Source organism: Pteropus medius, unplaced genomic scaffold (assembly GCF_902729225.1).
Source record: "Pteropus medius unplaced genomic scaffold, Ma_sr-lr_union100, whole genome shotgun sequence".
NCBI lineage: Eukaryota > Metazoa > Chordata > Mammalia > Chiroptera > Pteropodidae > Pteropus > Pteropus medius.
Genome location: NW_024354499.1, coordinates 5,927,957 through 6,070,709, shown reverse-complemented (window position 1 = coordinate 6,070,709; position 142,753 = coordinate 5,927,957). Strand labels below are relative to the sequence as shown.

At 45.1% G+C, this 142,753-nt stretch overlaps 3 protein-coding genes and 1 pseudogene across 7 annotated transcripts in view; 3 read left to right on the top strand and 1 right to left on the bottom strand.

Moving 5' to 3' along the window:
* DCTN1 (dynactin subunit 1) overlaps positions 1-14,155 on the top strand; it is a 28,845-nt gene extending 14,690 nt beyond the window's left edge. Inside the window, exons 5-29 of one of the 4 annotated variants that reach the window (XM_039852804.1) lie at positions 4,048-4,242; positions 4,577-4,774; positions 4,935-5,139; positions 5,216-5,294; positions 5,414-5,573; positions 5,700-5,804; positions 5,987-6,178; positions 6,268-6,384; positions 6,612-6,764; positions 7,355-7,515; positions 7,619-7,787; positions 8,043-8,111; positions 8,349-8,411; positions 8,515-8,664; positions 8,821-8,982; positions 9,066-9,197; positions 9,392-9,517; positions 9,740-9,882; positions 10,155-10,288; positions 11,715-11,729; positions 11,921-12,054; positions 12,170-12,362; positions 12,601-12,680; positions 13,220-13,309; positions 13,680-14,155. In XM_039852804.1, coding sequence (XP_039708738.1) covers positions 4,048-4,242; positions 4,577-4,774; positions 4,935-5,139; positions 5,216-5,294; positions 5,414-5,573; positions 5,700-5,804; positions 5,987-6,178; positions 6,268-6,384; positions 6,612-6,764; positions 7,355-7,515; positions 7,619-7,787; positions 8,043-8,111; positions 8,349-8,411; positions 8,515-8,664; positions 8,821-8,982; positions 9,066-9,197; positions 9,392-9,517; positions 9,740-9,882; positions 10,155-10,288; positions 11,715-11,729; positions 11,921-12,054; positions 12,170-12,362; positions 12,601-12,680; positions 13,220-13,309; positions 13,680-13,817 — 3,363 coding nt within the window. In that variant the 3' untranslated portion in view covers positions 13,818-14,155. Of the gene's footprint in view, positions 1-4,047; positions 4,243-4,576; positions 4,775-4,934; positions 5,140-5,215; positions 5,295-5,413; positions 5,574-5,699; positions 5,805-5,986; positions 6,179-6,267; positions 6,385-6,611; positions 6,765-7,354; positions 7,516-7,618; positions 7,788-8,042; positions 8,112-8,348; positions 8,412-8,514; positions 8,665-8,820; positions 8,983-9,065; positions 9,198-9,391; positions 9,518-9,739; positions 9,883-10,154; positions 10,322-11,714; positions 11,730-11,920; positions 12,055-12,169; positions 12,363-12,600; positions 12,681-13,219; positions 13,310-13,679 lie in introns of all 4 variants that reach the window. The other 3 variants (XM_039852802.1, XM_039852805.1, XM_039852803.1) reach the window with 3 other exon arrangements.
* Positions 14,156-28,225: 14,070 nt separating this feature from the next.
* On the top strand, positions 28,226-28,344 carry LOC120594655 (uncharacterized; annotated as a pseudogene).
* Positions 28,345-36,053: 7,709 nt separating this feature from the next.
* SLC4A5 (solute carrier family 4 member 5) lies at positions 36,054-124,769 on the top strand. Of its 2 annotated transcripts, XM_039852345.1 has the most exons (26): positions 36,054-36,109; positions 43,849-43,929; positions 47,933-48,124; positions 62,229-62,358; positions 80,621-80,781; positions 81,608-81,763; positions 83,077-83,172; positions 85,619-85,674; positions 89,030-89,187; positions 89,624-89,711; positions 90,650-90,804; positions 91,168-91,386; positions 92,520-92,694; positions 94,553-94,686; positions 95,406-95,677; positions 100,016-100,074; positions 102,382-102,582; positions 107,003-107,116; positions 108,345-108,506; positions 109,292-109,470; positions 110,749-110,821; positions 115,956-116,024; positions 116,681-116,854; positions 118,044-118,199; positions 120,772-120,839; positions 122,751-124,769. In XM_039852345.1, exons 2-26 carry the CDS (start codon positions 43,851-43,853, stop codon positions 122,914-122,916), a joined length of 3,492 nt encoding a protein of 1,163 aa, XP_039708279.1. In that variant the 5' UTR covers positions 36,054-36,109; positions 43,849-43,850; the 3' UTR covers positions 122,917-124,769. The 2 variants fall into 2 exon arrangements, with proteins under 2 accessions (XP_039708279.1, XP_039708280.1); XM_039852346.1 differs by lacking the exons at positions 36,054-36,109; positions 43,849-43,929; positions 47,933-48,124 and adding an exon at positions 57,850-58,059 and having other exon boundaries at positions 122,751-124,767.
* Positions 124,770-125,560: 791 nt separating this feature from the next.
* On the bottom strand, positions 125,561-136,889 carry MTHFD2 (methylenetetrahydrofolate dehydrogenase (NADP+ dependent) 2, methenyltetrahydrofolate cyclohydrolase). Its single transcript, XM_039852347.1, has 8 exons — positions 136,732-136,889; positions 132,147-132,331; positions 130,853-130,975; positions 129,756-129,908; positions 129,206-129,313; positions 128,246-128,338; positions 127,746-127,871; positions 125,561-126,749 (listed from the first exon to the last, which is right to left on the bottom strand). Exons 1-8 carry the CDS (start codon positions 136,830-136,832, stop codon positions 126,586-126,588), a joined length of 1,053 nt encoding a protein of 350 aa, XP_039708281.1. The 5' UTR covers positions 136,833-136,889; the 3' UTR covers positions 125,561-126,585.
* Between the last annotated feature and the right edge of the window lie 5,864 nt (positions 136,890-142,753).

Sequence of the window (142,753 nt, the reverse complement as noted above, 5' to 3'; positions counted from 1 at the left end):
TTGGGTGGGAATGGGGATATAAGAAGGAAAATGATGCTCTGAAGGATGCTGGACCCATTCCAAGGTCACAGAAACTGGGCTTCTTTCTTTGAATATTGTTTCCTGGTTTGGGCTTCCCTCTCACATCAGGCTCCTGCATAGAGAAGAGCATGGACCTGCAGTCTGATGTCTGTGGAGGAGTTCTGGCTGCAGCCTGACCCGATGCTGGTGGCACTTGAGCCATGTGCAAATCCTGGGGTTTTGGCAGCTGCCTGAGGAAATGTGGCAAAGCCCAGCCTGGGCTGCTGGTGCTGGGATGTAGCACCTTTTTGCTCATGGTGCAAAGTGTCAAGTTAAGTCCCCCCAGGCCTCCCTCTCCAGTGGTTCCAGTGCAGCAGATTGCTTAGCCCAGGGCCCCTGCTCTCACCCCATGGGGAACAGGGAGCTAACTTCAGAACAAAAGACTGTATTTAGAGGGGGAGGGCAAAAGAGAACTCAGATGTCTCTGCAAGGTCAGTCCTTTCTGGAAGCCCTTTAGAGACAGGCTTAACCTGCCCACAGCCAGGGGAGGGTTGGGAGAGGAGCCAAACACTGTCAGTAGAGCTGCTGTTAAATGGTCCCCATGGTTTCTGATTCTCGCTATTGCCCCTCAGCGCTGATGCTGTGGCAGGAGGGCTGTTCTGGGTTTGTATGCTCATAAGAGACAGAAGTGGAGTTGATGGGGTTGCCAGCTAAGGAGAGTGAGTATGAGTGGGCCTGATGGAGCATTGAGACCCTGTGTCCCTGCCCAATGATGCCCTGGCCCCTTGCCCAGTTTCTTGGAGCTAAGTGGCGAGCGGAGAAGGAGGAGCCAGAACCTGCTCTTTGGCGGAAGAAGCAGGGCGGGCTCTGCGTAGGACTTTGTCCAGTCATGAGGAGGAGGAGGAGCCAGTGGAGCCAGCTGGTTGCTAGGTGACTGAGGAGCAGTGGCTCCACCCCCATGGAGCAGAGGAGGGTGGGTGCATGACGTCAGGTGGAGCTGGTGCTGCGGCCACTGAGGCTGCCATCAGCCTAAGCTGGGGAACTGGGCCGGCGCCTCCCCGGTGCCCGCCAGAGCCCGGCTGTCCCTCTGCGCACCTGCAGGGCTTCTGCATCGGAGCCTCGGCCGTTTGCGGGCCGGGAAGCCGCTGACCGGGAAGCTGAGGCTGCATTGTTGGGATTTGATGCACTAATCTCCTGTCTCCGCCGCCTTTCCCTCTGTTCGGTCTCTTTCCCTCCCTCCCTCTGTCTGTCCTTCCTCTGTGTGTCCATCCTCCGCTCTCCCCGTCTTTCCTCTCCTGGCTTTCTTTGGTTTTCTGCAATGATGAGACAGGCACCGACAGCCCGAAAGGTACTCTTGCTTGCTCTGGTCCTGCTGCTGGGTTGCCAGGGCGATGGTGGCAGCAGGCTGCTGGGGTGGGGTGGGGCTGATTGATTTCATCTGTCTACCTGGATGGGGGAGGAGGAGGGGGGTAAAGGTGGGAGCAGGGAGAGGTGTGTGTCACTGCCATGCCCCACACCCTGAGCATTTGTTCCTTGTCTTGCCTGCATTTGGCTCTGAGTCTGTGTTCAGGGCCTTGTACCCAGTGGCCTTACATGCTTGGGGTTGAGGCAGCTTCTGCTGCAAAGCAGCTCTGGGAGAGTTTCCTGTGAGAAAATCTAGGGAAGCAGGTCCAGATGTCTCCGTGCCTCTAGCAGGCCTGCCTCCCCCAACCTTTGCTAGGATGACTCTTGATTGTACTCCTAGCATCCCTCCCCCACCAGGATTTGTATCAGGGGGCTTTCCCAGGGTGGGATGAGGACCCTAGAATAGTTTTTGACCTACAGCTATGGAGGCTTAGCTCAGGGTAGGAGATGTGGGGATTGGTCTCCTTGGGCTCAGTGTCAACTGGAAAAAGGGCCCAAGCCAAACCTTGTCTTTGCTGGGGCTATGAGATACTGGGTAGCAAGAAGACTATTTGGGAGTTAGAGTTAATCGTCTCTTTACCACTTTGCAGTAACCTGAGGGGTTTCTGGATTTGATTTAAGGCAGTAGTTTGTGTGTGCTGCTGCTTGCCCTTTCTTGTAGGGAGGTGGGGTTACTTTGCTGAGCTCTGGGCTTCTGGCTAATGCAATATTCATGGTCCTGACACCTGAGCCCTCTGCCCTAGGGAAGGGGACTGCTGCAGGATCTGGTCCTGGGCAAGGGGTGGGGTGAGGGTAGGGAAGCAGTGTTCTGCTTTGGGGACCTGATCTCCCTCTGTTGGATTCATTTTACTCACTTCTGACCTCATGTCATTAGCCTTGTCGCATGGCGTGTGTAGGGAGCCTTCTGTGGAGTCTAGCACTTGAAGGAAGGGGCTGACCTGGAAAAGTCCTTGGGAGTGATGGGTGGGCGGGGCCTCTGGCTCTGGGCTGGAGTGCCAGAAGTTGTTTTCGAAAGGCCTGGTCTCTAGAGACCTTCTCCACCGGCTACTTACTGCTTTTGGTCTCCTGTGGCTCAGCCTAGGAGATGGGTTCTGGGATTTCCAGGGTGTCTGAAGGGGTGAGGTCTGCGAAGCTTGGGCAAACGTGGGAGAAGGAACCAATGGGGAACTGGAGTTCTGAGTTCTGGAGTAGGAACAGGGTGATTCCCTGGAGAGAGGAAGGGGTGGGGTGGGAGTGGGAGGGTGGCTAACCATAGCCCCATTCCCCTTACTTCTTATGCTCTCATTGCTGTCCCTTTTGCTGTCTATCTTTGTGCCATTTTCCTTTCTTTCCTGACTACCTCTCCTCTGGCTCCTGTTGCCTGTCCAGACCACAACTCGGCGGCCCAAGGTGAGAAAAAACAGGCCTCTGCACAAGCTACTGCTGAATGTACACACTCATTTCAGGCATGTGCATGTGTGTGGGCATGTGTGTGGTCAAGTAAAACTTGGTCACAGTGCATCCTGGCTTCTCTTTTCATGAGAGTGAGGGGTCTGAGGGTAGTGACAGACCACTCCTGAGAAAGTGACTTCTGGCTCTTGGGAGGATGTCTGAGCCAGTAGCTTGAATTCAAAAGGGAAATGAGAGTGGTCGTGGTTAATCAAGGCAGGCTTTCTTGAAGAAAGGCATTTTGACTAGTTTTGACGGGGTGGGGATTAAAAGAGAGGCGAAGAAGCACTTGGCCTTGTAAATGTCTGTGGGAGTGTCTGTGGATACACGTGGTCTCTGAGTATCAGCCCACCAGTAAAATGTCAAAGCTCAGCATTGCGTGGGAGAGCATTGGGAAGGCCGGTCCCCTCCAAGGCTGGAGGCTGCACAGCTCCTCCACCCCAGCCTGACTCGGGCCTGGGTAGTGGTACCTGATTAGAGCCTCTTTCTCTTGGGGGAGGGAGAGGACAGAAAAGTTGGCTGTGCTGACCTTGTTTCAAGGGGGAGTCTAGGAATACAACTTTCACCTGGGGCCCTTTTACCTGCTGGGTGCCCTGAAATAGACTAAGGGAGGGAGAATCAACTTGACTCCCAAAGAGCAGGGAGGGCCTAGCAGAGGTGTAGAGCTTGGTCTCCCCACTTTTAGTCAGTCCAGCCTTCTCTGGGAACATAAAAGTTAGAGAACAAACTCCAATCTGTTCTTTTTCTCTGGAAATGACATTGAATCACTTTTTATCTCTGGGGAGAGGAGGGTGCAGGTCCAGAGCAACGATAGGATTGGGAGTATTAAGAAACTGCTAAGATGATTACAAGTGGGTCACCAAGGGGAGTTCTGGGGAGTAAGGATTCTGCTCTAAGGGGGTAGTGCCAGAGCTGTGAGGAATGTGGGGTCATTGCCAAGGGAGGAACCTTATAATCTTATGTCTTCCTCCATCCTTTCTTCTCCCTCCCCTCTGCCTCCCTACCTCCTCCCATCTTTTGTCACTATCTTTGACTGTGTCATTTTCCCTCTCCCCTTCAATCTATTTCTGTGTTCTCATTGTGCTTTGATACTCTCTTCCTGCCTTTTTCTTTCTCTGTCTCTTTCCCTCACCATATTCTCATATTTTGTCTCTTGTTCTTTCACCACCCTTATCTCCTACTTTTTTCTGGTCTGCCCCTACCTTCTCTGAATAGCCCACCCGCCCAGCCAGTAGTACTGGGGTGGCCGGAGCCAGTAGCTCCCTAGGCCCCTCTGGCTCAGCATCAGCAGGTGAGCTGAGTAGCAGTGAGCCCAGCACCCCAGCTCAGACTCCACTGGCAGCACCCATCATCCCCACGCCAGCCCTCACCTCTCCTGGAGCAGCGCCCCCACTTCCTTCCCCCTCCAAGGTAAGGACTGGGGTTGGAGTGAAGATGAACCAAGACACAAAGGGGCCCGTGACATTTCCAAGGTCTTGGACATTTCCCAGGGTTGGGGGAGATCTAGAACTTGGGTCAGAAGGGTGGAGACATAGCATTATCCTGCCCCTCACTAAGCTGCCCTTTCCTCTCTGCCCTTTTACACTTTCCCCATACGTATTAGTTTCTTCTTAGATGTTAATGTGCCTTTTGACCCTGGAGCTGGAATGATGTGTGCACACATTTCTGTCCTTTATGCTCCAGCATAGCCTTGGTGGGGAGGAGGAGGAGGCTATGCACGGAATGAGGGGTCTCTCCTTTGCAGGAGGAGGAGGGGCTGAGGGCCCAGGTGCGAGACCTAGAGGAGAAACTGGAGACACTGCGGCTGAAACGGGCAGAAGACAAGGCAAAGCTAAAAGAGCTGGAAAAACACAAGATCCAGCTGGAGCAAGTGCAGGAATGGAAGAGCAAAATGCAGGAGCAGCAGGCTGACCTGCAGCGGCGCCTCAAGGAGGCGCGGAAGGTGGGACTCGGGCATGAAGGGGGTGGCTGGGGAGGCATCAGGCCTGAGGAAGTGTATTGGAAACTCAACTGGAGCTGGAGCCTGGAACATTCTGTGAGATAGGGCATGGGGGGCGAGGCATCTCTGTACTTATGCTCCATCAACCTCCACCCCTCCTCAGGAAGCCAAGGAGGCGCTAGAGGCGAAGGAACGCTACATGGAGGAGATGGCCGATACTGCTGATGCCATCGAGATGGCCACTCTGGACAAGGAGATGGCTGAAGAGCGGGCTGAGTCCCTGCAGCAGGAGGTCGAGGCGCTGAAGGAGCGTGTGGACGAGCTTACCACTGACCTGGAGATCCTTAAGGCTGAGATTGAAGAGAAAGGTAAGGGCCTGGGAGCTGCTAGGGAACGAATGGTGGGTTTGGAACCATGTCTGAAAATGCTAATGGCTTTCCTCAGGCTCAGATGGAGCTGCATCCAGTTATCAGCTCAAGCAGCTTGAGGAGCAGAATGCCCGCCTAAAGGATGCCCTGGTGAGGTAGGCTCCCCTCACTGCTTGGCTCCGGGGCCCACTCTCCTGGCTCCAGATGTGCCACAGTGCCCATTGCCAGTGACTCTTACACACGCCACACCTTCTCTCTCTCCACTTCCCCACAGGATGCGGGATCTTTCTTCCTCAGAGAAGCAGGAACATGTGAAACTCCAGAAGCTCATGGAAAAGAAGAACCAGGAGCTGGAAGTTGTGAGGCAGCAGCGGGAGCGTCTACAAGAGGAGCTGAGCCAGGCGGAGAGCACCATCGATGAGCTGAAGGAGCAGGTCTGGAGAGCCCAGCCCCTTACCCAGAGTCTCCCTCCAGCCCCACTCTCTGAGTCTTCCGTAGGTGCCTCCCCTCTCTAGGCACCTTTCAGCAGTCCTTCTCCCTGGTCCCTCCTTGCAACACAGGTGGATGCTGCTCTGGGTGCTGAGGAGATGGTGGAGATGCTGACAGATAGGAACCTGAATCTAGAAGAGAAAGTGCGGGAATTGAGAGAGACCGTGGGGGACTTGGTAAGACGAGAGCCGACCCCTGACTTCTGACCCTGATGGAGGGTATTTAAAAGGGACTTGCTGAGAGAGGCACTGACACATGACCCTTGACTTTTGAGCAGGGTGTGCGGTAAGTGGACTCACCCTGGCCTGCTACCCTAACCTTGCCTCTCTTTTGCCCCAATTCCCTTGTGGCTTCCCAGGAAGCGATGAATGAAATGAACGATGAACTGCAAGAGAATGCACGTGAGACAGAACTGGAGTTGCGGGAGCAGCTGGACATGGCTGGCGCCCGGGTACGGGAGGCCCAGAAGCGTGTGGAGGCCGCTCAGGAGACGGTCGCAGACTACCAGCAAACTATCAAGAAATACCGCCAATTGACTGCCCACCTACAGGTACTTGTGCATCCCCTGCTCTCTGCCTGTGATCACCCCACGGCTCCCTCATGACCCAGCTATGCCTCACTCTCCATCTCTGCTCTCAGGACGTGAATCGAGAACTGACAAACCAGCAGGAAGCATCTGTGGAGCGTCAGCAGCAGCCACCCCCAGAGACTTTTGACTTCAAAATCAAGTTTGCTGAGACTAAGGCCCACGCCAAGGTCAGGAAAGCAAGTTGGCCAGTGAGGGGAGAATGTGGGAGAGCCCAGCCTGAGTGTGGCTGTGGACTGACCTGGTGTGAGGTTCCTTGGGGACCAGGTGCTTTGTGTCATGGTTTGGAAGACACCTGGCCTGGGCTTGTCCTAGAAGCAGAGGACCTTGTGAGCAAGGCACAGTAGGTCTGGAACTCTATCCTGTCTGAGAGCCTGCCTCCCTGTCTACCTCACAGGCTATTGAGATGGAATTGAGGCAGATGGAGGTGGCCCAGGCCAATCGGCACATGTCCCTGATGACAGCCTTCATGCCTGACAGCTTCCTTCGGCCAGGTGGAGACCATGACTGTGTCCTGGTGCTGCTGCTCATGCCTCGTCTCATTTGCAAGGTACGGCCAGTCAGTCACATGTTCAGTGGGAACCCGTTGAACTTGTTGTGAACCAGGCATTGAGGAAGTACAGTGAAGCCAGCAGTCAGTGTCCCTTCTCCCAAGTTTATGATGTATTGGGTGAACGTAGTCAGCAAAGTTGCAGGTGGTCACATGTCACAGATGGCCTGTTACAGTGGGGATAGCTTCTTTGAGAGAGCACAGTTGGGGAGCTGATTTAGGTGGAGGGGTGTCACTGAAGGAATAACATTTGAGCTGAGACCCAGAAGATGACTAGGAGTTAATTGGGGGATAATTATCAGGATAGCATTTTAGTGGAAGGGTAGCAGGAGCAGCAGCTTCAAGCTTGCGGGAAAGAGCTTGGTCCCACTGTTTCCACTGCCCTTTCATCCCCACATCCCAAATCCTCATAGCTGCCAGTAACCACATCATTACCCTTTCCCTATGCAAGACTCCCTGCCCATCTAAGAGCTGTTTCTGCTTTCTCCACCCACCCCCTAATAGTTGCTCAGCAGTGTGTCCTGTATTCCTGAGTCTGTGTCTTCCATCCTCTGCTCTGAGCCCCAGGTCCCTGGCACTTCTTCCTACAGGCGGAGCTGATCCGGAAGCAGGCCCAGGAGAAGTTTGACCTAAGTGAGAACTGTTCAGAGCGGCCTGGGCTTCGAGGAGCTGCAGGGGAGCAGCTCAGCTTTGCCGCTGGGCTGGTGTACTCACTGAGTCTGCTGCAGGCCACACTCCACCGCTATGAGCAGTAAGTGACTCTGACCTCTATTCCAGGCCTCAGGTCTCAGATTGGCTTGAACTGAGATTGCCTGGCAGACCCTGGCTTCACAGGGCCCTTCTCTGGTCTCTAGCGCTCTCTCTCAGTGCAATGTGGACGTGTACAAGAAGGTGGGCAGCCTCTACCCTGAGATGAGTGCCCATGAGCGCTCCTTGGACTTCCTCATTGAACTGCTGCACAAGGACCAGCTGGACGAGACTGTCAATGTTGAGCCTCTCACCAAGGCCATCAAGTACTACCAGGTCTGGGATGAGGATCCTGGCTTGGTGCAGGAGGGAGGGAGGGTTTCTCCTTCTAGGGCTGTGGTCAGCATAGCCTAGGTTGTGTGCCTGAGGCTCAGCATGCTCTAGATGAACTCACTTCAGGATGCAGCCCTTGGAGCTTTCAGATTTTCCTACCTCTGGAGTCCTGTGGTGACTGGGGCTCAAACTGCAATTGGGGAAGAATCCTCCATCCCTCCGAGGCCTAAAGGCTTCTGTTTCTTTGTCATCCCTCAGCATCTGTACAGTATCCACCTTGCTGAACAGCCCGAGGACAGTACCATGCAGCTGGCTGACCACATCAAGGTGAAGTGTCTGGGCTGGTGGTTGAGCCCCCTGTAGAGATCAGAAACGGAGGGCATCAAGTCGAGGGATCTGACCCTCAGGGGTAGCACATAGGACTGGAACAGAGTCACTGAGGCCAAATTAGGGAAGCCTGGGAACCCATTATGTATGGGGTTCACTAGAGGGCTGGGACTTCTTAGAGATGATGATGGGGCAGAAGGGCTCCTCTTGGAGGCTGACATGCTTCTGTCCTCACAGTTCACCCAGAGTGCCCTGGACTGCATGAGTGTGGAGGTGGGACGGCTGCGTGCCTTCTTGCAGGTGAGAGCACAACTGGCTCCTCTTTCTTCTTAGCTTCCCCTCCTCACCTCCAGCCCTAATGCTGTCTCGGCTCCCCATCCATTTCCTCCTGTTCCCTGAAAAGGGTGGGCAGGAGGCTTCAGATATTGCCCTCCTGCTCCGGGACCTGGAAACGTCATGCAGTGACATCCGCCAGTTCTGCAAGAAGATCCGAAGGCGAATGCCAGGGACAGATGCTCCTGGGATCCCCGCTGCACTGGCCTTTGGACCACAGGTTTAGGGCTGGGGAAGGGAAGGAAGTTGAGTAGAGCAAAGAAGGGCCTAGTATGTTAAGTCCTGAATCTGGTCATGGGGCAAGAATGATTTTGAGGTAGCTGGGAGCCGTGGTGCTGGACCCAGGTTGGACTCCTGACCCTGGCCTATTGCACAGGTATCCGACACACTCCTAGACTGCAGAAAACACTTGACATGGGTGGTGGCTGTGCTGCAGGAGGTGGCAGCTGCTGCTGCCCAGCTCATTGCTCCACTGGCGGAGAATGAGGGACTGCCTGTGGCTGCCCTGGAGGAGCTGGCTTTCAAAGCAAGCGAGCAGGTGGGCCTGGATGGCAGGGCAGAAGGTGTGGGGGGATCAAATGGCCAGTACGAGGTTTTCACTACTGCCCGTGGCTCCTGCAGATCTATGGGACCCCGTCCAGCAGCCCCTATGAGTGTCTACGCCAGTCATGCAGCATTCTCATCAGCACCATGAACAAGTTGGCCACAGCCATGCAGGAGGGAGAGTATGATGCAGAGCGACCCCCCAGCAAGGTGGGAATGTGCTCCTTGGACCCAGGGGGCTGGGACCTAGAGACACTGCTCGTTGTGGGAGGGCTGGGAGGTGGAGGAAGGAACTTGGAGAGCATCATCCTCCTTAGAAGGCAAGAAACTGGATCTCTCTGAAAGGAGCACATTGGTGACCTCCTCTCCCGACCCCTGCCCTCTGCTCTCACCCCGGCCCTTAGCCTCCTCCTGTTGAACTGCGGGCTGCAGCCCTTCGTGCAGAGATCACAGATGCTGAAGGCCTGGGCTTGAAGCTTGAAGATCGAGAGACAGTTATCAAGGAGTTGAAGAAGTCACTCAAGATCAAGGTGAGGGTAGGGTAGTCTCGGGGTCTGGGGGCCAGGAAGTGTTGCAGGGCACAGGGTGAGTCTTGGTTGAGACTAGGACGGATTAGGGTTGAGACAAGAAGTGCCTGTGATCAGTGGGAGCTTAGTGGGCCTTTAGAGAGGCTTCCATCTTACGGTCTATCCTGGGTCCCTGGGGGCCATGGGAGGGTGTAAGGGAACTAGAAGCTCTCTGCCCTTGTCCAGGGGGAGGAGCTGAGTGAGGCCAACGTGCGGCTGAGCCTCCTGGAGAAGAAGCTGGACAGTGCTGCCAAGGATGCAGATGAGCGCATCGAGAAAGTCCAGACTCGGCTGGAGGAAACCCAGGCATTGCTGCGGAAGAAAGAAAAGTTAGGCTCTTCCCTGGCCCCCGCTTGCTCCAGCCTTCTCTCCTGCTGGCAGCTCTGCCTCCTGACATGCCCTACTCTCTCATCCTGAGGCTCCCCAGGGGAACAGGCGCCATTTTCCTCGCCCACTGCCGACTCCATTACATCACCCCAGTCTGAGCCTGTGCCACCTCTGGACCTCGCCAGCAGGGCTACTACAAGGACCTGCCAGGACTGAGGAGTAGGATGGGGCCATGGGGTAGGGACACTGCCCAAGCTCAGATTCTCTTTCACAGAGAGTTTGAGGAGACAATGGATGCACTCCAGGCTGACATTGACCAGTTGGAGGCAGAGAAGGCAGAGCTCAAGCAGCGGCTGAACAGCCAGTCCAAGCGCACGATCGAGGGCCTCCGGGGGCCCCCTCCCTCCGGTATTGCTACTCTGGTCTCTGGCATTGCAGGTGGTGAGTGCAGTGGGACAGGCAGCACTGGCCCGCAGGAGATTGAATGGCCTCCCTCTTGTCCTTGGCCTCAGTTTGACTTCTGCCCCATTCTTACCCCTAGATGTTCAGCCAGGAATGAGCTTGCCCAGTTTCATTCTGTGGCAGCTTTCACTAAGATTTGACTTCTCCCAAAGATATGTGCAGAGTCCCTCTAACCAAGGTGGGGTGTTACCAAGTTGTCAGTGCCGCTCAGAATTACAGTGACGGTTGGACTCTAGTAGATGTCCCTTCTGGGTCTGCAGTGTGGCCTTTTTGACCCAGCCCTGATTCCTTGCCTTGGCCGGGCTGACTGCTGTAGAATCCAGCTGTGCCTGATGCCTGCTTTTGATTGCTCCTCTGCGTGGGCACCAGGTTTTCCCTGCTGAGTTCACGTGGCTTCTCCCTGTGGTGTGGCTGTCTCTTCCATTGCTGAATTCTCTTAGTTTCACTTGGGGCTTGTGTTCTGACCTTTGCCTATCTCTTAGCGTGGTCAGGGCTCCTTCCTTTATGAGTTTTTCTGGCTTCCAGGCTCAGTCTCCCCAGTTTCCTGACCAGAGAGGTGCCCACTGCCATCTTAGTTTTCATCTGACCTGGAGTTTATTTGTTGTTCTTTCTTTAGTTTCTCACTTACTCTCTCATTTCCAGAAGATAGTCTCCTTGCCCTGGAGTGAGGCCTCAGGGTCTCCTGACTGCCCCTCCTGTGCCTGTTTTGTCAGCTGGCCTCACCTAGGGTCTTATCCTCATCAATGCCCCTGTCTCTGGTGCCTCTTGAGGTTGGGAGGTGACCAAGTACCTTCTTGACCGTAGACTCCTATGGCTCCTTTTCCTTGTGGGCGGGGTCTCCAGAATTACCACTTTGTATTGTTTTAGCACAGGCTCTTTAAATACTGGTTCTGAATATATGAACCTTCCCACCAAAAAAGGATGTCTTTTGCCTCAGAGCAGTGGAGAACCTCAGGAACACGAATGTGTCTCCATCCTTAACTTAGGCTTTGCTGCTTAGAAGCAGTAAGGGCACCGACACATCAGGGTCTCGGGAGCATCCCCTCCGCCTGTCTTGGAGCCGGAGTATGAGTCAGGGAGGCAGGAGTGGCCTCATGCCCCAAGTGCTTTCTCCAGCGCACACTCCCATGTCTTCCTCACACGTCACACTGTGTCTCATGGCCTCACTTCCCTTTCCCATCTTTATTTCACACGTTTGCTCTTCCAAAAGGTGGGGGGGCAGAGGCAGGGCCTTGTTAGAGAAAATATGGCGATGAGGAAAGGGTTTTCCTGTAGGTCGTGTCCAGGATTTCTCTGCGGTGTCCCCCTGACCCCCCAATCACCTAATTCCTCTCTCCTCTTTCCTTGCTCCCCATGGCTCTCCTGAGCACAGAAGAACAGCAGCGAGGTAGAGACCCACCCTGGCTGGTGGTTGCCCGTGCTGGTGGGAATTGGGGCTGGGGGAGCAGGGTGAGACTTCCCTCTTGGGAGCCACCAGGACTTGGGGTGGGAGGATATAAGGAAAGGAGATGAGCAGGGATGGAACCCATCTTCAGCCCTCTACCCCTGGGACTGATGACATTTACTGTGGTGACACAGGAGGCGCCCCCGGGCAGGCTCTGGGGTCTGTGCCAGGCCCCGGGCTGGTGAGGGACTCGCCACTGCTGCTTCAGCAGATCTCTGCCATGAGGCTGCACATCTCCCAGCTCCAGCATGAGAACAGCATTCTCAAGGTGAGGAGGTCACAGGGAGGACTGGGGTGGAGGTAAAGCCTATCTGCCTCCTTGATGATAGATGGCAGGGCCTTCTATCACCTCTTACCATTACCCCTCTTTTTTCCCCCCACAGGGAGCCCAAATGAAGGCCTCCTTAGCAGCCCTGCCCCCTCTGCATGTGGCAAAGCTCTCCCTCCCGCCCCATGAGGGCCCTGGCAGTGAGCTAGCAGCTGGAGCGCTGTATCGTAAGACCAACCAGCTGCTGGAGACTTTGAATCAGCTGAGCGCGCACACCCACGTAGTAGATATTACTCGCACCAGCCCTGGTATGGACTTGCCAACCCCTGAGATGAATAACACACCCCTTCCCCTTGCCTCAGGGATATAGACCCTGCCCAGGCAGTTCCCATACTGCTCTTTTTCTCAGTGTTCAGTTTGCTTGATTCATCCACGCTTTCATGTGCCTGTTCCATGAGAGGGTCCAGTGTCTGCATTGCTGACCCTTAATCCAGGACAGCCACCTTCTGGGGTCTTGGTGGCCCTCACCAGCCTTCCCTCCCACAGCTGCCAAGAGCCCGTCGGCCCAGCTCCTGGAGCAAGTGGCTCAGCTCAAGTCCCTAAGCGACACCATCGAGAAGCTCAAGGTCAGCCCTGACCCTGTCCTTCCTCACCCTAAGAGCTTGCTCTGTAGCAGTCCCTGGTGAAGTCTTAGCACATTGACTTCCACAGGCCCTCCCAGCGTTCCTCTGGCCAGCCCTGTGCTAGATGGCACATTGCAGGGGAGGTGGAAGGGAAGGCAGGGTTCCTGCCTTGGGAGCTCACTGTTTTGGTGCAAACAGAAGGCAGATTCTTATCAACAAAATGGGTTGATCTTAAGAGTGTGTGGTTCAGGTGCAGCTTTTATCAGAGCTGAGGTCGCCATGGGGCAGGGCAGTTGGGGAGGGCTTCCCAAAGCCTGTAGATTCTGAATGGGGCCTTAAAGAACAAGTATAAGGAAGGATGTTGGGGTGGGGATGGGGTTGGAGGCGAGAGCAGAAGTTTGGTGATAGAGAGGACTGGGTCCCTGTTCCTGGTATTAGTGTTCCCGTGAAACCAGGAGGTTTTGGACTAGCCTATGTGTGTGTGGGTGGGGAGGGGGGTCTGTCTCCTAAATGAACCCTTGTTCTTCTCCCTCCTCTGCCAGGATGAGGTCCTCAAGGAGACTGTATCGCAGCGCCCTGGAGCCACGGTCCCCACTGACTTCGCCACCTTCCCTTCCTCAGCCTTCCTCAGGGTCAGAGGGAGTGTGGGGAGGGAGGTGGGCAGCATGGAGGCTCAAATGGGTCCTTCTCCTCTCCCCAAGAATTTGAAGTGGCCTCTGGGGTCTCAGGTCCAACAACTGCACATCCTGAGTATCTGACCAAGTGTCAACTCAGAAGTTCTTGCGATGCTTCCAGAAATTCCACTGTTGTAGCAGTTAAATAACTTCTATGACTTGTGACACCAGGAGGGGCTCAAAACTCCCTTGGGAGACTGCGTACCCCAATTCTGATTTGGAAAATGTCACCATAGCCCCCAAACCTGTCTCCCAGGGGCTACCTTGGTCTCTGGGCTCAGGGACAAGTGAGCCCCTGACCTGGGGTTCTCTTCTCGCCAACTCCCAGGCCAAGGAGGAGCAGCAGGACGACACTGTCTACATGGGCAAAGTGACCTTCTCGTGTGCAGCTGGCCTTGGACAGCGACACCGGCTGGTGCTGACCCAGGAGCAGCTACACCAGCTTCACTGTCGCCTCATCTCCTAAGTGCTCCTTCCCCCGTTACCCTTTTCTGCTCTCAGCCCTCCTGGTGGCGCTCTGCCTGATGCACAGCCACCTCAGCTGGCCCCCAGGTAGAAGTGTGTGTGTAATGCTGTTCCAGCCCCCGTTCAGCCTCACTACACTCAGTGCCCTGCCCCTGCCGCTTGCCCTGAGTTCCCCCATTTTCCTGACCTCTGCCATATTTGCTGTTCAGCTGCTCCCTCCTTCCTGAGGGGCCTCAGGGCATGTGGCGGGGATAGGCTGAGACCCCACCACCAAAGGTTGAGTGAGGTCCACCTGATTGAGGACTTCACGCCTTGATTAAAGCAACTTCTGCTTCAGTGCTTTCTGTGTGGTGTGTGGAATGAGTCCTGGGCCATTCGGCTCAGCGAGAGTGGAGGAGAAAGGATGCCGAGGAGGTTTTGGCTGTGCCAAAGTTGAGGACCCCTCTGTAGTGACGAGAAGAATGCTGCATCCCTCAGATTGACATGCAGTATGTTATTGTGAGCAGCAGGGGAAAGGATTAGACCGAGGGCTTGGCACCTGCATTCATTTGTGGGGTTAGGAGGGCAGGGGCTGTACAGCCTCTGTCACGCCTGCCTCTGCTTGCTGGATCTTCCACTGCTGTTTAGACCAGTGTTTGGAGCTGGGCGAAAGATGTGATCACTAGCCCAGCCAACTTTCTGATGCACTGGCCACAGTCTCCTGGGGCCCCTCCGAGGGAACAGTTATTAAGTGCAGGAAGAGCAAAGCAACAGGTCAGTAAGGAAGAAGTTACCAAGTTGCTCCCAAGTCCCTCCACAAATTAGTATCTGGGGAGCTTCTTTAACACAGGCGTAGGTTTCCGAGCCCTGACCTAGACCTACTGAAATCACTTCTAGATTTGGGGCCCATTAGGCCAGTGAGCAGCACCCTGTCATTTTAGAGCTTAGCACCCATTTAGTGTAGTTGGCTGGTTCCTTGCTCTACTCTTTTATTACCTCCTTGAGGAATTCCTGGCCCGGCTCCCAGAGGTGTCTGATCCAGCTGGTGGAAGAGACCCTTAGCACTTAAGGGCAGTTCTGGCTAGGGCAGGCCCTCCACTTGGGTGCTTCCTCTCTTGAGAGAGAAAAGCAGACAGGTCTAGGAGGCTCCATGTTGGGAGCTCAGCGTACACAGTTGGTGCTGGGCACAGTCCCAGTCGAGCACCCTCTGGGAAGGGCCAGATTCTGGTGCCTGATGCCTGCTCTGTACTTCAGCCTTTCTCAACTGGGGTTCAAATAGAAAATGATTTGGTGACTTTCCTCAGTACTCGAGGCATGGTTAATACCATTCTAGATGCTTGAGTTATAATTTATTACACACAAGTGATACCTCAGGGTGTTGGGGCTTAATTCTCACAGAACTGGTTGAGAAGGGTTGCTGTGTCTTGATACCAGTCTTCACCTCACCTCTTCAAATTGGGTTTCTCTATGGCTAAAGAAATTGCAGACCACACTCTCCTTTCCCTGGGATTGGATTGTGTGTCCCCCCCCCGCCCCCACTTGCTGAGATTATATTACTTTGGCCACTGGAAGCCGGCTCCCATGCCCTGCAGCATGGCATGTTATTCAACTTCGAAGTGGTGAGGCCAGCAGAAGGGCACTGGCTTACAGGACTTGGTCAAGGCAGAGCAAGCTGCCACAGGCTTGGGAGTCAGGGGAGGCTACAGGTCACCTGAGGAAAGTGTACAAGACGGGGAGGGCAGAGCCCTGTGCAGCCCTGAGACTTAAGGAGCTCACATCCACTAGAGCAGAGGCCCCCAGAGGAAGTGTCACAGGGCCAGGATCAGGAGAGGTAGTCACAGCCTCTGACAGTTCAGAGGTCAGGTGGGCTGAGTTCTAGAAAGTGGCATTTGGGAATCTGGCAAGCTGGCCGGAGCAGTCTCTTCGACTAGAGGGAGCAGAAACTGGGTTAGAAGGGAGAGAGCAGCACTAGTGCATTACTGTGGCCTGATACTCAGTGGGGCAGTTGGGTGGCCAGGGGATGGCAGACAGCTGATGTGAGCATCACTGCCCATTGATGATGATAATGGAGCTGCTGCTCATGGGGCCTGAGAGATTTCTGGAAACTGGGATGCGATGGCGGAGAGAGAGGCCTAGGGAGGTAAGAATGGAACACAGCATGGGAACAGCCTCCTTTGATCCATCCAAACCTAGAATTGCCAGTTATGGCATGTGAACCAAGCAGACTGGCTGGCAGGGGCAGGATATGAGCAGTCTCAATTTTATTCCCTAGGACCTCCTTTCTTTTTGAGGTTCTTAGGCACATTCTCAAGGTCATCATCTTCTCCAGTATTGAGGCAGCTTTGTGAAGTAAGAATTGTGCTCTTCCATTTACAAGTTGTGGACTTAGGAAAGTTCCTTAACTTGTGTGCCTCAGTTTCTGCATCTGTAATGTGAGGCTAATGGCACCTTCCTCAGGTGGTATCCCTTCCTCAGGTAATCATCAGGGGAAGATTAAATGAAATAGTATGCTTCACACAGGTACTCAATAAAAAAAGGATACCTGAGAGAGGATGATATTGAACAAATGAAAAGGAAATAGATAAAAGCGGCCATGTTCCCAAGACATACACTTATGGTACAACCATATTTTGGGACCCAAAAGATAGGTGGGCCAGCTTTTGACTGGTTTCCATGGGTAGCTACTATCTAATTTTCTACCATTCAGGCACTGTTTCCTTCTACTCTTAGCAGGCCAAGGCTGAGAGAGAGTCAAAGTTTTGTGGCACTTTCCACCTCTCCCAGCCAACTTATCTGCTTGGTTCCCATTTTCTGTGCTACTCCACAGTGGTAGCAGGAGTGTGGGCAATACAGAGACCTGAGTCTGCCACTAATCCTAGGAAATGTGCAAGGCCCAGGCTGATTCCACCCTACTCAGCCTTGGGGATGAAGGTGAACCAGTAGCACTTGTATTCTAACCGAGGAAGCTTCATGGCACAGAATCTCTTGACCCCTGCTAAGGAGGCCCAGGACACCCAGAGAACATGGGTCCTGAGGGTGAGCAGCCCCTCCTGCCTCCCTGTTATGCTCCATTTAGCCCTCTCTTTCTCTGTGTATATTGAGAAGCATGTTCATTCACCAGCTTAAACAGGCAGCACTGCTCCCAGGGTGATCACAACTGCCGAGGTGATCGGAGAGGTGACCTGGGATGTTCGCTTCTATCTCTCCCCAGAAGGCTGAGGAGTTTAGGGGTGAGACTTGGAGTTGTCTTGCTCAGATAACTAGCGTCAGGAAGTATATGTCTGTCCTCTGTGTTTTGTTTTGTTACTTTTTATTACAGGAAACTTTAACATTCAAATGAAGAGAGTAAGAGTGTAATGAATTTCTTTGTGCCCATATTTATCATTTCAAGACCGATCTTCTTTCATCCATACCCCCTCTTCACTCTCCTCTCCCTGAAGATTATTTTGAAGTGAATCTCAGACATCATCATTTCATCCAAAAGTGTTTTAGTACTGAAAGATAGCACTCTTTAAAAAAGAAAACTACAATACCCTTATCACAACTAAACAAAAAGTTCATCAAATGTCCAGTGTTAAAATTTCCCTAATTATCTCCTACATGTTTTGTTGTGCTTTACAGTAAGTGTACAGGTTCAAGAGAAAGGCGATGTACTACAAACATTTCAAATTTCAAATTAGCGTTATTGTACCAATACAGCATATGCTTTAGATGCATGTATCTTAAACTTTATTTTCAATGTATCAGCAATTTAAATATAAAATATATTATCATCCTGAGGATACAAAGATTGAGAACGTAGCTTCCCAGTACTTTAGTCACTAGTGGTTGTAGAGATTTTTCTTTTAGTGTTTTCTGTTTGAAACATTAACTTAGATGTCCTACCATGACTGCAAGAATAGAGATGCTGGAGGGGGGAGTACAATGAAAAACAAAATGGACCCGAGGTTAGGAAGAGAGAAAAGATGGAAATCAAGGAGAGAGAATGTATTTTGAAACTATAAGGATTTCTTTCATTCAGAGTGTATGCATCTGTCTTAGCTTGGGCTGCTGTAACAAAATACCATAAACTGGCTGGCTTACAACAACGATAATTTATTTCTCACAGTTCTGGAGGCTGGATGTCTGAGATTGGGTGCTAGCGTGGTCTGGTGCTGAAGAGGGTGCTTTTTTTGCTAGTAGGCAGCTGACTTCTCACATCCTCACAGAAAGAGAGTAAGCCAGATCTCTTATGGGGTCACTAATCCCATTCATGAGGGCCCCATGCTCATGACCTAATCACCTCCCACAGGTCCCACTTTGTACCATCAAATTGGGGATTAGATTTCAACATATGAATTTTGAGGGACACAAGCATTCAGTTCATAACAGCATCCAAATAGGTGCTAAGAAAAGACATTATATCTTCTTATTTCTGCCTTAAGTTACCCATTGATGAACCAACTAGATAGCACCTATCCAACTGAGAAGGTCTGTATATGGCATAGGTCAGGCAGCGGGAAAGGAAAGTGATAGAGAGCAACTTGTTTTTGAGGTGATGGGTATCAAACCCTTCACTTTGGGAAAACCCGTAAAATAGCTAAAGCTATAGCTCTCCAACTCATCCAAAGATGTACTTTTCAACCAACAGAAAATAGTGGAGGTGCCACTGAACAACCTTTTTATCATGAGAAGTGACATATGAACGCACAAGAGGATGATGGGACCGCCCTGAGCACGGTGCAGAAGAGTATAGGACAGTGACCAGGAAAGATGTCCTTCTCCATCTCTATCCCTGTCAAAATTCTGGACTTATAAATGCTGAGAGAAGGGGTTTCCAACCTCAAAGATGGTGCTCCCAGCATCATTTTTCTTCTATTTAACTTTTTATACTTTATTCCTAGTATTAATAGGTTAAGAGAGTAAAATTTCCCCAAGTGCTGATTTATGGGTAACGTTGATAAGTGGCACACAAAACGTACAGTTTTACAAATAGTAACACTCATTGATCCCTATAAATGCAATGTCAATTCTTATTTTAAGCTAAGTGCAATAATAATTGAATACAATATAACCAACTACATGCAATTTGTATATTCTGAACTACAGGAAGTTGAAGGGGTGGTTTCCATAGCCATGTTTGATTTCAGATTCTTTGGACATCTCAGATACCTGCTTTACTCACTTGAAATGATTTTGCAAAAAAATATTAAAGTCAAAGGCATCACTCTGATCTATGAAGTGAATGCCCATGAACCTGCTATGCCTAGTGTCATCTTGGAACCAGATTACAAAGTAGAAGCTAAAATCTGTCACTGTCTCCCCGGCAAAGCCAGGATATTGTTCTACTGGTGCCTGAGCAAAGAGCTCCTCTGATATTTTATACTTGAGTAGATATAGGCATCTTCCCTTTTAAAGTGATTTGGATGTGACCAGTCTAAGCTGCCGTTGGAGGCCCATGGCAGACTCTGGTAGATGTGGACATCCAGCTTCATGCACAGGACAAGGCTTGTACTCTGACTGGGCTGCTCTCTCACCTGCTCTCTGTACCTATTTAGTCTTCTTTAATCACCTTCCTGATTAAAGGAAAGTGATCGCTTTTTCCTTATAATTTATTTGTTGAAGGAACTATTTCTCAGAGTCTAGATTTTTGTTTTAATGCATCCTCGTGGTGTTAATCGGTTCCTCTACCTTATGCATTTTCTATAAATCGTTAAATTTAGAGCAGTGATTCTCAAAGTGTGGTCCCCTGAGCAACAGCATCAGCATCACCTGGGAACTCGCAAGAGCTGCTAGTTCCTACTCACCCCAGTGGGGCTGGCCATTGACGCTGCCATCTTGGTGGGGCCTAGCATCCCATTTTTGTAGTCACTCATTGAAGTAAAAAGGTCAAAACAACAGGAGTGTGGAGGGGTAAAATATCGGATGAGGTAGTAGTTGGTCTCTTGATGGGATGGTAGGCAGGTATTTCTAGATTTTTATTTCCCATTAGTGAAAAATTTAAAAAAATTTTTGCATAATGTCATAACAATTGGAATTGTGCACTATGTTTGAATAGTTAACTTAGCTAATTTAATGTACTTTGAAAACTGTACGATTACTAACAGTCCAATATTCCCTGCCTTTCTTGGAAAAGTGAAGGGACAAGTTTTCACTCTCTCTCAATGGTTAGGCCATCGAATTCTGACATTTTCTAGGGGACAAGTCAGTTCATATACAGCAGACCCTCTGGAGTTTTAGGTCACCTACATACTTAGCAGCCAAGAGCACCTTGTTTAGAAAGATCCTTGGCTATGCCTTTCAGCAGCACTAATGGCTTGTCAAGTTTCCATAGAGAGTGAAAGCCAGGACTGTTTTGCCAGAAGAGACCCCTCTGTCTTTAGTGGAAAGGGTCAGCCCAGTACTGATCATCCTGACAGGCAATCAGGACCTCAAACAATTGAGCAAGAACCAATAGGTGGAACTGAACTTTTGTGAACTCATGGAGTAAACATAGCTTCCCTACCAAGTTGTGAAATTAAACTTTGTTTTCCAAAGCCCCGGTGAATGAAATCAAAGAGAAATCACTTTAAACCCATCTTGATACTCCTTTGTAAAAAACATAAAAAAGCAAAGGATAGGCTGTATGCATTTGTTAACACTTGTAGAAACAAACATCAAAAGAGAATGGATTTTGCTGTATATAAATTTTAAAAAGTGAATTAAAAAAGAAAAGGAACACTTAAATTAATAAAATGATGAAACATGACCACAACCTGTTAGAGTTTTCCTACATATTAACACAATGACTTTGGAAATTCATTTTTCAGTGAAAAAATCCCAACTTGTTTTAAATGAAGATATGTTGTCTCAAAAACTAACATGCCCACTGACCTAGAGTCACTGGGAGAACAGAGCGAATATAGGTGCAGAGACTGGAATTTACTTATTCATTCCACTCTTGATGGATGCTTGTATTGCTTCCAAATTTAATTGCCTACAGAATGCTGTAGAAACATTTTTGTTTATGTGCCCCGGTATGTATGAAAGTGGAATTGCTTGGTCATTTAGGACGTGTATTTTCATCTTTATTAAATATTGCCACATTATTTTTACAGAGTGGCTCTACAAATTTGTGCCCGCCCCCCACCAGCAAGATGGGTCCCCTTGGCTGGATTCAAGGGTGCCCCCTTGGGGAGTAGGGAGAAATAAGTTTTGGAAAGAATGAGGGAGCCAGGCAGGGAGAGGCTTTGGGTGCCAGTCCAAGGAGTGCAGACTTTATTCGACTTCCCTGGGAAGCCACTGGCAATTTTGGAACACAGAACAAAATGCAAAAGCAAGGTTTCAGGAAGGTGAGTCTTTAAAGCTCTTAACTGGTCTGTGTTGTGGGGAGAAAGCTGACGGTGGCGGGATTGGCTTAGGCCAGCAACAGGACTCAAGCTCACAGGAGAGAGGGGATTTGTGGGGAGAAGTTGCAAAGGGGAAACTGAGCAAATGCCAGGAGGCAGAGACCTAGAACATTCCAGATCTAACAACTCTTGTCCTTAAATAATCCAGTTAGATGATCTGACACTGCTGCCTGGGGTGTGAAATACTACAACCCTTCTGGAAAACTGTGTGTTGTTTTCTAGCAAAGATGAAGGTACACATACCCAGTGTGATCCAGAAGTCCCAAAATATTCCCAACCAAAACAAACAGGCAAACATCCCCAGTCATCTCTAACTGAAGGGGTTTCAAGAAGGAAAGAGTTGTCAATAACGTCACATGTAACAGGTCTATCGAGGAGAGGCCTGAAAAGCATCCACAGACTTTGTCAATTAGGAGTCGGATGAGGAGCGTTGCTGATGTTTACGCCTCTCCTTAGAAAGACCGAGCCTATTTTTCAGGACCCAACCTTTTTCTCTCCAAACCAGCCTTAGTTGCCGGGAAATACTGTGTTCTTTCTCTTCTCAAGTCCACATCCTTCTGCCTCCCTTTGGTAGTTCTGCCGTTCCAAATCCTACCCCTACCTGACCTCTTCACTGTCCAGCACAAGGCTATTTTCTTCATGAAGCGATTTTTAGAATTTTTTTAACACACTGGGCCTAGCCCTTAGAAGGCAGGCAATGTTCGTTTGTCGGACAATTAATCCTCCAAACACTTGCAGTTTCTCTTTTACTAAACTAAACCCCTCTCTACCTTTGCACTTCTTTTAGGGGCCTCTCCTTCTTTTGCTTGTGAATTCGTCTAATCCTGTCTTGCTTGAAACTCCTCGAGGCACCTAGATTTTCCCAGGCCATCCTGATCTGCCCGCAGCTCGGGAGTTACCTGGATCGTGGGGCTTTTGGTGCTAAAATCACTAAAGTTCCAGGCAAACCAGGACCTCCAAAACACATCTTTCTATATGTCTGCTGTCAGTGGCCCGAGGTCCAAGGATATGGCTTTCCACTGAGGGAAAACGCCATGTGAGCTAGGAATTAAGTGAGGACTTTAAACCAGAATATAAATTTCTTGTCTGAAAGCGAAAGTAAACCCTGAAATATGTGTCTGAAGAAACTGAGAGACTCCATAGACTGGCCTGCAGAAGAAAGGAGTAGAGTTCGTTTTTTAACGGAGTTTCCAACCCCTGCTCTTTCTCCTGTGTTCATGGGGCCTTGGGCGAGTATTATGTTCTCTGAGCCTCAGCTTCCATTATCTGCAAGGCTGGGGATGAAAATCTCTTTTCACAAGACAGTTGAGAGAGTTAAATGAGGGAAAATGTGTGTAGTACCACACCACACACCTGATGCCTGGATCTGCCAGCACGCTCCTCTTCACCTTTCCACCCTGCCAACTTGCCTCCCTTCCACATCTACTTCCTACTCACTGTCTCTCCTTCCAAACTTCCTGTTTCCCACTTCTTCCTCCCTCATCAGGCCTTTCCTACTTAAAGAAAAGGAATTAATGAAAACGAAGCCAAAAATCTGTATAAAACTTAGAAAAACCACAAGTATGCAACATTTTTCTTGCAGAGTTTGTATGTTCAAATGCCTTATTTTCCTAGTCTGTATCCTCTGAAGAGTCAGGATTTGGGGTTGGCAGTGCTGGAGTGGTGGTGGGCTGTGGAAGATTCAGGCCCGTGGAGAACAGAGGCGAAAGGTCTGACATCTTTCTCAAGAATTGTCTATTTTAGAGTCGCTGATTCTCCCCCGGGGAATTGCTTCCACTGGCTCTGTTGTGCCTGGACAAGCTAAAGGGGCCAGTAATAAACCTCCCTAGGACATGCTGATTAGATAAGCAAAGAGAACCATGGAAGACATAGACATTAGATTAAAAAACATAAAACGAAAGTTACTTTCTGTGTCTATGAATAGACAAAGACTTTTTGGTTCTAAAATAGTTGGTTGGTGAGGCAATAGAGGAGGGGCTATGTTAATTACAGAGGTAGGAAAAGGGGAGGTAGGTGGGTTCCAACTGCAAGGCCCACCCTAAAGGGATCGGATTCAAAGGCCCAGGAGCAACGGGCCACTGCACTAGGGGTGAGTAGAGTGAATTTTAAATTATGGAGATACAGCTTGGTTGTAGGTTCTGGCTTGGGATGTGAGTGAACGAACTGAATAGTACAGGCGCGAATCCCCAGCCCACCGAGAGTCAGGTGAGGATTTGATCGCTTTTCCCCAAAGGTCTGTGCAAGACTTAGATAGCAAAGATAAGGGATAATCTGATTGCTTAAATGAATCTATAACTACCCCAACACAGTAACAGGGAAATTAGATAATGACCAGGTTGTCCTGTAGCAGTGTTGCTTCCTATGTTCCCCTATCCCCACATTCGGAGAGGGGAGTGTGAATATGACTGCACATCTGTGCAACGTCAGACCTGCAGTGAGGGGCTGAGATCTATAACTAGTTATATTCTCTGCATGGAGGTCTGACTACCCCTCTTCAATCCATGCTTTTTGCAATGGTTGGTCCTGTGCCTACTTCACCCTTCTTTGAATTCAATAAGGGTTATTTACAGCATTTTTCCAGGAGCTCCTAAGAGCCCAAGGAACTTGGGACTTGTGTAAAAATGCTCACTTCAGCTAAGGATATGTCCTTTTACTGCTTCTTGGCTTTTTGGGAATGAGAGGGAGGGGATGCACGAGAAGCCATGGAGCTAGTCCACATTCTCTCCGTAGATGTAACAGGCTGTATAGTGCTTGTGTGTCAAGACCCCTAGAGATTAGTGAGCTTTCCAACGACAGGGTCATCCAGCCCTTGATGAAATTCTGGCTCAGAAATCCAGAGCCCTTAGCTCTGTGGGCTTCTGTCCCTGAAGGAGGGTGTTTTACCCTCTCGTCAAGCAGGCATCCTGGGATTTGGAACTGAGCTGTGAGCTCATGACCTGAGGGATGTTCTCAGGAGTACCCTGAACACCTACCACCTGTGCTCTTTCTCTCCCCTCACCCCCAATCTAATTTGGGAGGACAAGTCTACGGAGAGCCCTCTTTCCCCATCCATTGCAGGCACTCCATAAGTGGCTTGTTGCTTGACCTAATGCCTGCCCACTCTCCTTCCAGCCACGTTCATCTTCCAGAGAGACAGTAAGGAAGCACTTAGCCTTAATAATGGAGACTCTCAAACATCTTCTCTTTTATTTCCTTGCTCTGTGAACAGGGATGATGGCCATACCAACAAAGGAGATACTTCAGTATGAACAATGTCACAAGAAACAGGTGGGAGAGAGCGTTCTCCAATGTCACCATTCCCCCAACTAGAACCAACTGGTTCTGGGTTTCCTTTTCTCAGCCTTCATCTGTACAAAAGTTTGCTTCTTGGGCTACTTGAGGTGTACTTCCTTGTCTGAAGACTTGGGCTCTGTGCTTCTTCCGCTAATTTATTACCTCAGAAGTACAATAATTGGGATGATTGTACATAATCTTGAGGACAGAAGCCCTTTAAGATTCTCTTACTCGAAAATGGGTTCAGCTTGGTTTGAGGCCTGAAGAGGCATTGCAATGCTCACTTCCGGTATCATAGGTCATAAGCTGGGTCTGACCACACCCTCCTTTTGTGTCTTAGCCTTAACAGAGAAACAGAAAATGACCATCTACACCTATTTCATCTCTGCCCCTTTCACCCTAAGTCTGGGCAACCTGCAACATCACTTTATATCAGATTTCCTAGAACACAGGCTATATCTTTGAGAAGAATCAGTTCAGCTCAACCAGGTCTTGTCACTTGCCTGCTCTGTGCCAGACATGGTGTAAGCACAGTAATGGCTCAGTGGTGCCTCATATGGGGTAATGCCTCTTGGTCAGCAGCCATGTCAGTGCCTACTGTGTACATGCAAGGCACTTCGCTGGGCTTGGGGGTGATAGGAGGATAAATAGCATGTGGGCCTTGTCCTCAGAGAGCTTACAATCCAGTGGGAGTTGCAAGATATATGCATGTTAATTAACAACCAAAGATAAAATCGTGTTAACTATTCTGTTGAACCAGCATGACTCCTGGGGTAAAATCAGAAAGCAACTTGACTTTTGCCAGTTTCTGCTCTTTTAGATTTATTTTGTAGGGTTAGATCTTGCTCTGCCCCTGGATGAAATTTAGACAAATCACATGGTTGTTCTGATCACCCTTGGTCTCAGTCTTATTTCAGTAATTATAATGTCCATCCAATAATAATCCAAATTTCAATCTCAATGTAAAATTGAGGCCTCTTCCCATTCCAACTTGGTGCTTCTGAAGAAGAGAAGCCTGCGGTGGTTGGTAGTCTGAATGCGGAGTCTGGTTTCTACTTGTTTTCATTTAGCTACCAGGGGTCTGCAACCCCTTCGGGATTGTTGCCTAGGGAGGGAGAAGAGGTGGGAGGAATAGGAAAATTCTCTCTACACATGGAACATGGAGATTCTTTTACACATTCCTGGTCTGACCCCTCTGTTATTCTAAGGCCAATCTTTCTACCTCCTCAAAATACCATCACCCCACACTCCAACCTCTGACTTCCTCCCTCATGGAGAAAGCCGATGTGGTCAGGTGGGAGGTTCCTCCGCTTCTGCCCTTACCCTTCACCTCTTCCCTTCCCTTTTGTTCCTGTCTTGGATGAAGCTGCCCTCCCCTGGTCCTGGTTCAGCCTTTCACTTCTGCTCTGTGCCACCAATCCCCCAAAAGCCAGTCAGCACACCAGGTTCACCTGGCATGAAAAATGCCAGAATTTGAAGACCTAGATTCCTTTTTTGGATAGGATTATTCTTTGTTGTGGCTCATGCAGTACAGCTCCTGTAATTCATCCCTATGTCTAACATAACTCCAATCAAAGTATTTTTAAAAACCCTATTTTTATTATTAAAATTATTTTATTTTGTGATAAAATATGCATAACATAAAATTTACCATTTTAACCATTTTTGAGTGTACAATGGCATTAAGTATGCTCACAATGTCGTTACAACCATCACTGCTCTTTCTCCAGAACTTTTTCATCTTTCCCAGCGAAAACTGTACTCATTAAACACTAACTCCCCATTTGTCCTTTCATCCTGCCCCTGGTAACTACTATTCTATTTTCTGTCTCTATGAATTTGGCTACTCTAGATACTTCATGTAAGTGGAATCATACAGCATTTGTCTTTTTGGGACTGACTTATTTCACTTATCATAATGTCCTCAAGGTTCATCTACATTGTAGCAGGTGTCAGAATTTCCTTCCTATTTAATGCTGAGTAACATTCCATTGTATGATGCTATGAACATTGCCATACAAGTATCTGAGTAACGCTTGCAAGTCTTTTGGATATATACTTAGAAGTGGTATTCATTTGTTTTTGACAGAGAATATATCCTATGGTGGACAATATAAAAGATACAAAAGGCTATACAGTGACCCTGAGCCCCTGCCTCCCAGTTCTCACCCCAAGAATCATCACTGTTACCAGTTTCTTGTGACTTCTTTCCTGGAGAGACTGTGTACCCAGAGGCACACCCCATACACAAATGCTGGCAAACCATAAGCATTCTTCTAAACTTCATTTTTTACCCATTTAACAATATTTCTAAGAGGTCGTTCCAGAGCACTGATTAAAGAGTATCCTCATTTTATTTAAAAGCCTCATGGTTTTCTAATGTACAGAAGAAACTATTTTTATCGGTCGGTTCCCTGTTGATGAGACATTTAGGTTGTTTCCAATGTTTTGCTGCTACGAACGATGTTGTAATAATAACAGTCAACATTTCCTGAGCACTTACTGTATACCAGGCTCTCTTTCACGTCCTTTTCATGTATTATGTCGTTTAATGCCCATGATAACCCTCTGACATAGTACAGAGAGGTGAGTTAACTGTCACAGACTACACGTGTGTCTTTGCCGACAGATGGGAGTATGTCTCTAAGATAACTTTCTAGACAAAGAGCTGATGCTACCCAAACGTATATGCATTTTTAAGTTTTACAAATATTGCCAACATGCCCCCACAGAGTCTGTGCCCATCACAGGCTCACCAGCCAGTGTGTGGAAGAGGGCCTTTTTCCTTCCACTGTTGGGGTTGTGAAACTTTTGCATATTTGCCAGTCTGAAAGGCAAAAAATGGTATTTCGCTATAGCTTTAATTTGCTTCTTTTTTTTTTTTTTCCTAAATGAATGAAGTACATCTTTTCAAATGTTTGAAGGCTGCCCGTTTTACTAATGGGGTTTTAAAAACCTGATAAATGTTTCCACAGCTGATCTCTGAGAATCTATGGGCAAGGTAGCCTGGATACTTTTAAATTTTAATTTTATTTACCGATCTTTAAAAATAAATAATATGGTCACAAGATTCAAAATTCAAGAGTAAAAGGATATAGAATAGCCAGCCCCATCCCGGTCTTTTGCTAGCTGCCCAGTTCCCGTCCCCAAATGCTATCTGTGTGCCCTTTCTCCCGCCTGCGCCCTTTTCATAACAAGGGCCAGGCTGTTACCCTGAGCTGCTCCACGTCTGAAACGTTTAGTTTAAACATCCCACCACTGTCCACACAGCCCCTGACCATCGGCCTCACCACGATTCCTCCTGGGGCGCACCACCCGCTCCGCCGCCTTTCTCGCGCAGAAGAAATTTCAGCAACTGCAGGGCGTCGCTTCGTTGCCCTGCTGGCCTCCAGCGACACCTGCCTGGCAATGCTTAACTTCTGTTTCACAGCGCCGAACTCAGAGTTGGCCGACCCATGGGATTACTTACTCTCCTTTAAATCTTAAGCAGGGTAACCACCTAGTTATTTTTCAAACCGGAACCCTTTTGAGAGTAAAAGGGACACTGCTAATAATGAAGCCAAGACAACATGGCAGATGGTGACTGACTGGGGCGAACTGGCATGCAAGTTCAATCCCAGTCTTAACGGAACAATCACATTTAATTTCAAGGCAGAGATAAAAGCACTGAGGCCAACGAATGATTAAATCGCTGCCATTGTCCACTGCCCAAGCTTCTCCTCTAAGTGAGATTTTAAAAAATAGCACATTTCCGCAATACTTTTTTCTTTCCAAAAAAAAAAATCTAGTTGTCTATGGCCATGCCACCCTGAACAAACCCAATCCCCTCTGATCTCAGAAGCTAAGCAGGGTCAGGCCTGGTTAGTACTTGGATGGGAGACCACCTAGGAAGACCAGGTGCCGCAGGTGTAAAAAACAAAAAATAAGGGATCGTAAGCTGATCGGGTCCTTGCAATCTGTGAGGTCAAGCAAGGGTTGCCTCCCAGATAAAATCTATCCTCTGGAATACCAGTTTCAGCTCCCAAACTTGAGGGTGTGAGAAACATTAGTTTATTTTTTAAAACTCTCCATCTATATTTTGAGCCCCCATTTAAAAAAGATACTGACACTTAAACCCCATTGGTTCTGAGTTTACATTTTAGGATTGAAATGGGTGGGGAGAGTTCTAGACTCTTAGGGAACTAAAAAGACTCCCTACACTCGATGTCATCTGTCCTTGTCCCATCTAGTCCTTGTTCGTTGGTTTCTGCAGGTCACTGTGGCACTCAGAGTCTCTTTTCCATGGCTTCATGCTGCCTTGGATGAGGGGTAGGGGAGACCTTTGATCATCTTCTCCCTCACTTCAGTTGGGGTCTAGGTCAGGAGGCTTTTCTATTCTCCTAAGGGTAGAGGCTCCTTTTATCTCTTCTTCCTGCTCATACACCCTCCCTGAGGCAGAGCACAGAATGGTCTGGTTATTTGAGTGGGAAAAGGAAAAGAGGTAAAGAATATATAAGGCTGCTGGAGGCAGTGGCTAATCTTTCAGAACATTATTTTGCAAGGCATAGATAAATGTATTTTGTAAAGTGTGCTTCCTGTTTTAAGTACTATGATTTCATAGTTTTCTATATCTTTTAGGAACACCTCCCTACTCCCACCCCCAGGCCAGTGCAGGCATTTACCAGCTACGTGAACTTGAGCGAGTTACTTTATCCTCTCAGTGCTTCAGTTTCCTCATCCGTAAATGAGAGTAACAGTAGTTAATATCAATTAAGTGCTTACACTTGCCAAGCACTATTCAAAATGTTTCCTGTATATTACCTCATTTAATCCTGACCATAAATATGTGAGATACATAGTAAAAGCCCAGTAAATTCTAAACTTATAGATATATATTTTAAATTTTGGTTTAGTTTCAAGTATACAGTACATTGGTTAGACATCTATATATAGCTCATAAAATGATCCCCCCAATTGCTCTCTCCCTCCCCTGACCCTCCACCTAGCCAACATATTAATGCTAACTGCATTTCCTATGCTGTGTTCCCCATCCCTGTGACCATCCATCAGCTACTAATTTGTACTTCTTTAGCCCTTCACCCCATTCTCCCAGCCCCCAAACCTCCCTCCCCTCTGTCCAACACCACAATGTTCACTATATTTGTGTGTTTTTGATTAGTTTGTTCTTTTTATTCCTTAGATTCCACATATAAGTGAAATCATATAGTGTTTATCTTTCTCTGTCTGACTTAAATACCTTCTAGGTCCATCAAAGCAATATCTTTTTCCATCCCCTTCCTTTTCATATGTAAGGGTCTTGTTTTCTTATCCTTTCAGCCACTTTATCTTTTGGTTGGAGCACTTAATTCTTTTCCATTTAAGGTATTTATTGATAGGAAAGTAGTTGTTATCATTCTTTATTCCTGTTTTTGATATATGTTTTTTCTTTTTAAAGAAGTCCCTTGAACATTTCCTGTAATACTGGCTTGGTGGTGATAAATTCCTTTAGCTTATTTTTGTCTGGGAAGCTTTTGACCTGTCCTTCAACTCTAAATGATAGCTTTGCTAGATAAATTATTCTTGGTTGTAGATCCTGGGTCTTCATCCTGTCGAATATTTTTTTGCCAAGCCCTTCTGCCCTGCATAGTTTCTTTTGAGAAATCAGCTGCCAGTCTTATGGGTTTTCTCTTATATGTAATTATTTGTTTTTCTCTTGCTGCTTTTAATATTCTTTCTTTGTACTTAACCTTTGGCATTTTAATTATTATGTATCTTGGTGTGATCCTCTTTGGATCCCTGATTTTTGGAATTCTCTGAGCTTCCTGGGGTTTTGTGTCCATTTCTTTTACCAGGTTAGGGAAGTTTTCTATCATTATTTCTTCAAACAGCTGTTCAACAGCTTGATTTTCATCAGTCACGCTGATCAGACGAATATTTGGAGCCTTAATAGTGTCCTATATCTTCCTTAAAGTATTTTTATAGTTATGGCACCTTTTTTCTTGCCATTCTGATTGAGTGTCCTGATTGGCTTTCCTGTCCTTTAGCTAGGGCATTTGATCCTCTTCTTTATTCACTTTGTTTATTCCATTTAATATACTTCTCATATCAGATAATGTGTTCTTCATTTTGGACTAGTTCCCTTTTATAATTTCCATTTCCATTTTTATGTTTTTTATCTTTTTGTTAAAGTTCTCACTGAATTTATCTACACTTCTCAAAAGTTCATTGAGCATCTTTACAACCAGTGTTTTGAACTCTGCATCTGTTAGATTATTTGACTCCATTATATCTGGATTTCTGTTTTGTTCTCTCATATGGTTTCTGCTTCTTTGTCTTCCCATTTTAGAGCTGCCTTGCCATGTCTGTTTCTGTGTACTAAGCAAAGCTCCTAAGTCTTCCGGTCTAATTAGTGTGGATTTGTGAAGTAGGTTTCCAATGACACAGTCCCGAGAGGGGTTCAGCTGCAGGCCAAACTTAGCCCAAGCCTCTGCCCCTCTGGGGCTACTTGTTAAGATTCAATAAGCGATCCACAGATGCTGTGCTTATAGTTGCCTCAAAAGGCCATGTGGAAACCGAGGCCAACTGCCTCCAGTGTGAGTCTAGGCACTGCTTAGCAAGGAGCACCTGACTTGCTGAGGATACACCTGGATGTGGTGTGGGGTGGGGGTGAGCTTTTTTGAGTTGTGGGAGGCGGGGTTTCAGGGAATCTTCTGGGCGGAGCAACCTCTGTTATCCTGTTTGATGACTTTGGCTGTGGTGACACTGTGTCAGGTGCACTGGTAGGGAGGAGGGCTCATCAGGGTACAGTGGATACCCCCAGCACTTCTGTACCAAGTGTGTTTCGCCTCGGCCCTCACTCTGACAATGTCTCCCTATAAGTCCCTGGTGCCCCCTGCACGCAGCCAAATTGGCACTGGTGCTCAGAGGGAGCACCACAAAAATCCACTCGCGGACATGGCCCCTTTAAGAAGCATCTGCCGCTGCTGCAGCCTGTCTCACTCAGCTGCTGGAGACCGGGCAACTCTGCATCCTCGCCCCGTCCTACCTTCTGCCATTGCAGGGTGTTTTCTTGGACTTCTCCCTGGTCGTATGGCTTGTTCATCTAGATCCCAGTTGATTTTCCTTGCTGCTTGCTCCTTGTTTTTGTCACAACTTCGATTTGGTCGCCAGAGGGATGAATAGAGCCTCTATCATCTATGCCATTTTTTTTCTCCTCTAAGCTTATATTTTAACATGATTTTTGGTCAGCCACATCCAAAATGCCATTGAAATTGTATTTAAAATGTACATAAATTTCTGAATGTTTAACATATTTGCCCTATTCAGTTTTCCCTTCCAGGAATAGGAATATGGTACCTTATTTTATAGCAATTTTATCATGTGTCTTCATATGAAACGTATTTTAGGAGTTTTGTCACTATTGAAAATGAAATCTCTCTCCTCATTATATATTTTAATCAGACAGTGTGGGTATCCCCAGGTTCTCATTGGTGACACCCCCCTCCTCAGATGTCCCCATAGTCCTCTTATTTTAGGCTGATGATATGAAGGTCACATATACTTTGACAGAAGATGAGGCACAGGGTGGTTTTCCAGGGTGGCTCAGGTTTGCCGAGGTGTCCAGAGAACTGTCCCCTGGCCCAGGAAGTATAGCCGGGGAGAGAGGAGGGGTGGCTTGCTCTGCGACCCACCCCCTGCCTGTCTGAGGGTTGAGTTCTCAGGTACCCACAGCTCCTCCGCAGCCTCAGAGGTTCCCAATCACATCTGCTAAACGATGGCTCCAGTGGCAGCTTTGTCAAGGGCCAAGCTTGCCGCCTTGGGAGTCTGGCTTGCTTAAGTAAGGGGATTGCTGTCACCCAGGAAAGTCTTTCTTTTCTGGGAAATAAATATTACATCTGCAGAGTTCCTAAATGAGCTTTTGCCGGCCTCCACCCCAGGCCTCCAGAGGGCAGCAGAGAGCAGGTGCAGGGGAGGGGAAGGAGCCTGGTTCAGGGCCTGCAGGGGGGCCCAGGTTCCCAGAGAAGTAGCAATGGCTGCTCCACTCCTGCAAATTGCCAGGAATACCCCACCTCCTCACAACAGACATATCTTGAGCTTCCTAGGAGTGTAATCATTATAATAATATTGCTAGTTAACACCAATTATTTCTTGTGGGCCTGATATTAACCTAAGATTTTATACACATTGATTCAATCAGTTCTCATAACAACTCTTGAGATGGGTATGATTATTATTCCCATTTTTCAGTGAAGAAAATAAAAAAAAGATAGGTAACTTGCTTAAGATTCCACAGTTAGTGGAGCCAGGATTGAACCCAACCATTTACAAGCCTCCATTCTAGGTATCAGGGATACATCAGTAAACAAGACAAGGTTCCTGCCATATTGGAAGAATAGACAATAAATGAATAAACAAACAAACACATAATATGGTTTCGAATAGAAATATCATCTGGACAAATAAGGCAGATTTAAGGACTACAGAGGGGGCATTTTAGAAGAGCTGGTCAGGGAGGACTTCCTTGGGTAGGTGGCATTTGATCAGAGAGCTGAATACATGCTGAAGGTTGGGGAAACAGTAAGTGCAAAGGTCCTGAGGTGGGAATGAGCTTGAGGTGTTGGAGGAACAGCAGGACATGCAGTGTGGCTGGTGTAGAGTGAGCCGAGCTCTGTGCTGTTGCCAGAAGCCACAGCAGTGTTTGGGGGCAGGCGGAGATGGGGAAAGGAGAAGACCCATTTACTGTGTAATTCGAGCCTGGCCTCCTTGGGTTTCTCTGCTTCCCTTTAAGCTATTTCTCATCTTTTTCTGTTCTCCTGTACAGTCTTGATACCATCACAGTATGTTCCCTCCTTAACCCTGGATACAGTTCAAAATCAGCTAAAGTCGACAAGAATCTGGGGCAGCCAGTCTTGTACCACCCGCCAAAGCTTGGCACAAACAATCTGAGAGCCAAAAATTACACATGCTGGAGTGAGTCTTGCCCAGCTCATGGGGACTTAGTTGTGGGTAAAAGTTCTAGGCAAGCCTGCTGGGGCCCCCAAATTAATCCTTATTCCCACCAACACAGGAGCCTGGACCTTGCAGGCCTCTGCAGCGTAGGAAGCCTGTTTTCTCTTCACGGAACTTTGCCCCCACCCCACGCCAGGGCCCTATGTCAGTCTTGCCTAAACATTGCCAAATGTTAAATCCAGATGGAGTTCAGATGGCGTTTGGCCTGGAGATGGAAGGGAATCTGTCCCTGTGAATAGCCACCCCTGTCTGCCAGGTCTCTAAAGGAAATGGAGGCACAAAGGTCAAAAGCTGCAAACCGCTAAGACTCTGCTCCTTCTCTCTCCTTTTAGAGGCCGTGATTGAGGGGGTTCCATGTGGAGTGCTCTTTTGACCTGAGTTAGAGCCTAGAGCATAGAACTAGAGGAGCTGAAAGGGCTAATCCAGGATATCTCGACCTCGGCACTATTGCCAGTTGGGGTCCAGCTAGTTCTTTGTTGTAGAGGGTATCTTATGCATTGTGGGATGTTAGCAGCATCCCTAGCCTCTACCCTCTAGAGCCAGTAGTACTTTCCTCCCAGTGTGACAACCAAAAATGTCTCCAGATATTGACGAATGTCCCCTGGAGGGAAAGCACCTCTGATTGAGAACCACTGGGTCCAGGCTTTTTCCTTTGCCCTAAGCCAATGTATGAGTCTCAGCCGTACCACTCTGGTGATGAGGAAGGGCTGACAGCCCTAGGGTACTAGTGTTTAAACCCAGCTGAGCGAACCAGTCTCCTTGGCATTAATGTAGAAAGAGGCCAGAGGGGAGGGGAGGAGAGGAAAGGGATGGCTGGATCTTCTCCCAGTAGTTTTTCACTCACAAAACTAAACCACTGCAGGGGGAGGGCAGGGTTGGAGTTGGTCATAGGCACCATGGACCTAGGTCTTACTCTTGCTTCCCAATCCATCTTTCAGTTTTATAACAGGTAAAGCCAGTTGGAGAATTTGCTTTAGGATGTATAACAATCAGGCTTCCTCATTTCCCCCTCCAGAATCAAACTTATTTACCCAGCACTGAAAGACCCCTTACATACTGGGCAAGAGCCTGTCCTGAGAAGTTTACTGTGAAGAGAGGAGGAGGGGAGGGCAGCTCGGGCCTCCTCTGGGGCAGGCACTACTCAGAAGGATGAGTCATGGCACCATTTTATTCTCCCAAATTCGATAAGCGTGTGAGCCACTCATGCTCTGCTAGGTAGGAGTGTGAGGAGGTAGAGGTGAGTAGAGTACTTTTCTCAAGACTTCAGAAAGGACAGAAGCTCCTACCTTGTAGGGAAGGATAAAGTGCTTAGAGAGAGATGAGTTCCCCCTAACAAACCACCATGTATTTCATGCAAATTCTGTTCCAAAGTCACACAGCTCCGGGGACAGAATAAGGTTCTATAGGCTCCTAGGCTTTACCCTTTCACACTGTAATCACAGCAAGTCAAGTTCATTCAGGGTCATCAGCATGTAATAATCAGTGGTAAATGAATCTCTCCCCACTCCGTCATTGGGCCTTTCACCTCTCCTCTCTTTTCACTGCTCCACCACCTCCAGTTGTTACCACCTCCACCTACCTCTGCACTTGTCCCACATCTAGGCCCCTATCACCTCTATCTACACCTCCCTACCTCCGTCTACACCTCCACCACCTCTATTTATACCCAACCACCACATTGCCACATCTCCCACTCCACCTACTACTTCCTCCTCTACCATTTCTGCCCTTTTTGTTAGCAGGCAGCCAGCATGGACCATTTGGATGGAAAGGCAGAAGTGAACTAGAAGGTTATTCACATGGCTCTAGTCTCAAAAAGGCTTCCAGATCTATAAGATCCAAGACCTCCCCAACTCTTGATGTCCCTTGATCCCTCCAAAAAGATCATCTTGGAGTATTTTGTGAAGATTGTGATGAAGATACATAAACATAAGTACACAAACAAATTAACCACAAGTACAAACTGCCATTACCTTTAGGCCATGCCCTAATCCGATCGCTGAAGATTTAGGTTCCTGCAATGTGATAAAATCTGTTATTGGTATCTTAGCAGTCCTCAAATCTAATGACCTATAGGTTAAAGACATTCAAAGGAGCTGTCATTTTGAGTATCAGCCAGCTAGAGTCACTCCAATATGTAATACCAGATGCAGGCCTCTGCAGGCTTCCGTATGGGCTGTCACTAGTCTATCTGCCTATAAAATGGGTGACTCTGGTGGAGGCTGGATCATCTCTAAGGGCTCTTGAACTTTTAGCTCTAACAACCCCCTCCCCCCACGACAGAATCCAAAAGAGATCTAGGATAGAAACTGTTCAGGGAGACAAACCAACAGTTCGCAATCTAGGCTGAAATGTAACACTGCCGTAAAAAGATCACCAAGTTAAAATCCAAGAAGAAATTGAGAGCAAAGGCGTCTCCCTATGATCTTGGCCAGCTCTGTGCAGACCCTGCACTACCCTGGTCTGTCAGCCAACAAGGCATTGTTGCTCACCCTGCAGGAGTGTCCCTTCCCCCATCCTGGTCACATGGCTGGCCGCCACTGAGCCCCACAAGTCAATCTCCAATGCCCCAAATACTGTTCAGCCTAGAAATCACAGAGTGTCCTTCTTGCCACCCAACAGCAACAGAGCTGACTCTGGCCTTCCTGCAATTTGGATCGTGGTTTCTGGTGTTAAGACTGTGAAGGTAAGTTTGCGGCTTGGCACTCAGGGAGAGTGGACAATGCAATGCAGATAAGGGAAAATGTGCTTTACAGTAAAAGCACAGAGTATTTAAGAGTGAGTTTCACACACTGAGAAGGAGAATACCATGAAAGCTGGATAAATCTGCCAAATGACCATTGGATATCTGCCTTTCCTTTAAAAAGTTATACTGTATTAGTCACCCTGATGCCTTGAGTTCACTGGTTTGGGACATAAAACATTACGCCACATGAACAGAAATGACAGGAGACTCATTTTCTCTGACAAACTGGTGAGTTGGTTCTTTTTTGTCTCGTCTGATGGAACTGAGAATCTTTATCTTCTAGGCATGTAAATTTCTATTGTCTTTGCCAAACTTATGAGACTGGCTGAAATATTTATGAAGTATACAAAAATCCTGAGATATGCCTCTTCCTCAGGAATCTGTGGAAAAATAAGTACATCTTGGGATAGAAACTGAGTAATGGCTAGCTGGCCTTCTTTCATTACATATGTCTGTTGTTAGGTTTTGGATATAGTACCTGATTTTGTTACTGGCAGTTACTTAGGGATATTTTGTTTGCTTGTTTTGTCTTTCCTCTCCTGGGGCATGCATGGTGGGTGGGGGGAGGGTCTGAGGGCCCAGAGGCAATGGAAGAGCCATCAGCTGGGAGAGTGGACTTTCTCTACCTTCTAATTTAGCTTTTTAAAACTCAGCATGACCCTGTGTCATTCTTGTCAATTTAGTTCACAAAGTAACTCCAGATGTGCCCTTTTCTAAACTATTTTGGGCTCTCAGAGGGTTCCCTGGATATCTTGCTGGGTTGGTCCCATATTCTTAAATATAATAAGGTCAAATGGCTTAAAAGATGGGATGAAAGGAAAAGCTCCCCAAAGGCTGACTGATGAGTGTCGCACAACCTTTTTTTTAGTTAGTTTTCTTCCAGAGACATGGATATCTAATCTTGAGAACTGAACATCTCAGTAAGGACACATTTTGCCCTTTTCCCCTAATAATTAAACTATTTTGTTCTGTTTCCAGTGTCTACTGCAAATATCTGGAACAAATTGGATTTGTTGGATTGACTTGATGTGCCCTTGTGGATGGGGTGGGGGTTTGAAATGGCAGATGATTCAGTCATGAGGGTTTTGATTGTCAAAACGTGTTGTTCACCCATAAGGACGGCTATATCACCACCTTCTTGCTGCAGTGGACATGAAGGCTGCTTGGGCAGGGGCTTTGAGTATCTATTCGCTCGTGTAGCACTCTGGCCCTTAGCCTTACAGGCTTAGGACACTGATTTTTTCAATAGGGTTTGGATTCTCCGGAATCTCAGATGTGAGTCTAGGTTGATGGCAGGGACAGTAAAGGGGAATTGGGCCCTTAAATGACTCAGGACAGAATAGAATTTGATCTGATCCCTCACCATAAAGCCATGATCCCTACCAAGACAATCTATGACCTAAAGATGGATGGAAAATAACTGTGGGTGAGCTAGTTGGGCAGTGGAGGCACTGGTGTCGGAAAAACTGCTGCTACAAGTTCTTTCATTTGCCACATGGCAGGGGCTGGTGTGCGGGTAACACAGTTCCTTTGGTGACATATTGTAGTGGATGGATTTACTGGTTAATACTCTTTGCATGAAAGTAACTCAAGTCGATTGAAGTTAGCTGAAGAGAAAAAGAGGAGGTAACAAAAGGCCATTGAGAGGTTTTGTGATAGCAATTCAGCGAGACCTCAGGAAAGGCCTGGGACCCAGAAGTACAAGGCTTCTTTGAGATTCTCCCCTCCCCCCGTCTCTCATGTCTTCACTTCATTCTTTCCTTTTCTTCCTCCCTCCCTCGCTTGAGTCTGGGAATCGGAGAGATTCCAGTTTGAATCTTGGCTCCACCATACCTGGCTCTGCGACACAAGAAAAATTACTTAATTCTCTGAAAAATGTGGGTGAAAATTATGTACGTCACTGAATTTTAGTCAGGATTAAATGAGATAATGAAAGCAAAATATCTAACAATCAATTAGTATACATTGTATGAAATGCTGGAGATAGAAATTTTGTTTCAGGGGTTAGGTCATGATTAGGAATTTTTATGATGGGCCCTGCAGCTGCTGATCAGAGAACAGCAGTTAATCTAAACTTTCCATATGGCCAACATCTGGCTTCAAAGGGATGGCTTCCTTTGAAGAAGATGTGGGGCAGTGGACTTCTGAGTACTACTGGAAGGGAGTTTCCCTCAAGTGGTGAGGAGGTGGGAAGGGAATATTCTCAACTAGTGCAGAACTGGGAGAGATGCATCAACCCGAATATGGACTACGTTGTATCTCCGTGCTTCCATCGTTCCGTAGAGCTTTTTCATCTCTATTTGCATCTGCATTGTCATTTTGTAGTCACTTTTGTTTGGTTTCCAATCTGAAAATCTATACTATTTCAAATATGCAAGAACGTATTTTAAAAACATGCTGGAAAATGATTTCATTTGTATCAGTCAGGAACTGTTGACTGCAAGTGTCAGAAACCCAACTCAAATGTGAGAAAAAAGAAAGTGATGTATCAGCTCAACACAACTGAGAAGGCCAGTTCAGAATTAACTGACTCAGGCAGTTAGTATTATCAGGACTCTGTTTCTCTGTGTTCCTTGGATGCTTCCCTGTATGTGGCAGGCGAGATAATAGCCCCTATGCTTATCAGCTTCACAAGGCCAGGGTAGAGTCCAAGCAGCACTTTTGTATGGATCAAGTGGAAATGTCCTGGGAAGAATTCCCACTGGCTGAGCTTTGGGCAAAGATTCATCCCAGTCTCTGTGGCTGGGGAATCAGTCTCTGTGGCTGGGGAATCAGGAGCGCTTGATGGGCCAAGCAGGGGCACATGGCCTTTCTTGTTTGAGGCTGGGGAGAGATGGAGTCAGCCCTACCGAAACCATGAGGAGGTGATTCTCTGTAAGAAAGAAGATCTGCTTCTTTTCACTCTTCATGCCATGCCAGGTAGGAGGAAGGTATCAACTTTCAAAATAGTGACCAACCTACATGAGGCTACCAGTGCCTTCTCACTAAGCTTACCAGTTCACAATGCCCAGTTCAAATGGAAAAATGTGATATCATTATGTATATGAAGCAAACTCAGTGTATGGAGACTCAATTTAATAGAAAATATAAATCGGGAGCTAATTCCTTGAAACAGTGGTTCTCAGAGCATGGTCCCTGGATCAGCAGTAGTAGCATCAACTGAAAACTTGCTGGCATGCAAACTTTGAGGCTGTACCCCAGATCCAGTAAATCAGAGGCTCTGTGGTAGATTCCAGCAATCTAGATTTTTACCAGCTCTCCAGGTGACCCGGATGCATGCTCAAATCTGAGAACCACTGTCTTAAAGATTCTTTGTTTTGAGTTCTCCTGAGCATTTTAAACTTCATTGACTTTGAACATATAGATTTAAGCATGGATTTTCAGAGGATACAATTATCACATATAGTGGGATCACAGGTGTCATACTGAATTATTTGCCTTAAAAATGTTTAAAATAAAAAATAATACAGAAACCATAATGTAGAAATCAATTAATATATATAAGAACTTATAATAAAAAGCAGTAGAACGCCATCCTAGCTTTCCACACACCCCACAGTTCACTTCCCAAAGACAACCAGTTGGAATTCTTTTAGCTTTTTCTGTTGGTTATCCTTCTAATTATATATATCTTGCTGTTTATCCAAGTTAGAAATTAGACATCTAACAGGTGAATATTTAACTATCTTCCTCTACACCCATCTCCTCTTCTTTGCCCTCTCAATGTAGATATATCATCAGTTTTTAGTTAATTAAAAAATTAGTATTTATACTCATGATTAGGTACCATGATCACATTTTATTTCTTGCAGTTTTAATTTTCCCCTGGTGTTTCTGGTTGCCTTTCTTTTTCTTTGCATTTTTTTTTTATCTTTGTCACTCCCTTAAGGTGTTCCAAATTCTCAAGAAGTATGTCACATCTCTTACATTTCATCTTCTTTGGTGGGGCAGGGGAGGGGGGCTCCTTCTGAAACCTCACTTTTAGCTCTTTTGAGGACCGACTGCTCTCTAGGGCTATCGCACAGCTGTCATCTAAGGACCACCCTTTGTTATTCTTCTGGCTGAACCACTGTCTCCTGGGTTCCATTGTCTTCCCTTTCTTGGTTCATGGTTGTAACATACCTGAGTAACTTCTTAGGAGGTTAGCAGAGAAAGTAAAATAATTTCTTGCATGTCCAAAAATATCTTCTATCCTCACTTTTTTTTGTTTGAAAGAAAGGCAGACTGGAAGCTTGACCAAAGACTGATTTTTATTCATGTGTAGGTGACTTGTTTCTGTTTCTTTCACTCTAGAAGATTTTTGTATTTTTATTTTCTTCACATTTAATGTTCTAAAATTTCACAACAACGTGTTAAAGTGTGAGGATTGTCTCCCCTACTCCAATCATTCTTTGTGCAGAGTACTCAGTTGGCCCATTTTATCTGAGAGTCTTTTATCTGTTGGTCCTCATAATATTTAATTATGTCATAGTGGAGAGTTCTCTTATTTCTTAAGAAAACATTAAAATTTTTAATAATAAAATATTTCAAACTTGTTGAATTATACACATTCATATATCACTGTCCAGAATTAACAGATGTTAACATTTTATCATATTTGTTTCACATCTATATCTATCCAAAACATCAAAGATACAGCTTTACCTCTTCCCAGTGGTAACCTGAAGTCAGTGTGTCTCAATCCCCTGCAGGATTTCATGCTTTTGTTACTTATAAATGTAACAATAGATAATATTGTGTTTTAAAGTTTTGTGTATTTTAAAGTTTTATATAAATAATGTCATTTTGTTTGTACCTTTTTACAACTTGCTTTTTTACTTATTATGTTTCTGAGATTTATACATGTTGATACATGTATAGAGATCTAGTTCATTGATTTGAACTCCCTGTAGCATTCCATTATGTATCAGTTCAGAAGGCCTTCAGCTAAAAATAATGAAACTTGGCTAGCAGTTTAAATATATAAAGTAGATTTTTTTTTTTCACATATCAAGAAGCCCAGATATAAGCCATCTGGAGCTCAGTGATATTATCAGGAACCCAGGTTTGTTCTAGCCTGCTTTGTCCTTGGCCTGCGTCTTTGGTCTTCATACCTGTCACATCGCTGTTGCCAGATGGCTGCTTCATCTAGAAGTCTCATGTCCAATGTCAATGCAGGAAAAGAGGGAGGGTAAAGGGCAAAAAGTGCACTCCAGCTGTGTCCGTCATTTTTCTATTAGGAAAATAAAAGCTTTCCTAGAAGCCCTACCCATTTAAATCTTATTGGCTCGATAGGGTCACATGACTATTCCTAAGATCAGTTATTGGCCAAGGGCCATAAGATTACTATGAATGGTGTAGACAGATCATAATTCATGCTCTGAATTGGGGAAGATGTCTACCATCATCAAGAGCCCTGTGTCTCTACCTGAACAAAATGTTTTTCTTTTTTCTAGAAATAGGAGGAAAGAGGAAGTAATAGATATTGGAAAGTTTTCTTATTTGCTGTTCGATCCCCTGGATTGATCTTGATTTCCTTGTCTTTTTTCTACTATTTAAAAATTTTCTTTGTATTTGTGCTCTATTATCTAACATGTTATTTCAACTATTGTTCCAACTCTTTTATTGAAATTTTACTTCTAACATATCTTTAATTTCCAAGAGTTTTTTCTTATTCTTTAAAGTTCCAGGTTTATAGCATTCCGTTTTTCTTTTTGTCATAGATACAATGTCTTTACCAGTCTACGCGAAGATGTTGATTCTATGTTTTTAAAAATGGTTCTTTGGCTGCCTATATTGCTCCTGTTTCCTCAGACTTCCTCTTTTCCTGTTTGGTCTCTGTCATTCTGGTGATTCTTGGCTGGCCATTATATATTGGGGTGGAGCTGCCAAATAGCTGTTTGACAGGCTGTGCTTGTTGAATGATAGACTATGGTGAACAATTGGGTGCAGCCCTTGCCATTTTTTTAGAGGTCTCCAAAATGTCGGAATCTGTAAGTCCTCCAGTCTCCTGCCTGGAGCATGAACGCTTTGTTAGTGTTCTAAGAGTAAAGCAGACAGAGGGCTGGAGTCTAACTGCCTTTACTTAGACCTTTTTTTTTTTTTTTCCCAATGAAATGACTCCTTGCCCTTAGCTCTCTGGGATCCGTCTGGCTTAACCCCTCCATCTACCTGAGGGGCAGGGGGTGGAATTCTAGGAGACTGGAGCCTAGGAGAAATCTGAGTGTTTAACTGACTCCTTATGGAGATTTTTAACCAACTCTCTTGTTTTTAGTCCCACTTTAAATCCTGGTCTTCAGGTGTATCTACTGCCTCCAATTTTCTCTTTTTCTACTTTTGAGAACCATTTTGTATAAGTTAGAGGCTATCTAATCCTTGAAGGCTCAGACAAAACTATCTGCTCCTGGTGTTTATTTTTCTTTTATTATAGAAAAAACTTCAAACATAACACAAATAGACAAAATAATAGGATTATCTTTCTGTACCTATAATCCAGCTCCAATAATTATCAATATATGTGGCTGATTATGACGCCTTTCCCATAATCATTTCAATTAGTGGGTACTGGTTAATTCAGATTTTCTAATTTTTCTAAAGTAAATTTCAATCATTTCTATTCTTTTTCTAATAAAGTACCCATTTACTAGTCTTGTGGCTAAGAGCTATAGTTCCAGAAACAGAGTATATGGGTTTAAATCCCTGTTCCTCCATTTAGGCAGTCAATTAAGCTTTCTGTGCCTCGGTTTCCTCACTGTAAGATGGAAATAATAATGTTACTTATCTCATAGGGTTGTGGGGAAGATTCAATTAATTCATAAATGCAGAAAATTTAAAATAGTGTCTGGCATATTGCAATGGTAGCTATTATTATTATTATCTAAGTTAAATGTATTGACATAAAGTTTTTAATGGCATTCACTTATAATTTATTTTTTCTATTATATCTTTAATTATGTCTCTTTTTTATTCTATTCTTAATGTTGTTTACTTATGAATATTCTCTTTTCTTCTTGATTAGTCTTGCATGGTTTCTTACTTTAATAATCTTTCCAAATACTTGCCTTTTGGATTTATTAACCATCTCTAAGCTTGATTATTTCCCATTTCATTATTTTTTCTTTTATCATTTATATTTATGTTCTACTTTCTTTGGGGTTTCTCTCTTGTTCTTTTTCTAGGTTCTTTAGCTGAATGCTTATCATATTTATTTTCCTCCTTTCTTCCTTCTTCCCTTTATGTATGTTGCATCCCACAAGTTTCAATATATAATAGTTGTAATCGTTGAGTTCTAAATATTTAATAATTCCCATTGTGATTTCCTACTAAAGCCATGATTGAAAAATATTTTTAATTTCCAAACATATATGTGTCTATACATATACATTTACTATAGAAGTATGATACAAATTCTTCAAAATTTACTAAGGTTTTTCTGTGATCTAGTATATGTGCTTTCTTTGTAAATGCTCCATTTGTACTTGAAAAAGAGGTTCATTCTCTATCTGTTGGATAGAGAATGATTGAGAATGATAGAGAATGATAGAGTTGAGCTTCTTCAATTTGTTTATATATTCTTTTGCCTTTTTTAAAATCTGCATTAAAGTCTCCTACTATGAATGTGGATTTGACCATTTCCCCTTGAAATCCTACCCTACTGTGTTGCATACGTTTTGAGGTTGTGTTCATCTTTTACTTTATAGCTATGAAGGTGGAGGAGAAGAAGGCTGGGGTAGGGACGCTGGACCCTGCTAACTACAGGAGGCGATGTCAGAATCAGGAAGGTAAGGTCACTTTGAGAACTTGATGCAAATCCTAGGAGGGTCTGAGACTTCCTTGAATATCCTTACAACAGCCCTTCTAACTGGAAATCTAAAGAGCTAGTTCCTTTCCCTGACCTACCCACAGTGTCTTCTCTAGATCTAAGGGAACCAGCTTTCACTCCGCCTTAAAGGAACCACATAATCAGGCTAAAGACATGAAACTGGCACTTTGTTTCTATGGATTAGGGCACAAAATTAAATTTGCCTAATTTTACAAGATCTACAAACCATACAAAATGCCAAAATTACCATTTTATGGATTCTAAAAATGACAGCTCAGTTAAAACCAGTGCAAGAGATTGTTGAGCAAGGGTATTTCTCTTGCTCCAGAACTGCTGACTCAGAGGCCCTAAGGACCTTACACTCAACAGAGAAGCAGCCAAAGGGCTTATGAAGAGGCAACAGACAGGCTGTTGCCCCACCACTACCTCAGCTCCATTGGGAGGGAAACATTAATCTCGCTGCCCAGCTGGATGATCACTGAGCTGCAGAATGTGTAGAGCCACTCTGGGGCTGTCAGTGGAGAAGGATGCAGTGAGGAGTTCCTAGGAGACCTTGGCATTGTCCTGAGCACACTGCCCAGCTGTTCACAGTGAGAGGAGAGGTCCCGCAGAGCAAAAGGAAGCTTGGGAGAGGGTTAGCCACTCCCCACTGTTCACCAGCTAAATGGCTACCCACTGATGATTATAATGGGAGCCAGGAAAAAACAGGACAAGGTATATCCAAGGCAGAAAGTAAAATATTTCCCTGACAGTCGACCTCCTCTGATTTCTTTAATAAGCATACTCTTTATGTATATGGCCCCTTATAATTTTCATAATCATGTTCCCATACACCATCCCATTCTATCTTCTCAAAAACCTTGCCCGGCAAGTACAGAAAGAAATTTTTATTCCCACATCACAGATGAGGACACTGAGTCCCAGAAAGGGAGATATCCATGGACATAGACCAAGTGAAGGACAAGCCAGGGAGCACGCAGGGCAGCTGACTCTCCAAGGTTCAGCTTGATGTGGTTTCTGTGTGACATCTACAGTTAATGAATGCCCAGGCATCTAACATCTGCATTTCAGGAGTTTAGGCTAACAGGAAACCCCTCCAGGGGAAAAAATATATCAAGTTAATGTAGATCTTAAAAAGCCGAAAGCTCTTTCTCTAAGATCAGTAACATGATAAGGATGCCCACTCATGCCGCTTGTATTAACATAGTACTGTAAGCCTCATCAGAGCAATTAGACAGAAAAAAACAAATCAAAGTTATCCAAATTGGAAAGAAAGAAGTAAAACTGACTCTATTTGCAGATAGCATGATCTTATAGGCCGAAAACCCTAAAGAAGCCACTAAAAACTGTTAGAATTAATAAATTCAGTAAAGTTGCAAGATATGAAATCAATATACAAAAGTCAGTTGCATTTCTATACACTGATAATGAACTATCACAAAGAAAACAATTCTATTTACAATTGCAACAAAAAGAATAAAATGCTTAGTAATAAATAAATTTAACCAAGGAGGTAAAAGACTTGTACACTGAAAACTATAAGATATTGATCAAAGAGACTGAAGAGATAAATAAACGAAAAGAGATCTCATGCTCATGGTTTGGAAAAATTAATATTGTTAAAGTGTCCACACTACTCAAAGCAATCTGCAGATTCAATGCTACCTTATCAAAATTCCAATGGTATCTTTCACAGCAATACAAAAAATAATCTTAAAATTTGTATGGAGCCAGAAAAAACTCTGTATAGTCAAAGTAATCTTGAGAAAGAAGAACAAAGCTGGAGACATCATGCATCCTAATTTCAAACTGTATTATCAAGTTATAGAAATCAAAACAGTATGGTATTTGCATAAAAATAAACATATAGATCAATGGAATAGACTGGAGAGTTCAGAAATAAGGTCATGCACATATGTTCAATTAATTTACAACAAAGAAGCCAAGAATATACAATGGGGACAAGATAGTCTCTTCAATAAATACTGATAGGAAAACTGAAAAGCCACATGCAAAAGAATAAAACTGGACCACTGTCTTACACCAAACACAAAAAGCAACTCAAAATGGATAAAAGACTTGAATGTAAGACCTAAACTCCTAGAAGAAAACACAGGGAATAAGCTCCCTGACATCTGGCTTGGCAATGATTTCTTTTTGGATTTGACACCCAAAACAAAGGCAACAAAAGCAAAAGTAAGCAAGTAGGACTACACCAAACTAAAAAGCTTCTGTACAGCAAAGGAAAACCATCAACAAAATGAAAAGGCAACCTACAGAGTGAGAGAAAACATGTGCAAGTCACATATCTGTTAAGGGGTTAATATTGAAAATATATAAAGAGCTCATACAATTTAATAGCAAAAAAAAAAAAAAAAACCCCACAGAAAAACAAAAACAAAAAGACAAAACCAATCCAATTAAAAAAGTCAGAGAAACTGAATAGATATTTTCCCAAAGAAGACATCCAATGACTAATGTGTATGTGAAAAAGTGCTCAACATCGCTCATCATCAGGGAAATGCAAATTAAAACCACAATGAGCTATCACCTCATACCTGTTAGAATAGCTGTTATCAAAAGACAAGTGTTAATAAATGTTGGTGAGGACACGGAGAAAAGGCAACCCTTGTACACTGTGGGTTGAAATGTAAATTGGTGCAGCCACTATGGAAAACAGTATAGGGATTCCTCAAAAAATTAAAAATAAAACTACCATATGATCCAGCAATCCCATTTTTGGTTATATATCTGAAGGAAACAAAATCACTGTCCTAAAGAGATATCCGCACAGCCATGTTCATTGCAGCATTATTTACAATAGCCAAGATATGAAAACAACCTGTGTCCAACAATGGATGAATGGATAAAGAAAATGTGGTGTGTGTATATATATACATACACATATATGTATGTATGTATATATATATATACATACACATATATATATATATGTTTGTATATAATGGAATATTTCTGAGACATGAGAAAGAAGGAAACCCTGCTATTTGCAACACCATAGATAGCTTTTGAGGGCATTATGCTAAGTGAAATAAGTCAGACAGAGAAAGACAAATACTATGTGATCTCACTTACATGTAGAATCTTAAAAAACCAAACTCATAGAAACGGAGAACAGATTTGTGTTTGCCAGAGGTGAGTGGTGGAGAAGTGGGCCAAGTGGGCAAAGGTTGTCAAAGGTACGAACTTCCACTTGTAGGATAAATAAGTCCTGAGGATGTAATGTACAGCAAGGGGAAGATAGTTAACTATCTGTATATTTGAAAGTTGCTAAGACAGTGGATCTTAAAAGTTTTCATCATAAGAAAAAAAATTGTAACTATGTGTGGTGATGGATGTTAACTAAACTTATTGTGGTGATCATTTTGCAATATATACATATATCAAATCATTAAGTTGTATACCTTAAATGAATACAGTGTTATATGTCAATTATACCTCGATGAAAAAATGGAGGAAACTGTGGAGGTGGGGGTATGGTGGGCTAGGTTTACAGAAGTCTGCTCAATTATTCTGTAAGTCTAAACCTGTACTAAAAAATCTATTAATTATTTTTAAAAATTGTTGACTAACTCAAGACAACTCTGATAAGAACCTGGTAGCAGAACGTCCTCCCTTCGAGCTGAGAGCATTCCGCTGCCTCTGTGCGCGCAGACCTTGTGGGGGCTTTAATAGCACTTGGGCTTCCCAGTGGATGTGGGAGTTCTGCTCATTCTCATAGTTCTCACTATAGCACCAAGGCTATCTTTTCCAGCAACTGTTGAATTGTTCGGAAATGAAATTTTGTCAAACCCAAGCCTTGGGGCAGTGGCCCTGTCCAGAATTCCCATGTCTTCCATTTTGCTTTGGTGGCCTTAGCTCTTTGTAACTGGAGGATATGAAGGAGAAATGCCAGTTCTTAGTAACTCTCTCTTTCTTCCTCCTTTGTGCTGTGCCCATAGACCATCGTTCCATCCACATTGGGCTTTCAGTCCCCAGTTACCCTCCAAGGAAAAGAGACCAGAAGGAACATCTTTCAGGCCGGCAAAAGGTCCGCTGGGGCCTGTGGCCCGACAAGCCGCGGCAGGAACTGACTGGTGCGGGGAGCAGGGGGAGCAGGCGAGACAGCAGTGTGGATCATGTCGGCAGTACCCGTGAGTTCTTAAGAGGCACGGTCTGGGGAGCCATCTGTTTGTGGGTCCTGACAGGCACAGCAGGGCAGGAGGACTCTCTGGGTACGGGGCTCAGGCCTTCAGGTCCACTCTGCTCTGCTGCTGCCATTGCAGACAGCCTCACTGCTCAGGGATCCCTTTAGTCAGGCCGAGCCCCTTTGCCCTCTGGTGACTCTGAGTCCTCTGCTTCAGATTCATTCAGTGTTGATGTCGTGATTTAATTCTCAGAGTCATTTCCCTCATTTCTACATTCCTAGGGACCACAAGCCCTTGCCCTTCTTAAGAACCAATAACAAACATGACTGTTAGGTATGAGTCATTGTGCTCAGTAAATGGAATTCCTTTTCACGTTACCTCTACCCTCTGTCTCCACCAGAGCTTGAAGGAATGATACAGAATTGTCCAGGACCCTGCATGGGGGCTTGCAGACTCCTGGGAAGCATTCTCTCAGGTCAACCAAGCCTGGAGGCCTTCCTCTGCTGCTGTAAAAAGCAGTTCTGGGCTGTCTAAAAATCAGTCTTCTGTTCTTTCCTGTGGAAAGAAAGGTATCACTCTTAAGGGGAGTAGAAAGACTGGACTCTTTAAAGCATTTTATTCTTTTGAGACTTTACTGTTTCTAGGGATATGATTTCACCCCCCAGCATATCCCAAATCTGCTTAACAAATGGTACAGAACTGGTTTCTATTACATATTTCCACTGTCTTGAGCAAGGCAAAATTAGTTATTTTACCATTTAAACCTTCAAAGGAATGTCAGAGGCAGTAACAGCCTCTTCATGTCCCTATAAGAGGAGACCTGACACACATGCTCCCAAGGGCTACCAGAGCCACCCCCAACCCTGCAGCTGCCCTGTTGGCACCAAGTCTACTAGGGGCTGTGGCTTCTTTGGAGTAAATGTGTCTTGGTGGGAGATGGGTTAATGAGGAGTCCTTTGGAGGTGTCTAGGGTAAGAGATAAGTACTGGTTAGAATATGCCCATGCACACGTACACACAAACACACACACAAGTGAATGTGCACACACACATGCTCAGGGATAAGAACGTCAGAGACCCAGCAGAGAGCAAGCCTGCTGGGAAGAACTCTTGCTCACCATGCGGGATCCGGATGCCTCACGCTCACTTTCTAGGGCATCCCCCTGTCACCATACCGCTGCACAACATTCAGGGACAAAGTCACCCCTTGAAAGTCAAGACTGCTGTGTCCCTCCTGAGCCAAGGGAGAGGAAAATGGTTTAGATTTGGTGCTCTCTGTTCGAAGGGTTTGAAGGAGGCCTAATAAATGGTATGTATGGATGTGATATCATCACAAGAGTGGTCATGAATGGTGGAATTTACTTTGTTTTGGTGGTTTCTGCTTCAGTTAAGAGAACCCTGGGTTTCACTGGAAACCAAAATGGGGAGAATGTAGAATCCTTTGTTACCTTTGTACATTTGGTTCATTCCTTTCACGGCCTGCCTTTCGCATACCACGCACACACATTACTGGCTTGTCCCTTGTGTGGCTATGGAACAAGGGAGGGAGAATGGAAGAGCCTAGGAGGACAGGAAATTTCAAGCTATGTCTTTCAAACTGGAGTAAAGTAGGGACCCCTTTTAAAGGGAAAATAGCTTCTTGTGGAGCCATGAAAATTCATCTGTATGTTTGTAGAGCCCCAGGGGAGCCATAAAAATTCCAGTTTGAGAAACATTTAATTAACTAAGGTTTTATTCCATAAAAATGTATTTCAATTTTGAATTATAACAATAGAAAAGTTTCACCCTTATATCTGTTAAAAGAAATCTTTTTAAGATTATCATCAAAAGAAAAACACAAAATTTAAAAATTCAAATAGAACCCACCTACCCCTAAGAATACATTTCAGACCCAGTTCTAGGTGCACTGATTTAAGGGAGCCACAAAGCCTGCTAGTAAGGTCCACAGCTACAGTGACGTTTCTGTATCTTCTGTAGCTTTGGGGCCTGAGCTTGTCCCTGCCATTCTTTATGGGGTGATAGAGGCGGTAGACGCCCCTTCAGTCATTCACTTCTCACCCAAGTGGGGCATTGATTGCATGATGCAGATATAAATGCTGCTCTACCACATCACAAGGGCAATGACAATGACCTGCAGAAAGGAAAACAAAGCAGTGCCAGAATCCTTTTACCCATATCATCTAGAAAATTGTTTGAATCTCCCAATTTTCTTTGCTGTAGGGCAGCTGATCGCATATGTGTTTCCTCTCTGAGCGTCCTGTCTATTATGTGAATCCATCCAGATAGCCCAGGCAGCTGGCCTGGCCACATAGCACAAGTGAGACCTCCTGCTACCCAGAAGGGGGACTGTGCATAATGTGGGGGGCCTTGCAGATATAAAATACTTCACACAGTGCACAGTAGAAATGTAACATAAGTTAGTTCTATTGATATACATTAACCCAGTTTTAGAGCAAGGAGTCCAAATCTTTTCTCTCTACAAGTGGATATTGATTTGATTTGGTTGATTGATACCAAGGGCTTATGAGATGCTTCTGGTGGAAGGGGTGTGAAAAATTATGAAGGCCTTGAAAATGTACTGAAAAACTCTGGGGTCATTAAAAGATCAAAACCACACTGAGATGAGCAATAAAGGAGAGAAAAGCAGTTTTCTAGACAGACGTTTGAGCCTCATGAGGTTCCAAGGCCTGAGAACCACGGATGTATTTCATGTGCTCTTTCTTTTCCTTTTTCTGATGAGAAAGGAGTAAAGGTTGGGACAGAAGACATTTATCTTGTTGAATGAACTCAAAAATAGTCTGGAGGCTTTGGCTAGAAATAAATGATAAAGATTTATTCAAGGGACTTAGAGTTTGCAAACTGGAAACACAGCTAGGCAATAACCCAGAAGTGTTCCAAAGAAGAAAGAAAAGTTAAGAGTTCTTCTAAACAGCACATTTTTGAGAACAATCAGTCCTGCATTCTTAGTCCTAGGATTGGCCCAGGATGTTGTCAGATGACAGACAGTCTGGATGATAGTTGCCTGGTGATCTAGAGGATGGACCCAGGAGATCTGGTCATGCCTGATAGTCTGGATAACAGATGTCAGGTGGCCTGGATATGTGAGCCCTTCAGGAGGCGACCAGAGGGTTATCTGGAGGTCTGGTGTATGTCCAGGCATTGACACAAGACCGAAAAGTTCAGAAAGTTTAAGTTCTCAGGCTAATTAGAACATGAATAAGGTCTTTCCTCATGCTTCAAACTTCATAATGTTAATACTTTTAGCAGCTTGGTTAAAGTGACTGCATTTTATATATTCCCTATCTTCACTCTTTCCTCAGTCTCTAAAGCATCTCCTCCATGGAGGAGTTCCTGAGACAGGAGTTCCATGTGTCCAATGCAGGAGCAAAGACAATTGGGTTTCTTTTAGAGTCTAAAACTTTAAAATGGGGTGGCTTCCTCAACTTTGTCCACATTATCAATTTTTATCTTGGAAAGATACAAGTAGAGAAAGGGAAAAGAGGGAGGAAAAGCAGAAACAATTCTAGACCTTTTATGCCCTCTTGTGGGGGATGGGCAGGCAGGAAGGCAAACTGAAATTTCCCAAAGGAAGTCTGCATTTACTCTTCTCTCTCAGAAGTACCATCCTGAATTCTTTGTCATTTAAGTCACATATTTCTATGTCTGTAAGCTTATTTTCTGGAGATTTTTCTCTTTCTTTCTGATGTCTTGTCACCTTGGTTGTTCATGGTGTTTAATGGACTATTTCTCCACCTGGGCATTAATGGAAATATTTTCTCTTGTTTTTCCAGAAAGAAGTTTTATTATATAAAGGTCTCTCTTTAGCCTGCTGCAAAGAAGGCGCTTTTCTTTTGGTTTCCAGGAGGTGGTGTCTAAGCCTCTTGGATCTCTGCTTTATATAAAGCCTAAATAATGCCTTTTTTATTTTCTTGTAGATATTTAATCATGCTTGCTACCCTCAGTTTCAGTCCCTGTCAGTGTCAGCTATAGTCTCGGCAGTGTTTGCTCCAATTCCCCTGAGGCTCCGCGGTGATAGGTCTCAGAGGGTATGGGGGGAGGGGCCCTCTGCATTAGGAGTTGGGGGCTGAGGCTCAGCCTCAGTTTTGCAACTGGGTTGGTAAAAATTAACTGTTGTTTCTCTGCGGTCCCGTCCCGTTTCTCTGCTTTCTGCCCTGATGACTAGGCCCTGCCGCCAGCTGCATGGAACTTACAGTACTTTCAGACAGGGATGTTCAGGGAAGTCACCATACCTTTTCTCCTCCCCCCTGCTCCTGCAGGGAGCTCCAGCAGCTGTGAGAGGCAGCTTCTTTATTTCTCCCAGTCCACTGCCCAACACTCTAGGTTCTGACCTGTGGTAGCTCTTATGAGCAGATCCCATGCTCAGATGTGCTGGTGTGCAGTTTGGGTGTTTTTTGTTGAGTTTTAGATGTTCAGCTTATTGTTGTTTCAAGAGGAGAGATCTGAGGACATCTCTCACTCTGCCATGTTTCCCAGACTCTACTCTTCTCTCTCTTCTTGCCCTTTGACACCGTAAAACCTGGATCTCCTGGAATTGTCAACATATACAGCATTCCTTCCGCAACCTCAACAATTATTCTAAAAACAAACAAAAACACAAATAAACAAAGAATTCCTATTAGAAGAGGATACTGAATTAGTAGCTTTAGGGCCTTAAGGGGAGATTAGGATTGAGAGCCAGAGTCTGCAAGTGAGCCACTCCAAGTCCTAATATGTTAAAGTTAAAGTCCTAATACATTAAAAATACGTAAAGTTTTTATAAATCATACATTAGCTAGATTTACCTCATTTCTTGAAGGGTAGCTAATAGGACTCTAGCCTCCTCACCTGCATCCTGGGGGAGGTCCATATCTTTGCCTCAATTTCTGTGAATTCCCAGAGGCTTTCAGTCTCGGCGTCACTCTGGCTCCAAGTCCCTCCTTGATGGGCTCTTAGTCTCCCTGTGTCACCTCCTGTATTTGTTCTTTGCTTTCACCTCCAAGCTAGCTCAGGCATAGAGTTCAGACCTTCTTTGATTTCCCCCAAATTGGTTACATACAGCATATATGTGAGTAGCAGGCTTTGTTGATGGTTCAGAATCATGGAGCAGTTTAACATTGCAGAGAAACACGATTTTTAAAATGACATACTAGATACCCTTGTTCTTAAAACCCTCTTGGACAGACTGGAAGTTTCTATTGGCCACTTTTCTCTGCAGTTCCAGCCTTTTCCCCTATTTTTGCCAACTCCCACCTGGCCCTGCTCCTGCTCCTGAGTCCCTCACATCTCCTTGCTTCTTGGTTTCTGAACCCTGTCTCCTCACACACATGGAAACTAACTCTCCTCACTTATCAGTCACATCAATTTCCCTCTGCCCCTCACCTTGGCTCCAGGTCCATCTTTGCACAACTAAAGGCATGTAATGTGTTAAACTAGACAAAAAGACCATCTCCTCTAAGACTAGCCCTTCTGCAGCCTAGAAGACCTGAAAGAGGCCTTGACATTTCCTTTTCCTCCTTCTCCTTCCCCATCGGCCTCTATAAAAGGAAGGAGGCAGCATTGAGATTCAGTCATAGGAATCAGGCCCCCCATTCTCCTCTGGTCTCAGAAGGGAGAAGCAGCAGCTCTTTATTTTGATTTTAAACAACAATTTCTTCACTTTACTGCATTTATATTCACAAAAAAAAGAAAAAAGAAAAAAAAAAAAGAAAAAGAAAAAAAACCAGTAAGGACTACATGCTAATTGAAGAATATCTGTGACATCTTATACATCTTAAATTAGGAATAATGGATGCGCTACAAACAATTGCTTTTTACTATTTCGGCTCTCCAGGAATGACAGAATCTCCTTCTCTGGGGCTCCAGTAAGAAGAATGTCGTTGCTGTCTTTTCTCTGTGAGGTTCTCTACAACCACTCAGGTCTCTCTGATTTCACAGTGAAGCTGATGCCCTTTCCCCACCCAGTGGGGGAAGGCTGAGGGGGTCTTATATTTGAATTTCTCAACCAGCCTTGGCTGAGGCTTCCCCTTGCCTCATACATGGAGATCTTCCAGCCTTGGTTCCATCCAAGAGTGTTTTGGGGGAGCTAGCCATGAACTTACCAGGCTCCGTGGACCCTCTCACACAGCTTCCTCCCTTAGCCAGGGCCAAGGGTTCCTTTCTTGACCTTCCTTCCTTCCTTTCTTTTTTTCTTTCGGCCTGCTCTGCCTTTGCTCTGCCCTCTTTTTCTTCTTCTTCTTTTTTTTTTTTACTGATTCCCCATTCCTTCTTATTCTAACTATTTTTACTGCCGTGACTCAACATTCTTTATAAGTCTTACACTTCCAGTTTTGAAGAAGGTACACAGAAGAAAATCTTCATACCGTAGAATTTCATATAAGGGACTTATGATTAAGAAGGGAATCTTTGGAGCTGGCCAAGGATGGGTATAGCAGCCAGGATATGGAATGTCAAGAATCCGTGCGTGTGTGTGTGTGTTTGAGAGAAAGAGAGAGAGAGCGCGAGCACGCAAACTCCTTTACAACAGCAAAGGAGTTTGTCACAGTCCCAAAGCAGAACCCCCAGCCAGGCTCAGTGGATGGACACAGGACCTTCTCATTCACCTCTCTGGGACGGCATGGCCTCTTTCCCAGGCTTTTCCTGTAGACCTGCTTCATAGCCCTCTTTCTCTGCAGCTGTTTCTGCCTCTCTGTGCCCTCAGCTTTCTGTTTACAGGCTCTCCCTTCCAGAAACCATCAGGAAAGGCCCAGCTATCTCAGAAAATTAAATCAAGATTTCCAGGCTTGGGTCAGGTGTCCAAAGAATAGTTCCTAGTCCAATTAACTGTAGCCAAGGGACACAACTCGCACATTCCACAAACACACCTGCCAGAGGGTTATCCATTTGGGAAGAGGGGTATGTGCTGGGCTGACATCCCCAAAGCTACCTATAACTGGAGGGGTCCCCATAAGCACTGAAAGTGGGCAGATTCTCTTCTCCTCCTCTCTCAGCAAACACATTTGGAGTTTATGGACAGTTTTCTAGAAAAAAAATTTTGCTGCTCATGAAACTAGGACTTGGGGCCTTCAAGTCCCCTCTCAAGACCAACTTCACACGATTGCAAGCATGACTTTAGAATCCTCGGGTCCATCTCCCACTCCCCAACACCCAGTGGCCTTGAGCTACCCAAAGTCCACACCCGGCTATGCCCCCAGCTCCATTTACTTGTTCTTGGCTCTTTTTTTTTTTTTTTTGTTTTTTTTGCTGAGCTTAATCCCAGCTCGTGAGTGTTAATCAGTAAAATTCATTCGCCCAGCCAATATTTATTGAGTGCCCATTCTGTGAGAGCCCTGTGATGGGGGCCAGCAGCCTAATGTGAGCAAGACAAGCACTGACCTCACCAAGATGGCTGGCTAGCAATTTACGTGGAGCCTAAGAGAGGGAGAGCCTCTGAACAGACGGCTCAGAGCTGAAGACCCCAGGACCAAGTCATCATACTGACTTCCTGATGGTCCTAAATGCCTCTTAGGTCTTTATTAAAAGTTGAAAGCTTGCCAATTCACAGTCCAATAGGCCATTTGGTGCTTCGCTCATCCAATGACTGGGCAATCTCCATCCAGTAAGAGACCGATTACAGTTGCTTATTTTAGTGCACTTCCTGAAGCTTGTTCCCACCAAGGTTGTGATTTTCCCAGCAACTGACTGCTGGTTGAGTCCATTCCTACAGTTGGGTGTCACTTTACAACTTGTGAGCTATTGACTAGAAGGGCTGTTGTTATCTGTGGCATTTCCCATCACGTGGATTAACTTCTGACATGCTGCATGCATGGAGGCTCGCGGTGCGTTAGAGCTTCCTGATCCAGTAGCCCAGCATGTGGGTTGTTAAACCTCCCCTGGGCAGGAGGGGGGAGCAGAGAGAAGGGAGAGGCCTCAGGGTGGAGGGGAAGGGGAGCATCATGGGAGCAGCGTGGGCACTTGGAAGCTGAAAAGTATTGAGCCCTTGGAATGTTTAGAAGGGCCAAGCTGGTGATGAGTAAAAAGGGAAGATGGTGTCACCTGTTGGCAACAACAAAAATAGCGATATTTATTGGGTGACAGGTATATGCTAAGCACTGTGCCAGCCACGTCACATATATTATCTTAATGGCCACCACAATCCAGTAAGGCAGGTGTGAAAATTTCCTTTTATAAATGGGAAAACTCAGGCTCAGAGAGCTTAATGCCTTGCCAGGATCCTACTGCTAATAATAAGCAGAGTCAGGCGTTGAACCCAGGTTTGGGCTCTGAAAGCACCACAAGAATAGAGAGAGACCTCTGAATCTTTGGCGATCTCTCTTCCGGTGCTTCTCTGGGTGTTAAGGTCACCCACAGCCCCTGACTCGGTGTGGTATGTCATTGAGCTGCCCAGCGGCGCTCAGAAGGAGCTGGGCCAACTTCAGCCACAGTGCAGTGTGAGCTGTACAGCCTGGGACCCTCAGAGAGGCCCATCCCCCTCATGGTCCTGCCTGCTGAGGAGCTCACCAAGCCAGGAACTCTTCAATGGTGGCATTTACTTGGATTCTGCACAAAAACCACACTGCTGATCCTCTGCTGCTGTTAAAGTGACCATACTCGATCCTCGAGCCTCAAGTATGAAAATGGTTTAAGTGGAGCCAGCCAGTGGGGCGGTGTGGGTAGAGGATGTCAGCAGACTTCCCCCTCCACCAGGTTTCCTGAACCTGGGGCTTTCTGTGGTGTAGACTGGTCTCAGGTTTCTCATCCGTGAAATGAAGGGCTTGGACTGGATGATCGCTAAGCTCCCTTCTAGCTCTAAGCCTGAGTGAATTCAGGGTTCAGAGCTCTTTGGAGCAGCAGCCGCTCAGTGACCTCTAGTCAACCTTGGCACATTCTAAGTACTCAATAAGCACTTGTTGAACTGAACCCAGGAGATTAGGAATTTCTCGGCAGAGCAAATAATTCCTGGGTGGGGTTCACCACACACTCTGAAGTGGCCAGTTCCCACTGTCCATGGACTCTCAGAAAACACCTACTGAGTGATGACGTTTGGGACTTTGTCTTAGAAGTACAAAGAGGGAGAGAATCAGGAGTTTGGGTTTAAAGTTGGGGAAGAAGAGAAACCAGCTCCATGGAACATTACTGACTGAGCCTGGTTGCTGTGAAATGCGAGACCCCACAGCAACTCTCCCGCAACAACCCCACCTCCATGGGAAGGAAGGGGGATGAGGGACCTGTCCTGCCAGGCCACTCTAGCCAGGTCACCTGCTGGGCCAAAGCTCTTAAGGAGGCCCTGGGGAGTTTCAAGGCAAATCCTACCTCTGTCTTTTTAAAGGGGTCTGCGGAGAGGTGCCTGGGCCCCTAGGCATCAAGGGAAGGACTCATCGGGGAGGGGGAAAAGGGCGGCTCTGCCAGCCCCCTCACAGCCCTTAGCTGCCACTGTCCCTGCTGCTGTGGGGACTGACTGCTGGAGGTTTCGCTGCTCTCCGGTGCACCTGAGAATCAATCTCAGTCGCGCGCGCGCACGCGCTCTCTCTTCGCCGCCTTCTTCACGCTTCTTCTTCACACACACACACACACTATACATACCCTTCATACTAACAGTTTGATACACGTTCAATATAGTTTTTCTCTCTTATATACACAATCTCTCTCACACTATATCTCTCTTCTCTCTCACACATAGCCCTCTTCCTCAACCTCCCCGGTCATTCATATATTTCCTTCTCTCTCTCTCACGCGCTCTCTCTCTCTCTCTCCCTCTCCCCTTCTTTTCCCCCCGCCCCTTCTCCCTCTTCTCCTTACCCCACGCCTCCCCTGGTGCTTAACTGGAAACAAAAGTGAGTTTGTTGTGTCCGGCCAGGAAGAGGACGTGTGGGGGCAGTGGCCAGGGTGGAAGCCGCAGAAACAGGCTGGGGCCAGAGGCAGTGCCAACAGCCGGAGACCCCAGCACTCAGCTATTCCAGGGAGCAGGTAATGAATGCCCCAGACAGGGCTGGTTCAGGGATCCTGCTCTCTTCCCTGTCTCATCTCTCCGTGACTATTTCATTTATTTGCCTTCTTATGTGGCCTTAAAGGGGAATGAGATTCCAGACTTGGGGAATGGTGTACCCTCTTCTTTAGAGAACTGTGTATGGTCTAATGTGGCAGGGGTCCAGGGCATATGGGGTCAAGGTTGGCTAGGGTCTAGAGAATCTGGGGTCAAGAGTGTCTGGGGTCCAGGTGTCTGGGGTCAAGGATAGCCAGGGTCGAGGGTGGGTAGGGTTGAGGGTAGCTGGGGTTCAGGCGGCTGGGGTCCAGGGCATCTGGTTGAGGGACATGACAGATATTGGTAAGGCAAGTTAGGGATAAATCACAAGGGATATTCCGAACCGTGTCACAGACCCTAGGCTTTAGGTAATCGAGAGCCGCTTAAAGTTTTTCACCTAGAGAGTAACATGATCAAATCTACATTTTAGAAAAGTAGTTCCTGAACTCTGACCAGGTGGAAATTTAGTGTGCCCTCTCAGAGTCCAGCAGTCAGTCTTCTTTCTCCCCATTTAAAGAAAAAAATAAGGTTATATGTTCGATTATTAGTTTTTCTTCTATAAAATTTCCTTAAACCTCTGACATCTGCTAGCAAGTATCAGCAATTAATAAGCCAAGAAAAAAGATGTTAAGTTTAAAGCAATAATAAAATTCTAAAACAAAATCCGTTTAAATAAATGAGGTCCATTGAGCTATATACAGTAAATTAATAGTATTTTCTGCTAGCGAAACTATTTCTGACTCATATTTCTAACTCATGGTACTGCCAAAAGAGCACCACGACTCCCAGGAATCTGCCACATGAACATGTTTGAAATGTTAAAAAGCAAACTCTGCTGCTACATAGGGAATGGGGTTGGATGGGGCAACCAGAGACAATGGGAGCAGTAGGTGGTTATTGCGGCGATAGAAACAGGAGATAATGAGAACCTGAACCAAGACGGTGGCAGTGAATGGGGAAGAAAGGAGAGAGTTAAAAATATCTAGGAAGCAAATGAAATAAGTCAGTATTTGATTGGACATGGATGGTAAAAAAGAAGGAGGCTTCTGGAGTGAGTCCAACCTTTCTCATCTGGATGGCTTGGTAGGGGTGCTATTAACCAAAACAGAGGAGGGCAGTGTTGGGGCGTTGGAAGAATATAAGCTGTTTTAAATATGTTGACATTGACTCAAGAAGACTGCAGAATTCCCAGATGGAGCAGTCCAGTTGGCGGTCGGAAATGCTCAATACAAGCAGACAAGGGTGACCTGGGACAAACAAGATTTAAGTGAGACGGCAAGAGGGGCCAGCGAAGGATATTGAGAAGGAGTCCTCAAAGAGATAGGAAAAAATATCAAGAAAGCGCTGTGTTATGAAAGCCGAGAGTAGCATTTCAGTTCTGAGGGACAAGCCAGATGATGGCTTCACAATGCGGTTGGTTTGATTGATTTTATTAACATATTGGTGTGAGAATAAAGATAACAAGAGAGATCTGATGGTGGAGTTGTAAACTCAGGTGCATCACATAAATGAGATTAGCAGAGCACGTTGGGAGTGGCGGGGACTGTGGCAAACTGGAATGCGTGTGCCCAAGTACAGAAGGCAGCCATCACTCAGCTCTAATTGATTGCTGCCAAGCAGAAATGTCGGCACAGTCATTAGAGCATCTAAGTTTCCAAGAAAAGTCAATTTTTTTAATTTTTATATGAGATCTCACAATTCTTTATGCTAGCAACAATTTCAAAAACTTTTATGCTCTATGAAGACTGAATTAAACACATCTTCGAGCTGTCACTTTGAAATCTCTGCCTTAATCAATTTTCTGTGGTGGGGCTGAACCACTGCAGCAGGTGGGAAAGTGATTGGGTAAGGAGGCAGTGGAGACAAGTGCAGATCGCTCCTTCGAGAAGTTGGGGGGAAAGGAGAGCAGGAGAGTTTGGAAGCAGGCAGGATCAGGGAAGGGTGTTTTAGGATAAGAAGAGCCATTTATAGGCTGGCAAAAGAGAGTGGAGAGAGAGAAGTTGATGACCTCAGTAAGGAAAAGCTAGTTGATGAAATAAGGGTCCAACAGAAGGGAATGGATGGTGCCAGAGATTAAGCTGGAGGCAGGACTCCTTTGTTCAAAGATGGAATGCAACAGTGGTAAGGAATGGAAGGACTGGAAAGGAGGAACTGGATGGATTTCATACCTGTAGGCCTGTATTTTCTTAACAAAGTTGGGTAGGAGATGGTTCAAGAGGCCCGAAGAGAGGAGCAAAGGTTAGGAATGGCACTGAGGGACATAGGAAAGGGTGCTGACAAGGATGAGTGGAAGGTGGCTGCACTTCTGAGACCTAGTAGAGTGAAAACCCTCTATTTGCATAGTTGGGCTTCATCAGCGGGGCTCAGTGAGCCTGGGGATGGAGTTGTTGGTGAAAGAGATCAGCACCTGTTACATTCCAGGCCCTGCATCCTGTGCCTTATTCTCCTCATCTGATTTATTCCTCCCAACAATTCTGTTCACTCAGACTTCACTGGTAAATAAGTGGCAACTCTGAGATTCATACCCATATCTAGCTAGATCGAAAGTACCCTGACTCCGCTATACCACCGTACCCCACTGCCTTTCCTTGTACTCCCAGGACGCACTGGCAGAGAGGAAGACTGGGCCAGTGAATTCTTGTTTGGGCATTGATTGGCTGGTTTTATTGAGAAGTCAAGAAGTAAGAGAGTGGAAGTCGCGATGAAAGAGAGATTGAAATTATTGACCATTGGGAGTCCATGCAGATACATGAGGGCCAAAGGGGATGATACACTGAGGGGATGGAGGAGGTCTGGAGGAACGGAAGACTTGGTGAAGCCCAGGAGGCAGTCAGTGAGAGATTGAACTGGGGCAGGGACAATGGGATTGGCAAGGAGGGAATGTATTCTTGAAAATTTTCAATCTGGGTGGAGGTGAGAGAAAGATGAGGTGAGGATGACTTCTGGGTATCTAACCTGTGTAGTTGTATGGCACTTATGCCTTTAACCAAGGCATTCAACATCATGTCATACCTCTTTCTCTTGCTCACCATGCTCTAGACACACTGACCAGCACATTCCCCCACCCCAGGGTCTTTGGAATACTGGAACTTCTTTTTCCAGGTATGCACAGGTGACTCCTTCCCATCTTCACATCACGATTCAAATGCACCCACCTCAGAGTGGCCTCTCTTGACCATGTTATCTAATGTAGCTCTCTGGTCATTCTTTATTATTTTATTTTATTCAGAATACTTATCACTGCCTGAAATAATTGTTCATGATTTGTTTACTTGTTTATTGTCTGTCTCTTCCACTAGAACAGACGTTTAAGAGAGCAAAGACATATGGGCTTCACAGCTTTGTTTTCTACTATCTAGAACAATGCCTGGCACATTAAATATAGACAGGAAGGAAGGAAGGAAGGAAGGAAGGAAGGAAGGAAGGAAGGAAGGAAGGATGAAGGAAGGAAGGAAGGAAGGAAGGAAGGAAGGAAGGAAGGAAAACAGAAGAAGCATGTTTGGAGAGGGGTCTGTGTTCAATGTCTGCATGCTAACTTTTGAGGTTGCCTGAGACACACCCAGGAGGTGGTGACATCCAGTGGGCAGTTGAGAAAGCAGACTAGGAGCCCAAGAACAGGCTGTCATTGTGCCCACGGAGAAGGTGGGCCCACATGACGCACTGGTACGAGCGTGTCCGTCCTTCCACATGGCTATCTGCCCCTTGAAGGCCAACGTTGAGAGTTGACTGGTTTGGGGCCCAGTGGGAAAAGAATCCTTCTGGGTTTGTTATACAGAAGTTGGGTCAGAGTTTTTCTCACTTCACTTTTCTATTCTGTTCCCATCCTTGCTGCTGCCCTGGGGTTGGCCATTTTCCATCTTTCTTCATTGTCAGCTGCAAGTCCCTGCAGTTTGAATGCAGACTAAATCCTTTCATCTCTGCTATCTCAAAGAATATCTCACCCACATCCAACCCACAGAGGCTTGAATCCAGCTTTGCCCAGAAACTGGACTTAGTTTTACTGAATTAGGAAATACTTTTTCCTTGCATTTGGCTGCTGCTCCATTTCAATCAGCCTTGCAGCCTTATACCTCCCACAAGGCACTCAGCGGACCATACTATCCTCCTTTTGCAGGGTCCCCAGCTGCTGAGCAGCTCCAGGACATCCTGGGGGAGGAAGATGAGGCTCCCAATCCCACTCTCTTCACAGAGATGGACACTCTACAGCACGATGGAGACCAGATGGAGTGGAAGGAGTCGGCCAGGTGAGACAGAGCCCCAGGTGGGAGGTAGAAGGGGGCTTCCCACTGCCATCTGCTCAGGGCCAGGCTGAGCTGGTGGGAGGATTATCAACCAGTGGCATCTCATACTCTGAGTTCTGCTAGGGTACTTCCTGGCCCTTAAAGACCTTTCTCATCAGCATTCCTTGGTATCCAAACTGGGTTGGACACTAAGGAGAAAATAGAAACTTATGACTTTGTCCTTATCCTCGAAGAAATTGAAATCCACGGGGGAAGATAGAACAGACACCCATGAGACCATGAGAGAATAGTACAAGGCCATATATTCTTTGAATGGTTCAAACTAAATGCTGTAGGAGAAGGGGAAGCACCAAGCTGGCTGGGGCAGACAGAGAAGAAGAGGCTGTGTGGCAGGAAGAATCCAGATGGAGTGGTCCAGTGGGCTGCTGAAGAAAAGGGCCTCGGTGGAGTTTGGGGCAGGGCAAGCACAGAGGAGCTTTGAAGGCAGGCGTGGGAACCGGAGAACGGTGTCTGTGGGGCAGTAGAAGGAATTGGAGAGCCAGACACCTGGAGGGGAACCACAGAGTGAAGTCTCGGGAGCCCAGAGGGGACCAGGGTAGTAGTGCCGGCCTTACCGTAGTGCTTGGGACAGAGCGACCTCCGAACTGAACTGGACCGGTCAGCAGTGCTGAATGCTGCCAAGAGTCCAAGGAGGAGGAGAAAAGGGCCTCGGTGGAGTTTGGGGCAGGTAGGAGGCGGCAGGAGGGCTGATGAGAGAAGGATCCCGGGAGGGAAGATCAGAGACTGGGAGACAAGCCATACCAACGTTTCTCAACCTTGTTTTCCTATTAACATCTCCCACTCTGAGAAAAATGTAATTTATGTTAGCTTTACTAAATTAGAATCTATTTCTAATGAGAGAAATTAAATACTACTAAGAAATAAGATTTTGTCAGGTAGGGTTGAGCTTGGAGTGCCACAAACTGTTGTAATATCTAAAACTTATTTAATCCCCCAAGAACCAACTGTTGCCCAGTCGGGACTGATATTACCCCAGCTGAGAATGCATGGACTAGCTGTGCCCAGGACTGACTCTGCCTGGGGGCCACACAACACCCAGAGGCTGATGGCTGCCCCCAACCATAACCTGGGTCCTTCCCTTCCCCACCAGCCTCAGAGCCAGACTTTACATGAGGGCCTGTCACACATACCCACAAGGCCCCTGCTAAGAAGGCCTCAGGGCCTTCAAAGACCTGAGGGTCCATAGATAAAATACCCACTTTCTAGCTTTTCTGACAGTGGGTCCATTAAGTCTTCCGCACTACAGACCCCACAGTGAAACTGATAAACTGTAGATGATAAGGTTTCTAGAAGGAGACGTCTCCTGAAATATAAAGGGGCCTGACAGTTACTATCTGTGAGCTGGTGGGTTTTCCCTTTCTGAGGATAGCATCTGAGGAGACCCTGGAAGGGCTTCAGCATAACCTGAGTGGACCTCGAACCAATAGTGAGAGAAAAGTGGTGGCTAGAAGAGGTTAAAATGGTTGAGCCCAATTCCAGGCAGATCTGAGAGAGGAGACGCTTGATGGACAGCCCAGGGACAGGAAGCACTGGGAGGAGAGGAGCTCAGGGCCTCCCTACCTGGGTCTCCTTTCTCTACCCCAGCCTCCTTTAGTCTCTCCAGCTAACCCCATCTGGTTTCCAGCCAACCGTTGGAGGTATGACCAGCAAGCCTCTAGAGAAGCCAGAGGAAGTGTCTGACCATTGGCCAGTAAGCCCACCTCGGCCCGGGCAGCTGTACTGGGAGCCCCTTCAGGCAGACTGGGGCGGTAGAGCTGCTTAGGGCCTGTCAGTCCCACAAAAGAATTAGAAGCAGTTTTCTCAGCTGACAGGCTATGGGATCTCCTCAGGGAAGTCAGAGGTCTCAGAAGTTTCCAGAATCCAAGAATGAGCAAATCCTAGTGGGTTCTGGGCCTCCCTGGAGTAACAGGAGAAAATGGTGGGGAGGAGGCTCAACTTCTCGCATGGACACTCAGGCCCTGGGAGGGTTGCATCAAAGAAAATGGGGGAGGATACCCTTTAATAAAAGTATTTAATTTGCTGCAGGAGTGTTTACTTTATTGAGTCAGGAGATTAACAGAGTGAAAATCTCAAATCCGCAAGGAATTTTCCCTGGCAGTGCTTTGTCGCCGGTTATTAGTTTGGGGGATATTTCGGGCCCTCAGAGAAGGAGTCACCACTGGACTGGGACAGATTTAAATGGCTGTTTGAGCTCCTCTGAACCTTGCCCCTCTGTGCATAATGGGGACTGTGTGTGCAGGCGTCATTTCTAATGTGATCAATGCTGGTAGGTCAGGCTGTTAATGAGATAGATTTTTATTAACTCTGTCTCTTTAGCTTTCCCGGGAGGGAAATGCAGCTGGCTGCTGATACTGACCTTGCCGAAAGGGAGGGTTGGGTCAGGTGGGGTGGGGGAGGCAAACAATTCGCCCAGAATTCCTTCCCTTCTCAAGCCCAAGTCTGCCTGGGTGCAAGGACAGGAAGGGAAGGAGAATGACCTTAGCTGGAACCTGCCCAAATGTGGAGGGCCCTTTGGGGTTACTCAAAAATATCCAGAGTTAAGAGCCTTCCAAGTTAAGAGCTCTGCAAGCGAGTTTCAAATCCAAGCTGCCTCTGATCTCAACTCAGAAGACCAAAAGCATGAACTTGCCAGAAGGTTTTTATGAGAGACATGCCCTGAGAACATTCCTGCAATGACTGGGAAAGGACAGAAAGAGGGGCAGAAGAAATGGGTCAGCTTAATTGGGTCAAACCAGATCAGGACATTTTCAAAAGCGCTAAAGGGCTCTCGGCACACATGCTTTTTCACTCTACATATGATGGAGGGGAAGCCCGAACTTTGTCTCAGTCTGAAACTGCTCCCGCATAAGCTCTTGTAGGTTGCCCTCCTGGCATCAATTCTGCTTCTACTCTGGGGCAGAGCGCATCCCCAGCCCTCCGTCTCACCACTCAACCGGGGCCAGAGCTGACCACTCTCTGTGTAAAGCGGAGTAGGAAGCTGAGAGCTCTTACCAAAGAAGTTAACAAACCTCATTCATTCATTCAACTAATATTTACTAAGAGTTTACTATCTGTAAGCTCTGAGCCAGGTGTTGGAGGTACAAAAATAAACACAGCAGATGCTACCCCTGCTCTTAGTCTAATGAGGAACAGAAGTGAATAATTGGGTATTTGGTGATGGGGGCGCTCTGAAATCATAGCCCAGTAGCACAAGACCAGACAAGAGGAGTCAAGGAAGATGTCTAGGAGGAAGAGGTGTTCACCCTGAGACCCGAAAGATGGAGAGGGTGCAGCAGGGGAAAGAAACCCCGGAATAGCTAAAACAGACACACGGTGGAAGGGGCAGAAGTTCCCTGTGGCTGGACTGTAGAGTGAGGGGCTGGGAGTGGCAGGTCCTGTGCAGGCCATGTAGTGGAGTTCAAACCCGATGCTGAGAGTTTCAGAGGACCAGTGACGGGTTTGGGGGAGGGGAGGGACAGGATCGTCTGCTAGAGAAAGATCACTCTGGCTTCAATGTGGAGAATGTATGAAAGGAGGCAAGACTGGGCCAGGTAGGAGAATGGTCCCGGTGAAAGATGATGAGCCCCTGGCTCCAGATGTTGGTGGCGGGAACAGACAGAAGAGGTTGATTGAGATATATTCTTTTGAGCATGTAATTTAATATATTATTTTCTTTTAAAATATATTTTTTGAGCAGTTTTAGATGCACAGAAAATTGAGCAGAGGGTACAGAGTTTGCATATGCCCCTGGAGCCCTAAACACGCACAGCCACCCCCATTATCAACATTCTCCATGAGAGTGGCACATTTGTTACTATTGTTGAATGTGTATTGACACATCATTATCATCCAAAGTCTACAGTTTACATTAGGGTAACTCTTGGTGTTATACCTTGGGTTTGGACAAATATAATGACATGTATCCACCATTCTAGTATCATACAGAGTAGTTTTACTGCCCTAAAAATCCTCTGTGTTCAGTCTATTCATTCCTCTCTACCCCCTAATTCCTGACAACCACTGATCTTTTTACTGAATCTGAGTCATGTCTTAATGGGTAAAACCAACATGACTTCATGACAGATGGCATGTGAGGAAGACATACAGTCAAGGAGATGCCCAGGTTTCTGACTTGAGCAAGTGGTTAACTCATGGTAGCAACTTAGGAAGCACAAGAGGAGTAGTAAGGTTTTGTTGTGATGGGAATCGTGCTTTGTTTTGTTTTGGGGGAGGCTGGTGATGAGTTCCATTTCCGACATGTTATGCTCGAGGGCGCTACAAGTAGAGCTGTCCAACAGGTCACCATGGAGACACAGAGGCTGGGAGCTCAGCATCTAGATGGAAATTAAACCCATAGAAAAGGATACGGTTGCCCCCTCGAGATCTGCAAAGGGGGGAGAGCACCCAGGACAGAGCCAGAGACTCTAGAAACGTTGACATTTAATGAGTGGGCAGAGGAAGCGGAACCTACAGTGGAGATGGAGCAAGAGCAGTGGGACAGAGAAGGGAACGAGAAGAATGCTGTGTCCTGGAAACCAGGGCAGGGAGACATTAAGATAATGGGAGGGCCCACGAGTGGGGAAAGAACCTAAAAGTATCCACAGCATGGAGAGACCCAAGCAGTCTCAAGGGAGGGGTGGGGCCAGAGGGTGGAGAACAGAATTAGAAGGATGAAGGTAGGTTCAGTTCTTCCAAGATGCTTGCCTGTGGAGGGCAGGAGTTAGAGAAGGCTCTCAAGGGGAATACAGAGTCAAGGTAGACTTTTGGTTTCCATTTTTAAGGATGAGAAAGATCTGAGTATATTGAAGGCTGATGGAAAGGGGCCAGATGAAAGAGAATGGTTTAAAGGTGCAAGAAACAGAGAGGGGTTCTGGATAGAGGTCATAGGATCCTGGGCACAGGTTAGGGGCTTCCCCAGCCAAGAAGGCCCACACCTCTCCCCAGCGACAAGATGGAAGGAGAGGAGGGCAGGGCCCCCGCAGCGAGGTCTGGGGGCTCTTAACAGAGTTGAGAGAGTTCTGGGCTGGTAATTTCCAGACTGGCCTCTCGTTTAAGGAGTAGGGAGAGTGGGAGAGTTGACTAGAGGAGGAGTTACAGATTGCGAAATGGTCCTGAGGCAGGTAAGCAGCTCCAGGCCCGCCGTGGCCATCCTGTTTTATTGCAGTGGAGACACACATGGAGGTTCATGGTCAGAAGAAAGCTTTTATAGTTGTTTGACTTTGACTTGATGCTTATCTCCTGGTCTGAATAATCACACTATTTGTCATCAAGCTTCACATCCAATATCTAACATGGTCCTTCCTTCCCTCTCCACTAGTCAAACAGGAAACCTGATGCTTACGCTGGGTAAACAGGAAAAAGTGATTTTATACATATCAGAACCTGGATCCAGTTCCAGGTAGAAGTGGGCAAGGTTCCGCCCGGCCTCAAGAGCCCTGGTTCCAGCCAGTGCTCTTGCCTTTGAGCTGTGTGAACACAGAATGGGGGCTGTGCTAAGGGAATTCCTTCCCCCAGGGTCTTGGTGATCACTTACAGCTAGCACAGCTAAAGGGCCTAGCACACTAGGTGGGGCCACCTTCAAAGGGCCTGCAGTCAGGTTAGAGAAGTACCAGTCCACAGCAATGGGGATAGCCAGGCAGTGACACAAGGCCATCGCACAGTGGACTCAGGAAGGTAGGTTGGATTAGCTGGTCAAGGCTAGTTAAGTGAGGAGAGAGGTCAGGGACTCTACCAGGCCTGACTGGCAGCTCTTCAGAGCCCCTGGAGGCTGGTCAGCCAGCGAGACCACCTCCCCTAAACAGAGGACATCCTTGGATAGGTCCCACAGTTGCAGTTGTCAGGAGAGGAGAAACCTTACCATCAGAGTACCTTTCATGCCAAGACCCCCACTGATTTATCCATATGTATGTGTGTGTGTGTGTGTGTATACATACATGTATATATAAATTGTGTACATATATATATACATTTAATTTTTTATTATGCAAAATTTCAAACATAAAAAATAGAGAGAAGAGTGTAATGAAGTCTTCCATATCCATCACCCACCTTCATCAATGAATAATATTTATATCCACCACTATTTTTTGTTTCCTTTCAGGGATTTTGTTTTGTTGTTTATTTTTGCTGGAATTTTTTTTTTTTAATCCCAACCATTGTAAACATTTTAGTACATGTTAGTGTAAACACTACCGCAATGCCAACATATCTCCCAACAAAATTGAGAATAATTCCTTAACATGATGAGATATCAAATTTCCCCTAGTGACTCAAAAACATCTTTTTATTGTCGATGTGTACAACTTAGAATCAAAGCAAGATCTACACGTTGATTTTGGCGGTTATGCCTCCCATCTTGTTAGGATCAGAACCATCAGATTCTAGAGATGCTGAAGGAATGTTCCCCTCTGAAAACCCTCTGGCAGAAGTTCTTTGTGCTAAGAACCCCCATCTTTTATGACCACAATGAGCTGGCCAGGCCTGTGCATGATGCCCAAGGGACACTAAAATGCCACTGTCATTGTCAGGACATTTTAGCCTGCAAGTAACAGAAGGCACTCAAGCTAACTTATGCAAAAGGAGGGAGCATCAGCAGAATATGGAGGATCTCATGGCACCCAGGGACGGTCAGACCTTTCAAGGGCTGGACCTGGGAAACCAAGCTGTCCTCTTTCTCCATTTCTGATCTCTGCCTCTATCTGGGCATCTTCTTTAGACTTCTGACCTTAGTCATTCCTTAGCCTCCATGTTTACATCTACTCTACTCAAGGGACTGTGCCAGAGTACCTGGCTGCTCCTCATCGCCAATTCCTAATTCTTCAAAGAGAGTCTGATTTGCCCAATTTTGGTCGTTTCATCACTATGACCCAGATCAGAGTTACAGGGAGGTATGGGGAGGGCTGGCCATAGCCTGGGGAGCACATCCCCACGGATGGCAGCAGAACAGACACCCTGAGTATATTTTTTGGCATATGTAGTAGTGAAGATATGCACTATATGTAATCTATTCTTTGGCTACAGTTGCAGTTCTTATGCCGACCAGAACTTCCGGAATTTTTCATATCATCCATGAAAGTACAGGTGATAACATTTTGCAAACCCATCCCCTTCTTGGGCAAGCACCTCAGAGATCACACCCTATCTTTGCACATGGACATTCACTGATGTCACTGCAGCTCTACATCAGTCTCTAGTGCAGCAGAAAAGTAGAAGCTCTAACCTATGGGTCTGGGAGGACTTGGAAAATGTCTTATCTGTGCCTTTCTTTCTTTCATTCTAAAATCATTTCAGGGGATGTTAGGTTTTAGGTCCTTGGGAGAATTTAAATGAATAAGACATGAATCTGTTCTCAAAGTGCCTATGATCTAGTGCAGGTGTCAACAAACATCTTCCAAAGACAGATAGTAAATATTTTAAGCTTTTTGCTCATATATAATTTATCATTGCTCTTTTCCTTGTCCTTTTTTACACTCCTTTAAAAATGTAAAAACCATTCTCAGCTAGTCGGCCATATGAAAACAGGCTCTTATATTTAGTGCAGAAGGCATGGTTTTTGACCCTCCGATCCACCGTAAAAGACAGGAATGTGTTCACATAAACAGATAACTAAACCCCATGGTGATATGTGTGAAGCGGTGAGAACACAACTCTGGAGTCAAAAGACTTGCCCTCAAACCCTATCTATCTCTTATAAGCTGCATGACCTTGAGCAGGTTCCTTATCCTCTAAGAGTCTTGGTTTCCTCACCTGTACAATGAAAATAGCCACGACCTACCTTATGGGATTGAGTTGAAGATTAAATGAGATAATGCATGTGAAGTCTTAGTATAGTGCCTGACACATAGAAAGTGCTCAGTAAGCTTTAGCCATTTTGGTATTATTGTGCTATGTGCAGTGGGAGTCAGAGGAAGGAGCTGTCTCTTCAATCCGGGCCCCTAAGGAGGCTCTGTCATGCAGGAGGTGGCCTTTGAAGTAGCTCCTGAATAGCGGAGGTGGAAGAGACAGTATTCAAGTGGAGGAGAGGGCCTCTCCTGAGGGGCAGTGAGGGGAAGGTGCCAGCAGGTTCCAAGGGAGACTGACGAGTCTATAAATGACAGTCCCATGGGGAGATTACAAACACCTCTTGGACACAGACAAGTGGCATTCACTTAGCTGTGGGCTCCTCCTCACCCCCGAATGAAGACATGATGTGGAGCAGGACGGACCCTCACCACATGCATGAGCTTGAAGCATAGACCCAGCTGACCACTGGGTGCACTTTCTGAGACGTAGTTTTCTAGTAGTGCCCAGATTGCACTGCATAACTGAAGGCTCTTCGAGGAGACTCTTAGGCCAGCACAAGGAAAGACTTTCAATCACAGGGAGTTAGTCAGCCATGGAAGCCTGGAGGGTTAATTCCAAATAGTCTAAGACAGAGGTCCCCATCTGTCTGGTTCCAGTTCCAGGCAAATCTCATTTGTAAAATTGAAAGATTCTAGACATTTATCCTGAGTATATTAAACATTTGAATGGGCCTTATTCTGATTCTATATCTTTCTGATGATAATTTAACTTTCTCTATAGGTCTTCCTATAAAGAGAGAATGCAAGGGCTATAAGATGTAACTAACCCCTATATCTGTTGTAAGTCTCATCGTAAATTAAATAAATTGGCCTGTGGGTTTATACATCAACCCCTGTGAACCTGGTAGGCATTAGTTAACATCCTTGTACCTAATCATCTCTGGGACAATAAGAAGACAAATTTCTGGATGTGGTCTGGAGTAGATACCCCAAGATGCCTGTGAGGACTTTCTGTTGCTCATCAGGTCCTCCTGGTACCTTTTAAACTTTTGTACATGTCTGTTGACCCTTGACCCATGCCTACCCACTCAGTCCTTTATACTTTACAGTCTTTCAAATTCACTGTCAAGTTTGATTTGTTAACATACACACCGCATGTATAGTTTTAATCAATTGTAGAAATAACTTTTTACATTATTTCACATACATATTTTAATGCATGTGCTTGTCAATATGTAGTGAGAATTTGCCAAATAAATTATAGAAAAGGGGAAGAATTTGCTTAGGAGGTGCCCTATTGAAAAGCTTTCCTTCCCTAAATCATAAAGTGTCTCTGTCAAAGACTGAACTATGGGAATATCTGATGGTTCCTCAGACATCTCTAGGAAAAGTCTTCATTGACCCATAAGAGAATTCACACTCGCCTTTGCTTTCTGCTGGAAAATTCAGGTCCCTGATATGACTCAACGTGAAGTTAGATAGCTTTCCTAGATAAAGGGAAAAAAACTCACATTCATATTACTTTTAAGAAATGAATCTGTTAAAGTCAGAAAATGTATTACCAACGGGCCTTAGGCAGAAAGCGAAAACACCATGTCTTGACGCTTTGTAACTAGCACATGGATGTCAAGTGTTAGGGTGATGAGTGATGGGGTGGGGCTGGGAGAGTACAGAATAAAGTCAGTGAGTCCACATAGATAGAGAATTACCACATTGTGAGTGTGTGCTTCACAACTTTTAGGTGAGTAAACTTAACCTCATCTAAGAAACAAATTCACACAAATATGTCTTAAAATAAATGTTTAGAGGCAACATAACCCCAAGGCTAAAGGATGCATTCTATAGATTACATTTTTAAAAAATCTTTAAAATTAGGATATCCTAAGGGGAATTTTTGCAAACAAATTAGCCAGGACACAATTTAATGATAATGATATGCAAAATAAGTACGGAAAGGACCTTCACCCCAATCACATGTTTATTTAAAGTCTCCAGATTTTATTCTTGTCTAACTTCACATAATGGCCCACTCCTTGTTTTGTCTCCTCAAAGATCTGTGTCTTCTTTTTAAAAAGCATTGATGTCTGATTCTCAGGCCCCTGGGATTCTCATGTCATTAGTCTGGGGTTCAGCCCAGATGTCGGAATTTGTTAAAAGCTCCCAGATGGTCTGAGGCAGCTGAGGTTGAGAGCCGCAGATACATATGCCAGCCAGGGAAGGGTGAGCAGGGATTATAATTTAAGTCTCCATCAAAAGATGGAACTAGAGTTCAGGTCTCTCCATTTTCCAGACCCTCCTTTAAGCAGAACCTCCCTCCCTCTTCTTCTCACATCCCATGGTTTGAGCATTGGAAAGTCTTGGCTGCACGTGGTAGCTTGCCCCATACGCTTTCCACCGCCCTTGGTATTTAACCGATTCTAATCGTCTCTGTGACTGAGTTACTAGTCACAGGAAAGGCCTCAGTAATGGACCTTCTTTGCGTGACAGAGAACTGCTTTCTGTAACATGTGACTTCGAGATTCTGTTTAGCTCCTTCCCGGCTGGGAGAGGGGCACCTGGCACCCTGCCCTGCTCCGGCCCAGACAAAATCCCTGAGAGTCCTTTTCCAGCCCGGAGATTTTCTTTCTACTTGACCTGCTTCGCCAACTCTAATTCTCCACTTTTTGAAGCCAACCGTGGCATCAAGGTCACTTTGCAATGAGTTGCTTAGAAGTACACATTAACTCTTTTACCAGACTTCAAAGAGTTCAAACCTGGCTTTGGGTGGGGGCTTTTTAAAGAGCCCTTTCCTTTATTCATTCTTAAAAGTGGTTAAACATTTTATTATGGAAAATTCAAATTTATACAAAAGTAGTATGTAGTGGAATGAACCGCCATGTACCCATCACCCAGAGTCAATGGGTACTGGCTAACTCATGGCCGCTCTCGTGTCTCTATCCCTGCCCATTACCCAGACCCAGACTGGATCATGCTGACACAAATCTCAGACACCATATCATCCCATCTGTAAATATTTCAGTACGTGTCTCTAAAAGATAAGGTCTCTTCCTTTTCCAATTTTTTTTATTGTGGTAAAATACACTTACCATAAAATTTACCATCCTAACTATATTAAGTGTATATTTTAGTGGTATTAAACACGTTCATAATGCTGTGTAGCCGTCACCACCACCCATCTCCATAGCTCTTTTTATCTTATGAAGCTGAAACTCGGTACCCATTAAACAATAATTTTCTCTCCCACCCCACCTCACTCAGGCCCTGGAAACTATTCTTTTCTGTCTCTGATTTTGACAACTCTAAATGTCTCAAATAACTGGAATCATACAGTATTTGCCTTTCACGACTGGCTTATTTTACTTAGCACGATGTTCTCAAGGTTCATGCATGTTGTAAGATATGTCAGAATTTCCTTTCTAAGACTCAATAATATTCCACTGTATGCATATACCACATTTTGCTTATTCATTCATCCATTGGTGGGCACCTAGGTTGCTTCCACATTTTTGCTGTTGTGATTAATGCTGCTATAAACATGGAGGTGCATATATCTTCAAGACCCTGTTTTCAATTCTTTTGGATAAGGGCCTCTTTCTTTTTATCACAACCATAATAGCACTGTCCATCTTTTTTTAAAATGACGGTAATTCCTTATTTTCATCAAATTATCCAGGCAGTGTCCATATTTACAGATCATCTCATATTTTTAAATATAATTGATCACATTGCTTTCAGAGACATGTCTTTTAAGCCATGTTTAATCTACAGGTTCTTCCTCCTTTATTTTCCCCTCATAGTTGTTGTTACTACTAAAGAAACAGCACCATTTGTCCTGTGCGGGTTTCCACATTCTGGATTTTGTTCATTGCGTCCCCGTGGTGGCATTTAACACATTCCTCTGTCCCTATATTTCCTCTAAAGTGATAGTTGGGTCCAGGCTTATCTGATTTCTGTCTGACTTTTTCACAAGACTATTTCACAGGCGGTGATATCTACTTCCATCAGGAGGCAGCTTCTGCCCACCTAATTTTTGTGTGTATATCTGTGACATTCCTGGACTGTGATAATCACTAGATCATTCTGTGTATTTTAAAACACTCTTCAACCCCACAATTGATGAGCTCTCATTTCCCCAGTCAGTTCCTCACAGCCAGACTTTACTCATAGTGATCAGTTCCCTCAAGAAGAGGGAACGAGCAGTTAATGAGGGCTGCTCTGGGTAGGGGACCATTTGGGACACCAGATAAGAAACATTCTCCATCCTCAAGAAACTTGATGTCTGTTTGGGGAGGCAGGTACAGATGCTTCTCGACTTATCATGGGATTAAGTTTTAATAAACCCCTCATAAGTTGAAAATATCGTAAGTCAAAAATGCATTTAATACGCCTAATTTATTGAACATCATAGCTTAGCCTAGGCTACCTAAAATGCGCTCAGAACACTCACCTTAGTTTACAGCTGGGCAGTTATCTTTAGTGTCATCTCAAGAGTAAATACCCTTCCTTTTCTTCTCACCAGAAGCATCAGACACAGATGGGCATTTTTTGGATATGATGGATGTAAAAACACAAAACACAATATCCAAAAAATGCTGACAGTACAATACACTGTAGAGTTATCAGTTGTTTACTCTGATGATTGATTACATGGCTGACTGCGAGCCGAGGCTCACTGCTGCTGCCCAGCGGCATAAGAGAGTTTCAGAACGTATATCACTAGCCTGGAAAGAGATCAAAATTTAAAGTACAGTTTCTACTGAATGCTATTGCTTTCACACCACTGTAAAGTCAAAAAATCATTAAGTCGAACCATCATAAGTCAGGGACCATCTGTTTATAGCAAACAACCAGGAAACACAATTGTCTATAATTAATTGTTATTTTAGCCTTTGAGCCCCAGAAGTCAGGGATTTTACCTGGAACAGGCTGTAGCAGAGTTGCCTGGGTCCCACTCAGATATTCTGGTATAAATTGGTCTATGATATGATCTAGACTTATAGAATTTAAGCACGTTAGGTATTTTTATGTGCAACCAAGTTTAAGAATCATCGTCTCAGGACTATGAATTTCAGAGTGTGGTCCCTGGATGGGTAGCAACAGTGGCACCTGGGAACTCGTTAGGAAAGCCCAAATTCTTGGCACTCCCCCACCTTCACCCCAGACCCATGAAATCAGAAACTCTGGGGTGGGGCCTAGTAATCTGTATTTTCACAAACCTTCCAGGTGATACTGATGCATGCTTCAGATTGAGAACACTGTCCTATGTATTCATTATAGGAGAAATAAGCAGGATAACTGGGAGAGGCTTTTAAAAGAAGTGGCACTCTTGCTGGGCAATTGAGAAAGAAGGGATTGGATCTGGAAAACAGAAGAAAGAGGACATTCTATTGTATAGACCCATGATCCTTAAAGGTGACCAGCAGACCTTCAGTGTCAGCATGCCCAGGAGCTCATCAGAAATGCAGAATTGTGGACCCCATCCCATACCTGCTGAATCAGAATCTGCATTTTAACAAGATCTCCAGGTGATTTGTATGTGCATTAAAGTTCAACATGCACTGGTGTAGAGTATGTACTCCAGTTATAAAATCGGAGAAACAAAAGTATGGAATGGTCATGCTAGGAAGGAAGCTCTGGAGAACCAGTTCCACCCTTTCGGCTGGTGTTCTCAGAGCCATTCTAAGGGAAAGACGCCATGTCCCCTCTTGTGTAAGGAGAATGTGATCCATGTGCACAGAGTGGCTTGCCCGCACTGGGATCCCAGACTATCTCAAAGCAGGCACAGTTTTATATAGCAAAGGCTCCTCAACCCTCAATACTCAGTCAAATAACCTGGGAGCTTCCATGGCCAGGCCACCCTCCTGATGAGGCAAACATCCAGGCAGTGTTTTTAAGATCTTCCCAGGCAATTCTAATAGGCAGCCAGAGCTGAAAAACAGTGCTGCAGGTCTTGGGTCTTCCATGTTTCCATGTTCCACTCAAGATGAAAAGTGAGCTCAATTTCTAGCTGTAGCTATTAAAAACACCAACTTAAGTTCCAGGTTGCAGGCTTGCTGTTTCAACCATCTGTAGTCCCAAAATAGTTGCAAGGAGGACTGACGAGGTGTCCCTAGTGAAGCTGTCAAGTATCTCAGAATTTTTGGAAATCAAGTTCTCAAGGGGATGCCTGTAGAAGGAGTCTAGTTTTGATATTACCTTGAACTTGAGAATAGGTAACTTTGCTTTTCTGCAGTCTGTGCTCAAGTGGGTTGGTGCCCTCATCTGTTTGTGTATAGAGCTGTTTTGTGGGTAAGTAACACAGTACAAACAGTTGAAGTTCTGGGAGGTGGGGAGGACCCATGGCCCTTGTTATCTGGAGTTGATAGAGGATGTCTCAAAGAGGAGGCATGCTCTCACCCTCTCCTTCCAGGTGGAGGTGCATTTGTAAAGGCAAAAAGCTGAAGAATGGGATGTCAGGGAGAGAGCTGTCCGAGAATGTATCCCGGGATGTTTATGAGACAATGTAAAGAGAAATCAAGTCAAGTGACCCGTGCATTGGAACATATCATTTTTGAGTGAATTAAGTAAGGCCATGGAGTAGCAAAAGGGTCTTCAGTGCAAGATAACAGTATAACTTATCTTGTGTATTTTTGAGGGGAAAAAGAGGAATGTGATTGCTTGAATAGAAGAAAGACTCGCAGGGAGAAGGTGAGCATCCTTTCAACCACAATATTTGGGCTTGTCCTTTGATTTCTTCTTTGCAAACTCTTACGTTAATACACTTTTTAAAAACTTTGTATTGGTATCATGCAGACTTAGATATACCATATTTTAAATAATGCCCTCCCAAATAGATTTCTCCATTTAAAAAGTCAACAACACTGGTAAGTCTCCCAGGCAAGTGTCTGTGTGGTCTCTGCTCCAGACCCCGTGTTTTAGGTCTTCACCTCCCAGGTCCCCTCTAATCCAACCTCCCCACACTGTATTCATTCAAGCCCCCAAGGCCCCACTAGGTGCCTGGCTAACTGGTCTCAAATAAAGATATTAAGTCAGGATGTTAAATATTGATAATGCAAAGTACTCACACAATCGTGTAAAGAGGGAAACTGGCAAAGGAAAAGATTTCAACCTCACTAGTAATCAAAATATTAGAAATGTGATATGATTTTTCAATTACCAAATGAACAAAAGTGAAAAAGAATGACAATGATAGAGTTTGAGAGACTTCAGAGAAAAATGTGAGGTCTCCTAGACATTGGGGAAAGTGTAAAATGGCACAAGCTTGCTGGAGAACAGTTTGACAACGTATATACTTATAAATATGCAGACACAGCAATTCCACCTCTGAGAATTTATCCAAGGAAATATTGGGCAGGGGCCAAGGATAGTCAAGCCAGCCTTGTTTATAATGAAGAATAATTAGAAATAATCTAAATAAATGTTCACGAAGTGAAGATTATTCATATCAATTATGATTCATTCATGTAGAATACTGAAGAGCCTTTAAAATGATATGAATTTTATAAACATGAAAGGATGTCTTTTAGATACTATGGTGTCAGTAATTGCTATCTATGATTATTGTTCCTAAAAGAAACAAAGGTGATGAGAGATTAAGTAACTTGCCCATGGTCCACAACTAGTAATTAATGGAGCTGGGATTTGAAACCTGGTTGTCTGCTCTCTTACTACACTAATTAACCCAAATAAAGTGAAAGTCCCTTAAATATCCCTTGCCAGCAATCCCATCTCTCTCTTCAGAAGTAACCACTGTTAATCATTGATCAGGTATCTTTCCAAATTTTCTGCTGGGCATTTTCAGACACACATGCACACACACACACAAAGGTGTGTGTGTGTGTGTGTGTGTGTGTGTGTGTGTGTGTGTGTGTGTGTGTGTGATATTGACATGGTACTATCTATCTTGTCAGCATGCATGGTTAATCCACAGACTTTTTGCCTCTGAGGGATATTCTGAATCATGAACATAGAGAATGCATGTGACCTTGACTCTGCTGAAAACTGGTGGTTTCCATCTCTTCACCCAAGCAAGGAAAGCTGCAGTGACCATCCTGGTATTCATGCTACTGTGTACAGCTGTATAATGATATTCCTGTGATAATCTCTCAGAAGCGGAACCACTGGGTCAAAAGACATGCACGCTAAATGTCCAAAGAAGCTGCCCAATCTCCCACACCAAGAAGGCTGTTTTGCTACCATGTACATACATACACTGTATACATACATGCACTATATACATGCATATACTGTATATATGCATTTTATTTAAATACATATAGTATATACATACATTTATACATGTATACACTATATATACAGTATGTACATATGTATAGTATATATGTAATATACTGTACACATATATACAGTGTATAGATAGATACATATACTATATACATACATTCAGTAATTAAATTCTCACTCCCCCACCCCCACCCCTGTTTTCACCAACACAGGAAGTTTGTAGTCTTTTTAATTTTTGCCAATATGTGAAGTGAAGAATGTTATTTCACTTGCAGTAATTTAAGCATCCTTAATTACTAGTAAACTTGAGCATCTTTTTATATGTTTACAGGCCATTTTTATGTCTTTTCAGAATTGTTCACTTTTCGGCTGGATAATTTGAGTTTTTCTTATTGGTGTAAAGGACTTTTGTTATATTATAAGTATCAGTCCTTTGATGCTCTGTTTGTTGCAAATATTTTTCCAGTATGTTGTATTTCTTTGAACTTCATTTATGTCTTATTTTGTTATACAGAAGTCTATTTTTTGTTATGAAATATAATCATTTTTCCTTTATGGTTTTATATTTTGTTTAGCATTCTATCTCCACAGCCAAGAATATAAGAATACTCTCCTATATTCTCTTCTATTATATTTATATTTTTGCTTATAGATTTAAATGTTTGTATTTATATATTTTAATTGTGATAAAACATACATAACATAAACTTTAGCATTTTAACCATTTTTAAGCATCCAGTTCAGTGGCAGTAAGTACATTCATACTATTGTGCAACCATCACCATCATTTATTTCCAGAACTATTTTCTCTCGTAAAATTGAAACTCTATAGCCATTAAACAGTAACACCCACTCCTCCGCTCACTTCAGTCCTGGTACATACACCACTCTACTTTCTCTATGAATTCGACTACTCTGGGTCCTTCATAAAACTGGAATCATACAGTCTTTGTCTTTTATGACTGGCTTATTTCACCTAGGACAATGTCTTCAAGTTTTGTCCATGTTGTAGCATGTGTCAAAATCTCCTTCCTTTTTAAAGCTCAATAATATTCCATTATAGATTTATTTTTATGTTTAGACTTTAATCTATGAAGAATTTAATACTGCGTTTGGTGAGAAGTCGGTGAAAAGTAATTTCTTATTTTTAGGTTGGTCGTCTTTTAAACAACTCCTCCATCAAAACCCACGTTCTTGTGGAAGCCCAAGTCTGTTTCAGGACTGTTGTCCTGTGATCCTTGTCTATATCCAGACTGGAATCACACTGTTTTCATCACTCAATTTTTTCATCATGTTTTTACATCTGCCAGAAGCATGTCCTATCCCCATTCTCCTTTTGGAGACTTTCTCCAACCATTCTCAGACACTCCCTAGTAATCAAAATATTAGAAATGTGAAACTTTAGAATTGGATAGTCATGTTCCAAAAATACTACCTTAGGATTTTGATCGGAATAGCTTAAAGCTCCCCACTCATTCGGGGTTGACATCTCACAGGGCTGAGCTAGGGGACCTCGTTCTCCAGGCCATCTGGTGCTGCCCTCTGTAAGGGAGGCATAGGCGGGTGCTGCAGCTATACAAGGCCATCCCACCTGGCCTCCCGCCACCCCGCTTGTGATTCCAAGGCTTCTACACAGGACAAATTCCTACACATCCTTGGTTTAATTTCTTTCCTTCCCCAGATAACATTTGAACTTCAACCTGAACATTCAGAACCAAAGTCCAGAGTGGATACTTAGAAACCTCAGACCCTGCTGTCCCTGCTCCCTGCAAACCACAACCATAAAGCAGACACTGAACACACGTGTGACCAGCCCCGGGTAACCAGGTTCCAGTTGAAACTTTTTTAAAAACAGCTTTGTTGTTATAGAATACCATAAAGTTCTCTCATTTTAAGTGTACAGTTAAATGGTTTTCAATAAATGTACAAAGTTGTGCAACCATCTAATTTTGGAACATTTCCACCACACTAAAAAGATCCCTCGTGCCCATTTATGGTCATTCTCTGGATGCCACTTTGCCCTGAGCATGAGGAATGGGACAAAGAGTGAGGGAGTCGCCAAGAGATCCTCTGCCTGTGAGTCTAGAACCAATGCCCCAACATCGTGGCTTGCAGGCCAGCACCCCTCTCCTGAGGAGACCCAGCTAGGGGCTCCTCCTGAGGGTGCTGGCCATGCTGAACCCCATCCTTACTTCTTCCAGGTGGATAAAGTTTGAAGAAAAGGTAGAGGAAGGAGGAGAACGCTGGAGTAAACCCCATGTGGCCACGCTGTCCTTGCACAGCCTTTTCGAGCTCCGGACCTGCCTGCAGACGGGAACAGTGCTGCTTGATTTGGACAGCGGCTCCTTACCACAGATCATAGGTGAGGCAAGGACCACTGAGGTCCTGCAAACCAGGGCAACCCTTCCCCCTCCCACCTCATGCCCACCTTTGATCTATGTGACATTCCCACCTCTGAAACCTGCCTGATTCTGCAGACAGGGCTTTGGGTCTGATGCTCCTAAGGCGGCATTACAGTTGCTCCAAGTTTCAGTCATACGTAGACGTCCGATGGAGGAAAAGATCATCCTCTGAAATGCCATCTGGCAATGTAGCAAAAAGGAGAGCGGCTCCTTAGCGTGGACTGCAGCCACCTGTTGCCGTGGCGACCTGTTTCTTGTCAGGGTAAAGGGCTCATCATTCGTCTTTAGGAAATTACCTCTCATTCAGTGGAGTGCCAAAAGGAGAAGATGGCTTGCCTTATTGTCTCTGAAACGTTTATGATTTTTGTTCTAGCACATTCAAGTTCACCAGAAGTGTTTTGCCCAAAATATTTTTCTAAAAAGAATTCATGTTAGGACTAAAACCATTTAATACAGTACTTCTGTGCTTCTTAGAATGCTTTGTTGTGTATGGTTTCATTTACTTTTCACAATAGAATTGATAGATAGACTTTTACACACACATGCACCCACATGTGTGTGCACACACACATACCCACGAGCACACACATACCCTTTTACATATGAGGAGGCTGAGGGTTCATGATTTACCCAAGTTCCAATAGTCTATGGCAAAGACAGGACTATTTCCACATCCCCTGCCTCATTTAGCTCACTTTTAATCCCATAAATAACAGATAGAACTGGAGACCCCACATCCCTGGCCATTCTGTTCCTCACGATGAGGCATGTTTGTTTCCCACTTAGACAATGTCATTGAGAAGCAAATCGAGGATGGCCTCCTGCGGCCGGAGCTCCGGGAGAGAGTCAGCTACGTCCTTCTGAGGAAACACCGTCACCAAACCAAAAAGCCCATCCACCGCTCCTTGGTCGACATTGGAAAGTCAGTCTCCTCCACCACCAGTGAGTCGGGCCATATGATGGCAGGCCGTGGGCATGCTAGGGCTGGTGTCAGGCCCTGGCGCCCAGGTGAGCTCACCTTAGTAGCCAGAGAATCTTGGAACTTGGAAGCTTCCTGGATTTTATGATCCTGGAGAAATTCTGAGGTCTTGGGCTTCCTTAGCCTTCTTCAGTGGCAGGCCTCAGGAACCCAGGCACACCCCAGTGTTGTCTCCACCTGGAACAGAACCATTTCTAGGAAGAGAATTGGTTCTCAGCCCTGGCTGTATCTTGCAGTCACTTGGGGATGTGAAACACGTTCTAAAGCTGAGGCCCTACCCTGGAGCATTGTATTCCATTGGTCTGGGGCTTGGCCTGGGAACAGGGAGTTTATAAAGCTCTCTAAGAATTCTTCGGTGCAGTCAGGGTTGCAAAATGCTGTAGAGGTGGTGTGTTTACAGTAAGGGCTTAAAGTTGTTCCCACCGGACCCCCAAGAAGAGCCAAGAGCCTCGGCAGAAACCAAAGCACATCAAGGTGGTAGAAAGGACTGGGTCCTCTCAAGGGTGCCAGGGCTGTTAAATGTGGCAGCTGGTGTCATTCCGATTAGCAGAGCCTTGGTCCATTAGGGAGAATGGCTTGTCCCATGCACACATCTCAAACCTGCTACCCTCCACTCTTGACATCCCAGAGTTGAGATGCCCAGATGCTAGCCTTGCTGGGCCTGTCAGATAAATGCAGTAATCAGAACAAATTTGATAAAGTTGCCAAATAAAGAGCCTTGAGGAATCTTTTTAGATGAACTGTTTGAAATGGGGAAGTGTTTAGATATAATAACAATAGCAGATACATACTTGGCACTTACCATCTTGCAGACACTGAGTACATGTGATTATCCTCCTCATCTTCTCAATAGCCCTGTGACTAGGTAATGTTCTTGTCATCTCCATTTTACAGATGAGGAGCCTGGGGCACAGAGAGGTTAAGTCACTTGTCTAAGGTCACACAGTAAGTGGTGCAATCAGGGATGAAGCCAGGCCATCAACAACACCTTACCTATTTAATTGATTGGGTATCTATCTCACTTTTAACAGTACAGATATTTTCTCTAATCTTGTTCAGACTATTAAATTGCTTAAAAAAAAAAAAAAAAAAAACCTCCAAATAAAAACAGAAACCAAAACAACCCAAACACTCTTTCTTCCTGGGAGGGGAAGAGATGTGTCTTGCAGCCCAGCCTTATTTAGGCACAATGACAATAAATGTACCACGTTAATGGGAGAGGCTGTGCCATTCCAGCCAGGCTGCCCAGGCAAACCCCTTCTGTTCCTCCTCCCAGATCGCAGCCCGGCACGCAGCCCTGCAGCGGGCACCAGCCTCCACCACTCCACGGAGGACCTGAGGGTGCGGCGAAGTGCCAACTACGGCCGTCTGTGTGAGTGTGTTCTCTGCCACCACGCCACAGCTTCGTCCTGGCTGTGGCAGCTGTGGCATGTCAACTTTCAGAGACTTTCAAAGGCAGAGGAGCTAAAGATCAGGATCTGTCTAGAGTTCTCAGGAGAGGCGTGGGGAGAAATCTTTTATCCCAAACCTGGGCTACTCTCAGAGCTTGATTTACTACCGTAATTTTCTGTATAACTACTCCCAAAACTGCAGCTCTAAATCACATCCTGGCAGAATCAATACCCAATCATATGTGCTAAGTGTTTGTAGATTAGTTTACCCCTTTGCTTTCATCAAATTGATCATTAGCCCCGTTGCAGGGGTACTGTTTTTGGGGTACTCTGAGAAGCCTCCCTAGCAACTAAATTAAAAACAGGTGAAGTATTTTCCTCCAGAACAGTCAAAGAATGTTTCTACCACTGGGTGACAGTCTCAGGCCATCACAACAATGAAACGCTGGCAGAGTCACAGCCCCCCTGAGCCTGGGAATAGGGGAGGGGGCTTGTGAGGTACCTGGTCGCAGACAGGGCTTTTTCAGACAATTCGGCAGGAAAGAACAGATGGGTGAGCTATGAGGCAAAGAAAAGAGGGAACTTGGAAAATGAGAAGAAAAAGCAGTGTGAAAATAGCAATCCTACTTTCCTTTAAATACTTTTACTAAAATGCCGTGGTATGACCAAGCACATGCCAAGGCTGTGCCCCTGCCAGGCCCAAAGAATGATGTGGGAGGAGATGTGGTTCCCCATCTGAGGCCTCAGCCGAAGTTTGCCACAGGCTTTTGTCTCTGTTCTTAGTGACCCTGGGTCCTCTTAGTGCCCCCTGGACTTTCTATGTAGGGAAGCCAGGAGGCAGCAGTCAACAGGCATGAATGCCTCCTGGACAGGCCCTCTGCTCACTTATTCATTGTGCTTGAGGTCGCTCCACTCCTATGCCAGGCTACAGTGGCGGGGGCTGGGATAAGAGGCATGAATAAGTAGTTACAGCACGCCCACCTTGAGGCAGTTCCCAGGACAGCTCAGAGAGGAGAGGCCATTCACCTGAGTCTTGGAAAATAAATAGTTTTCCAGGAGCATGAAGGAGGGCATTCTAAACAAAGGAGACAAACAGCAGGTGAAGGGAAAGCACTATGAAGAGTGTGGTGTATTCGGGGAAATACAGAAGTTCAGTTCACCAGGTCCACAGGGCCTATGGGAAAGAGGTCACATTGAAGGGGGCCTATGTGCCCTGCAAAAAGACCCAGCCTTTATTCTAAGGGTAGCGGGGACCCCTGAGAAGTTTTAAGCAGGGGCAGACGGTGCTCAGATTTTTATTAGTGAAAGAATAAACTAGAAGGGGAGGAAATTGGAAGCAAGAGACTGGGCCTGCCTTGGGGCTATGAGAACAAGAATGGAGAGGGAAGGTCAAGGTGGGAGTTGATGACTGGGGGGAGTAGGAGGCGGGGAAGAAGATGGGGTCAAGGCCGGCACCTAGATCTCTGCTCTGATTGCCAGTGGGTGGGAGGCAGGGGCACTGGGTGCAGTAGGGTCTGCGGGGGGAGTCAGTTGGTGGAAGACCATGAGTTCCGTTTCCCAGAGTGTTGAGTTTGAGGTGCCAGAGGAGTCGGGAGCTCCGGGGAGCAATCTGGACTGAAGATCCCAGCTGGGCATCCTCAGCTGATGTGGATGTGGAAGTGATGGGAGTGGTGCGATTGACTGAAGGAGGAGGGGAGAAGCCTCTGGAGGGGCTGAGGGAAAATAAGACCCTGAGGAAAGCCCAGCAGGAAAGGGTTCTGGATGGAAATAAGAGGAGGGGAGACAAGGGAGCATGTTCTCAAAGTGAGGGGATGCCCTAGGCCACAGAGAGCTGAGAAGTAACAGGTCTGAGAGTGCCCCTGGATCTGGCTGATCTTCTCCTACCTTAACCAAAGGGAGGAACTAACGAGCACTTCAAGTAAGTCACCACCACTGTTCTCTCCATGGGGAGCCCACCTTCCCATCCTCTGATGGCCCAAATCTCTATCTTTAAAGACTCACATGGATCATGGAGGACAGAGCTGAAACTGGTCTTCTCTCTCCAACAAAATCCATGCTTAGTGACACCTGGCACCTCCCCTGATAATGTGTCCGTGTCTCTCCTTACCCCCATGGCCTGGCATAGAGCAGACATCCTGGTCTCTGTCCAAGAAGGTGGGGTGGAGGGTAGAGAGGAGAATGCAGCAGATTGAGGAGTAAGAAGGAAGAAGTAGAACCTGGGGTCTGGCAACCCTTTTAGGAAAGAAAAGGCAACCCATTGAAGGGAAGAAAAGAGAGTGGAGGCGAGCTCAAGGAGGCTGCAGGATTAGGGGAAAGGGGGCTCTTGCTTTGGTTAAGAATAGGGGAGAAGCATGTGTAAGGACCAAGGGAAAAGGACATATGAGAGCCTGGCTTCCCCTGATGGACCTTCTTTTCCTTGTCTCCTAGGTCACGCCCAGAGCAGAAGCATGAATGATATTTCTCGTACTCCAAACACTGATCAGGTAGTAAAGCCCCCGCACCAGGCTGCAGTGGAGGGCCAGGGCAGGAAAAAGCCTTTGGTTTCAGGGGGCCGGGAGCCCCTATGCACAGGACTTCAATCCCATGAAGGAGCAGGGGTCCCCAGGAAGAACCTGGATAGGGGCTCTGGGTGGCCTTGGTGACTCTGCCCAGTCCATCACTTGGGTACTGACTGAGGCCAAGCGCTGGCTCTGTGCCAAGCCCTGGGAGGTGTGGGTGGCAAAAAAAGTATGATCAAATGAGGTGCCAGAGGTCCCTGAGCTTGGACTTTGTTGGAGAGAGAAGACCAGCATGCACAGTTCACCTCCTGCATGACACACAAGTCCCTGTAGAGATGGAGTGGGGATTTGGGCTGGGAGAGACAAGTAATGGGGCCTTAGTGTGGGGACAGCAATGACGCTGAGTCAATTGGACTGCCCAATAGTGTGTCTTCTCCTTGGCTGAGCAGGAAAAGTCATTTTCTGTCCCTCATCAGCTTGGCTGAAACCCTCTTGATGAGATCAGAACCCTACAAACAGGCTGGGTTCATGATCCAAGGCCCACAGCCAGGAACCCTGACTGTGCCTCTTGGGGAAGGCCAGAGAAACCCCTTCAGTTCCAACCCCTGCACATCTCAAAGACAGAAGTTCTCATGATCTCCTTGCTTGTGCCCCTAGGAGTAGGAAGAAAGGTGATTTTTAAAAACCCTGGAATTTAGTGAGGACTCCTCAGAAGCTTGGGTGACTGCCAGGACTTCAAGGCACCCCAAGTTTGGCGACAGGGAAACCAAAAGCATTTCCTCATGTTGGTGTCCCTAGGGCCCTGTGGTGGCCAAAATAATAAAACAACAATAACGGCATCATCCAACATGTAAGTTCCACACGCTGCACGCACCACACGGGCTGAGCGTTTTCTGTGCATCTCTATTATCGTCTCTAGTCTACTGAGAACACTGAGGCTTAAAGAACTGCCCAGGTTCATGCGGCTGAAAGGTGGCAGAACCATGATTTGATCCCAGCAGTCTGCCTCCAGAGCCCTTAATTTGGAAGTGACCGAGGAATGAGTATTCTGGGATATTCGGAGAAGACCCTCACTTTACTACCTATGATGAAGCGGCAGTGGGGCCATGATAGCGAAGCGTTGCCTAATCAAAGTCTTTCACAACCTGTTTTAATAAATGTCTAAATGGTAATAAGAATACTAGCTGCCACTTCCCCCAGGCAACGCTGCCTTGATTTAGGGATTGGAGCCCAGCCCAGGCTCTCTTAACTGACCAGGTGATGCTGCTGCTTCGCAATATGTGCGGCAGCCGCAGCCTGTTGTTGGAAGAGCAGTTTGTCCGCCAGCGGGCGCACTTTAGGTGCAAGCCCAGAGGCGTTTGCTCGGCAGGCTCTTCACCACTTCAGGCCCGCCCTGGGCAGGCCAGCGTGTTTCCAGGGAGCAGAGTGTGGATTCAGACAGCACGGCCGTCTCAGTGCGGTGACTCAGCGAGCAGAACCAGAGTCCTCCCGGGTTCAGCAAGTGAGGTCAGCAAGGCCAAGTGTCTGGTCCAGACCATGGCCAAGCCAAGGTGGCCAGAACACCAGTATGGCCCATTTCTGGGATGTCGCCACCTGACCTCCTAACCAAACACGTCACCACCTGCAAGGGAGGGTCATGAGCCTGTTTCAGGTCCTCTCTCCTCCTGGTTGGAGTGTGCTGGTTGGGCTACGGCACTGTTGCTGTCAAAGCCTTGTTCTCCGGGGCCCTTCTGCCTTCTGTCCTCTGGACCCGCTCCCCACCTGATGTTCAAGGGCACGGAGGAGGCAGGGGATGGCAGCCTCCCTGGCACACCAGCCTCCCTGGCACACCAGCCTCCCTGGCACACCAGCCCTGCATCCGGAAGAACGCTGCCTATAAGTCAGCTGACTGGAGCTGGGACAAAGAGACTTTTTGAGTTGTGGAGACTCTGGCCTTTCTGTTAACTCCTGCCCTTGCTCGTTCTCAATGCGTCAGGGGCCTTGGGGCTGTTGAACAGATGGTTGTGGAGAGTTTTATTTTTTTGACTGGATTTAAAAGATTATAAGGGTGCAGTCCTTGCTCACATGCCTTTTCTCATGCTGCTAAGCCACCCAGCCCAGTGTGTATCACGCCCACCATGAGTGGATCAGGAAATAGCTATGGGCCCACAGGGTCAGGACCTGCTGGCCAGGCCCATGCCCACAACTAACCCCACCCCAGTTTAAGAAGAGAAACAAAGAACCTGTGTCTTCACTAAGCTTATGAGAAACAGACATTTCTGTGCCCACAGGAGAGGCTCTGGCCAAGTGGGCATGGGTGGCAAATTTGTGGTGTCCACAGGATCTCTCTGTAGTGCTCGCCTCCACCTTCTGGGCCCTTTCTTCCTTTGTTGATCACTGTGGACTTCCACCAGCCCTGCCCTCCCACATATTCCCTCTCTACCCTCTCTCTACAAAATCGATCCTTGCCCATCCCCTTGCTGACCAGAGGAAATGCACTGAAAAATGAATGCATTCTAAGAAGTGTGCTTGCATGTGACTGTTCTTGGGGCGTTTTCATTGCAAAAGGGGACTCAAGAGAAGACAATGTCTTACCCTAAAAATGACGTCATAAATGCAGAGAGTGGGAATAATTTTGGGAAGAGGGCTTGCCTCCAGCACCTCTCCCATCAGACCCCACTTGCTCTGCCTGTTGGACCTTCCTGCCCTGGATAGACACTAGCCAGAGGGACTGGAGAGAGGGCACCTGAACAGTCTCAGTTGCAGAGTTTCAGAAGCTATGAGTTTCCTGGGAGGTCCCCTGGGAGTGACTTGGCGGCCCAGAAGTGTCCTGCAGAGGTCTAGGGGTTCCTCTTAGCCAGGAAGCAGGTGGCAAAGGAAAAACAAAGTGTGTCCACCATGGCCATCAGAAGAGATTCGTCCCTCCCACAGCCACCCAAGGTGAAGGCGGAAAGGAAGTGGGGTGGGCAGCCAGAGTGTAAGAGCCAAGACTTCTGTCTGCTTGGGCCTCACAGGCTGGGGAATGAGGCGTGACGTCCAGCAAGCCCAGGGCTCTCTTCTCTGACCCCTCAACTCACTCTTCAGTTGAACAGTTTTCATCCATCAAGGAACATCTTAGGGATCAAGTCATTGCTTGTTCCTTCCATCTAAAAAGGCTTAGTTGGTTGCTGGGGTTAATCAACTTTGAGTCTCCTCACCTGCAGAAAGGGGAAGAGTGGTTATTTCTTTCAGTCTCTTGAGAAATGCAGAGAGAACTTTTTAAAGATAGGCCCCACAGCAATCTGAAGTGGGGCGAGGGAGTGGGAACTGAAACCACTGTGTGTAAGTGACCACAAAAGTCTCCTTTCCCCTCCTCGATCAGCGGAAAAACAAATTCATGAAGAAGATCCCCAAGGACTCAGAAGCCTCCAACGTGCTCGTGGGCGAGGTGGACTTCCTGGACCAGCCCTTTATCGCCTTCGTGCGTCTCACCCAGTCGGCCATGCTGGGAGGAGTGACCGAGGTGCCCGTCCCCACCAGGTGAGGGCCATTGAAATCTGCCCACCGCACCTGCCCTCAGGCGGCCAGCTATCCATGCAGTCAGCACACAGCGCTGGTGAAGACACTGCTGAAACATAGAAGGAAAATCAGGGAATTGGCTGGGGAGGGAAATCTTCTGACTAGGGAAGAGTTTTACAGAGTTTATTTCAAATAATCATTTAAAAGCAGGAGCCAACAGCGGGGAGACATGCTGTTGGGTGGGCCCTGGGATGCCAGAGCTTAGTGAAGATGCTCAAGGGGGAGCTCATGGGAGCGAAAAGGAAATGTCTCTCCAAGGCAAATATGGAAGTCGAAAAGGGGAAGAGACAAGTTTACAGCCAGTTAAGAAGATAAGAATGGATACTGGTTAGGGCCAGAGAATCCTTTTATTTTCCCTTCTCACTTTCCTCCTCTTCCTCCTTCATTTTCTTTGCAGATTTCTGTTCATACTGCTGGGACCTTCCGGGAGAGCAAAGTCCTATAATGAAATTGGCCGTGCCATTGCAACCCTCATGGTGGATGATGTAAGTGGTAACGAAAAACAATGTCATGGCTTCTGCATTGAGCATGGTGCCTTCATTCATTCTCTTATCCAGCAAGCATGTTTGAGCCTACGGTGTGCCAGCCTCTGTGCAGGGTGCTGAAGATTACGAGAATGAGGGAATAGACACTGCACTTTAGGAGTGCCAACCGAGTCAAGGAGACAGACCTATAATACAGACAGCCTGGAAGGCTTCACACATTGAGAGGCTTTAAAGCTATGGATGAGCAGGAGGCAGGTAGACCCAGCACAAGCCTAGGAGGCAGGCATTCCAGACAAAGGGAATAGGGGCCAAGGTTCGGAGACAGAGAAACTGGATGGAAAGGGTTCAATGTAGGCTCGGTGTTAGAGCTTCGAGAGCAGGAGATGACACAAAGAGGCAAGTCAGACCACACAGAGCCTGTGAGCAGAGCAAGGAGTTCACACTCTGTCTCCAGTGGGATGAGGAGCCTAGCAGATCTTAAACACAGACTTGATGAAGTCAGATCTGTAAGTCAGAAAGAACACTCTGGAGACAGTGTGGAATGAGGCAACCTGGCCCTCCAAGGATGAAGGTCGAGGAAGTTATAAACAGATTTGAAATAGGTGAGCTTCTCAAACTGGGCTCTGCACAGGTTTTCTAATGAGTTCGCAAAACTAAAAACAAAAAGGTAAAGTCACTTAACCAAAGTCTGACAGCTGGAACATGAAGACCTGGCCTTCAGCTCCAAGAGGGGCCATCTGCCCCCAAGGCTGTTGTTTCTCACTGGGCCTTGTTTCACTGGCCGATCTGTTTTCATCTCAAAAACTGAGAGCAAATTGGCAGCAGGAACAATGGTTCAAAGCGATTTTCTTTGAAACCGTGTGAGGTATGCTCCCAGGATGTGGGTAGAAGGGGACATAGGCCAGAGAGCTGACCTTTCTCTTTCTCTTTGCTGCCAGCTCTTCAGTGACGTGGCCTATAAAGCCCGCAATCGGGAAGATCTGATCGCCGGGATTGACGAGTTTCTGGATGAGGTCATCGTCCTTCCCCCTGGAGAATGGGACCCAAATATCCGAATCGAGCCCCCCAAGAAGGTGCCCTCTGCAGACAAGAGGTGAGTATGTGAATGGAAAGGTGTCAAGGGGAGAAGTGGTCCAAAGGGAGCTTCAAGTCTGTACTTTTCTTTTTTGGGATTTGAGAGAAAGATATCGGCTTACTTGGGTTTATCCTTCTCCCCCACCAGTTTCATATTATTTCTCTAAAAATGAAATCAGAAGCAAGTACGCTAAACTCGAACATCTGTAAAATCTGTGTGACCTGTGTGTGGGTCTTGTTCTATCATTTTCTGCATTTTTCTCTGTATTTTAAGATATTTCATGATTTTTGTTGGAGAAGTGTTCTGGGGACAGTCCTGGAGGGGCCGAGCCCTTCCCAGAATTGGGAGCCACACTGTCCCATGTCCCCTTTCTCCTTCCAGGAAATCCGTGTTCTCCCTGACCGAGCTAGGCCAGATGAACGGCTCTGTGACGGGAGGTGGCGGAGCAGCTGCAGGAGGTGGCGCTGGAGGTGGAGGTGGCGGCGGTGGTGGTGGTGGTGGTGGCGGCGGCAGTGGAGTCGGCGCCGGAGGGAGCAGCGGGAATGACAGAGAGATGCCAGCCATGCATGAAATTGGGGAAGAACTTATCTGGACAGGAAGGTGCCCACCCTAGCTAGTGACAGTCACAGTAGCTGTCCTTTACACTTGTCTCCTTCCTACTGACTTTGTAGGAACCTTCCCCACCTCTCCCTGCAGTGCCCACTTCAGACCACAGGGTCTAGCCACAGGGTCTGGCCATTGCACACTTTTCTTCCCCACACCCTCATAGCCCCTCCTGCATCCAGAAAAAAAGGTTCCTGCAGAAGAGGGGAAGCAGGACCCAGCACAGGAGTAGAGGAACCCAAACTTTTCTCTAGATATCCTTTGTTACCTCTATTAGTTTTCTAGGACTGCCATAACCAAGTACCACATGCTAGGTGACTTAAACAATAAGAATTTATTCTCTCATAGTTCTAGAGGCTATAGTTCTAAATTAAAGTGTCAGCAGGGCTGTGCGCCATCTGAGACTCTGGGCAGGATCCCCTCCTTGTGTCTTCCTAGTTCTGGTGGTGCCTTTAATCCTTGATGTTCCTTGACTTACAACTGTACCACTTTAATCTCTGCCTCTGTTGTCACATGATGTTCTCCCCATGTTCCTATTTTCACATGGCATTTCTCTCTTCTTATGAGGACACCAGTCATATTGGATTCAGGCCCACCCTAATGACTACATCTTAACTTGATTACATCTGCTAAGACCCTATTTCCAAGTAAGGTCACATTCACAGGTACCAGGGGTTAAGATTTCAATATAACTTTTGGGGGAACACTATGAATCTGTGCTATAGTCTGAGATATCTCTGTCTCCTAAATTTGGACACATCTGTGTTTCCCAATCACAGGTGCTCTGAGGATGATCAGGGACATGGGGAGGATGGCCATCTGTGGACCTCAGGACTTCCATTCCCCGTGGAGCGTTAGGTCTACCCCAAGACATAGTCCCATCAGGCCTTCCCTCCCCCATTTAGGCTGTCTATGACCACCTTTCCCAATAGGGAGGGCATCAACCAGAAACTTCAGTCTTGAGAGAGTTCTTCCCTGGTCTTAAACATTCTGGCGGAAAGATTCCTGCCCCTATCCGCTCCTAGTCAAGTTCCCTTCCTCACCCCAGATTCTGCAAGCTCCTGTAAATAGCCCTCTCCCTGTGCTAGTGTTTGGGGTGAGAAAGCAGCCCTTTTGCCTGTCTTGAGCAGGTTCTTCGGTGGCCTGTGTCTGGATGTCAAGAGGAAGTTGCCCTGGTTCCTAAGTGACTTCTATGATGGCTTCCACATCCAGTCCATCTCTGCCATCCTATTCATCTACCTCGGCTGCATCACCAACGCGATCACCTTTGGTGGGCTTCTGGGGGATGCCACTGACAATTATCAGGTGTGTGTGAGTGGGGACGTTGAGTACAAACCTCAGTAAGATCTGCTGCCACCAGGTGGCGGTAAGGAGCTTTGTCCTGTAACCCCAAAACCAAGGCTTGGGTTTCATCTACCACCCAGGTTTAGACCATCACTTTTAGTAATCTTTTGCCCTTCAAAAAATTAATATCAAGCCAAAATTATTAAAAGATCTAAAGCTAAATCATGTTACTAAAGACCAAATTTAAGGATGATGTAAACAGATCAAACTTCTAAGAGGTATCATCTGTTTAATTTGGTACTTTTCCCACTGATGCTTGGATGAACTTAATCAGCACAATTACTTTTTTAAAAAACACAAAACCTTAAATTCTTAGCTTAGAGTTAAGGCATTTTTAGAAAGATAGTAAACTGTTACCGTGACAACGACATAGTCTTCCCTGGGGAAAAACATCAGCTCAGCAGACACTAGCTTGAGACCCAAGCGAGGATCTTCTCTGAAGGCGACCTTCAAGATATAACCATTGGCAAGCTCAGAACATTCAAGTGAAGACTCATTTTCCCAGAAAAGTTGAAATGAATGCCTATCTCCTGTCCACACCACTCTCCTGAACCTCAGTCCACTATCCAGATGCCTCCTGGGCATGTTCATATAGCTGCCCTTTGTGGACCCCAACTCACAGGGCCTACACTGCATCCATTATCTTCTCTTCCTTCCCTTCCCTCCACCAGCACAGCGAATGGGTGACACCATGGTTCACCCAGCCATCTGTGCATTGACTCACAAATCCAGCTTCTCCGAGTGGCCCACATGACATGGTCCAACTTGCCTCTCATGCCTCATCTCCCAGTATTCCCTTTCTCAGATTCTTGTCTTCCTCACTCATTCTGCATTGTTTTCCATTAGTCATCATCATCTTTCAGTTCTCCAAAGGCATGGTCTCTTCCACATCCAGCCATTGTAAATAAACACCATTCCTTCTTCCTGAGATACTCTTTCTCATCACTCCATTTACCTTCTTCTCCTGGCTAATTTCTTCCTCAATGTTTAGGTCTCAGCTTCCATGTATTTACCTCTTGGGAGGGCTTCCAGACCACCCTTTCAGTCCTCCTGTGTGCCCCCATGGCACCCCGACCTTATCCCAGCTTATCGCACTCTTTGGCAGTGATTCTCAATAAGGGACGATTTTGACACCCCCCGCCCCTTCCACCCTGCCAGGAGACATTGGGCTGTATCTAGAGACAGTCTGGGTTGTCAAAACTGGGGGAGGGTGCTACTGGCATCTAGTGGGTGGAGGCCAAGGATGCTGTTAAACATCACACAAGACAGCTCCCCACAACAAAAAATAACCAGCTCGAAATGTCAACAGTGCTGAGGTTGAAAAACTCTGCTGTGTAGAAGTCGCGTGGTTACTTGTCTGTACCTCCAACTAGACTGAAGATGCATTATCTTGTTTGCTGATGGGTCCTCAATATCTAGCACAATGCCAGATACACAGTAGGCACTTAATGGATTTCAAATTAATGAATGAATGGTCTAACCTCCAAAAGCACCTAACCAATATTTGAATGAATAAATGATTGGATGGATGAATGGGCTGAGCTGAGAGTAGAGTGGGACAAGCAGAACCATTGGCAGTCCTGTTTTCGAGGCCCTAAGTTACCCAAAGAAAGTGGCCCGGGCCCTTTATCCAAATGGAATTCGAGAGAGTGATGCTGGTGATTGCGGGGGGCAGGTTGTAGAGTGGGAGATGGGGAGCAGAATTTGGGGAGCAGAAGACTTGGAATAAAGGATGAGCACTGTGGCCCGGGTCCCCGGTGAGATAGCTGGGTTCTATTTTGTGCCAAGAGGCCCTTCTCCTGCCTCCTTGTGCCCCCAGGGAGTGATGGAGAGCTTCCTGGGCACTGCCATGGCCGGCTCCTTGTTCTGCCTCTTCTCGGGACAGCCTCTCATCATCCTCAGCAGCACAGGGCCCATCCTCATCTTCGAGAAGCTCCTCTTTGACTTTAGCAAGTAGGTGCCCCTTGGTGGCCCCCGGTGCCTGTTCTCACTCCTGGGGCAGTCCACTGAGGTTGGGGCGGAAGAACAACCCCAAAGGGGAGGCAGGGGTAGGAGGTACCAAAGCCGTCTTTACCTATGTGAAGGACTGCCGGGTGGTCCCTCCTGAATCCCTCCAGCTACCTGCCTTAAAGCCATCTTAGTGCATATTAGCATAGCTGATGGGGAGACATCCAGGCAAGATGAGAGAAGAGAATCCATGCCACTCTGCTCATGAACAGTTATGACTTGGAAGTCAGTGCAATGTATGAAAAGTCTTGAGTTGGAGATCAGAAGGCTACATCCTGACCTGGGCGGCTCCTGTCACCACTCCAGGCTCAGCTGCCTCATCTACAATATGGGACCATTTCTAAGACTTAACCCAGCTCTGTCAATTTGAAATTCCTTGTTTTGTTTTTTTTCTTCATTCATTCTGGATGTTTGTTCCAAATTGTGAGAAATGAGATGTCCTAGCACCTACCTGCCACCCCCATGAGATTCCCAGAATTCTCAAAGACCAGACAACCCCACCTAGGAATTGTCTCTGTCCCCAGTCCTCTTGCAGTTTCTAGGAGGGCGTCTGTACCATAGGGGGAGCAGATGAACCTCTCAGGGGTTCTGGGGGTGTGTGTGGGGAGCCAAGCACAGTCCAGAGCTCTGGGCTGGAGGCCCCCCCCCTTTCCTCTGCCTTCCAGAGGCAATGGCCTGGACTACATGGAGTTCCGCCTCTGGATTGGCCTACACTCAGCCATCCAGTGCCTTATCCTGGTGGCCACAGATGCGAGCTTCATCATCAAGTATATCACCCGCTTCACCGAGGAGGGCTTCTCCACCCTCATCAGCTTCATCTTCATCTATGATGCCATCAAGAAGATGATTGGTGCCTTCAAGTACTACCCCATCAACATGGACTTTAAGCCTGACTCCATCACCACCTACAGATGCGAGTGCGTCGCTCCAGACACAGGTGATCAGTAACCCCAATGGTGCCCTGGGCGCCCACCCCCTCCCCGACTGCCCCACTCCCCCACTTCACATCTCTCTACTCAAATGTAGGAGGGTGAGCCTGCTTGGGAGGGCAACTACTGTCGCAAGGGAGCAAATGCAGGTCTTGAACCCAGTGTTTGGAAGAAAGCCAAAGGGATAGTAGCTCTAATGAGGATCATAATTCCAGAGACCAGAGTCGTAATCAGGAGTGAGCAGGAACACCCCAAGAAGTAAAGAAAACCTGCTTTGCTTCAGCGTGTGGGTGATGGGGAGGCCACACCCGTCAGGAATGCTGCCCAGGGTCCCTGCTGCAGGCCAAAGGTAGACCTGATGGGGCCTAAAATCCCTTTCAGTTCCACGAGAGCATGATACCATGAGCTCTCCATGACCTTGCTCCCAGGGTGTAAGGTGAGGCCACACCAGAGAGATGAACATCCCTACAGATGAGGATACATCTAGGAAGGAGGGTTGGTCAGGGTGAGGGAAGGCTTGACAACCATGTTGTTTGAAAAACAACTAGAGAACCTGGGGTTATTCGGCATCTTGGAGAGGTATGAGAGAGGGACTGTCACGTCACAGGGGTCCCTGATTCACTCTGTGTTACTGCAGGATGCAGAACAAGGAGTAAGAAGCAGAAGCTCCAGGGAACAAGATGCTGACTAAATTAAGGGGATAACTTAGAGTGGCAGGAACCATCATCCTGAGTATTGGCCCCACTGGGTGGTCACAAGCTACTTGGACACTACCTAGATGTCCATCTGCCAAGGGCATTATAAAAAGGACCCCTGCACTGGACAGGAGGCTAAATCAACAACTGGTCAACCTGATAATCCTCTGTGCCAATCCTATGGTTCCTTTCTGACCAAAAAGTTGTCATCTGTAAAGTAAGAGTATCCCATAGTCTGAACCCCTGATCTCCTTCTCAGTCATAATCATGCCCCAAAGAGCCTTCAGTGGGATGTGCCCATAGTGCCCAAAATGCTACGGAGCGGGACCCAGAAATCCATCCATATCTCTGAGTACCACCAGGCTGGAACCACAGAGAGAAAACTGAGGTCCAGAGACCACCCAAGGTCACAGCAAACCTTGGTTTCCCTAGCTGTAAAAGAGGGACAGCAATGCTGGCCCTACCAGTCTCATGGAACTTTTGTGAGGTATTCAAATTGGGTAGGAGGAAATAAGTAGATATTGTGTTGCTCAGCCCTTTAATAATACTATCGATTAAAAAAATTTATCACAAGTCAATCAAAAATATATGCAGCACAATTATTGTGCACCCTGCTTCAGTCTAGGCCTTGTGGAGATAAAGTCGCCCTGACCATAGGGAGTATAATTCTGGTTGTGTCCTCTCTCCCTACATTACTGCACTGATTTTGTAAAGAAGTCCAGACTTAATTTTTTTCTATCATTAATTTTGAGTTATTCTATTTAACTCCAATGATGGGTGAATGGACACATTGTCCCAAGCTGGGACTCCTTGGTTGCCCATGGAATCGAGGCGATACTACCTGTAGGCCTTTTTTGTTCTGCCTTACAGCAAATCCTGCCTCTGTGGGCTGGGCCCCATCAGGGTATTCTCATGGGCTGCTTGTGCCCTCTGTAGATGCATTGCACCAAACACAAATATTCCTACAAACAAAGCTTTTGGAAATACACGTCCTTGTTATCTTTTAGAAATGGCCGAAATTCTGGGGTCATTTGAGAGTCTTTGGCCATCCTGAGCATCTTTTGTCCACAGGAGAAACCAAATCCAGGGGTATCCTAGAAACAGGGCACATAGAAGCAATAAGACAGGATTTGAGGGGCATAAAGAAATCCAATTGCCTCCAAATAGCATCCCCTCTGGCCTGACCCAGGTGCCTGATGTCACCTCATATTTCTTGGTCACGCTATTGCCATGGTTCTCAAAGTGTGGCCTCCAGACCAGGAGCATCGGTACCATCTAGGAATTTGTTAGAAATGCAAATTCTTGGGCCCTATCCCAGACCTGCTGAATAGGAAAGTCTGGGGTAGTGCCAGCTGTATATTAACAAGCCTTCCAGGTGATTCTGACCGTGCTTAAGTTTGAGAGCTACTGCTCTGTTGAACTAGTAATTAGGAATACTGAGCCATTATTAACCACTAACTAGTAAGATTGGACTTCAGTTTATTCACAGAGAACAAAGGAACTGAAACTAAGACAAGTTAGGTTTGATTAGGAGAATAAGAAAAGGAAAGTTCTAGACATTTAGGAGACTGGGGAGAGGGGAACTCACTGAGGAGGGTTTCTTTCTCAGTCCATGGACTACTCGCGTATCAATTGTTTCATATTCCTAGTTTTACTGTAAAACCCAGTCTGACTATGGCACACTATCACACATTGTCACTCTTCATCTGTCATAAGAGCTTGTTTGGGGGCGCACTCTTTTAAAATTTAATCTTGTTTCCATTGTAACTGATTTGTATTCTATTTATGGACGCTGCACACACTGACTTGGCTGCTTTCAATCCCAAGTGAGTACTGTTTATAAACACTAGAATTTTAAAATATTTGATACTTGGACACTCTCTGGAATTTTCCATATTATATCTCTTCCTTCTTCTCAAAGTGGCTTTCAGATAAATCACACAAAGTTCTCGATACAAAAGAATGGCTAAGGCTCAGCAGAAGACATCAAGGACTGTCTGGTGTGATACTATGGCAGTGGAAAGGCATCTGAGCTCGCCAGGCTCAGGCATTAGCTGGGAGTCCTCTAGCATTTGTGTGCGTAGCCCCGAGTTAGCCTTCATGCCCACCGTCTCTGCTTCATGGTTCATTGCGTGTCACGCAATGGTCAGTGGTATGAAGAAAGGAAGCAAATGTCCCTGATGGCTATAGAGTGAAGCTTTCTTCAGATTAATTGTAACAAACTTCTGAGTTACAGAGCTTCTAGGAGTATTCTGACCTAGGTTGAGGCCGAATTCCTTAGACACTCCCTGCCTAACTGTCCCAGAAGTGGGCGACATAGAGGAGCCCTGTGATCACAACCACCTGTGACAGCTAGAAGGCTGAAGAGAGCTTCAGTAATAGCCTCTTCTTTCCTCTGGGTTCTTAATCACAGCCAGCAGGAGCTAAACGGGGCTTGCAATGCATTTCAGATTTATTGCCAGCAAACTGGCAGGCCTTCCCCCACCCCACCCCCCTAAACCTGCTCGGTCTGCCTTCACTTGGAGAAGGAAGGTGAGGAGGACCTGGCCCTTTTCCTTCACCTACGCAGGGTAGGAGCAAGAGAGAGGAAAAATGGGACCACCCAAGGCCTGCCTTTATAATGAATGGCCACGTCCCCCAGGGAGGGGGTCACAGTTCCACTCAACTCTTCTCATGGCCCCTGATGGGAACTCCCATATGTTCCGCTTAAAGTTAAGGATGCTGAGGCAAGGTCCTGGGTATAATTTTCTTCAGCTTACACTCAAGAGGCAGATTAGAGAAGATAATATCAAGCCAATGAGTTCTTACAGGCCCAGCTGACCTGAAAAACAACAGCAACAACAACAACAAATAGCACATATGGACAGGGCAGGAGAGAAGGGAAGTGTGTGCAGAGGGGAGCAGAGCAGGGAAGGGAGCTTGCTGTGTGGAGCCAGGAGGTGTCCAGACTTCAGGCCGGCCTGCCTGGTATGGGTCGTGGCTCCTCCAAGCATGAGCTATGTGACCTTGGGCAATGGGCAGGTCACTTAACCTTTCTGGGCCTCGGTTACCTCAGCTTTAAAACAGGGATAGTTCTTCTGGATTTGAGAACTTAGCAAGATGTGTATGTTAAGGGTTTTGTATGGTGCATGGCATAGAGTAAGTTCTTTGACAATGTTTAAGAGTACAGACATTGTCCTTTGAGCCATGCTTCTCTTACTCAGGCCTGCTTCCATGTCTGGAAGTGTACTATCCCTTCTAATAAAGCTTTTCTTTTCTGCTGTAAAAAAAAAAAAAAAAAAAAAAAAGAGCACAGAGCTGGTAGGGATTCACAAAGCACATTCACTAATTTGTGTCAGCACTGTCTTGGTGGCAGATCCCTTACTTCAGATTTTAAAGCCAGCTTTTCAGTGTCAGTCAGGAGCTGCCTTAGCCTGGCCCAGCTGGTCTGTCACAGCTGTGGCCCGGGATCCCCTTACCACCGCCGCCTTCCTGGACAAAGAGAGGAGAGTGAAAAGGGGCAGGGGTTCGGTGAGCCGCCCTCACAATGGAAGCCAACCCTTGGCACCAAGGAGCTAGAGGGAGATGGGAAATGGCGGGGGCCCAGGAGGGGGACGATCGCAGGCTCCCCTCCCTGCAGCCGCTGACCCTGTGCTCTGTGCTCATCCACAGCAAACACAACTGGGTTTAATGCTTCAGCCTTGCTGCCACCAAACACCAACACTTCTCTGGTAAGTCCTTTCCTCTTACATCAGAATTCAAGAGCTTCTGTCTTGGGGGAGAGTGAGGAAAGTTGGGAAACTGAGACTATCTTATGGCGCCCGACACTAACAGAGGTCAACCCCAGCTGCCCGTAAGGATCATTTGTGGAGCCTAGTCAATGAACAATTTTATTTTACATACATACTGTCAAAATCCCATTTTAAAACATGTCTCATTCCATTAAATCCGTGTGCATGAATATCACATACACACACACAAAGGGGAGGTAGACATGAGGAATGGTAAATGGGAGTGTACAAACAACGCTGTAAACAAAGTTTCCCATATCTTTCTACCTTCTTCCCTGTCTTTCTGCCTAGGACTCCCAGTTCTCACCCAACAATGCCATTCCCCAGCACCAGAAAGTATATTCATGCTCCCCGCTCAGTGAATCTGATCTGTCCTTTGTGCTCATGAGTCCCCTGGCCCCCAGATCTGGTCTGCCTCTTCCAATAAGAATGAATGGTGGCCCTCAGGAGAGAGTGCCCAGCCTAAGTGGCTCCAATGGTGGGAAGTCCAAAACCAGGTGAAGGGTAGCACCTGGTAGGCCCTGGGGAGGATTTTTAGACCTCTCATGTCCCCAAGGTTGCTTTAGTTACCGCCGCACAGGTAGCTGACTGCTCAGTTGGCAGCTTAACTGAAGACTTTTCAAATATCCGATTTTGAGAGAAGAATGAAATCAGTCATCACCTGTGTCTGAATACTTATGATATTCATCAAGGTGCTGTGTGCACTTTGAAGGCTAAAAAGACATATAAGAAACAGACATGGCCTTCCGTCAAACTTGCTTGCAATAAGCCTGTGGAGACAAACCTGAAAAGTAATGGACAGCACAAGCAGAGCATGCCATGCGTCAAATATGGCCAAATGTACACTTCCACGCTGGAGAGGAAAGCCTCATGGAGGAACCGGAATGTGATCTGGTCTTGGAGGTTGGGAAAGTTGGTTATGTAGAGAGAAGTATGTTCCAGGCCAAGGGACCAGCACCAGAAGAAAAGCACAAACCTTTTCCAGGGCAGTGAGTGGACTATCGGCCAAGGCAGTGTGAGGGTGGGGTCGCACAGGGAAACCACTAGAGATGAGCTGGGAGAGAGACGGTGGGCCAAGCCAGTGGGCGGTAGAGGCATGCTACACTGCAGGAAGCATTTTTAATCGCTATAGTGAGAGGGATACTCTGACATTCAGCAGATGGCCGGGCCTCTCTCTTCATGTGGTTTTCTCCAACCCTGAGCTTTCTCTCAGCATGATGGTCTCAGGGTTCAAGAAGGTGAGAGCAGACACTGCAAGGCCCCTCGAGGCTTCGGCTGAGAACCTGCTCAAAGCCACTTCCTCCCCATTCTGTTGGTCTAAGCAGGCCCAGGGGAGTCCAGATTCAAAGAGGCGGAGAAATAGAGTTCTCCTTTCGATGGGAGGACCATCGGCATCACATTGCAAAGGAGCATGAACAGAGGGAGGCATGATTTGTTGGGGACCGTCATATCAAACTACCACACTTCTCTTAATCCAAACATCCATCATTGCTAGTTGCAAGCATCTGTTTACTTCATTATGTAGGTTCCTGAAAATTTACACATTAAATTTTTAAAATATATATTAAATTTTGTTATAAATTACTTTCCTTTTATTATAGTTAGAAACATATATAAACCCATGTCTGTATATATATATGTGTGTATATGTGATATTTGTACACACATATATATATACACACACTTAGGAACATATATATAGGAATATATATGTATAGGAACATAAATAAGAATATATATAAATAATTATTTTGTGTGCCCTGGACTTTAGTCATCTGGGACACCAAAAGGGGAAGTGACTGAAGCAACTGACCTAAAAAGAATCTGACAAGGGTGAAATGTGAGCCTCCATATGTGAAGGGGTGTGTGTGTAGGGGAAGGAAAGTGGAGAATAAATGTGAGGCACTCCAGGAAGTGCTGACAGGACCCATGGTTGATTGACTGAGCCAGAAGCCAGGCCTGCTGAGGGAGAGGGCATCCCACCCTCTGCTTTTGCTCCTCGCTAACACAGCAGCGCATCCTAGAACACAACGAAGAAACACATGTCAGCTCCTAATCTTTCCAAGGAGCCTCCAGTTAGTCATTCCTTAAAGCAACCTGTCCCAGGAACATCATTCTGTTGCTGGGCACCATGGGCCAGGCAGGGTGGGGGCCCCTCTGAGGGCAGGAAGGGAGTGTGGGATGCCTGAGGATTGCAGGAGGAGGGCACACGTCCTGACCCTTTCTCTCCTGTGCTTGGTCTCCAAGTACAACCCCCTTAACCTCACAGAGCTGGACTGGTCCCTGCTGAGCAAGAAGGAGTGTCTGAACTATGGTGGGCGCCTGCTTGGGAATTCCTGCCAGTTCATCCCAGACCTGGCACTCATGTCCTTCATCCTTTTCTTCGGGACATACTCCATGACCCTGACCCTGAAAAAGTTCAAATTCAGCCGCTATTTCCCTACCAAGGTAAGCTCACCCTGCAGTTAGGAGGGGACCTATAGTCAGACTGTTCTCAAGATCTCCCTGCAAGGATTCTGACCCATTCACAGAATAGACACATCAGCACTGGCTCACTGAGGTTTTTCAAGTTAAGAGCTCAGACGTAGAGTCAGAGAGAACTGGGTTCCTTTATTGTCAAGTACCCTTGACAATGCTTTGTGTTGTCAGACTTTTATCGTTAGTCTTTGTGTCTAGTAGTAACTCTTTGTGTTTTTAAAATTTTCATTTTCCCGATGACTAATGAAGTTGAAAATCTTATCATGTGTGTATTGGCCATACAGCCATTTGACCTTTTCCTTTGAAGTGCCTGTTTAGATCTCTCGCACATTTTCTGTTAGATTGTCCAAATTCTTATTTTTGATTTGCAGGAGTTCTTTACATATTCCAGATAGAAACCTACTAGTAATCATAAGTGTTACAAATACTTTCTCCCATTCTGTTACTGGCCTTTTTACTTTCTTAATGGTATCTCCTGATTAATAGAAATTCTTAGTTTTACTGTAATCAAATCTACCAAAATTTTCCTCAAGGAAAATATTGGACAGGAGATATTCTCCTATGTTATTTTCTAAAAGTTTCATTGTTTTTCCTTTTATGTTAGATCTACAATCTATCAGAATTGCTTTTGACAGATAGTGTGAGATAATATTTCTTCGTTTTTATATAGGCAGCCAATTGTTCCAGCACTTTTTTAAAAAAGATCATTCTTTCCCCCACTACTCTGCTTTCTTTGATATATCAAATGTTCACACATCATGAGGTCTATTTCTAGGTTCTTTATTCTGTTTCACCGGTTTATTTGTATGCCAATATCACAATCTTCATTTCTATGGCTTATAAGTCTGTGGCTTATATTTTACAGACCAACCTCTCCTTCTTTGTCTTTCTTTTTCAATAATACCTTGGCCTTTTGCATTTCCACATAAGTTTTAGAGCCATCTTAAATTTTTCACCAAAATAAAAACTTGTTGGAATTTTGATAAGAATATATTGACTCTCCATGTCAATTTGGGAAGAACTAAAACCCTTCAAATTTTGAATCTTCTTACTCATGAATATGGTATATACCTCACCATTTATTAAGGTCTTCTTTCTCTCCATAATGTTTCACAGGTTTTGGTCTTTAGGTCTTGCATATATTTTATTAGATTTATTCCTAAGTATTTAGGGTTTTTTTTTAATGCTATTATAAATGCTAACTATTAGTTTTAATTTTATTTTCTGTTCTGTGGTCAGAATAAAATATTAATTAATCAGAACAGCACTTGCATATGTGCACAATAGCTGCGCAATGGGGAGGGGCACTCAGAAGAATTTTAGCAACCCTCTTCCACCATAAACCCATGCGCATTCTCCTAAAGTCATCTTAAATACTGCTACCGCTACTACTGCTACTACTAATAATAACAATAAAGATAAAAATCTTTCATTGGATCTTTCCCGATATTTTGTAAAGATTAAAGAAAAGGCTCTTTAGGAAGCTTTGCAATATATAAAATCAGTAAAAAATAGTGTGCTTGCAACCCAAATGCCTCCTCAAGACAAATTCTCTTCCTCCTTACCCACTTCTAACCAGATCATACCCGTAAGTCACCTCTTACATAAAAATTGTAGAGCAGTGACTGCATCTGAGAATGTCTGTTTCCTGAAGGATGAAATATAATTCATGTAGAATGAAATTCTTTAACCACCATCTTTCCCCTCCTCAAATTACTTCCAAATTGATCTGTTGCCTCTTGGAACTTAGTGTTGCAGAGAAGAATGAGACCACATCATCTTACACCTATCAGATTGGTAAAAATAGAAAGGTCTTGGGATACCAAGTGTTGGAGATGAAAAGCGATGGGTGGAAGTATAAACAGGTACACCCAATTTAGAGAGCTATTGGCACTCTCTGACAGAGCTGAAGATGGATACGATCTTCAGCCTCGCACTTCCACTGTTAGGTATACACCCCAGAGAAACTCTCACATGCATACAAGAATGTTCATAAAAACATTGATTCTAAGAGGAAAACGATGAAAATAATCTAAATGTATCTATAAACAGAAGGATAAAGAAATAAGTGGAAAACAATCATACAAACATGCAGCTGCACTGCATATACACAGACGACAGCTACATCTATCCACAAGGAAATATATCGCAAACATGTTACGCAAATAAAGCAAATTACAGAAGATTACAAACAATACGATCCCACTTATGTGAAATTTTAAATCACGTGAAACAATGCCATACTTTGTTAAGGGCTATGTACATATTTAGTAAAAGTATAAAGACATTATTATTATTAGAATAATAAACTATAACTTCAGACCAGTGGATCAATCTAGAGAGCAGGGTCAGGGATGCCACTGAATGATAGAAGAGACATCTACTAAATTATGGTGTTTATTACGTCCATCATATAATATGGTAGAATTCACAGCTGTTTATCATAACCATCTTTATATTAGATTGGACCATGTGAAATTGTTTACAGTAAGTCCTCACTTAACATTATTGATGAACTCTTGGAAACTACAACTTTAAGCAAAATGACATCTAATATTACACATGGAAACAAATGTTCACTATATATAAATTTAAGAAAGATAAACAAAAACAAGTAAGATCATTCTTTTCCCATGGGCTGATTCCAGTTCAGGGTGGCAGGTGGCCAGAGCCAATCCCAGCAGTTCAGGGCACCGGGCGGGACCCACCCTGGATAGGTCACCCTTCCATCGCAGGGCGCATCTCACACCTGTACTCACACTGGGACGATGTAGACATACCAGTTCATTGCCTGGGCAGATCTTTGGGGTGTGGGAGGAAACGGAGTCCCCAGGGAAAACCCACGCAGACATAGGGAGAACTTGGGGTCCTGGCTGGGAATCGATTTTTTCCCATTCAACATTATAATGAAACAACGTTGAACGAAATGACATTATTTGAGGATCTATTGTTATCTGTGACTGTTTTGACCTACAAAAAGATTCATATGGTTTAACTTAATAACTTTTTGATCTGGATGCTAGGAATATTGTAGGAAGGCAAGTGTAAACCTGGCACACTGCTTGGTTTTGCTGTGACCCGTGTTTTTGTATATGAGCATAATATAAAGCTGTTATTGATTTTCAACTTTTAGGATCAGCTTATAGATGAAACACAGAAGAAGTGTTTACAGAAGAGAATATGAGCATTCTCAGCTTTGACCCTGTCAAGATCAAAGCGGGGGAGTCACAAAATGGAAGGGCTTGGGGGAGAAGAACGGTGGTGGGGGGATGGGGCAGCGAGCCTGGACTCGCGTGTTGGAGAATGAGCGATACTGGAAAAGTTAGTGGAGAGGTTGGATTATATAACTTGAAAGTGCCAAGGAATCCCATGGAATGAGTCTAAAAATAACTCTCAAAGACTGAGAATGAGAAATATCAGGAGGGATAGTGAAGTAAGCTAAATCTTTTCAATAGATAATGCCTTAAATTAGTGAATCGAAATATAAAAGTATAGCATATTCATTAACGACATGAAAGAAACCACCAGAACAACTGAAAACAAGTAGACATATGAGAGTATCCAGAAGGGGAACCTGAGTAAGAAGAGATGAAGTGGGGGACTTTATTTTTTATACTACGTGGGTTTTTAATTAATTACATTTGTTATTTTGATATCAATTTTAAAGAGGAGTAGGAAGTAGGAGTAGGGAATGAATTCATTGTGCTGTAAACTGCCCCTGACCTTCCTAATTTCTTTCCTTGTTCTCTGGAAACTGATGTCTCTGAAGAGACAGAGAAAAGGATGCAGGGTAGTGGTGGTCTAGAAGGGCTGTCGGAGGGCAGGGGGGTGAGGTCCAGAGCCTGGCCTAGGATGGGCCTCCTGGAAGAGAGGAGCAAGAAGCCAAGGACTCTTAGAAGAAAGAAGATGTGAGAGTAGCCAGGGGTCCCCAGCAGAGTTGGGGGGCTCTCCCCTCCAGTTTAGGTGGCCATGCAACAATGTGTCACACATTTTTAGGAACTAAGATTTCCTTCCCAGTTCAGCCCTTTCCCTTACCACCCCTGATGGGTGACCCAATTCAGTCTGTCACACCAGAAAGTGTGGTCAGCGATGGCTGCCATGCCACATGAATAATGACAAGTCCACTTTGACTGAAATATGCCAAGCCTTCAGTATGCATCATAGCTCACTTATGCCTATGAGGTGGGGGCTATTATTATCTCCATTTACAGATAAGGAAAACAATGCTCCGAGAGATGACATGCTTCCCCAAGATCGCAGAGCCGGGATCTGAGCCTAGGCCTGCTGACTTCAGAGCCCAAGCTCTTAACCAGTCTCCACTTTGCTGCCTGAGGACTGGGTCCACCTGCAGGTGGGCAGGTGCTTCACTCACTTGCTCATCTTTCTGCAGGTCCGGGCCCTGGTAGCTGACTTTTCCATTGTCTTCTCCATCTTGCTGTTCTGTGGAATCGATGCCTGTTTCGGGCTGGAAACCCCCAAGCTTCACGTTCCCAGTGTCATCAAGGTTTGCTCTGGGCACTAGCTCTGCCTGTCCCCAGTTGCAGATCCGTTTCCCTTTTTCACTGATCAAACTTTAACCACGTGGGTTCTCCGTGCAAGCTCCACCCTTCTTGTATAGGACAGGGGGCGGTCCTTTGAAATGGTGGGTTGGGCACATTATTCACAATATTGAAATCTCACTGTGTAGCCACAGGATAAGAAAGATACTGGAATCTAGCTGAAGCCCCTTGATTTCCACTTGAGAGTCTACGGTTTCCCAACTCCTGGCCGTCTGCAAGCTAGGCCATCTGGGTTCTGAAAATGATCCCTTAGAACAGTGATTCTCAAAATGTGGTGCCCAGACCACCAACACATCATCACTTGGAACTTTTTAGAAATGTAAATTAGCCCCACCCCAGACCTATGGATTCAGAAGCACTTAGGTGGGGCCCAGCATTCTCCATCTTAACAAGACCTGCAGGGCATTCTGGGGGCTGCTCAAGTTTGAGAACCACTGCTTCCTAAGTTCCCCATTAGTCCAGAGTTGGTGCCATTTGCTTGTAGCTAAGCTCTGAATCCTGATCCCTTTCAAAGGCACTGGCTGGGGGATAGGGGTTCTAGAACCAGCCCTCCCTGCCTTCGAGGGCTTGACCTTCACAATGTTACTGGAGGGTTTTCCTGAGGAGCTTAAACTTATCTCGTAAAACTGATATGGGCCTTGAAAATTAAAGTACCTCTTTCTCTTAAAACAAAAGATGAACTTCAGACAGCTCCTGCACAGATAATTCCTTATTCTCAATATGTAAGGCTGAATTGATATCCAATGTTTTATAGACAATTCTATAATGCTCCCTGGACAGGTGACTGGAGAGGAGAGACCGAAGCATCAGGCACTGGTCCCAACAAATGCTTTATTCTTGCCTGTTGGGCCTTATTTCTGCTTCTTGTTGGTTTGCAATTAAGCAGTAAGTGCAAGCACCCTCCCAATGCCCACTTCCCTGTTTCCCAGCCAATCCCAGGTGGCTTCCACAAAAGATCGCCTTCATCCTGCAGATACCACGCCCTTCCCAAGTCTGTTTGCATTGGGTTTCTTTGTTCTAAAGTTGCAGGCATCAATGTCTTAAGGGAAAAGATTACATTTGAAAAGTACCCCTGGTGGGGGAAAGGCAGGAAGGCAGCAGAGTGGGGCCTGGGCAGCAAGTGCCCTCGGACAAGGGGGAGAGGAAAGGGCCCTCTCCGTTTGCTTCACTCAGCCCACGCGGTCAGACCGAGGCTGGTTTGTGGACCCTTTTGGGAAGAACCCATGGTGGGTGTACCCAGCGAGCATCCTGCCTGCCCTACTGGTGACCATCCTGATCTTCATGGACCAGCAGATCACGGCCGTAATCGTCAACCGGAAGGAGAACAAGCTGAGGGTAAGTCTGGTGCTAGGAGCAGGAGCACAACCTTTTTCTTCCTACAAAGTCAGAAGGAACAAAGAAGAGAGATGGTCTATCAAAATTCTGGGCCACTTGTGAAGCAAAATATGAGCCAGAAGACTGGAGTTCTGGTGTGTGTGGGAGGGAAGTGTGACCTCCAGTTGGCAGTAAGGCCACCAGGGCCAGGGTGACTTGATCTAAAGACCACAACCAAGCCCAGGGCGAGCCACTGGGCACCTTGCTTCTCTCAAAGAGACCCTCCGGCCTCTGTGCCTCCCGACAATGAACTTGGAAGTCTGAACAGATCCCGATAGGGATTTTGGCCCAGAACAATGAGGCAGAGGCATCCTTCGCCCACTTGGTCCCTATAGCTCCCCACCCTGCCTCCATCTAAGCAGATTCGGGCTACCTTCTCCTCCATCCCAATCTGGACCACTCTAGGCTCAATCTAGGGCCCCTCATTCAGGAATGGCAAATATGTTGTGGCCACTGCTAGGAGCCCTTCTTCCCAAGGACCCAAGCCCTGGGCCTCTCCAAGCCTGAACGTCCCACTCTTCCCACACCTGTGCTCCTTCCCTGGCTCACCAAACTCTGAGGTTGGTGAGGTCTAAGCACCTCAGGATGGCAGCCACCTCAGGGTACCCTCTAGAAGGCCCAAGGAGCCCTTGAACCATGGTCCACAAAATGGCTGCTCTGGGGAGATTTCTGTCTAACCCATCCGCCCCAACAAATGGTCAGCAACAGGCTCCTAGATAGCTTCTCCTCTCCTGCCGCCCCTGCAGAAGGCTGCTGGCTACCATCTGGACCTGTTCTGGGTTGGCGTCCTTATGGCCCTGTGCTCCTTCATGGGGCTCCCCTGGTACGTGGCCGCCACGGTCATCTCCATTGCCCACATTGACAGCCTCAAGATGGAAACAGAGACCAGCGCCCCTGGGGAGCAGCCTCAGTTCCTGGGGGTCAGGTAGGTGGGGGTCTGGGCTTGGGGACCACCTGAGCAGGAGTGGTTAGGTTGAGGGAAGGGAAGCAGGTTTTTCTTACCATCACCGTATCTTGGTGCAAAGGGCCCCTGCTCTGACAAGAGCCACATGTACAGAAGTGATATTCCTGAAGGAAGGGAGATGAAAATTCAGTTCTAAGTGTTGCTTTCTTCTTAATAGAATCCAAGCAGTACACCACCTCGGCCCATACTCACACTCTCACCTCTCACCTGTATAGGCCACTTAAGAGCCCCACAGGCCACCTCTGACCTATCCCTTTGTCTCCTCTTTAAGATGCTCTGCCCCTACTGTCTCCCAAAACCCTCCTGTGGGTTCAGATTCTACTCCATCTCCATTCCTCCAGAAAGCCTTCCAGGACCACTCCCATCCCTGGGCTGTAGCCCATGGCCTGTCACCTCTGTTCCTTCACTCGGCCCTCCTCTCATGCCCCACGTCAGGCCCCTGACCTGTTTCAGACAGAGAAGCGCGTCTTCCACCTCTTAGGGCCTCCAGGTTGAGCCCACACCAGACACTGGCATTCTAAAAAGTGGCTGTCCTGTGAGCTTCTCCCCACTGCCTCTGGAGACCTGGGCTGTCAGCCTTCCGGACTGAGGCTTCTCTACTGAGGGCAGGGTCCCCTGCCAGACCCCTGAGCCCCAGATGGCTGGGCCTGAGCAATCTATCCCAGAGCCACCAACTCCCACCTATGTTATGTCTGGGCCTGGGCACAAGGGAAAACGCACCTGCCCTCCCACCCCCCCTCCTACCGGCTCTGCCAGCAGCAGGCCCCCTTCCCCTGAATCCTCATTAGTCATACCCTACAAACATGGGACCTTATTATAGTCAAAGGGCAGGGCTAAGAAGCACTTTATATCCCATTCCATCCTCACGACAACCCACCCTCCAGGTAGGTGCCATTTTCTCTCCTACTGAGGCGGAGACATTTGGGCCTTGCCTGATGCCACACAACTAGTAAGTGGCAAAGCCACACCCAAGTTGGTCTGGCTCAAGTACCCCGGCTATTAGCACTGCACTGGACAACCTCCCAAATACCCCTACAAAATGCCCTCACCTCTGTCGAGGCTCCCTCTCTCCCCAAATGCCAGTCAGCTGAGTCTCGGGCGGCAGGTTACTCTCTGGAATAGGGAAGCAAGGCAGAGGCCAGGGCCTTGACACACCTCAAGGTGCCACAGAGGGCCCAAGGCTAGAATGGTCGGGGAGCATCTCTTAGTCCACCCTGACTGTGTCCTCTTCTCTGCCAGGGAACAGAGAGTGACAGGCACCATCGTCTTCATCCTAACTGGGATCTCTGTCTTCCTGGCTCCTATCCTGAAGGTGAGGCTCTGCACCCTTTCCCAGGGCCCCTGAGAAAGCACTGGCCTGATGCCTCAGAGGTGGAGGAGGGTCCCCACATGGCCTCTAAAAAGGCAAGATCCTGTTAGGCCAAAGAGATGGTTCATCATCATCACTGTTTTCTGGGTGATTGCAGGCAGTCCTTATTGCTCTTTCCACCCCTCCCGGGGTTCACCCTCACCTTTCTGGAAAACATTCTTCCCTCAGAAGGTTCCTCCAAGTTCCATCCTAGCTTAGATCAGCAATTTCCCAAGCTGGTTGTGTTTCTACATTGTTGCGTTTATGGTTGACTAGAGCTCTCCTTATTCACCCATTTTCTGAAGTTTAAAACTTGCGGGGGAGGCCTCTGTGAGTGTTCTTGGGGCCTGTTTTCTGCTTCTCTGTGTTGAATGTCTTGGGCACATAAGCGGCTTTTTCCCACAGTCTGAAGCTCCTCTTGCTCATGTCCCTCCAGAGCAACCGGAAGAGACAAAATCAAATGGGAGAACCTTTGGAGCCTGTGTCCCCAGAAATGTCTCTCCCTGCTCAGGTTTCTCCCTCTCTCCATTCCAGCCGTTCACCTGTTGCTATTTGTTTGCTGCCATAACAAAACACCACAGACTGTGTGGCTTCAACAACTGATACTTATGTTCTCACCGTTCTGGAGGCTAGAAGTTCAAGATCATATTGGCAGGGTTGGTTTCTGCTGAAGCCTCTCCTCGGCTTGCACATGGCCACCTTCTCCCTCTGTCTTTACATGGTCTTTCCTATGTGTGTGCACATGTCTGTGTCCTAACCCCTTCTTCTTGTGCCAGTCATTAAAGTAGGGTTCACCCACATGACCTCCTTTTACCTTAATTACTTCTTTAAAGAGGCTGTCTCCAAAGTCTGTCACATTTTGAGGTACAGAGGGTTGGTACTTCAACATCTAAATTTGAGGGGGACACAATTCAGCCTATAACACCTATCAATGGTCCTTTCCCATAATCAATGCCTACAAAGACTTTCTTTTCTCGAGTTAATCTTAGTTGTAGTTGCCCCAATCTTTTGCAGATATTTTCCCCTTTGAATATCTCAAAACAACTCATTCAAGGATGACCTTGTAAAAAACAAAGGCTGAGGAACCATGATGTTAATTGATCCATTTACAATGGAAAACATTTCCAGCTTGAGAACTGGTGCTGGACACACCCAAACAGGTTTGAAGTTGGATATTTTATCTAATCTGTTGCAGGCAACAGATTACATACAGGTAGGCAGGCATTTTGGTTATTTAAAAGTAATAAATGCAAGCATTTGCATTAAAAAGCTCAAATCCAAGAACATCCTACTTTAGGGGCCAAAAGTTCCTGCAAACACTTTGCAATGGCTGTGGTGTCCAAGTCCCTGTGAGGGGGGGCTCAGGCTATCCCAGCCCTGCCGCCCCACCTGTTGGGTGTGTTCAGCGATTTAGTCTTTTAACATCAGCTGTCGTTAGTATTTGAATAGAACACAAAGCGGTTAGAAAATTGCACTACGGTTCCCCTTTATTTTGTTCTATTTACAATGTGCTTGGTTATCTTGTGGACACACTTATTATATTATGAGTATACATTTTCTAGGCTTCTGCACTCTATACTTGACATATCCGATTTTAGTAAATTTTTGTTTTGGCACTAATATTGTCTATCTTCTGAATATAAATAGCATGCCCACAGAATATACTTAAAATAATGGAAATGAAAATAGTTCTGTGCATAAGATTTGACATTACCAAAGCCTTGGATGGTCATCCTTGAAAGGCTGTGTTGTCACATTGCTTGTTCTAGGGTGATATGTAATAGTTTCCTATTTTAAGCAGTAATGGAAACCTCTTTCTGCTGCATTTCTTGGCTCAAATGTTGTAACTTTTCCAAGCTGTGGACTGTATTTCTGTATTAATTTATGCACCTTATAAAATAAATGGGCTCTATTAATAGGGTAAGATGCCAGATGTGGGGAGCTGTTCATTATTACTCTGGCCATCATGGAAAAGTTTCCATGGGTCCACGTAGCTCCAAATGCTCTGATATTGTCACAAAAGGATTTGAAAAATCCTGCCCATGTTCTTTTACAATAAGCGTAGAAAAAGAATAATATTTTAAGCCGCCAATTAATCTATCAAACAAACTCAAAAAGAATCTGGAAACTTTGCTAGAAATAAATGATAGAGATTTATCCAAGGGTCTTGGAGTTTTCAAAGTGGGAACACAGCTAAGCAAAAAACCTAGAAATGTTCCCAATAAGAAAGAAAAGTTAAAAGTTCTCATAGTAAAAAGTATATTCTTGAGAATTATCAGTCCTTCATTCTTACCCCTAGGCTTGTTCCAGGATGGTTATCAGTCAGATGTCAGGCAGTCAGGATGATGGATCCCAGGCAGTCTAGAAGATGGGTGTCAGGAGATCTGGTCACATCCCCGTGGTCTGGATAATGTCTGTCAGGTAGATGTATATATGAATCCTTTGGGGGTAATTAGAGGGTTACCTGAAGGTCCAGATGTATATCCAGGCATTGACGCAGAACTGGAAAGTTCAAAATAAGTTTAAATTCCCAGGCTAGTCAGAACAAGAATAGTCTTTCCTCATGCTTCAAGTTCCATAATGTTAATTATTTTAGCAGCTTGGTTAAAATGATTCCATTTTGTACATTCTCTATCTTCACTCTTTTCTCTATCTGTTTGGTAAATTTTATAGCAGAAAAGACCCATACAAAATATCTCGCTTTTATTATTATTTTTGCATTGCTCTATTATATTGATAGTCTTTGGAAACAAATTCTATTCTATTTATAGCATTCTGCTTTTAGTAGTGGTATTTCCATTTACAAAATATAGTAATTCTCAATTGCTAAAAATGTCAAGTCCTAGAAGACATAGCATTCCTACATGTGACATTAAATTAACGCTGGCAGTGAGCTTCCTCAGACACTGATTCCACCAACATAAGATCATACACTTTCTCAGAGACTGATTCTACCCTAAAGTTTTATTTTGTTTTTTTGCTTGCACTTTGCCACAGCTCTTCAGGACTGTGGATTTCTGCATTCTGCCTCGGAAAAGCTCCTGACCATGTCAGAAGCTCCCCCTCTGAACACCATGTTGTTCTTATGATCTCAACCACAAATTCTGTGGGAAAGCTGTGATGTCCTTATGTTGGTGGGACTATGATAATTCTTGACTGCTTTAACCCATTTCACATTTGCCTTGAGAATATCGCTGGTGGTGCTTGAGGCTACAGCATTTACCCTGAGATAACTTGCAGATTAGAGTCCTAACCTTACCAACAAAGTTTGCCACAAAATATCTTGCTTTTATTATTATTTTTGTATTGCTCTAGTATATTGATAGTCTTTGGAAACAAATGACATCATTCTTTTTATAGCATTCTGTTTTTAGTAGTGGTATTTCCATTTACAAAATATAGTAATTCTGAATTGCTAAAAATGTCAAGTCTAGAAGACATAGCATTCCTACACGTGACGTTAAATTAACGCTGGCAGTGAGTTGCACTTTTTTTCTAAATGGGACAAGAGTTAAAATGTGATATAAAGCTAATACCAGAGGCAACTTTTTGCCACTTTGTTGTATCATTAGTATCGGAAAGGGGCCTTTTTCCCTGGGGATCCAAGGAAGATTTGTGCTGATTAATCTAGAATTTGAGATCACAGCCCCATCACTGGTTGGAATGTGATGTCATGGGCCTCTGAGATTTGCTGGAAAAACTGCGTGAACCTGCAAATAACAGGACTGGAGACAATTTTCTAGGCTTGCTAATCAGTCACTAGTAACTACAAATTATCTAATATTTGGCCCAGTTCTCCTGTTTGATATGGTTTTCATACTCATTAGGGCAAAAGGGAAGTTTTAAGCCATCTTAAATTTCTGTTATTACAGATTATATCTAAGTTTTTTGTTTAAGATTTTATTTCTTTCAACTGCCCCTGAGCTTTGAGAATGACAAGGACAGAGTTGCTTACTAAAATTTTTACCTTATTTCATAATTAGGATAAAATCTTATAAGCTGTGTACAATGATGCCATAGCCCCACATTTCCATTCTTTAAGTTCAAATGTCTTAGATTGAGGTTTACAATACATGGGTCCAAATCATGCTTTTGTTTAAAAAAATTAAAAAACAGTCTAATTTCTTTTAAAAGAGAAGATATTTATTTGGTTAGATTTATTGACATTCTGAAATGTCGTCTAACAGTTGGGCATAGTACTTTGGTTCTCCCATGAGATCCAACATGACAACCCCAGAGCAGACTGTTCATTACGGTAAGCTGCAGGTGCAGATAAAGAGGAAGAGAAAAGAAACAGAAACACAGCTTAGAATGACAGTGGAGAAATATCTCAAAAGGTTTCCAGAGTCATAATGATGACTGTAGAACAGTATCAATTATATAATCCCATTTTTGAAAAAGTAAACAAACTACCTGTGAGCATGATCAGAAGGAAAGATACCCACCAAACTATATCTACCAAATTGCTTAGCTGGCAATTAGTGGTGGCTGATTTATACATTCTATTTTCATATATATATATATATATATATATATATATATATATATATATATATATATATATATATATCTCATATGATACATATAATCATATATATATGATTGTGTATGTGATTCATGAGTTTTGTTAATCAACAGGTACTCCTAGCCGATGTGGGTCAGCTCACCAAAGGTCCCCAACCTCCTGCAATCTGAGCAGTGCAGCTTTGGGGGTCCCTCAGCTAAGGCTAGAGGTAGGAAGGGGCTGACAGGAGTAAGCAGGAGACTTTCTATGGAGCTTTCTCATGTTCCAGAAGGTATGTCTTCAGACCATGTGGCTTTGGCAGGGCCCGAAGCAGCTGGAAGAGCGGCGGCACACTGAGCTAACTATCCCCAGCTAGAGAAGGTGGCAGGAGAGCCCCAGGGACCATCGCTCTCCCCACTGACACTCTGGCTCCAGATCTGCTCTCAGACCCTCAGTTCTTCCAAACATCCAGCTCCTTTATCACATGGGGAAAGTCAAGGCAGGCCAGACTGCCTCTGTGACTTGGAAGACACTGTCATACAGAACAGACAGGCAGAGGTCCAGTCCAAAGCTCTGCTTCCCTCTCTCTTTCAGTACATCCCTATGCCAGTGCTATACGGAGTCTTCCTCTACATGGGCGTGGCCTCTCTGAATGGCATCCAGGTAAGGCTCTCCCCTCCCCAAACTGAATGGATGTAGTCAGCACTCCAAGTCTGGTTCTGTCACCAAGACCCCAAGTGTTCACTTTCCCAGTTCAATGAAACAATAACAGTAATAATGACATTGCTATTTACTATGTGCCAAGTAAAATAACTACACCAGGCACTTTATAGGTGTTGTATAATTAAATCTGTATAAGTAGGTCCTCTGATACCTATTTTATAGATGAGTAAACTGAGGCTTGGAATTCAAAATGCAGATTGGGCTGACTCCAATGAGCCTTTCACTACCTCTCTCTCTTCTCTAAGGCAACTCTGGCAGAAGAAAACATTTTATTTTATTCTTTATTTACGATACACCAGGATGTCTTGGATTGTTTATGTTACAATTAAGTTGCATTTTTCTTGACTGTGAACAGTGTTCATATGTGACAGCTCCATGGCTGTACCCCTCACCCAGGGCTCAAGCCCCCTCCCCTAAGATCTTGCTATATGTCCTCCTATACCTCCAGTCCCCTTCCTGTGCATCCATAAAGTCTGACCAGGGGCTCCCCATTGTGAGACTCCACTGCAGCACCCCTTCCCCCTCGCCATCCCAAGCCCCCAGCAGGGCCACCCGGGTCCCCATTGCCTGGCTGAGCCTTGAGCTGTCCTTGCCAGTTCTGGGAACGCTGCAAGCTCTTCCTGATGCCAGCCAAGCACCAGCCAGATCACGCCTTCCTGCGGCACGTGCCCCTGCGCCGGATCCACCTCTTCACCCTGGTGCAGATGCTCTGCCTGGCGGTGCTCTGGATCCTCAAGTCCACGATGGCCGCCATCATCTTCCCAGTCATGGTGAGGTGGGGCCGGCTTGGCTTCCCCGTCTTGCTCAGTGGATTCGTCCTGGGTGGGTGTCCATGGGGAGGTCCACCTCGCCTTCTCCCCGATGGCCTGACTCTCTCGGGGTCATAGTGGCAGGCACAGAACAAGATTGCGGTTGTGAGTCCAGGTCAGACGGGTCAGAGGGAATGGGCGGAAGGTGCGTGTGGTGGATGGACCCCGTAGTGACAACTCAGCACCCCCGCCCTTTCCCAGCTCATGTGGAGCAGCTCAGTGAGAATGCAAAAGCCCCAGCCACCCCCGCTCTGGGGCAGGACAGAGAAGCTGGGCACGTGCAATAAGGAGATGGAGGCCCCACTGCTGAAATTCAAACCAAGTGCAGAAGTAGATGCATCCTAAATATAAATCCTCTCACCATTCAAACTAACTGAATTTGAAAAGATAAATGGGGGTGGAGAGAGAGAACTAAAATCAGACATCAAGAACTTCAAAGTCCATGTCATTAATGTGATATTTGGTGAAGCTGGGGAAAGTTCATGGGAGTTCTTTGACTATTCTTGCAAGTTTTATGTAAATATTCCAAATTTTGAAAGTATTCCAAAATAAAAATGAAAAAAGCCAACAACATGTTGCATCCAGCCCGCCCCACTGTAGAGAAGAGGCCCTAGGCCTCTGCTGGGGGTTACTAGAGCCTGTGAGCTGGCACTAAGGGAAAGCCCTGGGTGGGCCCCAAAGCTGCAGGGCTGGAGTTGGGGCCAGAGTGAGGACGCAGAGGTAGGGTTTGAAATGTGCCCCCCTGAGAGGGCTCTATGTCACTGATTTTGACCCTGGCTTTTCATTTGAGGCATCCGGCAGCCAGCAGCATGTGTATTAACAGCCCGCCAAGTGATTTGGCGCCAGCTCAAGTATGAAGAGCATTGATTTAAAAATTAACTGTAGTTCTCTAGCCCATGATCTCTACCCGGCTCCCCACCTCAGCCATCACAGCTTCTGTCCCTCTGGGTCACTGGTAGGCATTGTCACTGAACTGAGGAAAGCCAGAGAGGAACCACAGTGGGCGGGAGGTGAACAATGGTTTGTGAGAGCTGTAAGATGGCTCCAAAGACACTGACCGGAAAAAGTCCCTGAACATGGCTGAGGGAGAAAAAACTGTGCCCAAGTTTGGGGCCTTGAGCCTGCCATTTCTTATGAACTGTCACCACAGATCCTGGGCCTCATCATTGTCCGAAGGCTGCTGGACCTCATCTTCTCCCAGCACGATCTGGCCTGGATTGACAACATCCTCCCAGAGAAGGAGAAAAAGGAGACAGACAAGAAGAAAAAGAAAAGGAAAGGGGCCCATGAAAACAGTGACGAGGAGGTGGGGAAGATGTGAGGCCTAGGCCTGGGGCAGAGATCAAGAGACTCTCTCTCTACTTCTGCCAGGGCCGGGGGTGGGGTGGCTTCTCAGGTGGCCAGCAGCGACCCCGTCCAGGATGAGCTGAGGCGTCTGCTTATGTTGGTCTGGGGTGCTGAGAGCTTATCTTTTCATGCGAATATCCTCAAGGTGGGCCAAAGTGAAAGAGCTCCCTATCCAGGGAAGAGTTTAGCCAAACCCACTCTGTCCAGTTCTGTTAGGCTTTTGGGGTCATTATCAACAGCACTGCAGTCCCCTGAGGCAACAGGGCGGAGACTGTCTCTGTCAGGGAGGAGGTTATGAGAACTGACCTCCAAAGTATGGAACAGGCTTAGGGAAAGGAGACTGATGGGCACTCACTGCCCCCAACAGATGGGAGGACTGGGGACCAGGTTTGCCTGGTCCTGCCCTAAGGAAAGGGGGAGGTGGGGAAAGAGGCACGTGTCCTCACTGAGAGGAGGGTGACTACATTCCTCAGATACCTGCAAGGTTGCCCTGATTACCCCACCCTTCTCCCGCATTTCCTCCCCACCCTCACTGCAAAACACTCAGGGAGTCAACAGACAAGAAGCCAGTTCAGAACTTAGAGTAAACCACAGAATGTTAGGCAGAAAGATTGTCTAGTTCAAGTGCTTATTACAGATGATGAAACTGTCTCCCCAAAAGAAAATGATTCACCCAAGATGGGCATATATCTAAATGTCTTAGAAGGAATTAAGAAAACCATTTCTCACTTTGAATCTGATACTTCCAACATACTAAGCTCTCCATGACATCTCCCTGTTTGACTCAAAACCACATCCGTGCCTCATCCTTGAATTGTTCTCCTAGTGACCTTGCCTTTTGCAGATCAAACCTATTCTCAGGCGAATCCTTGCTTACTGTTTGGTGGCAATTAAATCGTTTTCTGGTGGTAGCAATAGACTGAAACTCCCCTTGTCCTTAATCACCTTCCTCTTCCAGGAAGGCCCATTGGCCATTCACACGTTTTCACTGATGTTTTAGAGTATTTGCAACGATAGATTCTGAGAACAAAGAAACCGAGAACCTAAGTGCCTTTTAAAGACAAATAGTTATCCTTTCATTGATTCATTCAATAAATATTTGAGTGGCTACCGTGTGCCAGGAACTATTCCAGGGTTGGGAATAAGTATCTCCGGATGTTATACTATTCCATGGAAAAACGGGATTCAATTTACACAAATTCATTTTACACACATCTTTACACAGCTATTGTGTGAGGTTCACTCCCAAGTAACTGGTTACCGTGACAGCTGAAACTGTTCTGATGAGTAATGTTCCCAGAAGAGGACAGCGGGTTGACTGTGTGATGCCCCCTCCCTGAGCCCCAGGGATTTACAGCACCCCCTAACTGTTTAGTCTGGATGTGAAGAGGATGGTAGTTTGCACATTGTGGATGTATATATTTTCCATCTTGGCAAGAAAGCCAAAGCTGTTGTATTGGTGGTGTTTATCAGCTCTTCCCACTGTTTCTCTCCAGCCCCAGTTCCCTCCTCCCTCAGTTATAAAGATTCCCATGGAAAGTGTTCAAACAGATCCCCAAAATGGTATCCACTGCATTGCCAGTAAGTAAAACACATAATGTCTCTCCCTTACTACTAATCCTCCACCTCTTCCTCAAGGAACTTCCATTTTTAATTCATGGGATCTAGTGGTCTTAGATGCTAGAGGACCCCTATGCTAGGTAGAGGCCAAAGGGAATTGGGCCACAGGAGTGGGACTCCAATAATCAATCTTTAATTTAGGCAAAACCCATCATCCTCCCCTTTCCCCTGGTTCCCTTAGATGCCTGTGGCACCACCTGGCCCTCTCTTGCGTTGTTTCAGACATGACCAAACATGACCAGCTGAGCCTTCCATGTTTTCCAGAGGTTGTTGAAAAGACTGAGAGCTCAAATCCAAGCTGAGTTGTTCTTTAGAAGCAACAGGTAGCATCGCATTTGGATCATAAATTAGAAAAGTCCTCGTGGTCGGGCTGTGATTCTGTATGAATCACAAGCACCTTCCACCTGCTGAAAGGGAGGCTGCCTGGAAGGGATCAGGCATCGCTTATGGAGATCCTGGGGGATTCTGTAGCTGCCTTTACCCACTCCCACCCTCAGCTCCCTATCGATGGACAGTTCGGTCATTGAGACAGCACAGCTTGAGATCCCAACCGGAGTTCAGACCTAGTTCCTAAAATAGATTTTGCCACTTTCCTCAAAGGCCCTCGAAGGGCTTCCCATCACACTCCATTAGAGATACCTCTTTGAGTTTCTCAATCTTTTCCCTTCCTATTTATATAATTACATCATCCTTTCTTACTCTTCCCTGGCTAAGAGCCCTCTGGGTGAAGGAATAATTGAACCAGAAGTCACTTATCCCTCTGAGGGCCCTGTATTCCTCTGAGCAGTGTTAGCCATGGGGTTGGAGAATAGAAAAAAGAAATGGGCGAGGGAAGCACTGGAAAAAAGATGATATTTTCCAGTATAGTCCTCAAAAGTGCTCCACATATGACATCTTAATTTTCCTGCCAGGAAAAAGATCTTCCAGTTGGAGTTATTCATTCTGATTCTTCCTTCAGTGACTCAGAACCTGATCGAAGGTAACAGCCATGAGGTGTATGCTTTGGGTATTGGATAAGAGACTAAGCAATGGCCAGGAAGCTTGAGGGACATGGATCTCTTAGACTAGCCAGTGTCTCAGTAAAAGCCCTTTGAGCTCCACGACAGAAAGAAAGGCTGACAGGCATGATTACTGAGTGTCCACTAACAAATTTGTTCTCTTATTGACATAATAACATGATTACAACACACAGTGGTATTCCACTTTAGAAAAGGGAATTATATTAGGTAAAATGAAAATTGAAAGTAAATACTGAAGAGAAAACAACAGAGAAAACTTAGACATGACTTAAGTATATATTATTGGAAGCTAGGATAAATGAACTCTAAGAATCAAAACACCAGCTAATCTAATACTCTGTGTAATAAAATAACAGCATGGTTAATTAGCAAAGGTCAGAAAGGGTATCAAGGAAAGCTAACTAAATATCAAAGATTAAGTGGAGATAAGAACAGTCCAGAAAGGATTCAAGACCCGATTTTCAGGAAGCCCCATGCCAACCGTGTGATTCCTACCTGTTCTAAATGAGAAGCCACCCACGAAGAAGATAGTACTTCTGGATAGTTGAAGATAAAGGGGGCTCAAAAATGGATATGAGGAATTCAGAAGCAAGAAAATCTGCCTCAGTTATTACTAGAGAAGATGGTAGAGGCAGTCTTACTCCTATGTTGTGCCCTAAACTGGACAGAGTGATTCTGTACTGAGCCAGTGAAAGTCTAGAGACAGATAAATTTCCAGACTTAGATGGTACTCTCAAGAGATTTTAGGAAATATGTATGGGATCTGAGTTATAAGTCGGGGCTGTTATCACATGCTAGGATGAAAAGAAACTTAACACTGGTACAAGCCTCCCTAAGCAATGGGCCCTGGACCATTCTAGCCAAGTGTCACATGTCCAAATTACGTCCCTGCCTGCCTTCTTATCCCATCTCCCCAACTAAGACTCTTGTGCCCTTAAAGTAACTGATCTTTACATACAAATATGTTAGGAGAAAGCAGTCTGCCTATCTCGATTCATTTTCTTTTTAAAATAGCCTACACTAAATTGAATCTCTAATTGCCCCAATTTCAATCAGTGGAGAAAGAATATGGACCAAGATAGGGCATTTCCAAAACCCTGTTAAATAATAAAAAACATGGGACCAGGTCAGAAATGTAGAAAATTTGGTAACTGGCAATAGCACTTCTCAACTACACTAGTGTTCTATCAAATCTATGAAAGCAGAGACCACTAGCTAGCAGGATTCCATTTCAGCAAAATGACCTAGTTTAACAAAGATTAAGGATCATGATCAATCAGGCAGGATGCTTAATTTCTGAGGATACAGAAAGACAGGCATGCGAACAAAGGCACACAGCACCTTGTGCCAAGAACAATAGAGCACATGTAAGAGAACAGTGGTCTAAAGGAAGGTATTTGTCTTATCTGGAGAGCCTAGGAACGATAAACAGGAGTCCATCATATAGAGCAAAGGAGAGAAAAGGGCATTTCGGGTTGTGAGAACGGGTCGGAATTACCATTTGAAAATGTACACACACAGCAAAGAATACGGGGATAGATGGAGCAATCAAACTACGAGCAAATGGGTGTGAGCATAGGAGGCCTTGCCTTGCCACACTAAGGAGCTCGGATTGTTTTGAATCCACAGAAAAATTTAAGCAGAACCACAGATATGTGATCTAGAAAGTTCACTTTGGCATAGGTTGAAACAGGGTGAGACCAGTAATGACAGCTGAAGACTGAGCAAATAGGATTCTGCTAGTTCCAATGGTGTATTAAGAATTCATAAGCAAAGACAGGACTACTTGTTTGCATTAGAGCCCTGCTCTGGAGAATAGCATGAAAACTAAACACCAAATGAATTATGCTCCCCTCCTTTTTCTCATTTAGCATTACCTTGCACTTCAAAATTTCCTGTCCAGCATCACCTGCTTTCAACTATTCACAGAGCCCAAAGTTCATGGTGCCACAGGTGAAGATAGAGATGGAGTCAGACTGTGACTTCGCAGACATGGACATATATGGAAGAGACACTGACGGCGAGACCACCCTCTAGGACATGGTGTGTCCCCTGATAGGGCACAGAGGGAGGGCATGGGTTAGTCTTCATGGTGAAAGTCTGGGAAAGTGGAACTTCTCTGAGCCTGTTTCCTTATTTACCAAACAGTCTGTGCCGTTATTCCACTTGATAGAAAACTGGAGAGCTGTCGATAAAAAGTACTACTGAGATGCAAAACTCTTTTCTTTCCTTTGTAATTATGAAAACAACTAAAGCTCAATATTATATCTTATTTTAAAATGAAGTCCAACATAGAAATTATAACATTTCTTTTGAAATTAAAAAAAAAAGCTTGCTCCTAAAACTGTAGTTAAGATAAAGGGGCAATAGTCAATTTTTAAAGTTAGATTTTAACGTGTCTAAATGATCTTGAAAAAACTTTTAAAATACTTGTACTTCAACAAAGCAAGGTTGGAAATTTTGTTTTGCAATTTTGACTATTAAGAAATGCTTAAAGTTCCCTATCTTATCTCCCCCTCATTCCGTTTGCTAAGGGTCTTATGAAAAGTTTGAGCCATCTGCATAATGCGCCTTGCTCCAGCACAGAAGTGTGACTGGGGATTTTCCGGATTGAAAAGCCAGTTCCAAAAGTCTGTTAATGAAAGAACCAACACATTTGAGTGGATAAATGTTTTTTAAAATAAAATAGTTCCTGTTAGAGTAAAATCCCAAACCATGTTAAATCAAAAAAAATGATCTTTTAAATTGACATGACTGGTTTTTCATGCCCAGAATCAAATTTCTTTATGCATTTGGGTAGGTCCTTCCTGCAAGTTTTCAATGGTCTGATCCCAAAGTCAAACTCCCATTCACATAAACATTGCATGCTAGGCAGAGCTGATGTCAAAATTTTGAAAGATTATAACTTTGCAATATTAGATTATACTTTAAAGGAATGTTTGGAAGCAAGTCAGATTAAAACCCGTTATTAATGAAGCAAATCCTTTCCTCATAAAACTTATGATCAGTCTTTATCGTCAATCCATGTTTAACAAATGCCAACCATGTTTATTTAGCACCTACTGTGTGCCTGATAGCCACAATGCATCTGACATTTACCTTCTCAAAAACAACTATGGATTTGAATCTTCAATAAATCATTTTGGTAAGAGTTACTACAGTTACTCAAGATGACAAATGCAGGTGCTCTTTCTTTATTCCTTATTTTTTAAAGACAAATGACACTAGATTGTTAACATCTTGTTAACCAGGGACAGTTAAATGCCTCTGTAATCCCCAGAGCCTAGCATAGTGACTGGGTCCACAGAAAACTCTTAACTGTTTATTAAATTAAATCTCAGCGCTCCCTTCCAAGGGATACTGCCAAGAGGTAAAGCTCTAAACCTCTATCACTTGATAGCTGCAGAATTTCTTAGCTGCTCACTAATCTAGAACTATCACCTGAATTTAAGTACAAATTCTTTATCTTCACTATCTGTACCAATCCTGGGAGAGCTAACAATCTACCCTTAACATTTCGGTTTTAAAACTTGGCTGATTTTCAATAGCATTTTGTCCGAATTATAGAAATGTTATGGATTCAGGAGTAAATGTGCTTGATTAATCAAATAAGCCGGAAAACTACAATGTTAATTTTTTTGTTCTTGTAAATTGATCACTGTAATTTTTCACCTTATACACGTCATTTATATTTTGTATATACATGAACATTTTAATTTTGATAGCTTCAACACTGTTACTTCTCCATGCAGTAGGTCAGTACTTTAATCCACTTGTAACTACAATTCAATAAAACTTAATACTGTCTGCTCATCTTGCTCCACATTTAATAATTTAGATAAGTCAGCAGGCATCCTATGGACACAAGCAACACACTTCACTTAAACAAAAGCATATCCAGCAAACTATCATCTTTCATGATAAAGAGTAAAGGCAGCTGGCAGAGGAACAAGAGGAAGTAGGTCAACTCTCCATTGTTCTCCTTTGTCTGCCTTAAGCTGCCTGGAGCAGGAGCTGTTTCTGCCTCCATGAAAGCCAAATACCCACTCCTGGTGGAGGATACACAGTGACCCATCCTAGCCTCAAAATGTGCACAATCTGTCAAATCAAACACACCAATTTAAAAAATGTGTGTTTGTATGTGTATATATGGAGAGAGAACATGGCAAGTACATCAAGTCCTTTGCAAATTGAACAGTGTGTAAACTGAACACATGGTTTAGAACAGGGGTCCCCAATCCCTGGGTTGCGGACCAGTACTGGTCCATGGCCTGTTGGGAACCAGGCCGCACAGCAGAAGGTGAGCGGTGGGCAAGTAAGCGAGAGAAGTTTCATCTGTATTTGCAGCTGCTCCCCAGCGCTAGCATCACAGCCTCAGCTCCACCTCAGATCACTGGGCATTAGATTTTCATAGGAGCACCGGTCCCTGGTGCCAAAAAGGTTGGGGACCACTGGTTTAGACTAACCACTTAAATGAATCTTACAGATTAAACGCTAGCTTGGTACAACCTGCTGGGATGTAAGACTGAAAAGAGTAGGCTGGTTTCTCCATTGCTCTTTAAACCAAATTGTTTAAGGAATAGGATTGGGTGTTACCACATATAGGAATATATAGATCAATTACATCCAATGAAAAAAGTTATGTTAGGTAAAAACAAAACAAGAGGAGGAAGATATGGTATTTCAGAAACTCATTCCATACCAGTCAGAAGTGTTTTATTAAAAAAGCAAACAAGAAAACCCTTTAATCAGAAAGTCTGGTTAAATTCAATAGTAACTCAAGCTCTAAAAAACCTATGGGGGGTGGGGGCGGTGGACCAACAGGTGCTTCAGAGAAAAGCAGGCAGCTGCTAACAATTCTTTGGTGGAAAAGTAAGTTCCCTACTTATACAGGCTGCCCCAATGATCATCAAGCCCAAGTTTTGTTTTTTAAACATAGGTTTCAAGATCTACCAAAGAAACCACCCAGAAACCCCCAATAGTAAAAAAAACTTAACAGTGAAGTTTAAAGATATAGAAAAAAACAAATGTGATAATACACACAATTTATAAAATAAGCCTTTCAGTTCTAGAAAACTAAAATGGAGAGACCTCATGGATACAAAAAACAAGGGCTTATAGCACATAGAACAACCCTAGACATTTTCCCAATGACTAAGCTATAACATGACAACTCAGGAAACTATTAACATGTAGCTTTTCTTCTGGTCATCTGTCAATACGTATAAAATTAGGGTAACTTTTTTTACTCAATTACCATCCTTTTTTACCTTTTCCCTAATTTTCTATAGCAACATTTTCCCTTTGGTTTGACCAGTTGAACTCAAAAGGTTTGGAACCTAGAGTATCAACTCTTTCTGGAATAGCACTTAGGAAATGCAATCCTAGAAAAGGCAAATTGTAACTGTAGTGGTCTGACAAAGTTAAGCAGCCATTCTCAATGTGACAGTGTTCTTCCATGTTAATCACTAGGTTAATGGCTTCTCCTATAGCTAGATCATATGACCCAGCATGATACTGGCATGCTCCCTGGTGAGGTGCTATGGAACTATATGCACAAACACCCACCCATTTAAGCTTTCAGTAAATACAAAGCATCATTTAAAACCACTTCAGCAGAATAAATAAAAATTCTGCATTTCTATTGGCCTGTTTTGCCTCTTGAATTGGCTTGGAATAGTGTTCATGACACAGAAGACACAACAGTTAATTAGTTGCCACTCCAAGCTCCTTAGACTTCAGTACTTCCTGCTCTTCAAGCCTCAGCACCTTTTTTGCAGCAAGAATGGTATTCTTCATTAGCATCGCCACTGTCATGGGACCAACACCCCCAGGGACTGGAGTGATGTAACCAGCTTTCTTCTTGACTCCTAAATAGAAACAAGACAGACAGATTGCTTTATTATGACAAAGAAAATGCAAGTATTTTTAACATGTCATGGAAAAAGCATTCAAATAATAATATACATAACCACCTTTGTAAGCCTTGAACTCATAAAAAAAAAATCACATCTAATTACTTAAGACTAAAGGCTTTTGAATGTACTAATAAAGTAACATTAACAGAATAAGCAGAGATGAATATTTACACATCTAAATAACCTATAATTTACCATCCATACTTTCCTCCATATTAAATCAACTTAAAAAGAAACATCTCAGTAGGTTAACTGTACGGGAAGTTAACCTATAATAATAAGCATTACCTAATATCTGCATAAAACAATTTCTTAATTTTACTCTACATATAATATTTATTTATACTGTTTCCCAAAGCACCAAGCAAAGTAATTTTCTGGAAAATAAGAAGTAAGATTTTTTTAACTCAATCTTAAAGGAAAAATACTTGGATACCTAGGCTTGGGTCTGACTACTTTAATAGAAACAGAAAGCTAGAAATAGAATTATTACCATAAAATTCAGATAAACATGGTACCTTAAGAACTGAAAGGAGAAATCTACTAGCAAATTCCAAAATTTAAAGAATATGACCTTTTCTTGGACTGTTTTAACATTTCAGGTCTGGGATCTCTACTCAATATGGAAATGAGAAATCCGTAACAATTTTTAGGAGGCTCAGCAGTTTAAGAAAATCACATTAAATTGTCAGACTTGTTAAAAGTCTTGAAGTTGTTTTAATTATGATAATGCTAAGGAAAAAAAAAACAATTCCCTGAAAAGTTTATACCTGGTCTCCATAATTTTATGATATAAACACCTAAAATAATTCTAAAATGTCTATAATTTTAAAAAAGATTCCTCTTAATTCTTGTGGAAAGAATTTTAAATGGTATTAATAGGGTAACATAAGTTTAAAAGGTAATATTTACTGATTTTATATTTTTTAAAAAAATTATACTATTTACCTTCAAAATCCACATCTCCAACCAACTTGGGTTTAGCAGTGATGGGATCTTGAATTCTATTTATTCCCACATCAATAACGGCTGCTCCTTCCTTGATCATGTCTGCTGTGATTAGATTTGGAATGCCTGGAAATGGTGACAGGAATGATCAATTTAGTACTGAAAAGAAGATTCCACCTGTCAGATTCTTATCTAATTTCAATTTCAAGCGACCTAAAAGTACTAATTATTGTTTTATAAAAACCTATAAAAACTATTAAACAAGGAAACATTTAAACTTCATACAGTAAATAGAAATCTTTTGAAATTATAGAAATAACATTCATCTATCAAGTCTATAATGGAATGCCAGAAACCACTATTCCAACCACAACTCTTTTCTCATCTTTGTAGGCAGCTCACACTGTCAATCCTAGGGCAATGAACGGAAAGACAGTGAGGCAGGCAAATTCTAGTCCATTTTCTGGGGTGACATCCTTCCGTTCACCTGGTGTTCTTACCTGCAGCAGAGACCACAATATCTGCAAGAATTGTATGTTTCTTCAGCTGCTCTTTGGGAGTGTATCGGTGAGATATGGTAACAGTAGCATCACCTATGAGTTAAAAATTAAATGTCTTGATTTCTGAATCAAAGCTGAGATTAGACTAGGTCTCAACTAGGCAAACCATTGTAGAAATTTAACATCTCTGAAAAATAATTGACTTAATTTGTGTGCCATATTTTCTAGACAGCCAATTATCATTTTTTTAAAAAATACCCGATTTTTTTGTAACTTTTACCTGGTGGTCCTAGCTCTACTCTTCGGAGTCATATATAATTAGATTTATTCCTTATCCTGTTTAAGTTTTTCAAGAATTTTATCTTTCTAAACAAAATATCACAGGAATTATTCAAGGTCTTTTTTAAAAAGTGTGCTAAAAGATATCTGGAAATATTTAGTTTTGCTATTCTGATATAATCATATGGATATTATGATAATCACATAAAATAACTCTGAATTGAGGCTTTCTCTCAGACAAATTAACAAGAATTTGACATAATGACACTTTACAGTCATATCAATTCAGTCCTTTGCAATGGTCTAAAATTGTTTTCTACCAATGACACAGAATGGGATACTAACTTTGAATAAGAATCGCTTCTTAGATCCAACTATCAAAGCCATAACTAAAAATTTCTAACTCCTACAACCATGCTTATACTCAAAACTCAAATTTATTTGAGGCATATCCATTTCTGAACTAGCTTCATAATAAGTTAATATAAATAAACTCTCAAGTAACACTGAGTACAGCTTCTCCTACAAAGATTACTCCCCCAATATCTGTTAACAAAATTATAACAAATGCAAATACCGATACAAATGTTTCCCTGAAAGTTAGCACTTCTAGACATCCACAGGATAGCCTCTGAAGGCTCTCACATAAAGAAGACACTCCTCATAATACAATTTCTTTACCTCCAGGACGTTCGTGGGCCCCATCTGTGTGCAGTAACATCGCAATAGGCATTCCAACATTTTTTGACCTTCCAGCTACAACCACGTTTTTCCCAAGGGTTGGAATGCCTATGAAAAAATACGCATACCTGCATTAAAAGCAGTGCCAGACTGTCTTAGAATGAGAACCAAAGGAAAAGGAAGGCAGATGGCCCAGGACATGAATCTAATTGTGATAATGAAGGAAGTCACTAACCTTACTGCCTCATCAGTCAATTGGCCCTACCACTTGCTTCACATAGTGAAGGCTAAAAGAAAACATTTTGTAAGCTACAAAATGTTATATGAATATGAACTATCAACATTATTAAAGCTTAATTTTCCTTTACTGAGGCTTCTGGATTAAACAGCAAAAATAGTCATGGGCAATTGCTAAGAGAGGAAAGCTCTGGGGAGAACTAGAGGTCATGGGGTGAGGGTTGCCACTTTTTGGTACTGTATGAATTTTTACCATTTGCAAGTACTACTTTTAAAATACTAACACAGACATACAATTATGGCGTATACCTACCAGTTCGCTTAATTATCTCCCATACACCCCATGGGGTAGCTGGTAACATGGAATATTGGTCCAAACACATTCGTCCTACATTAATTACATGAAAGCCATCGACATCCTTGTCTGGAGAAACAGCATTGCAGATCTTTCTCTCATCAATGTGCTCTGAAAAAGAAATCAGAGCAGTGGCCTTAAGTCACAGTTGCAGAGTTGGCACTGCTTGACCCCAGCGTATGTGGGGTTCCCCTTCCACAATGTGCCTGTTTGCCTTCATGATTTACTTCTTCCATCTACACAGAAGGAACACATATCAAGCAAAGCCAAATGCCAACATCAAAGTCAATGTCCTCTTATACAACTGCTTCCCTGCTCTGACCTTTGTATCAAGATCTCAAAATCAAGGAGTATTTGGTATTCTGATGTGGGGGAAGAAAAATTACTTTTCCTCCTACTTTTCTAAATTCTTCTGGCTGGATTAATAATCAAATTAATATGAAACATATTAACAGGAGAAAATGTATACAAATTTATTACATATGTATATATGGGGGTTCCATAACAATATGAGACCCACGACATATTGAGCAGTTGAGGCTTATATGCCATCTTAAGCTAAGGAAAAAGGGGGTTGTGGTTGGGGACTTCAAAGGACTGGAAGGCAATTCACATGGAGATGGAAAAGCAAATGTTTGGTAAATAAATGTTTGCTCCGCCAATGGGACCCAGAGAAGACTTTGATCAGAGAGGTCTTGCTAGGTTCCTCCCTGCTTATCACGCCTAGTTCATATGGAACTATAGTTATCTCCGAGGATATCTCCCTTGCTGGAGCAGGTCCTCTATCTAAATTCTTTTGGGCAGTTAGGGAGAAGGTCAAAGGTTTTCCCCCTGAGTCTTTTGTTTCTTGAGAATAACCAGCTTAAAATAATCAATATTCCAAAAGGCATATTTTTAGGGTGGCAAACTGCTTCCCCTCACTGAGTAGTCTGTCCTATATCTAATAAAATATTCGCTCTCTTTAAGTCAAATTCGTAAGAGGGGCAAGCTGTATAAAGTAACCAAGCCTTTCCATTCCTCAGAAATCACTTTAAATGGCGGAGTCCAAAACTCACCTGGGAGAGGCAGCTGAACAAGGAGGCCATCGACATTGTCATCATTATTGAGTTTACTAATTAAATTCAACAGTTCTTCCTCTGAAATTGAAGCTGGTTTCACAATTGTCTCACTGTTGATTCCTATAAGAAAATTTCTAGATTAAAAAACATTGAGGTATTTAATGAGCAATGCTATGTTGCCTGCCACGGTCTTCTACAACTGAGGTTTGTTATTATCACACCTACTCTGGTAGCTGAAAAGCTTGAATCAGCTCAAAAGGAACCTAAAACAGCAACTTCACAAATATATACATTAGAGAATGCCAGCTTGACATTTTCTGTACATTACACAATCCTCGTTAACCTCATTTTACAGAAAGGAGACAGGCACAACAAAACTGAAACACAAGCCAGCTAGTGACAAAGCCAGTCTTTCCAGTCCCAAAGTCCCTGTTCTTTCCACTATATCAATGTCTTAGAAAGCCATGGCTTGCTATTTTCTAGAGGTTCTAAAGGTGTCCAATGAAAAGGGCAGGAAGTCTCAATCTTTAGTAATAAAGAACAGGGTATACCAAGAGGTCATGGTCTAGTAACACTGGCCAGCCATGCCAGTGCATTTGCAGCCCTTCAGAAGGGCAGAGCACCTGGTGCTCAGACTACTGACCCACAGACAAGCCCACCCACCTCTGGTCCACTGCCAGTCTGTAGTACAGTGAGACCTAGAACACAAACTTCCCATTGCCCAGCCCTATGCCTTCTGAATTCAAAACTCCAACCACTTCTAAACTGCAGAATTTCATTGGCTTTGGAATCAATCGGTAAGGAAATCAAAAGCTATTTCCCAGAAGTCGGAGTCATTAATCTTCTTCGAATCTATGACTGTGTCCTAGGTTACATTGCTGAAGTCTCCTAATCTTCTCCCACTAACACTTTGTTGCCTTAAACTGCAAGTGCTCAAACACTATAGTCAGAGACGCTCATCAGTCAGTAGATGTCAACTGTGTTCAAGGCCACCTGTCTGTCCAATGCCAAGACTAAGAATGATAGGCAAAGATACGATAAACTAAGAATTTAGCTTACATTTCAAAAGACACCAAAAATAGAAAGCATATTCCTTCTGTCCTAGTCTACTCCCCAATAGATACAGCCTGATTTCATTAGGACAAAGTTTTGGCTACAGCTCAATCACATTAGCCTCTTCTGCTTGGGTTTCTAATCAGAAAAAAAAAAAAAAGGAATAATAAATTACAATGAAGTTGGCCTTAGATAAGCCTCAATTTAACAGCAGTCGGGATCTGGGAGTGACACGTACCCACATCTGCAGCGGCCCTGGTTTTGTTGAGGACGTAGGAATGACTTGCAGGATTCTCGCCAACCAGAACCACACTCAGGTGCGGCCGTTTGTTGCCCGATGCCACCCACTCTTCCACCTCCTGCCGCACTTCCTGCTTGATCTGCTGGGCAAGCTTCCTTCCAGAAATAACAACAGCTTCATTTCTGCAGAAGGCAACAGAGTCACAAAACCAATACTAGCTTGAATTTTTGTAAAAAGTAAATTTCAGACTATAAAAAAGTGTTATTAAATACCCGAAACCTTAGGAGTCGGAGGAGAGGGAATTGGAGGAAAATGGTCAAAAGATACAAACTTCCAGTTATAAGATAAATAAGTACCAGGAATGTAATGTACAACGTGATGACTACAGCTAACACTGCTGTATGATATACAGGAAAGTTAAGAAAGTTCTCATCACAAGAAATTCTATTGTCTTTTTACTGTTATCTATACGAGATGACAGTCAATTAAACCTATTGTGGTAATCATGTCACAATATATGTAAATCAAACCATGCTGTACACCTTAAACTCATACAGTGATGTATGTCAATTATTTCTCAATAACGCTGGGGGGAAAAAAAGAAAAAAATACCTAAAACTGAAAGTTTAGGTTAAAATACATGGTGCCTAATCTGAGGGACAACTGAAACCTGAAGGTCAAGTTGAAAGTGTCCAGTTGCATGTTTAGAAGGATAAAGTTCACTGAAACAGTTACTATCATTAATCTGAAGCTTGGAAATTTTAAGTAATTGACAGCTAGTATTTGACAAAGCTGGGTCTCATCCAGCCTGTCTGAATCCAGAGTCTGGGCTCTTAATGCCATACCATTCTTCCTCCTGATCACTGACAAATTGAGAGGCAAAAAATAAAAAAGACTTCCATTGTTTTAATGTGCATTGTTTTATTTGACCCCTCACCAATAAGAGGTTAAATAGTTTTTCTTGTATGCTAATATACCATTTGTAGTATGTGTTTTGCCTGTGTTGTTAGCATCCAGTCATATGACAGAGATAATAGCAGTCAGGTTAATGGTAGAGTAAGATGAGCAAACTGGCTGTTGCGGGTGGGGCAATGAGGAAACTCAAGATCTGGAGGAAACTCCAATTACCAAAACCATGTTCAGATCTCTGAAAGGCTATCTCTTCCCATCAAGAACTGGTTAGGTAGCTCTTCCTGGATTCCAGTATGGAAGATTCCTGATTTTCATATTCCTACACAAATACTTCCAATAAAGTTCTCATTACTTAAAGTAAGATAAGCATCTGCTCCTTAAGCAAAAAGATGTCTCTCAAAACAAGTCTTTCCCTTTAGATTTGTGTCATGAGGAATGCTCCAACCTCAAGACCATTAAAATGTACAATTGTTTGAAACATTGAAACAATCTGTTTCCCCTTATGATACATATTTAATTCTCAAGAATTACATCCAGGTACTGATGTCTTATATGGTTAGACATGATTAATTCTTTTAAAGTTTTAACACTCTTTAAGCCTAAATGCCTGCTTTTTATTCGCATTACAATTAAATATCTACTTTAAACCAAATCTCAATGTCTTAGATATAATGCAGTAATTTTATATATAAACCTTATATTAATCTATATTTGCATCTTGTGAGGTATTAAGAAGATATAATTTTATAGCAAACCAAATACTTTTACCCAGATTTTATGTAATGATACTAGCATAGCACAAAATAACAGCATTTCCTGTACACCCATGGTACATTAAGAAATTGAAAACATATTAATATTTGCAAATCAATTTCAGAATTTGAGTTGAAGGGGACTTCATTAAAAGGACTTTGCTGATACAAATACCCCTGGAAAAATTCCTGATCTATATCAGTACCAGGAATACCCACTCCAGGCCAGAAATACATTCCCAATCCTAGAATACAATAGAGTACTTACAGAGGGCTCAGGACATGCATTTATATTGAATGAAATAACACATATAAAGTTCCAGGCATATATATTCAATAAAAATTAACTTCTTACTCTGTTGGTTAGATTTATATCCACACACATACACGTGTACCCTTAATATATGATAGATACGTTTCACACATACATGCATACATATTCTTAATATGTAATAAATACATTTATCTATTTATACATAAGGAGATATCAGTGAGAAGGACTTAGCTTGCACTTCATTAAAAAGTTCCTTTTGAAGGCAATAAGCTTGGAAAAAATGGAAGCAGCACATTTGTGCGAAGAATGATACACTAAAGTTAAGGACACAGGGTTCTGGGAGAACTCAGTGTTCCAAGTCCCAAAGGCAGGTTCTGAATGTTATGCCAATTTGCTTTAAAAACCACTGTCAAAAGTTAGAACCAAAAAAAAGCCACAATGCACTGTGCCTGCATATCTCTCATGACGTAACTGTTTTAGCCCTCCCTCTGCATACCACAACTCTGCAATGTGAAACAGTCCCACAAGTGAGTCACCACCTAATTTCCCATCGCCTCTTTTGCTAAAGGACAAACTACTACCCCCAAACAGAAACACAAACTCAGCTCAGTCCCACAGGAATCCAAAATGTATAAGCTATATTAGCTAATATTTATTTCATAAATCAATGCTTTCACAGATGTGTTTAGAAAATTTTCCATTAAAATTATGAACAACTAAAAAGAAGTCAAAAGGACTATTCGAATAAAGTTCAAAACTAAAATCCAAGTCAGTAGCATCTTCACTTTCCTCCTAATTCAACAGCTTACAGTACTGTGATTTTCCACAAAAAAAATTAATATCAGGTGCATTTTACAATTTACGAGTGTCATTTTAGGAAGAGTTCTGTTATCCACTAAATAACAGGAACAGAAATGAGTGAAGACAGATACAAAAGGGGATGGAACTAACATCTCTTAAATATTAGGTATTTTGCTAAGATTTTTGCATGTTCTCAGTTACTTTGCAGCTCTTATAATAACCCTGTTATGTAGAAGGGGAAAGTGAGGACAGAAACAATATATAAACACAAACCTCTGCCGCCAAAGTCCATTTTCCCCTATACAGCCCATTGTCTCTAAGCATGACTTTATGTTCCTGAAACCCTCTTCCCTACTGCCCACCAAAAAGGAATATGTGTAGACTCGTCTTTTTTAAAATATTATTTTACCAGCCAGCAGCAATCAAAGCAATACAACGTAATGATAAATACCAATCATAGTATTGCCTTCAGACACGTGGAAGTCTAATTGCTCCTTCAGAAAGGCAAGTAAAAGGAAAGCATTTGTTACTGCAGAGAAAGCAAACTGGTCCAGTTCTTCAGGTAACGAATTAGAGGATCTTTTATAAATTTCTTTTCAATCATGAAACGCACATGTGGCCAGCACTCAGGAAGGGAGGAAAAGGGGAAAGGACAGCAATGAGAGACGGGACTGAAAAGGCAGGTCATGGTGGTCGGACCAAGAAAAGCCTTGCATGTCCCCTCCCAAGTCTTCTTTCAAGAACGCATTAATCCTCATTCTGTGCTTCAATAGCACCTTGGCGATGTCTCTAATAACATTTTTACAGCGTGGAGATTACACGTGTGTTTTGTCCCCTGACAGGTAGGTGAGTTTCACTAAGCAAGTTTTTATCATCTGTGAATTTGCATAGTGTCTGGATGAAAGGAGGAGCTGCTGTTACAAGGCTTAGATCTCCGACAATACAAATGCTCTAAAGATGGAAGGAAGAGTGCTCACAGCCTTCCCCGCCCCCCGCCAAAACGACACTTCGATGTAGGTTTAAGAACGAGAGTTTGAATAAGAAAGATCAGGAAAAACTTACTACCTCCCTATAGAAACACAGCTTTCTTTCTCCTACTCCCGGGTATTTATCACCTCAATTTACTCAGCCTGGCACTGACCAGCTCTGGGTGGGCTGCAGTCAAAGCTCTGGTGACCACGGCACATTTATTCTCTTAGGAGGGAAAGGGGCAGCGTGAAGAGCAACGCAAACCACACCCACCTCGTGGAGGAGGAGGGAAATGCGGGGACCCGGGGAGCAAGCAGTCTCCGGAATTTCATCAGAATGCCCCAACCCCCTCCGCCGCTAGGATCGCGGGCAAGGAACGTTCGCCGAAGGCTGCTCATTCCAGAACCCTTACCCGCGCTCCTCAAAGTGTCCACTCCACTTTCCGCAAGCCGACTCTCGCCTCACCGCCAAGGGCGGCCGGCACCCTATGGCCCGTAACCTCTGTTATGTTCTCGTAAGTCAGGGCGCCCCAGAGCCCGCCAGTGCCTTTGCTTCGCACCCGGGGCCCCGTCCCGCCCGCCCGCCCGCGGACGAGTCACGCGACAAGGCGATGCCCGGAGCCTGAGGGAGGCCCGCTCCATCCAAAAGGAAGGCTCCTGGGAAACGCTACCCCGCCCAGCGAGCGCCCAAGTCTCCAGTTGCGGCCGCGCTCGGCTGCCACGTCGCCGGGCCACACCCCTCTCGGTGGCCACCACCGCCTGGGACGCAGACGCTCAGGAAGAAAATCCCTCAGGGTCCCTCGGGAGCCCAGGCGGCCCGCCAGCGCTCGGTTCTTCTCGGCTTTCCGCGCTGATCTAGCTCCCGATCCTCTTACCGAACTGCCGAGAGGTAGAAAGGACGGTGGTAGAGGCGGGAGTTCTGTGCGGGCCGGAGCAGCCGGGCGGCCAACGTGGACACGAGGGAAGCAGCAGCCATAGCCTGCTCAGGTGTCGGTGCTAGGAGCAAAGCGCGCGCGCGGGCCGCGCGGTTATACGGCTGGCGCGTGGCAGGCCCCGCCTCCCGCCGACATCCATTGGTCCCTATCCAGTAAAGCCCTGCTTGTGATTGGAGCAAGAAGGGCCCCAGAGCGAGGCCCTGGAAGCCTCAGAAGCCTCGGGAGCATGCCGTGATTGGCTGAGGAACGCAAGCTCCTGCCAGATGCAGCTGTTGTCACCGAGGGCTCGCCAACATAAGCTAGTTTGTTCGTTCATGGCTTGAGCAAATATTAGCACCTACTGTGTGCCGGTCACTCTAAGGAGTGACTAAAAAGGTAGATAAAATACCAACTAATAAATGTAGAAGAATGTTGGAGTTAGAAAAGAACTATTTGGCAAACCATAGTAAAAATCGATTCAGAATTATCAATGGATGTCAAAACAACTGGGTGAAGTTGGATTTGGAACAAGATATTCACATCAAGTGCTCAGATCCTGCAAATAAAAATGCAAGACTCCCATCCATTTAAATTTGAATTTTAGATAAATAATTTGGGAGAAGGATCGTACTGATGCTAAAAAAAAGTATTTGTTGGTTATCGGAAAGTCAAATTAAATTGGGCTTCCTGTATTTTATCTGACTGCCCTATTTGTATAGTCTCAAAATATCTCTTCCACAAAATACATATTTTTAAAATTATTTTTTATTTTAAAACTTTTCCATTACAGTTGGCATACAATATTATATTAGTTTCACGAAACTAAGTGTACGCGAAATACATGTTAATAGTAAAGGTAAATTTGCACTCAAGAAGCTTGACAGTCATCACCTTAAACAAGTGATCAAAGTTACCATCAGTAATGGAATAGACACATATTGTGTGTTCCCTAGATATGATGCATTGAGGCAGAAGCATCACTTCCTAACTCTTAACAAGTCTGAAAATTGAATGAAGTCATTTTCCTAAACTATCGAGTTTCCTAAAAATTGTTCCTAATTTTGCTTTTACACATTGATAGGAGAGATGACAGACCTTGAATGTTAAAACAATTCAAGAAAAAGCCATATTTCTGAAATTTTGGAATATGCCAGTAGATCATAATCTAATCATGAAGAAAGATCAGACAAGCCCAAACTGAGAGATATTCCACAAGAAAAATAGCCTGTACTCTTTGAAAATGTCAGTCATGAAAGATAATGAGGAACTGTTCTAAAAGAGTATAGACATGACAATTAAATGTAATGTATGATTTCCAAACCAAAATAATTTTTTCTTTCTTTCATTTTTTTATTCTCTTTCTCATTTGCTAAAAGGGCATTATAGGCCAATCAACAAAATATTAATAATGTCTGTAGATCAGCTAATAGCATGGTTTCAGTGTTAAATTCCTGATTTACCTAGTCAAATTGTGGTTACATAAAAAAATGTCCTGGGGATGGCTTCATATTGTAGTGGTTAGCAAGTCTGCTTTGCACGCAGAAGGTCCTGGGTTTGCACCACGGGTGCGCCAGCCCCCCACCCCTACCCCGGGCAGGCCGGGCCCCCTGAGTACCCCTGGCGTGCCAGACCCCCGGAGTGTGCCAGGCGTGCCAGGTCCGCACCCGGGGGCGCCAGGGGTTCACCGGGCCCGCCAGGGGTTCGCCGGGCCCGCCAGGGGTTCGCCGGGCCCGCCAGGCCCGCCAAGGGTGCACCAGGGGTTCGCCGGCTGCCACGAGTTCGCTGGGCCCGCCGGGCCCGCCAGGGGTTTGCCGGGCTCGCCAGGGGTTTGCCAGGCCTGCCAGGCCCGCACCCCAGGTGCACCAGGCCCCCCAGGTTCGCCAGGCCCGCCAGACCTGCCAGGCCCACACCGCAGGTGCGGCCAAGGGTTCACTGGGCCCGCCAGGGGTACGCCAGGGGTTCGCCGGTCACCAGGGGTTCGCCGGGCCTACCAAGCCCGGCAGGCCCACCAAGCCCATCAGGCCCACACCCTGAGTGCGCCAGGGGTTTGCCAGGCCCACCAGGGGTGTGCCAGGGGTTTGCCGGTCACCAGGGGTTCGCGGGCCCGCCAGGCTCGCACCCCGGTGAGCCAGGGGTTCGCCAGGCCCACCAGGCCCGCCAAGGGTTCGCCAGGCCCATCAGGCCCGCCAAGGGTTCGCCAGGCCCATCAGGCCCGCACCCCGGGTGCGCCAGGCGTTCGCCGGGCCCACCAGGCCCGCCAGGCTCACCAGGTGCGCCAAACCCGGTGTGCATGCCGCGAGTGTGTGGGAAGAGACGCCCCGCCTTCAGAGATCCAATTCTTAAGAGGAAATGGCAACATCCATGGGTCAGGGGTGGAAGGGGGTGGGGTTAAAGAGGGGAAAAAAGAAAATGTCCTTACTTATAGAGATAAAGGGGCATTACATTCAAATAGTTTCAAAAATATACGTACATAGAATATAATACATAATATAAATATTAGTTTGTTGGGGCTGCCATAACAAAATACCACAGATTGGTTTGCTTAAACAAACAGAAATTTATTTTCCCCCAGTTTTGGAGGCTGGAAGTCCAAGATAAAGGTGTTGGCAGGTTTGTTTTCTCTTAAGACCTCTCTCCTTGCCTTACATATGGCTGCCCTCCCACATGGTCTTTTCTTTGTGGCAGTACACCTCTGATGTCTCTCTCTGTATGTCCTAATATTCTCTTCTTATATGGACACCAGTTAGATTGATTAGGACACACTTAAGATCTCATTTTAACCTTATTACCTTTTAAAGGCTCTATTTCCAAATACAGTCCTATTCTTAGGTACTGAAGGTTAGGGCTTCATATGAATGGGGGGGGCACAATTCGGTCTATAACAATGTATATACATAAAGAGAAACCGATAAAGCATATGACAAATGTAACATTAAAAACTGAGGAATTGGGTGAAGAATATACAAACATTCTTTGAATTTTGCCTGCAATTTTTTTATGTCTGAAATTATTTCAAAAGACCAGTAAGATTTCTGCCCTCATGATGCTTGGGAATAAGGGAAACATACAATGAACCAGAAAAGAAACTAAGAAAAATAAACCCTCAAGATAGCAGTTGTGTAAGATTGTATAGGGTCAGAGAATGTCCTACAGAGGGAAAAGAATGAGATGTACCCAGATTTTGAAGCACCTAATCTTCTCACCATTCTACAATATTTTGGAAATTCTCTTTTCACAAAATGTGAACTCTCAAGAGTGAAAACCATGAGAACATTGTTATGTATTTTTAATATAATTAACAAAAGGATTTGCTTCTATACTCCCACAGTAGTATATTGAAATATCATTTGTTTAACAAAAATATTTTATGGTGACATTGTTAGCCCAAATTCCATAGGCTGAAGATGCTCAGGCATTTCTACACTGGGTCCCCAACTATCCTGCCTGCCTGCTCTTTCTTTGCTTGACCCTCCACTGAGTACATCCTGTACTTCTGTTCTGTGTTACTTCTGTTTGTGTTTGGTGCCCTCGCTCTGCGACCCAGAACCACGGCTACTCATTCCTTAAGGCTGCACCTCCAGATTTCCTAACTTAAAAGCTGTGTCTATAGGCCTCCACTTTAAGTGGCCCCAATGTTTCTTTGACACATAAGGGAGAATCGAGATGACATCCTGGCAAAATAGTATTTTTGCTCCAACACAATACAGATAAGCAGAATAAATTACCCCCTCTTCTGGGCTATCGTAGCATATAGGAATACTATTTCAGTCCTCAGAATGATATCCTAACGTTATTTGTACGCCTGTCTATCTCCCCCAATATGATGTGGGCTTATTTAACCAAGACAATTCATATCTCATAACTCATGTCAATCAGGCAAGCACAAAGCAGATGAATGACCAACCCTCTATTAATAATCATTTTAATAATAGTTAAGCTTTACTGAACATTTATAATGTGTCAGACACTGATTTAAGCATTTTGTGTGTGTTCTTTTTAATTCTCACAATAACCCCATGAAGCATTTGCAATAAATGATAGTTAATATTAGAGCATGGGCTCTGGAGCCAGCCTGTCTGGGCTCAATCTCTGCTCTTTCCCTTATTAGTTCTGCGACCTTAGACACATTCCTTAAAACTCTTGCGCCTCATTTCCCTCATGGGCTGGCTCCAGAGCCCATGCTCTAATATTAGCTATCATTTATTGAGCACTTATTCTGTTCCAGACACCGAGTTCATTACCACCTCCTTTAACCCCATCAACCCTGTGAAGTAAGTATTATGTTCCCCATTCAAGTTGAAAGAACTGAGACTCAGAGAGTCTTGGCCACTTGCCTGGAGTCACTCACTCATCAAGATGAGGAAGGCTCCACCTTCAGATGGGCCTGCCATGAAAGCCTTGCCTTTAGCCCTCCACTTCACGTGGGCCTGAATGTTTCATGGACACACAAAGCGGAATCCAGACCGCACAAAGACAAAAGCATTTAAAACTACAAATGAGTGAGAAATGACAGTAGGACAGAGGAGGCCATGGTGGCGAAATGCATGGAGTGGGCAGCTGAACTACAACAGAGTTCCACGTCTGGAAGGAACAACGGAGTTTATGAACTCCAATCCATTCCACCACTGGTCAAACTTTCATTTTAACTGACTAACCTGAAGAAATCAAGGAACATTTACCATCTCAGAGGACTTTCTAAGCAAGGAGCGTGCCTGCCACTGAAGTTTCACCCCTTGTAACTTGGAACTGATAATTAGTCTACATGTACCGGGATAGCTATTGTGGTTGTGAAAATATTGAAGTATTTCTGTTCCAACTGGTAAAACCTATTCTCCTAAGCCCCATGTCTACCATGTCCTAGGAACCCTCCCTAGGGAAATTAATATCAACACCTGGACCATGATCCTGCTTCCACACTAGGCCAGCTTGGGTCACACCCATCCATTCCATTTTCTCAAATTTCTCTCATCTCAGAACATTCTAATTTTTAGCCAACATGTCTTCTATTTCAATATCATTAAAGCAGACAGCAGTAAGGGAAGACAACCCAGTCTCTGAAACACCCAGCCAGAGAAAGCTACGTTTTTTTTTTCCTTACTATAAAAGCATTTCGCATTTTTTGGTTAAAACACACACACACACGCATATATGAATACAAAAATGACTAAGAAGCAGAGACAAAATGACACCCACTGCATCACCAATCAGAGATACCCAGGATTAGATAAATGGCATTGTGCTTGGAAATTAGGATATAACAAAGTCAAATAAGATGCAAACTTGTCCTAACCAGGTTTCTACCCCAGTGGAAGACAAATCATGTTAGCCGTTTGGTGGATAAGTGACAGAAATATGCCCAGAGGGCTCTGGGAACTTGGTGGAAGAATCCCTGACCCATGACAAAGTCCTCTCTTTGCCTTTAAACTGGAATCACCTTTATGGCCATGCATAAATGTGGGCTGGGAAAGGAGGATGAGGAGCATGGTCTGCATTTTTGGTAGGGTCTTAGGGCAGACAGGGAAAAAGGACCTCGAGGTTCATAGGCAAGGCACCCCAGATCATAAAAAACTAGGAATTTCATACAAAAGACTACACAAAGCCTTCAGTGATTTACAAGGCCTCTTTGCATATCTCTTTCATGAACCAGGCAGCTGTTAAGGATCTTGTGGTTGGAGAATACCAGCCTCAGAATTTTCAGGATTTAGGTTCTTCACATTTTTTCTTTCCTGTCTTGTGAATTGGGGGTGCCTTCTGTTTAAGGGGCTCCTCTGGAGGAGATGCAACTTAGCTTTTTCTAATTTCAAGAAGTAAGGGGAACTTACTCATTTGACAGGATAGGAAAGGGGACAGAGAGTCAGAGGGTCGGGAAGAGGGGAACTAAATTCATAGACCATTAACCACATTCCAGGAACTGTGCTAGATATTTCCCTACATTTACTCATATAATTGTAACGTTCCTGTGAGGTCATTATATTATCATCTC

Coding starts and splice junctions, on each gene's coding strand:
- SLC4A5 (XM_039852345.1), top strand. CDS start 43,851: ATGAAGGTGGAGGAGAAGAAGGCTGGGGTAGGGACGCTGGACCCTGCT. Junction 83,173..85,618: donor TGCCAACTACGGCCGTCTGT/GTGAGTGTGTTC, acceptor CTTGTCTCCTAG/GTCACGCCCAGAGCAGAAGC. Junction 120,840..122,750: donor GACTCAGAACCTGATCGAAG/GTAACAGCCATG, acceptor TTTCTCATTTAG/CATTACCTTGCACTTCAAAA.
- MTHFD2 (XM_039852347.1), bottom strand. CDS start 136,832: ATGGCTGCTGCTTCCCTCGTGTCCACGTTGGCCGCCCGGCTGCTCCGG. Junction 130,976..132,146: donor CAGGGCCGCTGCAGATGTGG/GTACGTGTCACT, acceptor ATTTTCTTATAG/GAATCAACAGTGAGACAATT. Junction 127,872..128,245: donor TATTGTGGTCTCTGCTGCAG/GTAAGAACACCA, acceptor CACCATTTCCAG/GCATTCCAAATCTAATCACA.